Below are 121896 nucleotides of genomic sequence, written 5' to 3' on the forward strand. Positions count from 1 at the left end.
AAAAAAAAACCTACATGTAAAAAGATATATAATCAATACTAAATTTGTATTATATTATTTCAAAGCCACTTATGTGGTATTTTTGAATTAAAATGTTAGATTTACTAATCAACCAAATAAAAATTAATGTAAAATATATGCAGAAAACCAAAAAAAAACACAGTTAAGAAAAGGTTCTCAGTTAACTCCTCTTGTTCGGAATCACCATTGGAAGAAGTTAAAAAAAAAACTATGGATTATGAAAATAGCAAAGAGATTAATCATCATGTGTTTTTAAAAAAACTTCTCAATCACATGAACAATGATGTGTTTTTTTTTGGACGATGATGTGTCTACGTATTTCATCGTATCTCAATATATGATAAATCGCATCAAAGGAATAATAAAATGATGGTGGGCTGTCATTAATCCGTAGTATTTAAGCGTCCCAAACAAATCAATATGTATGTACAGACAAAGAGCATGTGATCTCTACTAACTTTTTTCTGGCCCATAACAAAACAAATAAGCTTCTATACAACCTCAACTTCGAAAGCATACTCTATAGAAGCTCTTATCTTTAATTGCCAGCCAGGAGACGAAATCAAATTCCGGTTTATCCTATAATAATTGTATCTCCTAAGGAGCACGAATTGGTTCCTAAACTAAAATAAATAATTTGTTTTTTTTTTCAAAAAGAAGTTCAAATCAATTGATGAAATATTTGGATAAAGTGACACCTGAATCAAATCGAACCAAACAAATTAATAGTTTCAATTCTACTTTTTTTTATAAAACATGTTTTTGTTAAATTCAAGTTTATCATGAACTTCTAAATTAAAATCATTTGATGACAAGTGAACTGAAGAAATTTTAATATATTGGTTAATTATTTCGCCAACTACTAATGTAAGATTTTCATTTATTTATTAATTTTTTTAAAAAAGTGTTACTGTGGGAACAATATCCATAGAGTGGTCTAACATCAAGTGATTCTGATACCATGTTAAGTTATATATATGTCAACCTAAAATTAATTAGTGATAGCTGGATTGACCAATATATTTTATATATTATTTAAGATTCCTTTCAGCTTTCGATGTGAAGATTTTGTCTCTACTACACTCATTGAAATGATATCTTTTGAGTATCAATTTTAGAATGTTCATGCAATGGTTGATGGACACCTTTTGAACCTGATTGATATGGATAGAACTAACCTGTGTGAACTTGTTTCTAATACCATATTAAATTCAGATTTATCATGGCTCCTATTTTAAAATCAATTGACAGTAATAAGATTCGTCATGACTTTTTATATAATAGTTATATATTTCTCCAACTAGCTGCAAGACTTACATTTATTCATCAACACTTTTTCTTACACTCAAACGTTGGTAATTGTAGAGCCAACTTCCACGATTGGCACAACATCAGAGTGATAATTTGGTGAGAGTTAATAATACTTCTACCGGTTCTTTGCCCTCATCAATCTATCAGTTTTATCATGTGTTGTAAAAAACTTCTCAATTACATGAATGCGGTGAATCTCCGGCCTTAAGTATGCCTGTGCGTTTTTCACTCGGGTCCCATTTGATAATTATCAAATGAATTAATAAAATGTTGGAACGTCATCTCCCCATCCGGACTATGAGATGTCCTTAATGAATCTTCGTCAATATAGTATCAACAAACCAAGAACATGTGATCTTTTAACTTTTTCTCATAACCTTTTCTGGCTCACAACAAAACAAACAACTTGTACAAAATCTCAACTTCAGGTATTTTCGACACAATCCTTTTTCCTATAAGGAATACGAATTTGTTCCTAAATTAAAGAGTTTATTTTTTAAAAAAAAATTCCAGATCAATTGATGAAACATTTTGGTAGAAACGTCAACTATGAATCAAATCGAACCAAACAAATTTATAGTTTCAATTCTAGTTGTTTCTAACATAGTAAAATCTACAGAGTCCCAACTAAGGTAGAAGTTGGAATCTGTTTCTCATTCTCACCACGGTTTTATGCGTTCAAAGTGGCTCAAATAATTAGGAGACTGACCTTAATCCATGATCAATTATTTTATAGAATCTCATGTAGTGTTTGTTACAATAATTTAGTTTTATGAGTCACTTTGTACTAGATTGATTATATGTATAAAGTAAGTTCCGGACCACATTTTTTTTAAAATGGTGGTCCAGCTGAAGAACGAACCAGCACGCCATAGTGGGTCTGAGTGATGCTGAGCCGTTATCCGTACACTGCTGAAAGCGGGAAGTAGTCAATGCTCTGTAAAACCAGCCTGACGCATTACCCTCCAACTTTAGCACCCACCTGACTTGAGCCTTTGCTCAAACCAGACAGATAACTCTCAGCTTGGACTGGGCAGCTCAGAAACATGCCAAACCAGAACCGACCCGTGGACCAAACCAGTGTTCCACCATCTTATTGTCCCCAATCGTGTCACAAGCTCTCGTTACGTAGCTCGACCCAACCAGTGTTAGAGTTTGGGATATGAAATAAAAAGTAATTGCTCTCAGAATAATAATTAGATAGAAGAAAGACTCAATTTAGTATTCTGAAAGCTTGTATATTAATCTAAAGATCAAGCTTGTTATCGTGAGATATATATATCTCAAACCTTAACACTATTGCTAAAAGAAAGTAACAATTCTATAAAGTACAAACTCACTAATTTCCTATTTTAATATATAAACATAAATTTTCCTTTTTATAAGTCATGTGTTTGGCACATATTTCATTAAACTCATCTTCTTCCTTGTCGTACTTTTTGTATTGGCCATCATTTTCATTCTTCAATGTTTACATCTCTGGAAGAAATAAAAGCTGTTGGTTACATTCCAACAGTCTCTCTTAAACCAGAAATTGTTTGGTTATCTTTGGAACTCAATATTCCTTTCACCACGTCTGCAAAACTCCAAGGTAGGCTTTGTGGCTTAAACTCTCTCTGGGTTTGTGTCTCCAGGACATGACTTTATCATTTGTTGTTCACAGAGTTTTCAAGTTTGATTACATTTTCTATATTAATCTCAATCTGGATTAAATTGACTGAATTGGAAGTACTATTTTCCTCCATAAGCCTTTTGGATTGTTTGGATTCAGTGACCTCCATCCTCCTCTTGCTAGAATTATCCTCAACAATCAATTTCACAAGTAATTTCTCATTATCTTTCTTATTACTCTGAACTTTGTAACTTGTGTTTTGCTTCTTGGATTGCGGGTGTAAACTGAATTCTTTATTATTGCTGATCATCTTAATTTCTTCATTAATAGAATGTCTCCAGTCTTTGTCTTTGACAACTTCTTCATAGTTGTTAAAAAAAAAGACAACTTCTTCATTACTGAACTTTTCAAACGGAATGCTTTGTTCGTCAAGTTGCAGTAGCTCATACGACCTTTTTGTGGAATCATTGTTCTCTAGCTCACTCTTTCTGGGATTCTCTCCAACCATCTTCGCTGGTATTATTTATTTTCCTTTTTTATCTTTTCTGAATTTGGTTACTTGCTTTATGTGTTTTGTTTTGCACTTGTTCTGTAGCTGTTCATTATTGATCCTTGAAACTTCTTCTTCTGGAATTGAATGATGTTTCTCCAATATTGACCAGCTTAATGAGAAGCTGTTTCCACTCATTGGTGCTTTAGTGATCGTATTTTATTCTTTATCAATTACGATGCACTTTTTGTTGTCGAACAAATTAATTATGTCCAGTGTTTACTAGCTGCCCAACACTAAGTAGATTTCTTGTGATTCTTGGAACTAGATTTCTTGTTTCCATAATCATAATTTTTCTCTCCATTAGCTAGTTTGACTGGAGTAAGAACTGATTTTTCCAAATCTGAAAACAATCTTTCTTCTTTGACCATATGATTTGTTGCTCCTCTGTCTATAATCCATGTGCTTTGAACTGTTGGTATATGAGTTGCTGAAAACAAAACTCTTAGATGTTAACTTCTTTGCTAAGTTCTTCATGGTGCATGTAAGCTTGTTGATTTTCCTCCATTCTACAGTCTCTTGATATGTGTCTGAACTCTCGACAATTTAAGCATTCTATTTGTGATTTTTTCTGCATGTTTTGATCATTGTTAGGTATTTTGTTTTGGTAGTAGCACATAGCTTCATAATGAGTATCATTTTTACAGTGATTGCAACACCTTTGATTTCTTGGTTTATCATCCAAATCTTGGAATGTATGGTTGGTTCCTCGACTCTTGTCAATCGCCTTCTTGAACTTTGCATAGTAAGTTCCCTCTAGACTATTGATTTTCTCCATATTCAAATCTGCTTTCTTGCATTTGTAGTGCATTCAACAACTCCTGTAAAGTTAGTGATTTTAGATATTGTGTTTCCTCAATAACACCAAAATAAGGATCATACTTTGTTGTTAAAGAGGACAATTTTTTTGACTCCAAATACTCTTCTGGCATATCATCTCCATATATATGACTTCATCTCATTGTGTAATTCAGTAATTCTCTTCACAAATTCCCTTATTGTGTCTTTATATGTTGGCTTTAAACTCCAAAACGTGGCCCTTAGCCTTTGTAGCCTATTTGTGATGTCTTTGCATCTCCCTTGTACTCTATGTCTAGCAAGTCCCATGCTGCTTTGGTTGATTCTTCATCAGACAACCTTCCTCGAGAATATTCTCATTCAATGCACTATGAAATAGTTGCAAAGCAACTTGATCTTTAACTTCTGATTCTTCCAAGTCTTTTACCGATTTAAGTTACTTCTTTATTGGTATCCTAATGATTTGGCTCGTTATGCTCGCTTTCCATCATCGTCATAATTATCTCATTTTTTCTAGTACCAAACTGTTTAGGGTAAATGTGTGTAGCCTTGTGATACTACGAAAGCATGAAGTAAGTAGTAAATATACAAGATTAAATGATCAAATATTAATCTTATTAAATAAAAGAGTCGTGATTACAACTTATTGGTTAAAGAACCCTAGTTTTAGCCATCTAATTCTATAGTCGAAGTTTTGAATAGTTGATCTCGTGTTCTATGGTTTGGGACCTCCTTTTATAAATTGTCCTTAATCGAAAGTTAGGTTAGTTATTTCCATATTCTAAAATATGAAAAGATCTTACTTTATTAGAAGTTTTTCATTTTATCTGGAGGCAAAGAAAATTCCTGCCCATGAACCAAAAATCATCAAGGCAGGAGGAAAAAAACCGGCTTCCATATGACTTCTTAGATTAATTATCCCAACAATAAATAATAAGCTTATTTTCTTACACATCTTCAAATATTCTATTTATCAATGTGATTAGTCTCTACCAATATTTTGAATGTAATTTTAAGCTACTAGAATAGTTAAATTAATTATTACAAATATGATTTAACACAAAAGAGCATGTTGTTTTGCGTCTAGAAAAACTAAACCGTAAAAAATAAAAATACAAATAAGTTACTATAAAGACATTAATATAATTAATTATTTGATTCATTATACTATTAATGACTATTGAACATTATTAATTTTCCACATTATATCTTCATCTTATTTTTATATCTATTAAATTTTGAAAATATTCATTAATAATATAACTTTTTACACTTTCCACATCATCATCTAATTTTTTCCTTGATATCAAATTCATCTAATTTTATTTAGAATTCTATAAGATAACAAAAGATGTTACACGTGGAAAAAACACTAGTATAGATTAATAAAAAAAGATTGGATTCCTATTGCAACATATCCCTGTTTAGAATTTTTTTTTCTAGATTTGATATCTTCCTAATTGTATTTTTGTATTTCTAAAGATCTTATGAATGATAAAAATCATTGATAAATATTTTTCTATCTTATATCCTACTATATAAAAGGAACTAAATTCAAGGTTTTTGAGACTATCCACCTCAGCCAAAATATTCTCATCCAAAAAGAATTAGAAATAAATGTCATTTAAAAGATAATTAACTAACATACAACTTTTGATATTTCTAGAAATTTCAAATTTGTAACTACTAATTTATTAATAGAATCATATATCTATTGAATTATGTTCTATTTTTAATCGTTAGACTTCAAGGGTAAATAAATTATTAATTTATAATATATATAGTTTATAACTTTATATTGTAGTTATAAATTAAGAGAAAATAACCGGGGAGGGTGAAGAAGCTCATGTAAAATTATATAATTAAAATGGTAAAATGGTGAGTATGATGACGTGAATCTAAGAAAAATTTGTTGTACAAATTATGGTGCTTTCTTCGTCCACTATAATGATTTAAAATAAAATACATATTCACATAAATAAGTCAATATTTGTTGTTTTTTTTTGGTAAGATGTTAAGATTATCATTTTTTGAAAGGTTATACTGTTGTTTTTAAACAACTTATTACAGCAAGGAAACAAAAACAACCAACAACAACTCAAGGTAAAAAAAGTCTTAAGGAAGTCTTATACAAGAAAGATAAAAAGAAGTAAAGAAGAGGAGAAGGAAGAACTTGCCGGGTAAGAGAGGAGACGGTCACGCATCATACGGTCGAGAGAGACAAGGATGACTGATGAAGGTGAGGAGACAGCTGTGAACACACGAGCATTACGCTCTTTCCACAACAGGTAGATGGCTGACTGAAAGTAGAGCTTGATGACTGGAGTAGCATGCGTATCTGCGTTGACGCGAGGTTGATTGATCCAGGCTGCAATAGAGTGTAGATCAGCCGGAGGAGAAATCCAAACTTCAGCAGCAAAAGGCTCCCATATCAAGCGAGAGAAAGATCACTCAAAGAAGAGATGATAGTGAGTCTCTATTTCCAGATTACAAAGGACACACGTTCCTGAGACATTTAACCTCCAACGCCTCAAGCGATCCTTGGTTGGCAGTCTTCTCCGCAAAGCCAGCCATGATATAAACGCATTATGTAGAATATGTTCCTTGAACCAAATAGTCTTGTGCCAATATTTGTTGTTGATAGTGTTTATATTCTTTTCTGACATTAGTATCTATATTTTTTAGTAAACTGATCCAAAGAGATTAATTTGTGGAGCTAACCAAACAAGGATTATAGTGTTTACTTTGGAAAAGTAATAGGTTGAATGATAGATGGCGTGCATGCTTTTTCACATGGAAATCTGCACATATATTAAAATCGTAAGATTTGAATCATAAAGAAAATATAGTGTATATGACTGAAGTTGGTCCATTCTGAAACTAAAGATGGCTAAAATTCTTCTTTGTCAAAATGCATAGATGTGAATCTTATATGAATAGAGTTCTCCATTGCTTATAACAGTGTAATAAACTCCGTGTGTAAAGGAGAAAAAATGTTATATAAATGAAAACAAAAGTTATGATTTTTTTTCTTGTGCCTATAGCTCTTTGCAATTTGAAGAAGAAAGAACATATTGTGTGAAAATCTTTGGCTCGGTCAAATTTTATCCAGTTCTTTATAAAACTGTTGTTATCTGATTCATGTAATTTTTCAGTGTTGATTTAAAAGCCCAAAAAACTCATCTATACTGACTTTTCGATATTTTTTTCTGTGATTTGAATTTAAAAAAAGATAAAACTTTCGATAAGTTATGTAAACTCAGAACAAGTATTTAGCTTTAGAAAGCATTTACATGTTTCAAACTTATAATATATACATATATAATGTTTAAAATTATGCATATAAAACATGCGTAAAATGTGTCTGAATATGTTTCTCTTCTTTAATGTGTTAATCGTACTATATATAACATTATTTTAAAATTTCAAAAAGTTTATGTCACATACAAAAAACCATCTATAAAAAATATAGTTCTCTATTTTTAACAAGAAAAATGAAAAATTATAAACATATAAATTTAAATTAAGAAAAAATAACATTGAAAAAATAAGAAGTTAATGTAAAAGAAAAAACCGACAAATAATATTACAAATAAAATAAATTTATAAGATACAATCCGCGCGAAGCGCGGAAAAAATTTCTAGTAATAGTAAATTAAGAATGAATATAAACGTATTTATTATTCTATAATTGGAATAGCATCCAGATTTAAACTCCTTTTTTTACATTTTCCTTAATAATTTTTTATCACCTATAACAGAAACTTACAGGCACGTCTTCCTCTATATATACACACACATACCAAAACAATCAAACATCAATTTTCACAATTCATAGAATTAATAACAAAAAAAAATTCTCCAATTACTTTCAAAGTATTCTCTAAAAAAAACAAAATGACGAAAACAAAAATTATAGCCATGATGATGGTGGTGATGATAGATTTTTTTTTAACAACAAATACTTATATTAAAATTAAAGTCCAATGGACTAAGTCGGTTACAACCGGAGAGATACTCGACGGTAAGCTGATAAACTTACATAATTAAATAATAACAAAAGATAGAGATGGCTAAGGAAAAAAAGAAACCCATAGAAGATCTTCACTTGTATTCGTAAAGCTCGCATTCAAAAAAACGCAAAAAGATCGAAATCGACGTTGAAGAATCCAACCAATGGGTTTTGAGAACAGTTGAAAATCGTCTTTGAAGATACATGGATCTCCCGATGTTGCAGTGAAGTGCAAAGAAACTGCCGGAGTAGGACTACACACAGAATTGTCGACGGTACAACTTCTATCTGATAGCAATCGGGAGATGCTGAGTTTAACCGGGTGATGATGATAATAATGGGAATTGATACTTTTGATCCAGCCAAATCGTCACTCATGCGAACTCTCTGGTAGATATCTATTCTGATCCGTTTACAAAAGCTTCTTCTCTTTCACAAGATCATAGCTTTTTTGAATCTGATGCTTCAGCAGAATTTATGTCGTCTTCATTAGATTATAATTCTGATGTAGTTGGTGTTACTCCAAATTCTTATTCTCCTTCACTAGAATATAGTTCTGATCTAGTTGGTGTTACTCCAATTTCTTATTCTCCTTCACTAGATTATAACTCTGATCTAGTTGGTGTTACTCCAAATTCTTATTCTTCTTCCCAAGATTATAGGTCTGATCTAGTTGGTCTTACTCCAAGCTCTTATTCTCCTTCACTAGATTATAGCTCTGACCTAGTTGGTGTTACTCCATATTCTTATTTTTCTTCACTAGTACATTATAGTTCTGATCTAGTTGGTGTTACTCCAAACTCTTAGGCATGCATGAAAAACTATTCCAAGACATGTAGTAAGAAGAGCTAAAGCGATAACTGATATGTCTAAATTAGTGAAGAGAAAATGATTATTTCACGCCTATCAACTAAAGAGAAAATGATTTGTTATGAACTAAGAAATATATATTCACTAAAAAAAACTAAGAAATATATCAACTTAACATAGTACTATAAGCGAAAGCTCCTTTGACTAATGGTTAGACCAAATAGCTTATTTCTTAAAACTGTGAACTTTAAAACTAATGAAAACAAACTAACGTGAAATCTCCAGCGCGACTGCGCGGTGTACTACATCTTCCTGAACTTTTACTAAATGTTATGTGATACTTAGTGGTAACATTAGAAGTGACTTCAGAAAAGAAACATAAAATGTCGTAAATTTATAATTCCCCTTGTTTTTAATATAAACCTCTGAGTTGTTAAAAAAAAAACCTCTGCATTTTTGGTTGTTGTTTGTTTCTCTAAAGCTCAGTTATTTTGTCATGCTAAACTAGAAATTTAAGATTTTTATTCTAGAGTATATTAACAACAAAAATTATGCTAGCTAGAAAAAACTTTCATATAATTTATCAAAAATTAATCAACAATTACATGGTTCAATAACCTATCCAGAGAATAATATTTCCTTATTATTACACAACAATAGAGTAAAGTTCGATGTTGCAGTTGTTTATAACAATAATTATAATGAAACTTCAACTTTGGAGAAAGAACCTTGTTTTGATAAGTTTTGAAAAAAAGTTAATGCTATTTCCCCTATGTTCCTTCGCACCTCCATGGCTGCATTGCACACTCAACAAAACGTTAGAGATTCTTACATATCTTAAGAATCCCTTAGGCTTCACATGTTGCGTTTAAAGATTTGATATCTTTCATCGCGTCTTCTTGAGAAGAAAGTGTGATCCGAGCGCAGGGGCGGACGTACGTTGGCCAGTACGGGGTCACGTGACCCCGACTAATTATATAAAATCGGATGTGTTAACGTACAAGTCGGGTTGGTTCAGTGGCGAATTGTATGCTCACCACAAACGCAGTGTGAAGGGTTTGATCTCTCCCAACTCGAAATAACTTTTTATGTAGTTTATAGCTGTTTTGTTCGTGAATTAAATTAGTTTTGCATTTGTTTTTACCATTTTCTTTAAAACAACTTCCTATAATTTATACAAGAGTTTATCAATGTTTCTTCTAAGATAAGTTAAGTATTTTCTTTTGGACAAAAAATATTGCATAGTAATTTGAAGTAACATTATAGTTATTATGTGATTAATATATAATATTGTATGTAAAATTTTTGTATTAATTACATATTTAAATTAAAATAATATTTTTATAATATTGTGCTCCCAACTAAAAAGGTATCTAGGTCCGCCACTGTCCGAGCGTACAAAACACCATTTTATTCTTACCATCAGATTTTGTCTTTGGGATGTGAGTTATGTCAATCCATGCTCCGTCTTAGCTTTTATTTAATAACTTCATTAGTTGATGCCGTTATGATAATTTATGGCATCACTAGATGGCTTGTAACATTTCGATCTTTTTAGCAACTTAATTATTAATCTTGAGACTAAACAACACCAACAAATGATAACATGTAAAAAAGTACTAATCAATTTTCTCTCACAGCAAATATTAATTGAGAGGAGGAAAATTCTTCTCATTTTTTGTGGTTAAATATTATTGCCACTTGGTATTTTAAATATTTGATGGATGGGATTTAGCTTCTGTATGCTAAATAAAGATATGCCATTTTGAAATTTTCTCCGTATTGAAGTAACAAAGATCCTAAAAAGTCTCATCCCCCTCCGTATATATAATCAATCATTCGTCTCATGCTTTTTAACTCTAGTCACAAAGTTAAACAAGATGGCTTTCAGAATCGCCGTAAGTTTAGTTTGATTCATGTCTATTCAAGTTTGTTTGCTGTTGTGAGATTGTTTATTATATTTTTGGTTTGTAGAGCCAATTGCGCTCGACCGGCAAAAAAAATGGTGGCTCTCGTCGCTTCGCGACCACAGTCGCCGATGGTACCAAAGAAACATATAATAAGTAAGATTTACTAAATTATGATGTCATTTTCAATTTTCATTATATTTCGTTATTAACATTCCTATTCGATCATGCATAATTATTTGCATTTTTCAATTTTTTGAAAAGGTACATAATCTTATACTTGTCAAAGTGTTCGATCTAGCTTTTAAACATTATGATTTTGTAATAAATCTCGTCTTAAAACTGTAGTTACATTCAAATATATCGTAACACATACAATGACACAAAGAAACGTAACTTTTTAAGCAATGGGATTATTGCCAAATAGGTTTTCAGTAACGGGAGAGTTTGCACCAGTGGCTATAATAGGAGGTTTTGTTGCTCTAGCGGTTGCTATGGCCGGACATAGCCTCAAGCAGCAGCTAATGCATGCTCCAGGGGTCAGTACAAGGAAGAACAGAAGAGCGGCTGTCGCGGAAGTCGATGATCCGGACAATTGTGTTTCCTCCGCCGACAAATATATCAACAAGTCTTGGCTACGGAAAGTAGGTCAGATTCAAGATAAGTCTAGTGCCATCTTATCTGATCCCACCAGACCTAACCCATTCACCACGTATGTTCATAACTTGTTATATATGTATTTGGTTTGATCTTAGACTGATTTAACTGTAGTAATGGACACTACAACCAAAATTTATATTCTTTTTTCTTTTGGCATGTGTGATCTGGAAAGGCCTCGAAATGCAGAGACATTGAAATCCGTTGGTGTGGCTCCAAAGGGAATCTGAAAACTTTCTATGAATCGAACAAGATCCTTTGTTTTCAAATAAAAATGCATTTTAACTTTATTAATTTTTGTTCACTAATATATGTACATATATAATAATATAATCTCTTGGAGATTGTAACAAATAACGCTGCTTTCTTTTTTATATTGTTGATGTTTGAGGAAAAGCCAAAGTAACGGACCTGACTCTGTTTTCGATAGTCTGGACTCTATTAAGTTCCAAGTTGGAGAGATTTACGATGCTATCGTTGCTGTTTGTAACGCACAGTACGTAGAGCCTCGTGTTGCTGAATTTCTTGGCAGTTTCCATCGATTCTCTTAATTTGTGATTTCAATATCGATAGTTTTGATTTCAAATGTTTGAAGTCATTGTGGGAAGAGATTTTTACAAGAAGAGGTGCCTAGATATAGTTATCGTATTCCTGAACCTTTCAACGATCAGGTTACTCATTTCAAAGATCATAATGTTTGATGCTTGGGCGACTTTTATCAATAGATTATGTAACGCAATAATAATTTTCATGTGGAAGCTTGGGATGCCTTGGTTATCTCCGAACCGGGTCAGTTTAATAACTCTGCATGACACGCTGCTTTAAATGGAAACTTTAACTTCAAACTCAAAAGTTTTACACATTGAACCTAAAAACTATTACGAAACAAAGACCCTAATTAGTAATAATTACCCCTAATTTATCTTTTTACTTTTACCCCCAAAAAGGTTAAAAAGCTACTTCCAAAAAAGAGTTAGCTTTTATAACCTCTAAACAAAAACCAAACTTCGGTTTAGACACTTAAACCCGCCTCAACCGGTCCTTACACGAGCTCGGATACACAATTACAGAATCTACACACAACCCTCCTTTGGTATGTGTACAATCGATCTGCGTCATGGAGAACTTAAGCTTCGTCGACGAGCTTTTCGATTTTCCAACCACAAAGTCTCCAGCATGGTAGTGATTCCAGCTCCCTGATCCGGTTAACATGCATTGAGACGAAGAGTGTTGACCATCCTCAGTCCAAATTTGAAACCGAGCCGGTTTAATATTCCAACCATGAATCTGTTCAGTGTTGCAGACCTTCCAACCAAACCGCTTTCCCGGTTTACCTAGGTGAAGCCTGAAGAAAACGCTGTAGGTTCCAGCCGGGAACGGGAAATCGATTTCTCCATCAACTTGGAACCACCAGATTTGCTGAAGATATGCTACCGAACCAAATCTGTAAAGAATCAAACACTAAAGTTAAATAACCTTTTCGATAATAACAAACATAAAAAAAAAAAAGATAATAACAAACATGCAATGAAACATGCAATGAAACAGAGATCTCACCGAGACTCATCAGAAGGAATTTGATTCCAGTATCTCCGATCATCGATTCCGGTGATGGACAATCCCTTGGCGGATATGTATAAACAGAGGTCACTGGTTCGTTTATCCACCCACGCTTTCTGCAAATAAAAAAATAATAATTAAAAAAATGAAGAAAAGACCAAACAGAGAGAAGCTGTTGTAATAAAAAAGGACGAACCTTTGTGCCTTGGTCGAAGGAATTAACACGAGAGAGAAAGTTGTAGATGTCTCTTTTCCGCAGCTTTTCCGGGAAACCGCCGATGATTTTCTCGAGAATCAGTCTGTAGTCTTGAGGAAGCTTCGATTCCCAGACGACATCAGCCCAAGAAGCGCTGTGGAAAGCTCTGTTTAGCTTTGAGAATCTGCAGATCTCGACCGGATCCAAGTTCTCGAGGATCGACGCCACGCAACTTTCAGGCAAATCGCCCAGACCAGGCGTTAACAGATCTCTCTCACGAGAGGAAGAAGAAGATGAACCATTGGTGAAGAGAGAGAACCCAGAACCCATTCAATCACAGGGTTATTAAACCCTTAGATAAATCAAAGAATTAAACAAAAAACAAAAACTGTTCTTGGCTACAGATCTTCAAGAAGAAAACTAAAAAAATCGTAAGGAATCTCGAGACTTTCGTTTTGGGTTTCTATTTTTTTGAGGAAGAAAATCAAATCAAAACAAATAGAGAGAGAGGGAAGAGTTTGGTGGTGTCAGACAAATGGTGCAGGGGAGGTTATGTATGTTTATATTTATACACTTCTGGTTGAGGATCTATTAAATAAAAAAAATTAAACAATTTAAGTACAATTATGTGCAATTTTATTGCTAACCAAATGTGTTTTTCTTGTTTTTGTATGGAATTATTCTGTTTGGATTTTGGATAATTGTTTGATCTGTTTTGACATCCAAGTGTTTGTAATCTTTGAGCTGTAAGAGTTAAGATGTAACCATAAGGCAAGTCTGTGGATACTACAACCATTGATATTTATCCAAATAACTTAGCATTTGTTTTTTTATCCTATTAATAATAACAACTCATTTTTAAATAAAATTAATAAAAAACACTATGGTAGTAGTTCAGTTACGGTAAAAATTATCAATGAATTAGAAATATTAATATATTTAATATTAAGTATTTGATTCTTAGTATCATTTTCTAACAAGGATATAAAATGGTCACAGTTTTCCAATAATTATTCAATTTTTTTTTCAAATATAATATGTAATACTTGAGATATATAACCTTTTTATTTTAATATATAGAAAAAAAACAGTTTTAATAAAAAGTATAATATTCATCATATCACAAACTTTTCTTGTAATTGTTTTAAACACATCAATATATTTAAAATTTATACCATAAATATTTCATCCAGATTTTTATGTTTTGATTTTATTTTAAAAAATTATAATTGGATATTATTGTTTTCTATAAAATACATTTCAAGTTCATCAATATAAATTATGTGAATTTAAATTTAAATATTAGTATTATAAATATATAATTTGTATTCACATACATAAAGCTATAATTTTGAACATTTATATCAATAATTTTAATACAATAAATAAACATAATTATATTTATAGTTTATTATATTTTATTCAAAAAATATAGCATTAGATATTATTATTTCAGTGAAATATGTCTTGACATTTTTTAGAAACATATTATGCATAATTAAATTTCTATTGTAACACAAGATTAATAGTAACACAAATTATGTTATACATTATGTATTTAATGATGTGTATTTAATATTAAGACAGAATATAGCTGGTGTTCTGCCAAATAACTCTATATTAAAATTAATAATTTTAAAAAGTCGAAGGATATAGATTTGAAGATATTGTTTCTTTTGATAAAATAAATTGCAGAAAGGGTTTTAAGGAATTCAAAACTTTGCTAAAAACATTATTAGATTATGTTTTATTTGTTGACAAAAATTATGTTTTATTTACCACAAATATACAAATGAAAAAAGGGAAATCAGTTCAACAAAAAGAAAGATATTACATCTCATTTCAAAAAGCTTACATTCCATTTTAAATAATTGGGTATATGTAACTACAAATAAGAGAGAAAAAATCATTTTCCCAAATATGTATACAAGTGGATATAAGCTACATAAATATGCAAGGCTCCCTTTCTCACACGTCATATTTTTTTAGATTTTCCAAAACAAAAAACTGAAAGTTATATAAAATGGTAAGTTGGCAATAACCGCGTTAAGTCATTTCCATTCAAGACTCATGGAAAACATAATCTCTCCATTTTATCCGTTTTATATTAAATCGTTATAGAATAAAATTTTGTTACAAAATTAATATTATTTCAAAAATTGAATGTAAATTTAATTAATTTTATTTTATAGTTTATTTTTTATTGATTGAAATATAATTAAATATTTAAATAATAATATCATTTTTTTAGAAAATATACAAATTAAATATATTTTTAATCTTTATACACAAACCTAAAACAACACTTAAAATGAGATAGAAAAAAATATTTTTTAATAGTGTAATTTTAAGAGATTTTATCATTTTATGATAATATGTGTTCTTAAAAATGTGTTAGCTTAATTTCATTGGTTTTCGTTTCATGAATTGACCAGTTATCAAATTTGAGTTCTCATTTTACAGAATTCCTTCTCTTATATTTTATCTGATTTGAACATTTGTGCAAACTCATTGATTTTGAGTTTGTTTACTGCAGAAACTATCATGTTCAGTTTTTTTGGTCATCTAAAGATCATTCCATTTATCAAAAATAGGTGGCTTGAAAATTAAGGCCAAAGCTAATATGTTTAGTTAGAATGAGTTTAATAATGACATTTATTCGATTACAAAAATTAAAATTTTATTAATCAGTCATTGCTAAAATTTATTTAAAATATGAATAGAAAGATCATTTGTTTGATTTTAAAAGTTTTTCATGTTTATAACATGAGACTAACGCGCTCAATGGCTCTCTCTTCTCTCGTAGAGAGAGGTTTTTCTCTCGAAACATGTAACCTTTTTACCAAAAAAAATCTTTCAAGAGGTTTCAAGGTTTGTTAAAAGGATGAGAGAGTCTGATGTTTTTTGTTTTGGTTTCCGGTTTCGGTGTTCCCGACCGGCTTTGCCTCCGGCTTGCATCCTCCGATGATCGTCTGGCTTTTGTCTCTGGGAAGCGGTGGCTTCCTTAGCATACGCTTCGCCGGCTTCTGTCTCCGGGATTATGTGGCTCCGTTAGCACTGTTTTCGCCGGCTCAGGTTGATTGTCGATTTAAGTTCTTCTCTCTCCCACCGACTTTCGATCCACCTCTTCATCGGAATCAGATGGATCGATTGAAGACGGTGATATCTTTTCTTAATCGGTGATTCGGTTGCGTTTCGTTTCTGCGATGCTTTTCTGCATGGGTGGTTCTTCACCGAATTGTCTATGCCGATGGCGGATCTCCGACGTAACCTCTCCGGAGAAGAAGATGGCTCCGGTCTTGACGCGTGTTTTCGAATTGTATGTCGATCAGACACGTGATGGCTCGTGACGTTTTTCTTCTCGACGGTTTTGCCTCTATTGGGCTGTCGACCCATAGTGTTTTGTAAAGCTGGCCCGTTTGTTTAGGCCTTTCGTATTTTTTTTGTTAGGTTTTGTCCATCTGGACTTTGTTCCCTTTTATAATAATAAACAGATGATAAAAAAAAACATGAGACTAACGCATTCAACTTATTTTAGTTTATTAATATTTTTGAACAGTCGTTGGTATAATAAAAAAAGAAATGAAACGGAGATGACAAAAAAAAAAGATGGCAAAAAAAATGAAACGGTTAAATGAATTTGAAACAGTTAAATTAATTTGAATTTATGTGACAATACTATGCCAGTTATAGCAGCGAAACAAACATGAAGAATCATGTTTTTTTTCCTGTTTACGCCTTTCGTGCCTATTTCAGTATTTCTGAAAGTTTCGTTACTAATTCAAAAGTTTATGTATTCATAATCTTTTAAAATAGAATGATGTTAATTGCATTGGTATGATTCTAAAAGAATTTGAATATCCTCTGTGACATTCAGCTATAATTTCAAGTCATAAAGCAAAGAAAAATGCGAAACAATTCAGCAAAAAGTAAACTCAAGAAAAAACTTTTTATGTTTTCGAAAACATGTGATCCATAGCGGTTAGATTTTTCAAGAAACCGAAGATTCAAATATCAAATATCCAGTGTCCTGAGAACTTTCACCAGCAACTGTTTTTCTAGTTTTTTTTTTAACTTTTTGTTACTGCTGTATGTGGTCGAATTCATGTTTTGCTAGTTCAGTTAATTGTAATTCAAAATGGTTTCGTTCAAAAATTATCCGTGTGATTGACAATGAGATTATTTGTAAAATAAGAATGAGCCAACAATTGCGAACAAGGGATCGTGTTTTCTCATAACGTAAGAACAAATTACGTTTCATTGTTTTGTAAAATTTGATTGGAACAATAATCCAAGCAAAAGACTGTCAGCACAAAAAACTCACTATGTGCAATTAGCTGGCATTTTTGTTGGTTTGATTTGCAGTTTTTACTTTTTAATCGGTTGCTGTCTCAGATATGAGCTTTTATCGTAACGTCTAGAACGGTATCATAGTATCATATAATCTCGTCATTTGCCACGTATATAATAATCAAGTATTATCATCGAAAATGCAGTACAAAAGATAACATGAAGAAGAATAAAAAATGATCTCTGAAGTTATAAAATAAAATATTGTAACTATCGAATCACAATTAATTAGTTAATTTTGCTTTACTATTGTGTCTTGTTTTTAATGTTAAACTTCATTTATAAAGTTGAAAACTGCATATACGAACTATACATTTCTACAAGTTTAGAAGAGATTTTACCACAAAAAAAAGAAGTTTAGAAGAGATCTCATACGAATACGATCACTTTATCAAGCTCAGAAGTAAGGAAGCGACAGGAAGCTACCACGCGTACGGTTTATTCGTATGTATATAATTTTGACCAGTTTATCAAGCCGTAAGTCTTTTATCAACACCTTATATACATGGCTGATCAAATAATAGAATATCAGAGATATCATACAATGTGGGATGTAATAAAATAACAGCAATTTGACATAGAGAATGTCAAATAAATAAACAACGCTAGGCTATGGTCAGTGGCCATCGCCGAAAGTTGCAATTATTTGAACTTAAAAGTATTCCATAACAATTACAAGGAAACCATTTGAAACATTGTCGTTTCACATTTAAAATAAGGACGAAGATTAAAGATTTATAAACAGTAAATAATTCCTAATCAATGATAAAAGTTTACCAGTGATAATATATGCTTCCATAACTCATACTGTAAAAAGTTCGAATATTCTCCTCAATATTAATTTACTCGAAAACAAGTCATAGTTCTAAAAAAGAACTCATAGTTCTCCTCCGGTATTTTTTTTTTCTGAACAACACTTCTCCGGTATTTTTATCTACTTATTTTTCTGCACCCAAAATTTATTTTAGTTATGTGATAAGTTATCACCACACACTAGTAGTGATAACTCGCAGAACCATGTTACAATTATTTATCTCCGCTGACCGGTACAAATATTAACTGACTAAACTGCAATTGAAACATGGAACATAGACTAAAAAGACGAAACGTTCCATAAATGTACATAAATAAATAATGAAATACGACCTAATTACGCGTAGTTACAGATGAGCCAGGAGTGAAAGACCCAAAGTAGAAAACGCGGCACGTGTAAACGTACGTGTTGAACGTGGTACACTTGTCTCTGACGAGGCTACTATACGACGCGGATCTGGACCATACGTATCTCGCACAAAATATTTATAATCGAATTATCCAATTTTCTGAGTCTGTTTGGTCAAATGCAGAAGCACATATTATTCAACAAGTTGTAAGATTTGACGAGAAAGAAGAATATTATTTTGATAAACCAACCAAAGGAAGAATATTAAACTGAGAATGCCGTTTAGCAGGGGTTAATTGTTTACTAGTTTGGTTTATGCATTATGTGTTTTTTTTTTGTCAACATGCATTATGTGTTTAAAAATGTGGTTTTGATAAATGTAGAATAAATGTGGTTTTCATAAAAAAAAACGCTTAAAAATGATATGAAATAATGTTTAATTGGTAAAAAAATATTTTGCGATTTGTCTAGATAAATATTAAATAAATAAAATATTTTAAATATTTTAAATTTTAAATTTTATATATTTAAATTGAAAAACTGAATTTTTTATTTTGAATCTAATCACAGGTTTGGACAAAATGAGAAAGATTTTTGAAAAAAAATTCTGACTTAACTCAAAGATTGTTTTCAATATAATTCATAATTGGATAGAGAACAAATCATGATTTGACATGTTGGTCCGACTCAGTTTTGAAACACTAATTAAAATTAAATATAAATAGTATTATATATAAAATAAACATATATATCATTTTAAAAAAAATGAGAATAATATTTGATTGATAAAAATATTAACTTTTGATTATTTTAATAATTTTAATATTTGACATCTTGTGAAAATAATGAAGTGTGTTAAATTTTTAAATCTACATAAATATATATATAAATAAATCAGTGATTAAAATTATTAACCTAAAAGTGAATGGTATAGTGTTATTTATTAAAAGGTGATGTAATTTAATATATATTAATTTTATCACCTTTTAATAAAATCAGTGTTTAAAATTATTAAAATTTTAAACAATAATTTTAAACTAAAAATGATTGGTACAGAGTTATTTATTAAAAGGTGATGTAATTGCATGTTTCTTATTGATTATAAATTTAGAAACAGTAATGCTTGGTGTGAGATTTGAAAACCGATGAATATGAAGTTTCTTCGTGCCTTTAAAATGGTTATCTTTTAATGAAAATGGTTAAGGTATTTATATTTTTATGGTAAATTTAAAAATTAGTATATAATCTGTGGTTAAATTAAAATATCTCCTTTTAAGAGATGGTTATCAAATTTCTAAATTATTTTTAACTTATCTTTTTAAACATTTATAAATGATTTAGGAAGATAAGCTTAGTTTTCATTACAAGCTGAAAGTATTTATTAAAATGATTTTTCCTTAAAAATAAATTTAAAAAGTGGCATCAAATTTGTGAAAATTTGAAATTCTCTCATTTTATTTAATCTTTATTGTCAACAAATTTTTTATTTAATCTTAACATTCATATCAATTCATATTTCATAATTTCTTTAGCATATAACATATCTATTATAACCAAATGATGAACTAGAGAACTGACTATAATATATATATATATATAAACAACTGATTATAGCTAATATTTTTACAAATTTAACGACTGATGTAAGTGTTTATATTTTGCGATATCTTTGGTTTATTGAACATTTTAGAGACCACAAATATGATTCTTTCACTTTTGATTAAGGGCCTGACTGGTTCAACCGCAGCGGTTGCGGTTGCGGCTGCGGCTGCGGGAGTTTGCGGATGCGGGTGGTTGCGGTTTCTAGCGGTTTTAAGAGATTTGTACGACTGGTTCTGCAGTTAGAAATTGGTACGTTTGCGGGATACTTATGACTGGTTAACTACCAAATGCAGCAGCGGTTAAATAATAAATTAACAATATTTACATTTTATACAATTATAAAAATATCAAAAATAATAATATTATAATAAATATAAATTTTATATTTAGAAAGTTATAGTTTAATTTTTTAAAAAATTATAGAAAATATTTTTATTTTAAAGTTTTATAATATTAATTAAAATATAATAGATATATTTTAGCATTTTTATAATTCCAATTTAATTTTTTATTGAATATTTTTATTTTTGTATTTATATTGTTTTGGAAAAAAATAAATTTTTTTTATCCTCCCGCAACCGCAAACGCTAGCTGGAACCAGCTTTTGAATTTATGAGGTTCAGAGCGATTTGGAGCGGTTTGGAACGGTTTGGAGCGGTTTGAGCGATTGTTGCAAAACGCCAACAACCGCTAATAACCGCAAAAGCTGCGTTTGCGGGTGGTAGCGGGAAAACCAGTCATACCCTAAGACTCACCCAGTGACCTACTTTTCCGACCAACCTCATTGTATGGCTCTCCATAAGCCTTCCGTGCATCAATTAATATTTTATAAATAGAACCATCCGTCGAAAGATATTTCACGTCACTAAATTTTCATTAAAAAAAAAAAAGAGAACAAATTGATTTTAAAACATCCAATTCTCGTGTTTCTCTTTTTATATGGAGAGTGACACATGAGTGATAAGACTCGATCGAGCTTGTATGACAAAGATTAGAACGATAAGAGATTATAATTTAGCTTCAGAACAATAAATAACCAAAAAAAATCATCAAAACAACTGTAAAATCAAATAAACTAGAAAACTGATAAGGACATTATCGGTTGAACATAGAAGTACGTAAGAGACAAACTTCATGCAATTTGTCTTTGTTTTTATTCTCATATAAGAAGAGATTTTGAATATATCCAATATGACAAAAAAGTACAACTGTTCATTTTCCCGGAAATCCCAGGAGCTAATCCAAAATCACCGTAGCTCCCCGTTTTCACTTAGCATACGAACTACAACACAACAAAATGTAGTTGTCTTGTGGTTGTTCGCCGTCTTGACGCATTCCCTTCTCTCCCCGGCATTGTCCCACATAGAAAGAAAGAGCACGGAGCCTCCGGCCGAAACATAGGTCCGCTAACGTAAAGCGAGGAGTTGAACCTGAACTGGCGAACCGAAATCACTTGAAGAGATTTGTTGACAACAGTCAAAAGATGGGCGCTAAATTCCAATACAATAGGGATCTATCATAAAATCATGTTCAAGTTGGTAGTTAATTTTCAGCTGTGATTGATTTGAAATCACTAGTATACAAGTACTCCCCTGCGTCTAACTTAAAAATGGAATAATAAAATAAATGATAGAATTACAGTGTATATTCTGGCCAAACTTTGCTACATATAGTTTGTTAATTAATATTTTATGGTAATGTATGCTAATTTATTTATTTTTACTAGAACATGAATTTTCAAAAAAGAAAAAAAGTCTGAAAGAATAGTAAATAAGATAAAATACTTTTGTATTTCCTATTTAATATACGTCAGTGTCAAATGGGTTGTGTACTTGTGTGTGATCATAACTTTTCATATCAAATAAGTTAATGCGGTAAAAACAGTATAGAAAATAATAATTAAGTTTTTTTTCAAAAGTTATCTACTTTGATCAATAGTTATTTTATTTTTTTAGAGAATTGGAAGACATAACCATGACAAAACAAAAATTAAATACTTATCTATTAATATGCTATAATCTACTCTTTCCGTTCCCGAAAGTAAGATGTTTTAGATTTTTTACTTATTCTACAAAGATAGATTTTTTATATGTTTAAGGTATTTTTTTATACTTCTAAAAAACATTAAATGAAAATATTTGAATTGATAAAATTTCATTGGTAAAAAGTTATTGTAAAGTGTATAATAAAGTAAAAAAAAAATTAAATTATTAATATTTATTAAATTCTTAATAAATGTCGACACTTTAGAAAATTTTAATTTCAAAAACAGAGGGAGTATAAAAGTCAAATGCACCATCGCAAATTCCCGAAGCCAAACTGTACGCCTACCACTGCTACTCCTAAAAGTATCTCTAATATAAAATTTTATTTTTTATCTAAAATAGAATAAAAGAAAATATAGGATAAAAGTACTTCAATCATATTTTATTTCTCACTCCATACTTCGAATAATGAACAAACAAAAATATAAATTACACCATCTACGAAATAACTCCAGTATAAAATGAAATATGAAGTTGGATGAAAACATTTTTTACTCTATTTTATTTTACTTAATTTTAGAATAAAAATGAAGTTGGATTGGGGATACCTTAACCGAACAAAAAACATATTGTAATCAGTGCTGCTCCTTACATGTAGCCTTTAAACCTGCACAGAAAGGTCAAGTGCACCACTGCAAATTGCCAAGTGAACCAATGCGAAAATGGGATGTACACAATGACCAAGGGCGACACCATGGCGACCAACGACTGCAACCGAGATCTTCCACAATCCTTGAAATCTTCGAAAACTGAAAAATAATAATTTAAGCTAATTTTTTTTGTCTCTGATGTTAAAGAAACCTACCAGAAAAAAATTAGAGGCTAACTCTGAAGAAAATCACCACTTTAACTCCAAAAACAAAAACATGAGCTGTGTAGAGGATTCCAAAAGTGTAGAAGCACCGTGAGAAGCCCTCGCGGAGCCATAGACTACCACATATTATAACTACTCACCATACGCAAGCCAGACCTGAACCATATATACTCGTGCATACAGTGCTCAAAACACACCACCGTAAAAGAAGAACTCACAAGAGTGCACCTTGACGAAAAGGCAAAAAGAACTCTTCTGAACGACTCCGCTAAGAAAGAGAAGCATCCCTCAGAAACCTCCATAACATCCGCCAACTAGCAGAGACGTCTGCCAAGCCAAGACGGAGCCAAGCACATCCTCCTCTGCACAAACAGTGATTAACCATAGGTAAACTAACTATGAGGAGAAACCGTTCAACTTTCTTAACCCAGAAAATGACCACCACCACGACTGTCACTACTCCACCTTGCCGAGAAGCCAGAGCAAGACAAGTCACCACCGAGTCTAAAACACCTCTTGAGTGGCGCACATCGCAAAATGAAAACTTTTTTAAGATTCGCGCACATATCGGAAAAGAGACAGACGAACGAAAAGATAACAAAAAAGAAGATGCAGATGAAAAGAAGAGGGTCTCTCATACCGGTATGCGCGCAAAAAGTACTGATGCCAAAAAAGCTGAAGTGCCTTTATTTGTCGCGAAAAGTGAGGCGGAGTAAAGATATATATAGAAATTAACAATATTCTTCTCTATGGACATTTTCTTTAGTATATATCTTAATATATAAGTGATTTTTTTTTTGGAAGCACCGTATCTTAGTGGTTAAGGTTTAAAGCCTTCTACATCTATGTCTGGAGTCCGAATCTCAGGCTATGTAATTTCTTACAAATTGCACATTACATAAAATCAAGGTTTTAACTCCCGGTAAAAGTGATTTATTAGACAATTATGCAGACTCCAGAAGAAAGACTTACAAAAATTTTTAACATGATGCAAGTAAATTCGGTAAGGCATGGATTTTTATAGGACAACTCAGATGATGCAGTTAAATGTAGATCTTCATGAAATAAATAGTATTATCGATTGTCAAATCATCTGCAGTTTTTCTCATAGTAATATCATAATAAATTAACGCTAAAAATAATTTTTCTAATGGACTTACTTCAAAGTTTTCTATTATCTTGGCGAAAATGACTTACAAATATTTTCATCCACTAAAATCATAAATGCAATCGTCCTTCAGAAATTCAATCACCCATGCCAACTTTTCTTTCACAACCGAACTAGGAGCCACTACAGGGTGAATGAGCCACAGAGTTTGTAGAAGATAAAATTCCATGATTAAAGTTAGAACCATGAATCGAAAATGACACATTTAATGGACAGACCTCAAATAAGGCCCCGATCAATACAATAATGTTGCAACAATTGTTGTTTTTTTCTTTCTCAAACATACAATAGTTGTGGAATGTTTACCTGTTTTTATTTTTTTTTAATATAAAACCGTTTGCAAAAAATAAAAATTGGGCAAATTTCATAAAATACTTTAAAATGAGAACTTTTTACCACTAGATCACATAAAAAGGAAAATGACCAAAAATATTTTCGTTAAAAAGTAAACATCATTTTGAAACAATTTAGAACTATAAATGTTTTTCTAATTTTTCTAATGAAACATTTTGAATTTTGACTTACGATAAAACCATATAGAACTATTTTTAAAAATTTCTCAAAAAATAACTAATAAAGTAGATTATCTAGGCTTATAAAATAACTCCACCTTTGTTATTGATAAAAAAAAAGATATTAAAAATTCAAACTAGTACAAAATATTTCTTCTAACACTTCAAGTTTTCACATAAAGAAAAAAAAATTCCTACCCAAGCAAAAAGAATGAAAGAATAAAATCAATTTTTTTTTGTTCCTTACTATCTTAATAAATAAAAAAACCATTTTATCTCAAAACGAAGAACTTCCCCCAATTCCCCAAGCCGAGATTGTGTAAAGCGGCTGTTCCAACCACCGTAACGTGACTCCTCCGCCGTCACCCTCTTCAGCGCTCCTCTCCACATTGAAGAATCCCTCATCACCGTCTCCATACATCCTAAGCAGCATCTTGCTCTGCAAAACCTCTCTCTCCGAGACTCCAAGACTCCTGAACCCTAACTGCTCCATCATCCTCCTCCACTGCCCAAACCCCACATGCCTTTCTTGCCGATGACTTCCTTCCCACGCTACAATGTTCCTGATCTCTCTCCCGAACAAAACCTCCTCGATCTTCACTCTCATCAAGCTATCCGCACCGAGATGCGTGTGCATCACGTCAAAAACCGCCGAGTAGTACTTAAGCGAGTTACACACACGCGTCTCCAGCTGCGCCGAGTCGTGTTCCGCTTCCTGTTCCGCTATAACGACAGCGACTGGGTTCGTGCTTCTGACCAAACCCACGAAGTTTCTAAACGCGGCTCCGTCGTAAAGCGTCTTGTGAATCTGCATGACGCAGTTGACAGCGACGGCTTCACCTTCCTTGACGTGAAGCATCCACAGCCTAACGTCCTCGAGTCTATCAACGACGGGATGGAACTCGAACGGGAGATTCATCGCCTCCGCGAACCCGCGGAGGCGGTCTCCCGTCTCGTTGAGCTCGTGTTTTGATTCTCCGACGCCCGTGATGCGCACGTGGCGCGGCGGGTTTGACCTTGAAGCTAGGCTTTGGAAGAAGCTCGGCCATTGTAAGCCTTGCTTGATGTCGAAGTCGATGATGTGAACTCTCTCTTTCCCTTCAAACGCTCTGAGTAACATCTCGTTCGCTGTGTAGTGAATGAACTTTGGTATCGGTGTCGCTTGGTTCAAGAACCTCCATGCGTCGTCGTCCTCGAGGGTTCTCTCGAACTCGCGAGGCGGTGCGATGTGGAAGATGTGAGGCCACATACGTGAGACTCTTAGAGCGAGAGCTTCGATGTAGTAAGATATGAGACGAGTCATTGGTGTTGTTCCTCTAGGAGAAGCAAGTTCACCTGTTCTTGCAATGAGATGGTTTATGGCTGCTATGTTTCTTGTTCTGATTGCTTCTAAGCATCCAGTGAGCAGATTCACAAGCTCGAAATCTCGCTGCGAGTCGTTCATGTGATTGTTGTTGATGGTCCTTTCCTCCGTGTTGCCTCCTCTGTGTGAATATTGATTCCGTGAACCATTTGTGGGTTCTGGTACTCTGTGTCGACTGTCTGATGATGCGCTTGTTGATGATCCTGAAGCTTCTTTAACTGCTGCAGGACGGCTACTACTCTCAATGTCCTTATCGCCTAAACCAGCTAACTCGGTGGTTATCACCGAGTTAGCCCAGTTTGGATTATTACTCTGTAAAGGCTGAGAGATCACTTCGCTGGGTGCAAACCAAACCTTTTCTTCATAGTCATCACTTGAACATGTCAAGGAAAAGGGTAATGCTTGAGATGAGTTCTGCGCGGTGAGATGCTCAAACCAGAAACCCCTGTTGTGATCATCATCTCCGCCTCTTTGCCTCTTCACTCTGCTCAGACAAGACTTGTCCACCTTGTTCTCCTCCGCAAATCTCTTCAAACTCTTCTTCTTCTTCACTATGTTGTTGTCGTTGTTCCATGAAAACCCTTCTGTGTTTCCTCTTGTTGTTGCCAAAGGTGGAAGCTTTATGCTTTGCTTAAGGGAACATCCACCGCTCTTGCGCTCAATCGGTTCCTTGCGGGAGAAGCTACTGCTGCAGGGTAAGTCCAGTCTCTGTGTGTTCATGGGAAAATGTACTGAAACTGTTGCTGCTACTGCTTCACTCCTTAGTCTTCGGGTCGGTGACAACAATGATGAACTTGAACAACCTGCCAACATCCTCTACAAAATTCTAACCCACCCAAATATCTAAGTGTGTGTGTGTTTGCACAAACAACAATTGATGAAAAAAATGGAATCCGATGGGAAATGAAATATAATCAATAGTCCTAAATGAAGATGAATAATGAATTTTTGTGAAATCAAATGAAAGAATGTTTTTTTTTGTGACTTAATATGCTGTGTTGGGTGAAAGAAATAGAAAAAAAAATGAAATGAATCCCCACCCTAAATGTATATTCAATTAAAAGAATGAAAGAATGTAACTAATCTAATAAACTTTTTATCAAATCAATCTACCATTAAAAACAATCATCGGATTCCTTTCACAAACAAAATCTAAAATTGTACTGATGATAATAACGACCAACGAATTCACATCATCATGAACAGAGGATGCTCTTGAGGAAGAAGAAGATCTCCTCGGTTGATGAGCAGACTCGAAAGTTGTTGTAAACCCGGTTCTCCATTCCGGTTTGCCAAAATCCCCAGATCAGAAATTCACTCAGAGACCACTGCAACTGCTCGAAGTTATATCTCAAAGATCGTTCCTTTGTTTCTCCCTCTGTTTCTCTCTCTCTCTCACTCACTCACTTTTGTTTATCTCTCTCTAACACTCTACAGAATGTACTACTATACAGGGTTGTTCTACAAATACCATTCTTCACCGACTTTTTTAGTTTGTTTTCTTCCTTGGGTCTTCGAAAATTGAAGTTGTCACTTTTCCTTTTCAAAGTAGATTGTTTTTTTTCAGTGTTGGGAAGAGTGAGTGTTGTACGAGGCACTCTGGATGTTTATGCGCCGTTGGATCCACATAATCGAACGGTGTAGATTTCGTTGAAGGTTTAGTGACCGTTTTGTCAATTGTCGGAGAAATATGACCGTTGGGGGGAGGTTGGAAAGTGTTGGGTGTGTACGGACATATCAATGAAGTGGTCTCATTGGGAAAGCCAAAAACAAAACGACTTTTACATACACAACAAAAAAAAAGCATTACTATTCATAGTTTACTCTTTTTGTCGACAAGGCATTATTAATTTAATTTGATAGGATAAAAAAACACGTTCCCATAAAAAAATCATTTGATAGACATAAAAAAAATTAGACATGTCATCAAAGGTTGCTCAAAAGAAAAAAAAGGCATGTCATCAAATATATGTCTTCACTTACGTCTTAAGAAAATAGATATATTTATCAAAAAAAAAAAATTATTCTTTCTTTTACCGTAAACATTTATAAAATAAAGAACTGACCCTGAGAAGGATTTCTAAACATTTTAGTGTAAATCTCAACAACTTCTTACAATTTACAAAAAAAAAATCTGTACATTAATTTTTTAAAAATCTGGAAAATATAGACCTACGCTCATAGCCGATCTTGTAAAAACTCTTGATCCTATAATATGCAATTTTCAGTTTTCAATTTTGTTGTCTTAAACAAAGTACATAGAAAACTAAAAATGAATTTAAAAAGTAATAAAGTAGTGGAAATCTTCTGGTTCAGTGGTTTGACCAATGGTTCATTAATGCTTTTACATCAAGAAGTCTGAGTTTCAATTATTAGAGAAGGCGGAATTATGTGAATCAAACGACAAAAAACTTACAACAGATCTGCAGCATGGCGCAAGGAGTACCGTCAAGTATGGATTTTATAGGGCGGCTCAGGTGATGCAGTCAAGCGTAAATCCTCGTACGACATGCAGAATTGTCGGCTATAGAATCGTCTGTAATATTTCTCATAGTTGTAATAGCATAATTATGCAGCGTTAAAAAAAAAAGTAACAAAGTACATGATCATCATGAGTGTGTGTATTTAATCGGTGTTGAATTACTTCAACAAGAAAGAAGAACTACTCGCCATTGATGAACCAGTAAGAGTTATCCTTATTCAAACTTAGAAAGAGAGGGTATAATTTATCTTCAGGCAAATCTACAAAAATACTTTTAAACAATTTTTGTCAATAAAATTAATATCACATAAGGAAGAATTTGATTAATGATAATATGTTTCACTAAAGAATAAAAGACTAAACTATTCTTAATAAATAATACATTTTGTAAAAATAAATATTTTTAAAATTAAAATTTAAAATTATATACTCTAATTCTAAACCCTAAACCCCTTTCTCCTCCCAAAATCTAGAGTAAGTAACCCATTAAATTTATATTTTTTGCTCTTTAATGAAATCTATTAAAAATCGTTGTGTGCTATCAAGTTGAGAACAAACAGCTTTTGAATTCAAAACCTTACTATTTTTATTCTTCATTTCAGGGGACCGGTAATGCCAATTTCCACTTCGGAAACGCGATTGGCTATGCATGCTTTCAGGTAAAATATTGGCCTGAATGAATTTAGAGATTCAGTACTATAATAGTGACTGGGAGTTTACATTCATGGAGATCACTATTTGATATGATCCATTGGGATGATATTATCAGTTCTTGATTAAAGGATGTTGGGGTTTTACGATTTTACAGATCGTTCTCGTGGTTGACAGCGTAGGCGCAATGCTGAACCATGACCGGGCGCTGAAGAAATGTAACTCGAACCATCAAAAAGTCAAGAACTAAGCTGTTTACAGGTCAAGCACCACACGTAAAGAAAATAGTTTAGTCTTAAGCTTGTAGGTGCGATTAAAGCAAACGCTTAACGATGGCCACACATGTGTTTGTGATTTATACGAATCACATCTTCAGACTTCAGTGCCTTGCGATTAACGTAATGACTGATTTGCACTTCGTAACGAGACAACAATTTGAGTAGTGTTTGCCTAACTGTCTTAGTCTTCATCATTCATTTTATACAGAAGTATAAACTAAATCTAGTTTCTTATCGTAGTTGTAAAATAATACTTAAAGAAAATAGTTTAGTCTTAAGCTTGTAGGTGCGATTAAAGCAAACGCTTAACGATGGCCACACATGTGTTTGTGATTTATACGAATCACATCTTCAGACTTCAGTGCCTTGCGATTAACGTAATGACTGATTTGCACTTCGTAACGAGACAACAATTTGAGTAGTGTTTGTCTAACTGTCTTAGTCTTCATCATTCATTTTATACAGAAGTATAAACTAAATCTAGTTTCTTATCGTAGTTGTAAAATAATACTTAGTACATATACCTGACATATCCACTTGTGTTTCAAAAGAAAGTTGTAAATTTAAAAGACCAAAGCCTATAGGGATATGCATGGGCATTCGAGTTGGGTCCGGGTCCTTAACATTCAAATTCAACTAGGTATTTGGAAAGTTTTGGTTCAGTTTCAAGTTGAGTTTGGATCGTTTAAGGTAAACAAGTTTATACATGTAAAAAACCTCTATATTCGGATACAAATAGTCTCGGTTCAGTTTTTGGGTCTTGTGGATACTTTCTGGGTCAATTTCTTTGTAATTTTCGGGTAAGTTTTATAAATTTCGAATATAGCCCGGTCCATTTTATCATATACATGAATTTACACCTGAAAAATTCACTTTTTACAATAAATATTAGGCTAGGATTATTAAAATTCGAGTCCATTGTTAACCGATCAGATCTAGGGTTCGGTTCGGTTTGGATCTAAAACCTCCAAATCTTCCATAATAAGACCCCATGAAATAAAATGACATTATCCATACACCTGATCTGGACTAATTTTTATGAATCAGTTCGGGTAAAATGTCCATGCCTATATAGGGACATGGAGTATATGCCACCAAATATGTCTCGTTTTGCCTTTTATTTTGTTTTCCTGGTTTTAAAATATGAATATTTGTAAATTATGAGTTACCTTCCTATCCCAACAGTTCTGAACGTTTAAGATGTTGTTCGTTTGGATATCTGAGCATAGTCTCTAAACGTAATAATATATAAACATGTTATTTATATAGAACATTTGCATACTGTATCTGGATAAAACCTGTCTCAAAAGTAAAATAGGCCCTAAGCTAAAGAAAAATGGGACTTATTTATTCAAACAAAATATAAATTTTTAAAAATTAAACTCCAATCTAGGCTAGAATTTTTTTAAAAAAAAAAACTCGCAATGCACCCCATGCATATGCATACAGCCGGGCTTGATAAACTATCTGATAAACACGGAACTTTAATGTTAATGAGTCAATATTAACTATTCCCTCTGTTTTAAAATGATCCATGTTTTAAAAATTGCTTCAAAAGATATATTTTTTACATTTTCATTTCATTTTCATTTCATTTTATTATGTAATAATGGTAAATTATAAATTTAGAGTAAATTAATTGTGTTTATTGAATTTTGATTGGTAAAATTTGTAGGAAATAATAAATCACTAAAATCATGCATTTATATCAACATTTAATATGTTTAAAACTCCAAAATACACATCCTTTTTAAATACATGGAGTATTAAAATTCGACTTATTCTTAGGTTCACTCCCTAGAGGTTCACCAACCAATAAGATTGTTTTATTTTATATTCGATATCTTTTAAAAAAAAAACAAAATATTGTTAAATTATATTATGTTTTTAAAATTAAAAAGTAAAAAAAAAATAGTAGTAATTACAAAAAAAAATATTTTACATCGTCAGCATAACATTAAACCCTAAACCCTAAATCCTAATCCCTAAACCCTTAATCCTAAACCCTAAACCTTTGGATAAACCCTAAAATCTATGATAAATCCTAAACTCTAAATCAAAATCACTATACACTAAAACACTCAAGGGTTTAGGGTTTAGGGTTTTAGTGTTTTTTATTTAGAGTTTAAGATTTATCCAAGGGTTTACGGTTTACCCAAAGGTTTAGGGTTTAGGATTTAGGGTTTAGGGATTAGGATTTAGAGTTTAGTGTTTTGTTGACAACGTTAAAAATATATTTTTTTTTAATTATTTTTTCTGTAACTATTATCTTTTTTTTTACTTTTTTATTTTAAAAACATAATATAATTTGAGAATATTTTGTTTCCTTTTTTAAAAGATATCGAATTTAAATAATGAAATCCTATTGGTTGGTGAACCTAAAGGTTCACCCTAGGGAGTGAACCCAAGAATAACTCTTAAAATTCATAGTATACTCTTTTATCAATTTAGTGATCTTTTAATAGAAAAAAAAAATATTATAGTCAAAGAAACAAATAAAAACTTATTACTGTAGGTAGTTATTTATATTATAAATTAAATACTATAATTAGTCAATTTATTTTTTGGCGCATTATTTAGTGTTTACTATTTGGTTCTTTTTGTGTGTTATTTAATTTTTCCTAACTAATTAATTCTTGCAGTTAGAGTATTGAATCCTAAGATAACATATTTACATATTAAAACAAATGAGAATTTTCGAGACATAAATTCTGCAATTGTGGTTTCGAATAGGTTTTCTTTTAATTTGGATATACTATTTTGGTGTCAATCTTTGAGGAATAGTTTTACGTAGTTATGGTTCATTTACATCGAATTAACTAAAACATTAACAAATAAAAAAGATATGAATCCAAATAAAAAAAGGATCTATATAATTTCATATATGTTAAGAAATCAAATTTAGTTTTAGAAGCAAATCATTAAGAATCTTTTGATTGTCAGGAATTAAAAAAAAATATAAAAGATGGTGTTAATAGGATAAAAATCTTCTTGACATATTTTCCTCCATTTATATTGGTTACCTAATTAAAAAAAATTAGGTCTGGGCGATTAATCGGACCAACACCCTTCCTCATGCTATAAAAGATAGAACTAATGTGTCTTCTTACAACAGTCATCTTACAACAGTCGCCACTATACTCGTCCAAGGTTCTTCTTTCTCGTCGTGTTTCAAGGTATGTTTTCCTTTTCTCATTTCCTTTTCTTGTGATATCGATGTGTGGTTGTGACAACGGTTTCGCAATTTTGTTTTCCAATTATACGGAGTCTACCGCTCTGTTACGTGTCAATAGATCTCTCTTCGTGCGTCTGATTAGATTCCTCATGATTATATTTATAGCTATATCTTTTGTGTGTCAATTAAACGTTGGGTGATTGTTATTCAATTAAACCCTAGCAATTTGATGTTATTGAGAAATAATGCTTGTTTTCATGATTATTGACATGCATGCCTGCCTTTGTTGTTTTTCAAGAGATTTTATATACCCCTATGTTTTGTGTCAATGTATCTCCCCTCGTCTGTCTGATTAGATTCGAAATATTTATATTACAGATCTAAGGGCTGGCTTAACACTTATACAGACCCTGAATCGAATTTTTTTTACCTTCTAATATTTATATTTATTTAATGTTTAATTTTTTTTTAAAACGTAATCAATAATACTCTGTATATTTTCTGATTAAATAAAACTACATACATAAAAAAATATTTTTGGGTCATTTTCAATTTAATTTATTATATATTTTAATTTTTTGTATACAAATATAAATTTATAGGAAAAATTGAGACCCTTAACTATTTAATATACGGGGACACGGGCTGGATCCAGGGTAGTCGCACTGTTTGTTCTCCTACTCATCCGGCTTGTGAGTCAAATAAACGGTGTGTGATTGTTGTTTTTATGAGTTTTATGACGTCTTGCCTATGTTGTTTCCAACACTATATTTATGTTTTCTGAATTTAACTTAGGAGTTTTTGGTATCTCTTGGAATCTTTATGCTTTCCAAAATTGATATGAAATTTTCTTATTTTGTTGAATTTCATTTCCATTCATACTTAAGTTTACTTTTACTTTTTCAACCCAATTAAGTGATTAACAAAAACAATCTTTGAATCAAACAATCGTTTTTGCATGGTAGAATGTTGTGGGAACATTTTTTTTAAAAAAGTTTCATTAATCAACCCTAGAAAGGGCAAATCGGGGGACTACAATTCCGGTTAACCGGTAAACGCTGGTACTAGGCTACTCCGATCTGACTACAGTTATAGAGCAAAAGCAGTTTGAAACAGAAAAACGAGTGTAGGTAGAAGACGACGCAAAAGCATAGCTCTCACCCGGATGAACACCGGGGATCACCAAACAGACGTCGCGACTTCAGTGAGACCTGATTTAGAGAAATACGATCAAAATTTCAATAACTTTTACTTTGAAATAAAAGAAGACAATGCACGAGATACAAAATGGTCTTCATTGGTTGAGGTGATCGGAGGAGAATACTGGCGGATAGTTGAGCACCCAACAGATGAAGTCAATATAATTATTTATTAACCAATTAAATTAGTCTTATGTTGGTTTTGTGATTTAATTACGAGTTGCAAGTATATTATGGAGCTTATTTAGAGAACCGAGTTCTTGGAATCGTGTTTTCCAAATTAGTTGAAATGCTAACTGGAAACACTGGTATAGATCAATACATAGTTTATGGTTGGAGCTTGAATAAATTAACTCATCTCTATGGTTATGTACTCTCCTTTTAGCATAGTGATATGTCGGGTGTTCCCAACATAGAGGCATGGTACGAGAACACCCGAGATATGACAATGCTCAAAGAACAGTATAGAACCAGAGAGACGAGATAAATTATCCAAGTTCTAACCAGACACTATGTACTGATCAATACCAGTGTTTTCGGTTAACATTTCAACTCCTTTGGCAAACCCGCTTCCAAGAACTCGTTTCTCCAGATCAGCTTCTTAATATACATGCAAAATTGTAATCAGATAACAAACCTACTGACACAAAACAACAATAAGGCTGTTATTTAATTAATAAGTACCTTGACTTCATCCGTTGGTTACTCAACTAACCCACAGTATTCCTTTCAGTCTCTTCAACTGATGGAGACCATATTGTATCTCCAGCATTATCTTCTTTTCTTTCAAAAGTATGAGTTCTTGAATTATCGAGCATATTTCATAAAAACAGAGTTAGGTAGTCTCTTGAATGAACCCATTTTTGAGTTTCTTTTTAGTGCGTTTCATTCCCTTAGGTTTCTCATGAAGCTTTATACAATGGTTGAGAACCGTCAATAGTAAGCCATTGGATGGGAAAAGCCGGACGTTGACATCTTAATGAGAAAATTTTGAAACTGTTTCAGCCTGGAGGAGTTGACGACTAATGGACTACTCATGTCTGTGGAGAATGGTGGGTGGCTCGCTGCGATCCCATTATGTGGAACACACTCGACCTATCACACATTAAACCTAAATTCATCCGGAAATATTTTCCCATATATTGATGTGATGTGCTTCTCTGACGAGGAACTAGCCCGGATCTTGAAACTCTCTCTAATTCTTAGAAAGGAAATATAAACAGCATGATTTTCCATATAAAAGTTAGTTATATATAATGTTTAAAAATATTATCTATACTATTAAAAGAGGATCATTCTGAAAAATATATTTAAATAAGGTTGTTGTAGCTTCACTATTTTTTGTCTTACATTATATTTCTCAACAATAAAATGTATGACATACATGTTAAATTTTGTGGTTTTGTCAATCCTATTATACATTGGGAAACAAAAACATTATACCATATAATTTATCTTATATTTTTCTAACAATACCTTAGTCAATACTCTTTTTTTATTATACAGAATAATCTATACAATTATAAGAGGATCATTCTGAAAAATCTAATTAAATAAGGTTGTTGCACACTTTATTAGGCTTAACTATTTTTCGTCTTACCTTATATTTTTTTAACAATAACAGGTATGACATACATGTTAATTTTTTTGGTTTAGTCAATCCTATTATATCGGGAAACAAAAACATTATACCATATAATTTACCTTATATTTTTCTGACAATACTCTAGTCAATATTATTTTTTATTATACATACCAAAACTATATCATTCGTTTGAGCCAACTTATTTTTAAAGGCAACTAAATTAAAAACAAAACAAAAATTGAATATTATTATATTTTCACCTTATTTTTAAAAACGAAGATATATCATATATTATACACAATATTTCAAACAAAAAAATAATATACTGTAGATATGCTATTTAAATCCACTAAATTTATTAACTTTAATAGATTTTGAAAGCCAAATATTAAAGATAAATAACTGATTACTCTATCTGTTCAGGTTTTAATTTTGAATAGAGGATATGAAAGATATAGTGGTTATAAGGATCTAAGAGCTAATGTATGCATTATTGCTTTCAGATCTTGAGAAAGAAAAAAATATTTATGAAGATAATGATTATATGACAAAACATTTGACAACAAGATCCAAACAAGAGATTCTAAGCATGAATGTAACCAAACTAAAATACTTTTATTTTATGTGTTCATAGATATGTGTTTATTTTATTAGAAACTGGAATATATAACATAGATATGTAAAGAGGAAAAAAGCAACTATGAAGTCAACAATGTAAAAACATGAATTTTTTTTGTGTGTGTTTAATTTACATTCTTTAAGTTTCAACTTTCAAAATTTAATAATATATATTTTAGTCAAGAAAGCCTAAAATGAAGATGGAATGTTTCCTTCAGTCTAATGTTTAATGCCATAATGGTCAATGAGACACAACACACATGAAAAAGAAAAAAGAACTATAGAGGAACCTTCGTGCCCTGGTTACTGAGTTTTCACATCTTTAAAATTTTGCCGTTTACATAAACAGATTTGTTTTTAATGTTTATTTTTGTTCTAGTCTGCAAAAACTTAAACGAGTATTTATTATTACTATCCAATAACAGAAATGTGTAAGAACTTGCCTCTCCACTCTATTTAAGGACTCAGCATATGGTTTAGTTGACAAAACATGCCAGTTAGCTTCTCTTCTTCTTCTTTTCTCTATACGTTTTCATTTTTTGTCAACTTACACAAATTGACAACGCATAAGAAAACCAAAAGAAAGTAGAATTTTTTAAAACAAGACCCTCTTGTCTTCAATGCATCTAGATGGGAGGCAAGTTCACCATGCATATATATAATCTTCTCCATAACGTGTACTCCAAGTTACATGTGAACACAACTATTCGACCTAGTGAAACATTGAGATCAGCATCGACTAATGCATCCAAGAATTTCTTGGCGTTTGGAGGCGGTATGGGATTCTGTGTTGGAATTGACTTCACCAAATTTCAAATGGCAGTTTTCCTTCGTAGTTAGACTCCATACGAAAGAGATCTATGAAGTTAAGAGAAGTTCTGATGAATACAATTTTTCTGTCTAATGACAATGTCAAGAATACTGTTGTATGCAGATGTACTATAATGAGATTAAGTACCTTTAATCCAACAATATTACTATTTATACAGATGTACTATAATGAGATTACGTACCTTCAATCCAACAATATCGTTTTATTTGGTAATATACATGTATGTTATATAAGGCAAGAGAGGTCAAAGGCAAAAAGAACAAACAAATTATCTGCTACAAGAAGAACACATATAAGAATTTTTAGAGGATAATGATGATGATGATGATTAACAGGTCCATTTCGAAGTGGGGAAACAGCTGAGGCGATGACACCATTTGCAATGTTTGTTACCATTCTCTCCTTTGAAAAGCATCACTGATCCAACAGTTAAACAAACCACAAGTATAAGGACTGCAACTATGAACAGAACGTACTGGTAGATGCTATACTTGCGTTTGGTAAGGGAAGTGTTGGTGCGGGAACTTTCCCAACCGTGCTGTGGCCGGACAAGGAGGATAAAACCGAGGCAGAACCCGGTTATAAACCCTCCAATATGCGCGAAATTGTCAACCCGAGGAAGCAAGCCTAGTCCTAAGTTGATCGCTATGATGAACAGGAGTGTGAACAAAGCAGCCGCCTGCAGAAAAAGAAAGTACAAAACCGATAAAAACCAAAGCTAAAGTACATTTCCGGTCTTAACCGGTTTAGAGGATAATAAGTACCTTGTTAGCATAGATAGTCCAATTGGTGAGAAGTTCAGACAACATAGCTCCAAGAAGTCCAAAGAGAGCACCAGAAGCACCAACGGAGATACTTTCTTGAAGGAAAAGAGAGGAGAGTATGCTTCCACCGAGACCAGAGATTAAGTAGATAAGCCCGACTCTTACTGCACGTTAATCAAAGATTAAAATGTCTCAACTTGGAGGAGAGTGCGTTAAGACAAAAGAACTTACTGAAGCCAAACTGCTGCTCAAGGCGGATACCAATGAAGATCAAACTCAACATATTGGTGAGGAGATGAAGGATACCAGCGTGTAGCCACATACAAGTGACGAGTCTCCATCCTTGATGCTCATGTACTACTTTCCCCCACTCCAACGCTCCCATTCTCTCCAATCTGAAACAAGAATCCGTAGTAAAACCGAATCATTCACACAGCTAAACCAAAACTCAAATCCATCAGACAAAAAGATCAAGGCTTTGCGAATTAGGGAACAAAAAAAGATTGAGACTTTCGAGGTACCCACTTGATTTTTAGACTCACAAGTTCTTGAAATCTGGAGAAAAGACTTACGTAGAGGAAGAAGGGCCAAAGAGAGGATTCTCTCTAAGGGGCTGAAAAGAGAATCTTCCGAGGAATCTAGCGACGCAAGCTTTGTTTGGTCCGATGATCTTCTTGGGACAGTCGTTGACGAACATAACGGCGATAAAGACGGCGAGATTCGCCACGACGATCAGTGGAACGAGCCACGAAGTCCAATGAGTATCGCTGGAGCTTTCGTCATAGATATTGTTGTTGTTCTGCTTCCCTTCTCCTCTCTCCGAATCTCTGTTCGCCATTACTCTGTTTCTTTCTCTCTCTCTCAGCTCAAAACCTCCGGATCTATCTTCGAGATTGACTGATCAGATACGAAATGGGGAGAAAGTAACTTCGAAGAAAGAGAGGAGGATGAATTAGACTATTAGAGGAACAAGAGATTGAGACAGAGCATCTGTAATAGGAGAGAAGAATTAAGGCAAAAGTTGTGACCTTTTTTTTGTTGTAACAAATTTAAGTAAAAGTAAAAAGTTTATTTTGTTTGTGTGTGTCTGTGTACTTGGGTTTCAGCCTCAACAAATTGATGATTTACTATGGAAAATAATAAAAAAAAATTAGAAGTGAAAACATATAAGTTCCGAATGGTGACGTGTGGAATAAGTATAAGATAAATGCGGTGCAATTGTAATAGTAACAAAAATATATAAATATTTATGTATAGGTAGAAATTTTTATTGTTATTTACGGTGGCACAGTGCAGAGCGGTTCATCGCCATTCGAAGCCGTAGTTGTTATTAATCTAACTGTCTAAGTCGATATTTGGGGAATAAAGTAAAGAATAGAGCTTTTGGTGGTGTGTCAAATATCAATGGCGAGTTTGACGGTGCTGCCAGCTCCTCTCCAAGGTTTTGCCGTCAGTACAAATCTAACCTATACTAAAAGGGTTATATGAGGAGTAGAGAAGCTGTCCAGGTCAGCCAATTAAATCATCCAATCACAGATAGTATTTTGACCACGTCATTGAGGCAATCTCGAGACTGATTAATAGTGGGCTTATTTGTGTGGGTTTAATTTATTTTCCCATGGCCCCAAATTTCTCACATTTAGCAAAAACCTAATCTTCCTCCCAACTGATTAATCGTCTCCGGCCTTTCCTCTCCGTCGTTGTCGTTTCACTTCTGAGTCATTTAACATTTTCTTTACTCTCTCTTCTTTTATGGTTTCGTTCCAACTCCCTACGTTTCTCCTCCTATATAAAGTCTTTTGTATCAACCAAAAACCTACAGCCTCACGGAAAAAGACAAAACTACTGCTGCTAAATCCACCAGACACTCTCCCGTCTACAGCTGTGCAGCCGAGGAGGTTTCAAGCAGTGGTTCCATGGTCGGTGCTTTAGTGGCTACCTCCGACTGGTTTACTGATGGCAGCCAGGGTTTGCAAACAATGACAGAGACAGAGGAAGATGTGGAAACCTGCGGAGGAGTAGGGTTCCGAACGGAGCTCAAAGTATTCATATCAGCTTCCTAAGGTATGGATTTTAAAGTCTGTAATAAATTTGAAACTTCTTGCTACGGTTCAAGGTGTTGTTGTCTACCTTATGCAGCAGGACAACGTCAAACGTTTTCCTTCCTTTGACCATTCTAATTATAGCATATCTTCAGGTCGATTAAGGACTAGATTCACTATATCATTGTTTGAGAATGAGATCATTAACCTAAACTTTCAGGTTTATAATATGTTCAAGCTCTGATTACTTGCAGCTCTTCTAATTCATTGTTTATTCTGCTTAAATGCATATGCAACAACCGGAATCATGTGTATATGTTATGTTTTGCATGTATTAGCTTTCGAAAAAGACTTTGCAAGTAGAGATGTTGAAGCTTTTGCATCTGTTGATAAATTCATCGAAACCAGTGGTGGAGATTCTGCTGATAACATCAGTTGGATTTTATATGGCTTTTGATGGAGTCAATCTTCTTGGTCATGATACTTAAGAAATATTTGAACAGCGTTGGTTATTACTTAATTAACTCTTTCTATTTATAAATCTAATATACAACTCAACCTTAATTTTTTTTTTATGTATAGATTGTCTTCTATGTGTTTAGTCCTTCGCTATTGGAAACCGTTTAGCTGGTAGCGTAACATATGAAAGCTTGGTGAACATGTAAGTCACATGAATTTTTTCATTAGGAGTTTATATCTTTTCTCTCAGGTTCTTCACACCTGTTAATATTCTTCTCACATTCGTCATTGTTTTCTTATTAAGCTGGGTTGTATTCTCATCACTAAGCCTTCTTCGCCTAGATCTTCGTGGTCTCATTGTTGGTTGATGTGCGGCTGGTAAGTAAGCCTCAAAAGTCATGTCTAAATATTTGATATTCTGTTCACTTTTGTTTTACTTAATGATACGATACTAACCAAATCCAAAACAGGGAATCTGGGAATATACCATCAATCATAATCCCAACTGTTTATAAAGACAAAGGAGAGGTCTATTTGAAGATCCTGAGAATTGCCACAAATATGGAATGGGTTATGTTGCACTCTCCATGGCCGTAAGTAGTCATCTCACTTCTTCAAAGTTTTATCGGTGTATATTTTATTTTTGGCATCAGCCACCAGCTATACATATATCATACAGCTATACAATGAAGAAATAATAATTTTCAATTTATATATTTTGTTTTCAAAAAGAATTATAACAATCTTAGTTGTAACAGATGTAGCTGAGATTTTGTAACATACACACAATTCCCAAAAATCACCAAGAACCCTTATTGTTGCACACCTGAAAGAATAGTTGATCACGAGTATGTTTCAATGAAAATCATAAATCTTCTTTCTGTAAAAAGAAATAAAAACCCTTTGAAGACTGTTTACGAAGTTGCAGTCGAGTGCTTTGGTTTGGAGATTTGAATTACAGAGTTTCTTTATCCTATTAAGAGATGAGTATTTCTAGAGACAATGATTGTGACACACTACTTGAGAAAGACCAGGTTTTGTAGTAGAAATTATCTTTAAAACTCAAATCTTTATTGAAGACCAAGATGAGTGTTTCTCTCGAAACTCAGATTCTCACGCCGGAGAAGCCACTAAGTCTAAAGAAAAACTATGTACTCATGCTTGGTTGGTACTATCCAAAACTCTAGAAACACGTTTTTGTGGTGTGTTTGGAATGTTTTCAGGTTTGATCTGATTCCATGAGGAGGAGAAGGAATAGAACTTTCTTATACTCTAGGAGAATCACGGTTTTCAGATCACAGACCGGTTTGTGCAAATATTTGCAGGAGAAGTTGTTGTGAAGAGTCTGAGAAACATAGATAATGTTATTCATGTGCGGCTGCAAGATTGGTTGAGGATTGCACTCCAAACTCATAGTTTTAACTAAGATTATTATAGTTCTTTTTGAGAACAAAATATATGATTTTTAATAGTAATTTTTCCTCATTGTGTGTATGGTTAATTTTTGGCATCAGCCGTCATGATACATATATGTACTTCAATGTTATCAGATGAGATCTGTTTGCATATGAAGTTATTGACACTCAACTTTCCATTAAATCCAACTATGACACCTGCAAAGTCCCATTGATTTTTCGTGAGAAGAAGAAGATTATGACGATGAGGTCTCTACACTTGATCAATAACTATTCACCCTTGCAGTAACGAGTAATTACTGTATTATGAGTGTGTAACATGTTAGGAGGTGGACAAAGTCAATAGAAGAATGGTTTTACTGTCAGAGTAAAGGAGTGGAAAAGAAATAATTGAAAAGAGAAAATAAAAATGAAACTGGAAGTAAAGATTTATTTTTAATATAGAAAATATTAATCTACAATTATTCTTTTGGAAGTAAATAAGCCGAAAATCATTTTCAGTTGATTGGTTGAAAATAGAGTAATTTAACAAAACAATGTTTATACTAATTTATTTACTTTATGCATACTAGAAAAACATTCAATATTTTGTTTCTCAATGCAAATTCTTCGAATTATAAATAAATAAATAAATATTTTCACGTAAACCAAACTAGAATATTTCAGAAACTATACTAGCTAAGTGATACATTAAAAATCTAAGATATGTGTGAAAATAATTTATAGAATCAGTTTTACAATTATTACTTTTTAAATACTGATTTTTTAAGTTTATAAACACTTTAAGTTAGCATTAACGAAATGTTGATGTTAACTTTTAAAAGTTGTTCTACAACAGCCATAAGTCCTGAAGACATCATAGTAAGTGTATCAACTCATATAGATTCTAAAAATCATAAATATTTTATAATCCTGTAAATTTAAGTTAAATTGTAAGTAAAAACTGCAAGCTTAGTGATTTAAAGTAAAAAATATATAAATCAATTGAGATTAAAAATATATTTTTATAATAACCTAAATACGTAAGAAAAAATATTTTGGATAATAACTAAGGTTTAACAAATTCTTTATTCATTTCACATTTGACCATCATCTCATACATATTTTAGATAGTAAAAATAATATATTGTGAGTCTTACTCATATCAAATTTAATTTACTATTTATATTCTTATAACATAGATGTAGTGTGTCATATATATATTAAATACAATGTTAGTTAAATAATTCCGGGCGTAGCCCGGATAAAATCTCTAGTACAAATAAAAGAAGATAAACTTGTGAAAGAAAGAGATGTTAAAATATTATTACTAAAATAACGTTATTTTGGTTTATATATGTGTTCTTTGTGTTTTGAATATATTTTGATGAGTTTGATCCAAAATATATTTTTTTTTTATGAGAAAAGACTCCTTTTTTTTGTCAACGAGAAAAGACATATAGCAAGGGTGTTGCTAAATGCTAATGATACAGGCTGCATTATTTTTTTTATCTGGCAAATGGCAACTATCTTTTCTCTTCAAATATAAAATTGTATTTTCTTTTATGGTATATTATTTTAATCAATTTGGTGGTATATAACGATACACGCTAAATATTAAAAGATGGTGTTTTTGGTTTCTATGAAACCACTACGACCTTTATTATGGATCACTACCAGAAATAAATTGGTAAGGTCCACGCGGTTTCAGGTCAATTAGAAAGGGATGGATATAAGTTATAATTATCTAAATCGTGTAATAGAGATTCCAGTTGGAAACACTCTACCTAACCAAGAAATAGTGAAAAATAAATCTAAGGCATTAATATTGTAAAACTAAGAAAATGATATTGTAAAATTTTTTCACAAGTTTATACTGATTATATGACATTAGGTAAACACCATTTATATTAAGCCATTATGCAGTACCACAAAAATAGTGACCATCTTGATTTTTAAAAAGTGACAATCTAACCTTTTTTAAAGAGTGGCCATCCTGATTTAAATAAAGAAAGAGTGACATTATCAAAGATAAACTACAAGTCACTAAACTTATCATGTAAACTAGTTGATATACAAAGTGCGGACAAATATATCTATATATATATATATATAATTTTAATTCTAATGTTCATCTTTATTAAACAAAATATTAAGTTCATTTTTATTAAACCAAATATTAAATTAGATACAATTTTAAATTAATATTATAAATATAAAACTTCAATATTCATATTGGTAATCAATATATTAAATTTTGTTCTTTTGTTTCATAGTTTAATTTTATTTATGAGACGTGAATTTTTGATCAAAATTTTTTTCCATTGTAATAATCAAATTAGAAAAAATTAGAAAATTTTAGATTTGCGATTAAACACTTATTGCATTTGGACCGAAAAGAAATTTAGTGGCATTTAAAGAATTATAAACAATTACAACTCATAAACGTCAACAAAATAACAATAGCCTCGGATGTTCAATCCAGTAAAACCAAACCATTTAAAACCGAACCGAACCAAAATAGAAAAAATAGTTTAGATTTGATAGTACCGAATAAACAGAATAGATGTTATATTTAAGAAACCGCAATATATAGATATAGTTCAGTATATTAACCGATCTAACCGAATAAACTGAAGAAACCGATTAAATTAAATATATTAGTATAGTTATGTATATTTTATAATAATTTCTATTTGGATCAATATTTTCAATAAGAATCAGAGAAACATACTATAATATTTGTCATTAAATTGTAAATTAAATATAAGATAAATGTTGTTAATATCTATTTTTAATTAAATGTTCTAAATATCATGATAATTATATATTAAAATATATTTTATAAAAATATTAGTATATATATCGGTAGAATAAGTTAATATTTATTAATTATCTTAAATATTATGATATATATACATAAAATTTTAAATAATAATATTAATTAAACTAATGATTTATCTTTTTTTTTTGTTCACCAAATTTTCATTAAAGCAAAATAAAAACTGGCCTCGGGCCCATTCGGTTCAGCCCATTTACGGGTCCATTACAGAAGATCTGCTTAAGGTGGCTTTTGCTAGTGCATCAGCTTCACCGTTAAACTCACGAGAAACGAAAGAAAAACTGACATCGACGAAATCAGATGAGATCTTTTGAATATCTTTCACAATACCATAGATCTCAGGGTTCTGGGTGTCGTTGTTGATTGCTTTTATAAGCGTTAGGTTGTCAGACAGCATCTGGAGGTCCGTGACTCCCATCGCTGCTGCAGAGATGATTCCTGACCGGAGGGCTAAAGCTTCTTCGATCAGCGGACTGGAGACAAAGTCTTGTGTTGTGGCTCCCCTGTGATTGCAGCTTCCGGATATATTTGTGAAGATCCAAGCTAGCCCTGCTTTGTTCCGGCTTTTGTCCCATGCTGCGTCCGATTTGCAGATCACTCTCATGGAGCTGACGGGTTTATGGTTAGATCTGCATCCGATGTGTGGCTTCTCTGTGCATCTAGGCTTTTGAGTTTTCAATCCTTGTGCAAAGCTCCATTCCTGCGCTGATCGAAGTGCCCTCGCCGCCGTTTCCTCTGGTGTATTGTGTTGATCCTCAAAGATTAGTGTGTTGCGGGCAGTCCACACCGTCCAACAAACCCATGGTAGGATGTTCCCTGTGATTCCCGATGGTGGCAAGCAGACCGCTTTCCTAAATCTGGTAATGGCATCTTTGAAGCTCCTGTCAGTTGCGATTACAATTTCTCTCTGCAGTGGGATTAAATCCCAAACCCCTTGTGCAAAGGGGCAGAAGAAGAATGTGTGCATAGCCGTTTCAACTTCTTTGCATCTCATACAAACAGCTTCTGAGTTAATTCCTCTGTGTTGCAGATTGACTCCCAATGGTAGGGCGTTCTGTGCAATCGACCAGAGGAACATTTGCATTTTAGGGGAGAAGCTACCTGTCCATATGTCTTTGATCCAGTCAAAGCCATTATGGTCTGATGGCTCGGGGGTTGCATCATTCATAGAAACTGTGAAGTATCCCGACTTGAAAGAATATTTCCCTGACTTTGACGCTTGCCAGATGAAAGTGTCTGATGCTCCTGTCTCACTTGGCCTAATGCATTTGACTCTGTCTGCCACCAGAGGTATGAACTCCTGTAGTCTTGATTCATTCCACTTCATTTCGGATGTTAGTAGATCAGAAACGCGCAGATCAATTCCTGACTCTGGTATGGGTCCATAGATCTTTATGTTTTCTTGTAGCGCTAGCCATGAGTCATTCCACACTTTAGTATCCTCGCCATTACCTATAGCCTTTCCCACGTTTCCTTTTAATAGGTCTCTGCCGTGCAAAATGCTTCTCCATCCATGGGAGCATACCGCAGGGGTTTCAGCTTGGAGGAAGGATGCTTTGTGGCAATATTTTCCTAGAAGTACCCGAGCTAGTAGGCAGTCAGGTGCTGTTAGGATCCTCCATGCCTGCTTAGCTAGAAGCGCTTGGTTGAATAGTTGAATGTCTCTGAGTCCTAGTCCTCCCCCTGCTTTAGGTTTAGTCATTTTGCTCCATGCTATCCAGCACATTTTTTTGGAGTTGCTTTGAGGGTCGTCCCACCAGAATCGGGTTAGCACTGACTGTATTCGTTTACACAAACTAGCAGGTAGTTCAAAACATGACATTGGATATGTTGGGATTGAGAGTAGTACTGACTTGAGCATCGTTAGCTTCCCCGCTTTGGATAGTCGTCTTGTTGCCCAGCTGGAAGCTCTTTGTCTGATTCGGTCTACTACGGAGGTGAACATATCTCGCTTTTTCCTTCCAAAGTATTCAGGTAACCCTAGATATTTCCCCGTTCCCCCTTCCTTATCAATGCCCAGTAGAGTTTTTGCTGCAGATTTCTTGTCTTCTGGTGTTTTGCTTGAGAAAGTGATTGATGATTTTTCTGAATTGATTTTTTGACCAGAGGCTTTCTCATAATCAAGGAGGATGGACTTCAGTTTAGAGCAGCTTTCGGGAGATGCGTTGCAGAAAAACATCGTGTCATCAGCGAATAGAAGATGGTTCACTCTTGGGCTCCCACGTGCTACACGAATCCCCTGTAAGGTTCCATCTCTCTCTGCTTTACTGCATAAACCAGATAGCACCTGCCCGCATAGAATGAATAGATAGGGAGACAGAGGATCTCCCTGTCTTATGCCTCTGTGTGGTTTAACCGAGCCTAGTACCGTCTCATTAATTAGATAAGAGTAAGAAACCGTTGAGACACACTGTAGGATCCAGTTTGTCCATATATCGCTGAAGCCTAGTCTCTGTAGAACTTTCTCTATAAACTTCCATTCAATGCGATCATAGGCTTTAGACATGTCTGTCTTGACAGCCATGGTGCAGTTCTTCTCCGCCTTTGAATGCTTTAAGAATTGTAGCACCTCATGTGTTATTAGAACGTTGTCTGTGATAGCTCTGCCTGGAATAAAGGCTGAATGGTTCTCAGATATGATGATGTTTAGAACCGGTTTTAGACGAAGCGACAATATTTTTGATATGATCTTGAAGAACACATTGCATAGGGCAATAGGCCTGTAGTCAGCCACTCTTTTAGCTCCTGTCTTTTTTGGGATCAATCTCACATGTGTGTTGTTTTGTGAGGGTCGGAGAGTCCCTGTACTGAAGAAAAGTTGGACCTCTTTGATGATTGCCGGCCCCACCACACACCAGTTTGCTTGGAAGAAGCTGACCGAGAATCCATCTGGTCCAGGGGCCTTGTCTGGGTGTATGGCAAAGGTAGCTTCTCTGATCTCTTCTGGACTTGGGTCTTTAGTTAGCTCCTCGTTTATTTGTTGTGTAATACAGGGCTGCAGAGCCTCCCAGACTGTGCTTTGACCATCATGATGCGAGGACGTGAAGAGTGAGTTATAATACTTGCAAACAACAGAGGCGATTTGATCCTCTTCAAACCAAGGTACACCACTGTCATCTTCCATAACTGACAGCCTATTCTTTGCTTTCCTCCCTTTTGTAACCGCATGGAAATAGGCAGTGTTGGCATCTCCTAGTATCAGCCATAATTGTCTACTTCGTTGTCTCCAGAATGCTTCTTCGCTTTTATACGATTGGAGTAGTTGAGCATTCAGTTGATAGATTAGATCTTCTTTGTTGAGTCCGCTTGACATTGCCTCGTCGAGTTTAAGACGAAGATCTTCTATATTTGCTCTACTGTTCTCTTGAAATTGCTTGCTCCACTTGCAGATCTCTCTACGACATCTGGATAATCTTTCCTCGACATGGAGAGCTTTGTTAAGCTTGGATAAGCTTTTTTATTTCAGGGTTGTCATTTAGTCTTCTATCAAACCTAAACACCTTTCGACCCTTACTTCTTGATGTGTCAAGGAAGGAGAGGAGGGGGCGGTGGTCGGATCCTTCGAATTTCAAGTATTGACATCGAGCCGCAGGGAAGAGATCAGACCAACCGCTATTAGTCAGCGTTCTGTCGAGTCGGCATTGTACTACGTGTGAACCTCTCTTGCCTCTCCATGACAGAAAATTTCCATAGTGCTTCAAGTCGTAGAGATCGTTTTCAGATAAGAAGGTCCTGAAAGCACAAAAGGTTCCTTCTGCTCGTTCTGCCCCACCTTTCTTCTCACTGTTATCTACTAACTCATTGAAGTCCCCTGTTAGAAACCAGGGATCTCCTGTTGCAGGCTGTAGAGTTGTTAGTTCATTCCATACCGCCAGTCTCTTGCTGTGGTCAGGCTCACCATACACAAAGGTCGCTTGGAAGGTAGTTCCTTTGTACTGGATAATTGTGTCAATGTAGTTCGGTGTCGCTGTTCTTACTGTCAGATCGATGTCTTTTTTTCCAGCTGAGGTAAAGACCTCCTCCTCCCGGTGACTAATGATTTATCTTAAAATCATGGAAAATATGATAAATAAGCAAATTCGCTAAAATCATTTAGAAGATAACAAGTAAGAAAATTCAATTCTCAGATAACAGGAGATGATTGGTTGTGGTTATAGATACTTTAAAGAGCTAAAATTTAAATTAAAATCATACATGTCAACCAATCATGCTTTCTATTAGTTTAAAAAATTACAGCAAAAATATCTCTGAAAAACTAAGAAAGACCGTAGAAAATTTTATTTCTAGAGCAAAAAAAATAGTTACAAAAAATAAATCTACAGTTACTATTCTAAAACCAAAAAATAAAAGCTACAACACTTACCAAACACTTACCAATGACTCCATAGTATATATATACATAACACACGAATTTATTTTTCAAACATAAATTATAATTTGTATAGTAAATTATACTAAAATAAGTTAGTAGTTGGTTCGTGTTTCACACAGGATTAATTTTCATTAGATATTTTTTGTTTACTGTTTGTTTTGACTTTGAAAGGTTTGCTCATATGTTATATGTGAATCATTATTTCTGTGATTGATCTTTTTTATTTAATCTCATTCTTGTTGCGGTTAACTAAATTTCATAACCAAAGCCCTGCACCATAACAAAAGAAGAAAGAGAATTTGTACTCCCTACACACCACTTTTTCCCTATTTGCACTCCATACCCTATATCCCTCCAATTTTCTTCCCCCCAACATTACCATTTTCCCCCCATTCAATGATATCCCACCTTTGTTAGTATATTTAGCTAATTTACTCAAGAAGAAAATGAGGAAACAACAAACGAAGATGAAAAAAAAAAACAGGGAAACACTTTTAATAAATTATTTTTATATAACTTTTAAATTACACTTGAAAGGTCAAAATTAAAAATATATAAAATACAAGTTAATCCCATAATTTTATTGTCGATTGTTGGATTCAAAGCTGGCTGATCCTAATTTATTTCTTAAAACAATACTGAAATCGTAAACAAGAAAGTTTCTCTATCTCCTCTTACTTTTTCTTGGTTTAGTCGAGTCAAGTAAGCACCCAAATAATATGCAACATGTATGCTTAATATCCGCTGCCATGATGGACCTGTAACCCATGGCACCATTTTACATCGTGGCCAAATCAGCGTACTCATTATAAACTCAAGAAATTGAAGTTTCATAGGTTACTCGTCGTAGAGATTTAGTTCGTGTACATGTGTTATACATAAAAAATAATGTGTGACATATGTAATTATGTAGAATACTTTTGTATGTTTGGTTGATGAAATAAGCATTAACAAATATTGTTAGATCACGAATTGAAAATTTTGATTATGCTAAAATATATGAAATAATATATATGATAATATATATATATATTAGTTTTTACCTAAGTTTAGAGTTAGAGATTTTAACAATATAATTTCCATAGGAAACACAAAAGGTTTCGAAGTTTCATATCTGACTCTGACTCATTTAAGAGATTTAATGTGGATAAAATAGGTTTAATCCGTGTTCAGTTGTGTAAGACATGTGTAATCGGATTAACCAAATCTATAAAAGATTGGTTGAAATATATTTTCAATAAAGAAAATATTAGTTCTCGAAATTAGTTTGTGTGCCGGTTATTTTTGCTGAATCTCGATTTTACACTTTTAAATGTTTCACGTGGGTAAACAAGTTATCTTCATTATTACACGTAATCAGATCCAGATCCGGTCCTCGGTACAAGCACATGAATCATGTGGCTAGTGGCTAGTCTATTTCTATACCATTTTAAAGAAAGCAGGTATTATTATAAAAATGAAATATAGTAATTAGGATTAATACAACGACAAAAAGAACAATCTAATGTCTCTATCGTTTTGCTTCTAATGTAAAAAGCCCGCTCTCATCAGATCTTGTCCGAACAACCATATCTCATCATCTCACACAGAATCATAAACACATGTCCTCCAATCTTCTTCCTCTATCTCCAATGGCAACAGAAACCGTAACCGGCACTACCGTGCCAAACCATGACGAGACCGAGTTAACAGAGTTCCAAAAGAATCAGAAACGGTACCAAGACCTGATCTCCACGTTGCCTCACGTGAAAGGCTGGAGGCCGAAAGCTCCCTTGATTGGGTACGGTGGTCATTGGTGGATACAGCCTTTCCTTGAAGGTTCCCTTTACGCGCAAGAGTTCTTCCAAGCGCGACCCATTGACTTCCTCATCTGTAGCTACCCAAAGACCGGTTCCACCTGGCTCAAATCACTAACATTCACAATAGCCAATCGATCTCGCTTCAACGATCCCACAAACCCTCTCCTCAAACGTAACCCTCACGAGCTTATTCCTCTCATTGAGATCGAGTTCCCTTTGTTCCCTCACATTGATGTTCTCCAAGACAAATGTAACACTCTCTTTGCAACTCATATGCCACACGATTTCTTACCCGATTCGGTTGTAAAATCGGGTTGTAAGATGGTTTACATCTGGAGAGACCCAAAGGACACTTTCGTCTCCTTTTGGAACTTCATGCAAAAGCAAAGGTCAACACGTGGCCCGCTCAATAGTCTTGAGGAGTGTTTTGATATGTTCTGCCGAGGTATTTCCGGGGAAGGTCCTTATCTTGATCATGTGTTAGGCTATTGGAAAGCTCACCAAGAGAATCCAGATAAGATTTTGTTCCTCAAGTACGAGAATGTGAGTGCTGATCCTTTGCCTTATGTGAAGAGATTGGCTGAGTTCATGGGTTATAGATTCACAGCTGAGGAAGAGAAGAATGGGGTTGTTGAGAAAGTTGTGAACCTTTGCAGCTTTGAGACGTTGAAGAATCTTGAAGTTAACAAAGGAGATAAGGAGAGAGCAGATATTTCTTCTCCTAATGTAAACCGCGCGTTTTTCAGAAAAGGAAAGACCGGAGATTGGGTGAATTATTTGAGTCCGGACATGGCAGCTCGTATGGATGGGTTAATGGAAGAGAAATTCAAGGGTACTGGTTTGCTTGAAAATGGTAACTGAGCTACTAGTTCTTGTTCGGGGAAATGACTGATCCTTGTATGCTTATTTAAAGCATAAGTTTGCTCTTTTCATCACTTTGATTCTCTATGTACTAAATTTACATGTTGGATGAATAAAACGTTACATGTTGTATGAATAAAACTTGTTTTTGTTTCATGTCAGTGTATTGTCAGTAAAAAAAAAAGGAATTGGCTTTGGTTGAAGAATGTATATGACTTTGCATGATAATCGATAAAGAGAAGGATTGCCTAATTTCAATTTTAAATTATTAAAAATAACCTAAATCAATGACAGGTTAAGAAAATTGATAATTTATCTTATTTTTCATATAATAATATTTTTATTAAGATGATAAGATATTAAGGATTTCTTTCAAAATGATCTAAAATCACGTTATATATAGGTTTTGGTCATATATTATATGTGAATCACATTTTGTGATTGGTCTTTTTTTATTCAGTTTCAATATAGTTGCTGTAAACTAAATTTAATAAAAATAACATTAAGATTTTGTTATTTATCATGTTATTTTTTAGGCCAATTTAGGTAAATATACATAGATAGAATGGTAATTAGGTAGATGGTTGCTTTTCAAAAGTATTTGCAGAATATTGCAGAGGGTGTGTGAAATTACAAAAAACTCGACAACAAAGTTGGGGGTAGGCTGATTCTTTCATATCTCTGGATTTGGTGTATATTATTCTGATGTAAGTGTGCTAGGCAAGATCATGCTGAGTGATAACCCCATATAAGGGGGAGATAACTTTTTTTTTTCAATTTTATAAAAATTGTGAGGTATTGTTGTTTGCATTTATATTGTTAATGGTACTAACTAGAGTTTGATCTGCGCGCCCGCAAAAATAATATTAGACTAACCACGTGTTAGCAGCTTACGTTTTCGGCCTATGTGTAGGAGACTATGTGTCAGTCCTTTGTTTATGGCGATGTCAAAATGTTAATTTTCCAGTGACCAGAATTCGGACACTGGTGCCTTCACTGTATTGGGTTTTGCTTTCAAATTATTCACCACCAGACTACATGTCCACGGTTGTTCAACCGTGTCAAGTTGTCTCACTGTCCAACAAAACAATCAGTAAAAGAAGAAAAAGTAGTTTAAATTGATAAGGACGAAGGAAAATATTAAGAAGACAAAATGTTTACATGGTGGCGCGTCGCGTAAGAGGAGAGGGAAGGTGGGGATCACCATCTCCCCACGGCCAATTTTTTGTGTGCTCAAGGTGAGAACAGCCTCCAAGAAAACCTTAATCATAACCAGGCCCGTGTCAAACATAAATTGAGTTTTGGTGCTACAAAAAAATTTAGGCCCTTTTTTCATACAAATTTTTTTTTTAAGATGAACTTTAAATTTAGCTGAAAAAAAACAAAAAAAATAAAATGGACCATGTGCAAATGCACCTCCAACACAGAGCTAGAACCGTGCATGATCATAACCACCATCCAAACACAACATCCTCCGCTGTTGTGATGAGTTCATTAGTTGGGATTGTTGTGAAGAGTTCATTAGTTGAAACTTGAAAGTATAAATCCAATTGACTGGTTTTAAATGAATTTCATAAGATTTTAATACATCATAATTATTTTATTAGTTCATCCAAGATTGTATTTAAAAAAAAAATTGCGATACCACTTCTTGGGATCAGATATATTTCTTGGGACAAATTGCATTGCAATATCTCAAGGGAGTGGAGGAAATGTTATTGATAAACTCTGCATTGCAAGATCCAAACCAAACTGTCAAACAAGGAGAGAGTTAACCAACTCGGTTTAAACATACAAACCAGCCACCGATCCATTACTACTGATAAGTGGAACTTATCTGGCCTAAGCAGCTTTCGCTGTTTCACGAACAACGGCTAACTTAGCAAGAAGACCACATAGCTGGAGGTATGATCCAACTCCATCACATATTCTCATATGCGCAAAACCAGTTTCCTGAAGAACATATAATTGGTGTTAGACGAGTATGATGATGTTTTGAGATGTGAAGAAGAAATCAGATGTATACATACCTTCATGAACTCAAGTTTCAGATACTCAGCCATATCATAATTCTTTATTATACGGAAAAGCGTTGTGATAATGTCGGTTGGAGAGTAGCCTAGATCGTATAGCTGCTTCATGCCGTGACAAGCATCGTCGAACTTACTTTCCAGCACGTTGCGAACCATGTTCTTGACATGAAGCGGGTGAGGCTGGTCACAGACCTAAAAAAAGGAGGAAATAAGTGGAGAGATGTATAATCTGTGATCAGATAAGTGAGCTAAGGTTTTGTATCGAACCTTGAAGACGTTTTCTTGATTGACAAAGCGAAACCCGCTGAATGTGGCTTGCAAATTGTTCAGAGCTTGCCTCATATCACCATCAGCTGTGAAGATTATCGCCTCAAGGCCTTCAGGTACATAAGGAACCTTGAAAGATTGAGAAAACACAAGCAATTAGAAAATGCAAAACAGGCAATATGATTCATATAGTATTAAAACTTGAAGAAGGAAAGAAAAAGTGGCAAGAGTCCATACATTCTCAGCTTGAACCACGACCATGAGACGGCCAAGTATCTCCTGATCAGATAACCTAGAGAATCGAACAAGGGCGCATCTACTCTGGATAGGCTCAATAATCTTGCCAGAGGTGTTACAAGCAAGTGCAAACCGGGTAGAGTTTGAGTAGATCTCAATCGTTCTCCTCAAAGCTTGCTGTGCTCCAGATGTCATGCTGATATATCACAATGAATCAAGTTAAAAGTTGCCTGTTACAATTCACAAAAGACTCAAGTCAAAAAAGCCACACGAACCTGTCAGCTTCATCAAGAATGACAACCTTATGACGGCCCGGAGGAAGTGTGACTTTCTTCTGAGCAAACATCTTAATCTTGTTCCTAACAACATCGATACCCCTGCACCATAACAAACAAAGAAAATGAGGAAACAACAAACGAAGATGGAGAAAACAAACAGCGTCACATACCTATCATCAGAAGCATTCAATTCCAGAACAGCCTCTCTATAATTAGGGCCGAGAAGCTCGTGCGCAAGAGCCAAAATGCTAGTGGTCTTACCCGTTCCAGGAGGACCCTGTGGATATCAAACAAACGACACAAAGCACATATCAGAACCAAGTCCTTAATATTCCAGTGAACACTAAACTTAGCAAGCCTTCGATACATGATTCAAAACCCTAAAAGACCAATCTTTACCCTAAAAATCTACATAAGAGACAAACCCAATTCTCTTAAGGAGTTTCTCATCAATCCTAGCGGTCGAAATTGAAAGATTAAGAAGAGAAAATCTCACGGCGAGGATAAGATTGGGCATGTTGCCGTCGCGAGCGATGACTTGGAGCCTTGAGACTGCATCTTCGTTCCCGACGATGTCCACCACTTTGCTCGGCCTGTATTTCTCCACCCACGGGATCTCGTAACCGCCGCCGCCGGAAGATGTTGAAGACGAAGACGCCATTTTCAGATCTCCACCGATGAGATTTGGGGGTTTTCTGGTTTGGAGGGAAAAATTGCTCCAAGGGTTTTAGTTTACGGCGGGGGACGATTAATTTGCATTAAAGGGCCTACAAAGTGATAAGAATTTGATTTCGGGATCATATTATATAAATTATCAGAAATATCCCCAAAAATAACTCGATACTTAAAGATATCATCATTTTTCATTAAACGACTCGTGAAAATAGAAAAATACGAAATCTGAACCAAAGTATTAAACTTTACTAAAAAACCATTTATAATATATTTACATACATGCCCCGCATTTTTGTTTGGCTGTCGTTTAAGGAGGAAGACATAAAAATATTTAAATGATTTTTTTTTATATTCAATTCAGACATCAATCACGTGTTTCCCATTTATTCGTTTCATCTTGTTTCTCTGTTCGAATCGAAACACCCTAGATACTCCGGTTTTATCTCTGAGATTGTAATTTCTCCATCGTTATAACATAACTCAACACCAATTTCGACGAATTCGAGATCAATTTTCTGAATAAAAAATGCCAATAGAGAGTACGGAGAACGACGATGCGAGGCCTTTGATTTTAACCAGAGGTGGAAGGTCGTCGGTGAGGAGACAAGGGCTGAGAGAAGCGGCGAGGTTACTCAGACATGCAAGCAGCGGGAGGAGGAGGATGACGACGATGATGAGAGAGCCGTCGATGCTGGTTCGTGAATCTGCCGCGGAGCAGCTCGAGGAGAGGCAAAGCGATTGGGCTTACTCGAAGCCCGTGGTGGTTCTTGATTTCGTTTGGAACCTCGCCTTCATCGCCGTTGCTGCAGCTGTTCTTGGGCTTAGCAGCGATGAGAAGCCCAATACGCCGCTCAGGGTTTGGACCGTTGGGTATGGGTTGCAATGTGTGGTGCATATGGTCTGTGTCTGTGTTGAGTATCGTAGGAGGAGTAATAGGAGTCCGAGCAAAAGGTATGTTCTTTATGCACATCAAGTGTTTGGGTTAATGCCAAGAGATTTTGGGGCTGGGAGTGACTTCTTAAAAATATATATATATTTAATACATTTTGAGTTTTTTCTTACAAATTTGGGGATTTATGTTTATGTAATTTTCTTTTAAAAACTTGGGCCCTAGGTGAATGTTTCAACCGGCTTTGCCCATTGATAATGTGATGTGATATTGTTTGTGTAACCATTTAAAATGCAGTTTTACTAAGCATCTAGAGTCTGCAAATACAATGTTCTCATTTATATGGTGGATCATTGGATTCTACTGGGTATCTTCTGGTGGACAAGAGCTAGCACAAGGGTCACCTCAGCTTTACTGGTTTGTTTGTTTCCTTCCTTCCCTTATTGTGTGTCAGTTGTTTGAATAAAATCGTTTTTTTTTTAAATTGTAGGTTGTGTATAGTGTTTCTTGGTTTCGATGTGTTCTTTGTGGTGTTATGCATTGCACTGGCTTGTGTGATCGGCATTGCTGTTTGCTGCTGCTTGCCTTGCATCATTGCGGTTCTATATGCAGTGGCTGAACAGGTAACTTGTTTTCCCAATTTGTAACTCCCAAGAAAGTTGATTTTTATGTATATATAATGGAAATCAGTTGAAAATGCAGGAAGGAGCTTCTAAAGAAGACATTGACCAACTTACCAAATTCAAATTCCGAAAGGTTGGTGAGTCTGAGAAACATACTGTTGATGAAGAAGAAGAACAAGCAAAAGGAGATTCAGGAGGAGTGATGACTGAATGTGGTACAGATTCACCCCTCCAACATACTCTTCCTCATGAGGATGCAGTAAGTAACCCAAAACGATCACTTCCTTTTTTTGCTATTAGTAACCTGCATTTTGATTTTGACAAATGAGTGTGAAACTACAGGAATGCTGCATTTGTCTTTCGGCTTATGCAGACGAGACAGAGCTAAGAGAACTTCCTTGTGGCCACCATTTCCATTGCAGTTGTGTGGACAAATGGCTTTACATTAACGCTACTTGTCCTCTCTGCAAATACAACATCCTCAAGAATAGCAACTATGAAGATGGAGAGGAAGTCTAACGCGTAAGAAGAAACAAACTTGCAAATATGCGGATCTGTAGTTAACAGCGAGGAACCCATGAAAGAAAAAAAGGTTCAACAGTTGATCAAGTTGTAGTTTTGTATTTGCTTGTTGACTACTTGTGATATTTAATACACAGTTTAGTTAAATCTTGTTGTGATATTGCTTGTTGATTTGTTGTGATATGTAATACAGTTCAGTTCTGTTAACATCTTTTGGTTTTTACTTGCTTAACAAGACAACATTTTGTTTCTCTGTTTTAAATAAATGTTGTCATGATTAGTTGATAATTTGAAATCGTACAGTTTAAAGTAGATTCTTATTAACCAGAAGAAGAATGCTCAATACAATTCTTATTGTTTTTTCTTTATGTTGAGTGACGAAAGAAAAAAAAAGGAAAAGCTTTAAGAGAAAGAGGAAGAAGGTCAAGGCTTTTCATGGAAACCCCATGGGTTGTTGTTTGCCCAGTTCCACTGATCTCTGCACATCTCATCCACTCCATATTTTGCCCTAATTCACAAAGAATCAGTCCCCCTTATTCAACAGAAAGTATACTTTTATGTATATTCATGAGCATAGAGTGAACATATGTTCTTTCTTGTTATGCAAGCAAGGTTGTATGTTGTATATGATGAAATGGTAAAAATCAACTACTTACTTCCATCCGAGTTCTTTCTCAGCTCTCTCAGTTGAAGCATACACAGCTGTTGCATCTCCAGCTCTTCTTGGACACAACTTCATTGGGATTTTCTGCAAATCAAATGTTTGTTTATAGCATTTTTCTACAGCAAATCTTCCATCTCATTAAAAAAGAAGATTGAAATTTCACCTTGCCAGAAGCTTTTTCGAAAGCAGAAACCATTTCCAAGACAGAAGTTCCTTGACCAGTCCCAAGATTATAAGCAGTACAACCTAACGTTAAGATGAAACACCAATACATCAAAAACATTCTCAAAATCCTAATCCATCAAACTAAAACCTTCAAACAGTTAAATGTTTACCAATCTTTGGATCAGTAAACAGCTTGTTCAATGCAGCAACATGTCCATCTGCTAAATCCATCACATGAATGTAGTCTCTGACCTGCAAGAAATATGTATGTTATAGTTCATCAATCTATCGTCAGAGAATCCAAACAAATTTTTTCTACAAAAAAAACAGTAATTAATAGATATTGTACCGCGCTACCATCCGGTGTAGGATAGTCATGTCCAAACACATTGAGCTCAGGTAATCTTCCAACAGCAACTTGCTGGATATAAGGCATGAGATTGTTTGGTATGCCCTTTGGATCTTCTCCGATCCTTCCGCTCTCGTGAGCTCCAACAGGATTGAAGTACCTCAGAAGAATTATCCTCCATTCTGGCTCTGCCGCTTGAATGTCTCTAGCTATCTCTTCAAGATACAGCTGCACAAAAGAAAACAGATTCGAGGTTAGGAGTTCAGAAAACGAATCCTAAAGATCAAATATATTCAGATGACAACTTTGGTGGGATCATAATTACCTTAGTGCGACCATAAGGATTCATAGCCTGTAAATCAAAGTCTTCCACACAAGGGACTACTTCTGGTTGGCCATAAACTGTTGCAGACGACGAGAACACCATCTGCATAGATATATTCAAGCATCACAAAAAATTTGTAAGCCTATCAAATGTGAATCAATTTAATTATGTAACTAAAAAATGAAAGTTTCTAGCTAACCATTTTGCAGTTGTACTTTGCCATGGTCTCATAGAGATTGATAGTTCCAACTAAGTTGTTATCAAAGTAACGACGAGGGTTTGCTACACTTTCACCCACAGCTTTAAGACCAGCAAAGTGAATCACAGCATCAAATCTGTTTTACCACACAGAAGAAGAATCATAATATTAGACAAATATCATTCCACCTGAATTAAAAAATATTCATAAATTTTGAGTCTCCAAAATTACCTCTGATTCGAAAAGAGTTTCTCAATGTCTCCTTTGTTTCTCAAATCACCCTGCAATGAATCAAGACTCCTATAAATTAATCCTCAACTTTTCTTGGAGATCAAGCAAACAGAAAAATGCAGAATTTAGGATATTACATTGATTTATTTATTTCTATTTAAGTATACTGAAAGATCATTGAAGAATCTCAGTTCTTTAAATGAAAGTTTTTTTCTTAAAAAAATGGGTACTGACCAGATTGAATTCAAGCTTGGAAGAGAGATCAGGACCAACAAGCTCACGAACCCTATGAACAGCTTCATGGACAGAGTTATCAAGATTGTCGATGATGGAAACCTTGAAGCCCTGATTCAAAAGCTGAACCACAGTGTGCGTTCCAATGAACCCAGCACCACCTGTCACCAAAATGCACTGCTCCACAGAAGAACCCATTTGATCTTTTCAGCAAATCAAGGGGAGAGAGAGAGAGAGAGTCTTTTTATTGATGTGTTGGATTCTTGTGAGTAGAGATAAGAACGTTGCCGTGAACGAAATAAAGGAAGAGGTTAATGAGATGGAGAGATCTCTTTTTGATGGTTTCTTTGATGTAGGAATTGAACTCGTGAAGGTTTGTTATATAAGTGACGGGGAAAATGATACACTTTACACCTTTTTGACCAAAAAAAGATTTTGTTTGAATAACAAAAAAAGGATATTCATTTGCCTGTTCTTAATCTATTTTTGGATTAATGGATAACGAAAGACCAAATCCACGAGGATTAGAGTTGGAGGGGTAAACGGGTAGTTTAGTGTCTCTGAATTTAGTTTTCTACTTTTAGATAATTAAGGATTTTTAAATAAAAGATTTACATAGTTTTGTTTTTGAAAAAAAAATGATTAGATGGTTGAGACGAAATTATAAGGGTTATCCACATATATGCGCCATAATTTTAGTTTCTACCTAGTCATAGTTCCAATTGAACAGATTCATCGCAACATAGTGTAACAATCAAAACAAATGCTTAATGGAATTTAGAAAAGAACAAATTTTAAATCTTTTAATAGATAACAAAAAAAATTGAAAAGATGAAATACTTTTGGTGAAAAGTTTAATTCAGTAATATATCACACTAGGATAAGACCCGCGCCTTGCGCGGGATTAAGTTATTATTTTTATTATATTTTGGAGAATGAAACAATAGTTTGGCTTCATTTGGATTAGGGGTGTTCAATCCGGATATCGGGTTGGTTTCGGTTCGGTTCGATTTTTTTCGGTATTTCAGTTAGTAATATATATATATATATATATATATTATTTAGTTTGAATATTTATTAAATAAAAATTCATATGCATTATATTTTATGATCATTTGTAACTTATTATAACAAAAAAAATAATCTATTGATCACAAAATTTTCAGAGTGGGAATATTCAAATTTCTAATAATATATAAACGTTTTGAAAAATTCAAAATATAACATATAAGAAAAAATATAAATGTTTTTATTATATATTTAATGTGATTTTTTTATTATTTTTCAATAATATAAAATTAAAAAAAAGAACTAAGATACAAAAATTGTTATCAATTATTTATTATTCATAATAATTAATTTTCATATATATGTTAATCATATTAGGTAATTTCATAGCTTCTAATTAAGGAAAGTGCAAAAAAATATTTGGTAGATTATTTATCAATTCGATAGTTAGTTTAATAAAAAATATAATGTAAGTTAAGATGGACCAACCTATTTTTCTAAGAATAGTATATTTTATATAGTCATTTATTAAATGAGAATTTATAATCATACAGTTCTATGATCATTCATATCATTTTATAACTGAATATTTAAATCATCGATAACAAAATTTTCAATGTGAAATCTTTAATAAGTTTATAATTTATAAATGTTTTTGAAAATTCATTGAAAGTTTTAATATTAAAATATTTATGTAATCTTATGGTATATAGTATAATCTATATATATATATATGTTTTATTATTAAATGATATGTTTTACTCATATGGTTTTAAAATCATATGTATCTTCTTATAATATTAAATAAAAGTTCATATTAATACAATTTTATGATCATTTGTAACTTATTATGACAAAAAACTAATCTATTGATCACAAAATTTTGAGAGTGGGAATCTTCAAATTTCGAATAATTTATAGACGTTTTGAAAAATTCAAAATATAACATATAAGAAAAAATATAAATGTTTTTATTATATATTTAATGTGATTTTTAAATATCTTTTAATAATATAAAATTAAAAAAAAGAACTAAAATACAAAAATTGTTATCAAATATTTATTATTCATAATAATTAATTTTCACATATACGTTAATCATATTAGGTAATTTCGTAGCTTTTATTTAAGGAAAGTGCAAAACATTTTTTGGTACGTTATTTATCAATTCGATAGTTAGTTTAATAAAAAGGTAATATAAGTTAAGATGGACCAACCTATTTTTCTAAGAATAGTATATTTTGTATAGTTATTTATTAAATAAGAATTTATAATCATACGGTTCTATGATCATTCATATCGTTTTATAACAAAATATTTAAATCATCGATAACAAAATTTTCAATCTGAAATCTTTAATAAGTTTATAATTTATAAATGTTCTTGAAAATTCCTAGAAAGTTTTGATATTAAAATATTTATGTAATCTTATGGTATATAGTGTTTAATCTATATATATATATATATTTATTCTATTATTAAATGATATTTTTTACTCATATGGTTTTAAAATCATGTGTATCTTCTTATAATAAAAATGTTAAACCATTGATCATTAATTTTTAACATAATATTTTTAATAGTTTTAGTCATTTATTGTCGTTTTTAAAAATTCAAAATATAACATATACGAAAAAATCTAAATTTTATTTTTATTGCTAATTTGATTGTTTAATTTATTTTAATAATATAAAATTAAACAAAAAATGATGGAGGAGATATAAATTGTTATCAAATCTTTATTATTAAAATCATTAATTGTCATATATATATTAGTCATTTATGGTAATTCCGTAGGTTTTATTTAAGGAAAGAAAATATCATATCATATCATTATATCATATAGTTTGACCAACTTATGTATCTAACAACATATAAAAATCGAATGTGGACCTACTTATTTTTCAATTGAATGTAATTGACTACCTAATTGAGTGCCACCTATGCATTGGGGCCTCTTTTAATTAATACAAAATTGAGGTTACATCTTTTCAAATGTTCCTCAATTAATATATAGGGGATATGTTTGTGTTTTGATGGATGATAGATAGAACCATTCCAATATTAATTGATAGGAAAACAAGAACTATTATTTTATTTTTTTTGTCACAAGGAAAACAAGAACTAAAGTAACAAATTTAGAACGTATAAGGATAAGGAAACATGAGAGCCCACTCAGGTCTCGCTACTCACTACTTGTAGGCTTATAGCATATAAAAGCTTCTACTCCAATCTGTGGAACGGGATAAAATCAATCAGTGGAGAATCTAAGATCAAAGTAAAGACCCTTGTAGATAGATATTCCAGTTACCTTTGTTTCTTGAAACCTTTCTCGACATCTGTCTTGGCATTCCCAAAGTATTCCACTGTCAAAACAATCCAAAATTCTCAGGAAACAGCCGACAAACAAATATATAAAGAAGTTAACAAACCTCCAGCATTGGGTTTGGGCCTGCAGAAGACGTACTCAGTGAAGGTATCGTTGAGGTACCGTACCCTTGCTTGGAAGGGTTTGATCTCGCTATCATAAGGATCAATAACTTCAAATGTTATTAGAAACATAAGCCCCGCAGAGAAGTGAAAATTGGATTTAACAACCCTGACAAACTCGAATTTTCTCTTCTGTTTTGAAGAGAAAAAAAAAACACATTTATAAACAATAAGCACATCGATGTTCTGTTTTAAAAACACAAAAAACATTCATAAACATTTTTGAAAAACGAATTTGAAAGTATTTTACCTCGTTTAAATTGTAGTCCTCAAGAGATTTATGAGAGAGCCTTTTAAGAAAATCCTCTGTGGTTTCAGGCTCGTCCCCGAATTCACCAAATTCCCCATCATCGAGATAAGCACGATGGTAGTTGAAAACGCAGCGAAAGTGGTCGAAGTCGATATCAAAACCCTGTGAATGTGTCACACGCACAATCTATTAAACCCTCAATTTTACAAGCATATATAATCAAAATATCACACACATACATCGCTCTGGTTGACTTGTTCGCGCATTCTATCAAGTTCTTCCTGTGCCGTAAACTTAGCCTTTTCAGGATCGTACACAGGTCTCTCATAGTCAGGATCCTCAGGTTTCCACAGCAAAAACGCAGGTTCCACCCACTTACTCCACCCTAATACATGTAAAATTGAATCCGGCGGTACTAAATTATAAACACGAGATATGATATACAAATTTTGAAACGTACCTTCGAATTCACCCATCTTACCTTCAAGAACCCTAATTTTTTTTTTTTTTTTTTTTTTTTTGAATTGAATATTAAATTGAATTCAAAAGAAAAAGACCTTTTTACATCATGTGACCTTTCCTAAACTTTTGTGTTAACTTCTATCCCTTTCCTATATCAACTTCACAGATTTTTCAAAAATTATAAAACTTCTATCTTGTAGCAAACCAATACTGCATCCCTTCTCCCATCTTGATGCGAGATTGTTTTTAAAAAATAACTAGATCCGAGCGGGATTGTTTTTAGTTGTAAATTTTGTGTAACTACAATTTTATTTATATATAATGTATGAATTTTTATATACATTTTTATTTATTTATTTTCTAAAGCAGTAATCTATTTATCTCATTCGTTTCACATTCGTTTCACATTAGTTTTATTTTTAATATTATAAACTTGAAATAAGCTCATATTTTTAATCTGTTTCTCATTAATAAAATTTTATTTTAATTTTTAATAAACATAAGTTAATATATAACATATCTTTTATTTTGATAGAAAACTTTTCATATTTAATTGAATAATCTGAAAATTTTACCATCATCAAATCCATGAACTTAAATTCTTTTGTATATAATTATTTAACTTGTTATAATTTATAAAATAGTTAGTATTATATAAACTAACTATATTTATTATGGAGTTTAGTTTGTTGTATTTACTGAAATTATATATATAATATCATATAGTTTTATATACAAATATTGAATTTTTAAATATGTCACAAAATTTTAGTGACATAAACGAGAGTAAAATTAAAAAAAAAAACCCCGAATGGTTCCTATTTTTTTTTGATCAATTTTTTTAATTTTTTTTTGATCAAAAATGGTTCCTATTTTTATAACTCAAATTTTGAAATCAAACCAAAAACCTAACATGTACCGAATATTCAAAATATAATTAAAATATTAATTATTTTTAATTTCCATAAATAAAAAATATACAAAAACTTGAACCATCCAAATTATCTAAATATTTGTTTTTAATTTTTCGGGTCTAACTCGGGTTCTTGGGAGGGTTAAACCCAAATGAATAAAACTTTTCATATATCTATATGTTACATTAATTCTAAATAGTTTTTCAATGCATAATATCCAGGGACGATTGCCAATAAAGTCGCCAGACTATAATTTTGTAAATATTGTCTCGATATTGTTCCTGAGTGTGGTCTTAGTGGTGCTCGTCCGTTTGACAAACTAATGGAACAAAATTATTGTCTTGCGACTTTATTGTCCTTCTCGGATATTCACCGGCCTCATGAAAGACGATGAAATGAGATAGAGTTTCACTTTTTTCCGCTAAAGCGGAAAATAGATTAATGACACTTGCAGTTTAAGAATATCTATGGATAAAAGGGCTTCTTGCATCTCTTGGAGTAAGTAATGATACTCCTACGAAGATCATCTGTAACAAAAAAAAATTGCTATGTATATAGCATACAATCCAATTTGCCATGAATGAACAAAACCTATTTTTAAATATTTTAATTTTATACGATATGAAATCATTTGCTGCAACTTTGCGACTTCTCATGTCATTACAACTGAACATCATGCCGATCTTCTCGCCAAAGTAGTCGACGTCAACGATTTGCATATCTATTTAACAAGTTAGCGTTTGTGATCATCACATTCTAACTTAAAAAGGAGCATTATAATATATACAAATATAGACTTAATTATAGGTTTATAAGAATTATTTTCTTTCGTTTTTTCATGGGGTTTAAACTAAAACCTCTGTACTATATATCATGTTGGGTACTCAAGGCGGTCCTAAAATTTTGGGAACATGTGGTTGTGTTTATGTAAGAAAAAATTATTTTTACAAATTTGAAAGCTTATTTGTATGTAATTTTTTTTCAAAAACTGTTGCGAATGTTTCACCTAGCATGACCCATGGTGAATACTGATCAGTAAAAGAAAACATTTCTTCTCTCAACTTTAACAATATTCTCTGTTCTCAATTCAAGTCCAAGTTTTTCATTAAACAGGAAATGAAAGTAAAAAAAGAAGCTGGCACACAGTGGGTCAGATACTCAGATACACGCGCTCACGTGCAGGAAAACGATCTCGAGAATTGAAAAGGACAGATTTATTAAAAATCTAACCAATCAGACAAAAGCCTCACACCTCTATTGGGATCTGAATCTTCACTTTCTCTGACATTCTTTTGTAAGAAAAAAGATCAGAAGGAAAGAAGAGAAGAAAAATGCCGCATGGAACGCTTGAAGTTGTTCTTGTCAGTGCCAAAGGTCTGGAGGATTCTGATTTTCTGAGTAAGCTTTCGTATAATCACTTTCTTTTCTGATGTTGAGTGGTTTTGTCTCAAACGTGTTCAGATTGCCAATGTGTATGTTCACGTGTTTAAATGTTTCGACCTTTTTGGGATCAAAGATTTAATAATTGTGAAACAGTTAGTCCCACTCTGATATTACAATGAATCGGATTTTTGTGGATCTGTTTTATGAAACTTTGATAACAAGATTCACATTCCTATTTGAGATATATATAAATCTTGATATATAGTCCTATTGATGGTTATGGACATGTAAATCTGTTTTTTTTTTCTTTTAAAGAAGATTAAGATCAAAGATGGGTTGCATCTTTTTTTGACTGACTCGTGCTGGCTTAAAAAACAGATAGCATGGATCCTTATGTGCTCCTCACTTGCCGGACTCAAGATCAGAAGAGCAATGTTGCCTCAGGTCAGTTCTCTCAATCAAAGATCATTTGTGTTTCAAGATTTAAAAATAAATGAATCTTGTTTTTGTCAGGACAAGGCACAACTCCTGAGTGGAATGAGACATTTATCTTCAATGTCTCTGAAGGAACTACAGAGTTAAAAGCCAAAATATTTGACACAGATGTTGGCACAGAGGATGATCCCCTTGGTGAAGCAACGTAAGATCTTCTAACAATATTAACCATGATCAAATTAAATAAGTTATTTGGTTTTAGAATCTAATCAAAGCAGTGAGATGAAGTTTTTTTGAAAACAATGCAGTATTCCATTGGAGGCGGTTTTCCTGGAAGGAGATATCCCACCAGCTGCATACAATGTGGTGAAGGATGAGGAGTTCAAAGGCGAGATCTGGATCGCACTATCCTTCAAACCTTCGGTATTAACAATCAAATGATGTCTTTGCATCGTCTTGGTTTGCTTTTTAAAGAATAAGTCTGGATGCTGAAGAACAATGTGTTTGTTTGTTAGGAAAACCGAAGCAGGGGTTTCGAAGAGGAGTCTTATGGAGGCTGGAAAAACTCTGAAGCTTCTTACTAAAGAGGAAGAACAGTAAATGTGTGTTACTCTTTAATTTGTTGAGTCTTGGGAATAAAATGTTGAGCTTCCCTCTTGGAAAGGATTTTGTTAAGACCGTTTCTTCTTATTAAGATTATTGTTCTGTTCGGTTTGAAATTCAAAACTCTTGAGAATTTGATTCTTTTGTCAAGAATTTGTTTCAGTCCTTTTTTTTTTCTTTGGTAATCAATTTGTTTCAGTCTTGTTTTGGTATTTAAGAAAATACCAATTCTAGTTTTATGATCATAACTTCATAAGTTACGCAGTTATTAGGCACATACATAGAACTTACTACATATACTAGTTCTTTCTTTTATTAAGAGCTTGTGGAAGTCTCTTTAGTTTCCTGCAACTGTCTGCTGCATAGTAGCAACCACGGAAACGCAACATGGTAAGCTTGATATGTCTGACAAACTAGCATGGAAATGGCAGATGCTTATTATAATGATCCCATAATCAAAATCTTCTAAATACATCCCTCATATTTATACTTTATAGATATACGTCCCTCATACTAGCTTATCTTTTTCTTATTTAGTTGCTTCAAAACGAAAATCAACTGTTACACGATTTGAACGTCGTATGTAATAAATTAAATACGAAAATACTACAAATTTAAGCCTTTTTTTAATAAATTCAACTTGATAACGGAATTTTCATAAACTTTCTGAAATGTCGGTGTATTTTCTCCTTTTCTCCTTCGTATCGATACTAACCCCAAGTCTTTCATTACGTACGTCAACCTCCACACACGCACACACACGCAAGCTTCAATCGAATCAATCCGGCCTTTCACCCGTACCGTCAACGACTCAACAATTTGGTTTTCAATAATTTTACGTAGAGATGCTGATCATACCTTACCTTTTAATTAACTTTGAAAATGTCCACACACACAAAAATAATATATATATATATATATATATATATATATATATATAATTGAAAATAACATGTTGATTTTATGTTTAGATAAACGTTTTTGATTATATTGGACATAAAATGGGTCAAAGCATAGCTGTGCCTGTCTACATATTTTGTTGACTTTGACTCCTATATTCATGATTATCACTTTATTATTTACCAAAAAGTAAGATTGTTTTATAAGTTATCAAAGTCCACTTCTATGATTCTATTATACAATTTGTTGAATAGATTACTTATTTATTCTTCTGGTTGTTGTGTTCATATATACATGTTGACCGATCATTTCTTTGGGACGAAATTTCAAAATTAATTATTCGAAAATATTTGAAGTTTACAAGTACTAGTTTTCATTCGCAAATATTGTCTCCGTATGTTCATATTAAACCATAAACAAGCTTACATAAAAAAAATTAGACAACGGCATTAAGAAAATACTACCTCTGACAAACTAGCATGGCAGATGCTTATTACAGTGATCCATAATCAATATATTCGAAATACATCCCTCATGGTCATATATATACAACTATAAACTTAAACTAGCGTATCTTTTTCTTATTTAGTTACCACAAAAAAAAAATCAACTGATACATTAGTTGCAAAAAAAAAAAAAATCAACTGATATATGATTTGAACGTCGTATGTAATAAATTTTAATACAAAAATACTACAAAGTTTCTATGTGTGTGTGTCTATCATACATGAGATGATTTGTTGAGACAAGAAAACTGAGAATTTCTTTCTCAAATAAAAACCTAGCAGTAAATTAAATAATCTGGAACGTATTAACGTATTATTTGTTGTGAAGCGGATTTGGACCGTCGGGAACTTCTCTAACTGAAACTCCGTAGATCTGATCATTCTTCTTGCCGGTTTTCCTTTCCGATAACATTCTCTCACCCTCAAATCTTAGCTGCCGAAACTGTTCTTGGAACTCCTCCGTAGCCGTCATGATGTTAGGAAGCTTGCGGGCGTCTGAGGAGATATGAAGTCTGGCGAAGAAAAAGATCACCAAGATTAGAAACGATAATCTTGAGCTCCAAAGCTTCATTTTCTTCTTCTTTTTTTTTCTGGGAGAAATTTCTTGGTTTCTTGGCTAATGCTCTCTGATGTGGTCCATGTAGATGAGTTAAGCTTATAAGATGTATATTAATTGTAGGATCTTGCAAGAGAAGGAAAGAAACAAAATTCTTATTGAGTTGATAAAATATTTAATTTTATGGAAGGACAATACTAACCTTTCCTTGGCCTACAAGAATTGTTTTATGGTGTTGTTTGTCATACAAAATCATTGTGTGAATAGTTGGATGATCTAAGGGTATTCATGTAGTTTACCTCAACGCGGTGGAGTGCTCGCATGGGCCTCTCCGGTTTCAAATCGTTGACTTGCAAAATAATTGTTTTGGTTGCGGCTCCTCAAAATTAATTGTTATGTACTTTGACATCAAGTGACTTTAGGGGTTAACATAAATACAGATCAGTTCTAGGCAATATTAATTGATGTTGTATTCGACAAATATGTATTGTTTGCCGAATGTATTTTTATTTACTTTTTTTAGTCTAAATGTTAATTTTTTTTTTATTTACTTGAATATGCCTTACATTATTTGAAATCTTATATTATTTTTGAAATCTTATATAGTTCTTATTTAGAATTGTGTATGTGAATAGATATTACGTATGAAAGCAATTTCTCAATATAACACTAATGCGCATTTAAATGCATTACAAACTGATTTTTTTAAGAACTTGTAAGAGTTTTCGATCAGGACACGTCGAAGATATCTAACGAAAGTCAGGTGTCAAAGTGACGACTCTTGATCAGTTTTGTAAATTACAATAAATCCAGGTTGATGAATAGTCAAAAAGATTTGATAGTCATAAAAATAAAATCATACATTATATGTAAAAAGAAAACAAATAAGAAGATGAGAACTTGTTGACACCAGAGAATTTTCTTTTGAAAAGTATAAATCTAAACAAATTAAATTGTATATGATGGCTACAAAATAACAAAATTAAACTAAAAAAGATATCACTTGTTTTGGATAGAACCTCCACGATAAAGCAATAGACGACTAGACTTTAATATTATCGACTCCTTTCACTTCTAGAACTTATTCATCCTAATTCCTACAAAACGCTTTGGAAACATAATATGTAAACAAAACTAGTAATTGTCTTGGATTAAGAGTAATCACATCTCGTAAGACGCTCTTAATTGTTGGTATAATAAGTTTACGGTTCTTAACTCCCGGAGCCATTTCCACATAGTTGATTGCATTCCACAGATCAACCCAAACAGCGAGGGTCAATCTGATGTTTTAAAGTGATAACTATAGCGAACGTGCTTAAGATTGTTTGTACCATATGCATGATGAGATGCAGCGTAAAACTGACTGTTACTTTTTGATTGTGCAACATCAGATAACACCTGTTCAGTGTCAGGAACTGTAAAACATAATTAAGAAATATTGAATTCAAATCATAGATATTATGAAACATTGAAATTCAAAAAATTGATGTTATGATTTCATAACATTTAGTTGTTACAAAACTCTTATTTAGCACTCTCCTGATCAACATAAAACGTCATAAGGACGCAAAACCGTGATTTTTAAGGATCTAAACATCATTTCAAGGTTTGTAGTCAACACAAGGATAATAGGTAAGATCTTAGACTCCTTGGCTATCTGGAATGCAATCTACGGGAGAGTCATCATCGAGAGGCTTCTTGTAACTGCTTGATCTTCTCAGCAAATCTTGTAGGCTCCCTGAAAACCTCTTCACAAAAGACAAGGCATACAAGTTTCTCATGAGCATAGAATATTTAATTTGTGTAGATTGTATGTTCCTAAACAATACCACTAACAAGTCACTTACTTATTTGTTCCTCCATCCAGATTGTTTCCTGCGCAGATCAACGATCCAAATGTAAGCATATCATATAGAGAGAAAGGAGCATGTGATTTAAAGTTATATTGGGATCTATATAGGTTACCTTGCTTCCTAGACATAAAAGTCACATCACCATCATCCTCTGGTGAATAATCCCATAGTGTTTTGGTGGAGACATCAGACATTTTTTTTATATTCAACCTCTGACGAATTACATTTCTCTGCATCCTCGAAGAAGTTCGTCTTCCTCTTGTCCACTGTGAGAGGTTTTGAGCTTATCTTCTTCACTTCTTGTTTCTTGCTCTTGACAGCGGCTCTCACGGATTCACTGCCATCATTCTGAACCCCTTGACTGCAGAAGATTAGTAGCTGATTGTTGAACCTTTTTGCTTTATCGGTTTCATTGGGCTCAATGAACCATCAATGTTTCATTCTCTTCCTGCAAAGAACCCAATACATTTCTGATCACATTATCAGGATCTACAGCTTTGATAGGCTCAACATTGTTTGCATCAGAGGCAAGGACCTGAGTATCTTCTTCAGCTGGGGTCTTGGCTTTTTTTTGGACTTTCTCTTCTTAGTAGACTTCATAGAGTTAGTCTCGCCAGCATTGGTTTCAATATTATTGGTGTGGATATTATCTGCAGCAACTGATATAGCTTTTCCACCTCCCACAACGTCATCAATCTTTTTTTATGATTTGTTATTCACCTCCTACTCTCCTACTAAATGAATAACAATAGAAAATCAATTTAGAGATCCAATTTTTTTTTAAGTATCTATAATTCAATTAGTTTCATCATGATCAACTTTTTTTTTAATTTGTATTTGCTCCTTTATTTGATGTATACTATATGCCAAAATTTGTATTTATAACAGTGATGAATAAAGACTAGACTTTTGTAAAATTCCAATCAAATTTTTTCATGTTAATATTCCATCTGTCTCAGTTCATTGATTACAGTTAAATAATGAAGAGAAGTGGTTGTTCTTGTGCCTTCTCTAGCCAGTCTCCTCCTGTAAAGCATTCACCAACAATAGAATGAGCAAAGCTTCAGTTTCTAAGCTTTGGACCGGTAACTAGCAGCATTCCTTCTCGCGCAGCACCCAACAAAGTACACCATTGACTGTTGTTTGGAAGAGATTTTTTTTTGTGTTAGTAATTTCTTAAAAAGACCAAAAACTTTACAAATGTGAGAAGAGAATGGTTGGACTTTTGTGTTAGTAAAGTCTTTACCAAGACAAGGAACAGAACCACGTTGAACATCGCAACAAGTCTCCACTCGGTTTTCATGTACTGAGCTACTCCAGCTCTGCAGTTATTAATTAAATGGAAAGAATAATTAGTTCCCAATCTGAAAGCTAATTTACACAATTGTATAGAATTAGCTTTTTTCTAGGGGAAGTTGAATAGCTCTACTTGCAAGAATCACAGTTGTAGCACTTGACTGTCCTCAAATTCTTGTAAAGCTTACAATCTTTGTTAGAACTTATTGAATGAAAACTCAGGTCGTAGTAAGAGCCATTCACCGCAGGATAACCACACCTTTGCAGCAGCAACAACAAACACAACAAACACACTGAGACAGTTAATTCAACAGACATAGAAACATCAATAAACAACAAGAAGAGTGTCAGTTATATATTTGGAAAGGTATAGAAACATGGATAAAGAACATACTCAGATGGTGGTCGACAGCATCCAGCTTCTATAGGGGTTAACTCTGCAGACTTCAACTGTTTGATGGTCTGAACACAACAACAGAAAATCAAAGAATATTCAAAACATTATCAAAGCCAAGGGCATTTAATTAACCGAAAAGGTACTAGACCTTGTATTTCTTTGAAAGCTTCCTGCATTGCTCGGATTTAACAAGACAGCTCTTCAGTCTTTTCCAGTTATCGGTGTTGTTAAGCTGAAACATCAACAAGAGTTAGAAAAGAAAGGAGAAGAAAGAAAACCATTCTTGTTTGAATTACAATAATACCGAACCTGTTTTAGAAACCAAGAGCTGTAATCATTCAGCTTATACTCCTTGTACCTATGATTACATAAAGAAAGATTCAAGATCTCTGCATCAGAATAGGTATGTAACACATGGAAGAAGAATAATAGAATACACACTAACCTTAAACCAGGGTTGGTATGTCCAGACCCATTGTTTGTCACAATGAACCTGTAAAAGAGAACAATGAATGAGAATTCTTCAAGTAGATCTTCAACAGCTAAAAAGTTTTGTTGAATAACGTTTAGGAAGATGAGACTTACGCTAAGACTGTAAAGACAAGAATCGCTATCAAGACGATCAGGAGCACAACAAGATACTTCAAAGGAGAAATCATCATGTCAAGGAAGATTCATATCCAAAGAGAACATGGTAAGTCAAGAAACAGCAAAGAGAAGATGGTAAGTGAAGGATACAATCCAAAGAAGAGCTACACTTCTTTTGCACGCGCCAAGAAACCCGATTATGGATCTGAAGAAAATACATTCAAATCAGAGAACATTTAAGTAAGAGACTACATAATTAAGAACCGTTGTTGTGTAGTGTAGTGTAAACTCACATCAAGAAGATGAAACCACCAAGAGCTAAGACAGGAAAGGTAAGTGACCTCCTGCATCCATCATTGTGTGTACTCATCCACACCCCAAATATTATTACTGCCACAGCCAATAGCTTCACCCACAAAAAAATTGTAATAGAGACAAGACATTACTATAGAGTTGCAGAAACAAACAAACAGACATTAAAAGGTTGAAACTTTCACACATTCTTGCAACTCAAGCAGTGGAATTTCACTAGGAATCTTTCATAAGACCTAAGTTGTACGGAAACCAAGAATCTAATTCCACAAACCAATTCCATAGAAAGAGAATCAAAAGAAGGATCAAATGCTGCTCTGAGGAAATAGAAACTAAGTGAAGAAGAAGAAGAGATTTAGGGTCTGACCATAGTAAGAAGATTGACCCATCTGATAACGAAAGTGCTTGTGCCCATACCCATTTCTCCTCAAAAGCTTTTTAGAAAGGAAACTCTCCAAAGAAAGACACGAGCTGAAAGAAAAAGATGCAAACTTTGTTTCAGGGTTTTGCAAGAAAACAAATGAGAATTTAAACTTCAGGTGGGTCTTTAATTAATCCAAAAAGAAGGAAGAAGAACGAAAATAGATTGGGGGTACTTTCGTCATTGTAAAAAACAGCTCATGATGCTTTGGTTTCAGTTATTGGTGATGGGGGTTCAAGAACAGACACGCCACGACAGACGAATATAAGAAGAAACGATAAGAGAAAGAGACAGTAGTGAGGGGTCAATGTACAAACGTATACGTTTGACTCGTGCCAAATCCTAAGAGCGACTCTGATTTGGTGTTTTATTCTTTTCATAAAGTTTTGTTTCGTTTCTTTTTAAAATCTTTGCAGAGATTATTAAAATCAGAACATAGATTTATTTGTTTTCAAATCTTGTAATGAAGTGTCATTATTTATCACGCTAAAATTATCGCAACCTCTAGTTAATTATTTATTTAATATAAATCTCGAATTAATAGATCAGCAAGTATTGCTCCAACGGTCATTTTAGTTTGTTTATCTTCAGAATATGTAAAAAACAAGGGGTGGGGGCACAGATTTACCATTTTACGAAAACATTCTTACTGTATGACCAGTTTGCTTATCTTAGTCCTTTTTTTCTCTCTTAATCCTATGCCTTCTCTCTTGGTTTCCTCCGATTGATCTCACCGTTTCGCAGACTCTTGCTGTTTCCATAGAGCCGAAGTCGATCTTATTTTGTGTTATCGATCTTTCTGGGAAGAGTGGTTTGTGTTCTTTTCCCTTTTGACTGGGTATTGTTTGAAATCTTGTGTTGATTTGAATGAGTTTCCATGTCGATTTTGAGTTCTCTTTGGCTCATATTTGGGCTCGATCTTCGGCTATCTTGATCTATCGGGATAGTTTATACCGGTTTGTGAGTTGTCTCGCTCTTTGTCATCTAACTTTAAGATTTGATCAAGATCTTCCCTTCTTTATGGCTTCAGTTATGGCGTTTCGTGGTATCCTCTCCGTCATCGTCTTTCCGGTGGAAGACTTATGAACTGAAATTGTTCTGTCTCCTGGATATGAAGCTTTGTTCTCTAATTCGTCTGGACTATTCATCATAGGAGGAGTCACAAGCCGAAGGTTTATAGTCATGGATGGCTTCCTCGCCTTGTCTTCTTTCAAAGAAGCTCTATCAAATCTGCATGCTATTCTGTGTTTTGTAAAGGTTTCTTTTTATCTGTCACTCTTGCCTTCTAGTTTAGATTGATTAGTTGTTTAGTTCTATGTTTTGTATCTTTGTCTAATCTTTGTCTCCCTTGTGTGGACTATTGTCTCCGAGAACCTTTATTGGCAATCTCCGGCTTATGTAACTGGTTTAAGTTGAATATAATTAGTGTTTAAAAAAAAAGACCAAGTTTGCTTGACAATACGAAACATTCCATTACACAAGTGCAATATCATCAAACTACTAAGGAAATGTTTGAACGATTCTTTTTGTATGTTTCAGCTCTTAAAATATAGTTGTCGTAAAATTATTATTGCCTTTGGTGGGTGCATAAATATTAGAAACGGGCAGTGCACTCAGGTGGTGGGTTGGGCTTTCTCAACACTGGTCCGCAAAAGGGAAATGACTTTCCCTGGCTCCGGAGCTCCAAACACTGAACTTCCAGCTACGATACAGTTGGCCCCTGCTTCAGCCGCTGCTTCTATAGTCGATGGGCCTAACCCTCCGTCCACCTCAATATCTAGCGTAGGATACTTCTGCCTCAGTGCCCGGACCTATCCCCAAAATTATCATTAAACCGAGGTTACAAGGGGATCTCAGTAAGCAAATGGCGTTAGAAAGATTAAACAACCTTGTCCATCATGCTGGGCATGAACTTCTGACCTCCAAATCCAGGCTCCACTGTCATCACTAGCACCATTTCTACCGGAGTTTCCCCTTCAACCTGGTCATAGATTCAAAAAGCATATGCTATAATCGCATTCTAGAAACGGGCAGAAAATTAAAATATCATTACCAGGGGATAGACTTCTTCAACAGGTGTTCCAGGTTTTAGAGCCACACCTGGCCTCATCCCTGCAGACTTAATCTTACTCACAAGTTCTTGCCAGTTCTCTGAAATAAGAAGCAAATACAAAGTACTCAAAGATCATTAAAAATGAGACAAAACGAACATGAGAAAGATTAAGAGCTAGGTAACTATACCTTTGGCCACCTCAACGTGGAATGTGAAACCAGACGCCCCAGCTTTACCCATCTGCTCCACGTAATCCATGGGGTTCGTCACCATTAGGTGGCAATCAAGATATGCACTGTGATCATCGAGTGCAAAGGGACATCAGTTCACTTAATAACATGTGTCAGGTATTGAATTCAAGGGGAGAGAAACTCGTTATTACCTTGTGTGCTTTCTCAAACTCTCGATGACAGGAGCACCAATGGTTAGATTTGGGACAAAATGCCTGTCCGAGCAACACAGAGAGTTATACACCCGAGAGAGTATCTTGAGACAAGGAAGCCTTTTGACAAAGCTAGATGCTAATAAGTTAAACACAGCTAAGGCAGTGAAAATATTTACCCGTCCTGCAAATGAAATAACAGGGAAGTTAATAAGTATGAAACAAGGAAAGGTTCTGTATCATATAAGTCTATAACAACGAAACTCAGTTTCTTGTTTCATACTAAGAGCAGATACAATTTGATTCGGATTAGAATTTCCACAAACATGTTGTTATAAGAAATCATGATTAATGATAGATTAAAGCTCAAACATATTCAGATTCACAAACTGTCTAAAGAAAAGATCAAAAACAAACGATGACTCATGGATTACAGAGATAAGTTAGGTACAACCTGGAACTTTATCATATCAAAGTGAAAGCCAATGACTAAGTGAAATAAAAATTAAAATTTTTAGATTTTAGAGTTACCATGATGTCCATGTGAAGCCAGTCAGCGCCCAAATCAACCATCCGCTTGGCCTCTGCGGCTAGATTTGCAAAGTCCGAAGACAGCATTGAAGGAGCTATCTTTGGCGACACCACCATCTTTCTTGAATTTCGAACTATGGATAGAGAGAATTGAGAAAAAATCGAACAGAAGTGCTTAGATTAAGTTCAGAAACAAGATTGTTCAAAGAACACTGGCCAATAAACAACAACCTCAACTTTAAGACAGAACAGAAAACTACTCATCTGCATGTCATAACGGTTGGTATTAAGGAAGAACAAAACACACACAAGATTTCAACTTTGATTAGGGTTTTCAACTTTGAATCAAGTTTTCGAGACTAGAGCTGATCCACAACAAAATCACAGAGTTATAGAGAAACATGAACCTAATAATATCCGAGAAGCTCCAACTGGAGAAGATCGAAACCCATATTCATATTCATATTCATAAATCACAAAACTGAACTTCAGCAACTAACTTTAGAGAGTAAGAAAAATTGCAAAAAGTACCTACTGATTGTGGATTGAACAAGAAGAAGAAGAAGTGCGATTCCGACAACGTCTCGATTTTGCAGAGAGAGAGAGAGAGAGGCGAATCTGGTTTTGTTTCTTCTTCTTCTCCTGAAAAGTGAAAACCGACCGGTTGCTCGACCAATGACGAGAGCTTCTACCAAACATCTCCAATAAAAAATCATCTTTTTTTTTTGTCAACTGGAAATTTTATTAAAACGGGACAGAGCCCAACAAGGGAATCAGCCCAACACAAAGAAAACAGAAAGCCCAACAAACGGGCCGCATTTACAAAACACCATGGGCCTATAGCCCAATGGAGAGAAACCGTTGAGGAAGGTCGGCGACACTTGCCACCACGTGTCAGAGCGACGAACGACTCTATGATACGCGTCAAGACGAAGCACCACCACCTCCACCGGAAGAGTCACGTCGGAGCTCCGCCACCGCGGAGAAGGATCAGTGAAAGACCAACAAAGTGATCTTACAAAGGACCAAGACGCAACCGGACCACCGCTTCGGGAAAAGCCACCGTCTACAATCGATCTAAAAGAACTTCGATCTTCGAAGGATTAAATCAAGAGTCGATGGAACAAGGAAGGGCTAAAGCGGCAATCAAACTGAACCGGGAAAAAACCCGGAGAGGAGCCGGCGAAGAGATTTAACGGGAACATCTCTTCCCGGAGACAAAAGCCGGCGAAGATAACGTTGAAGGAACCGTTACTTCCTGGAATCAAAGCCCGATCAAACGGGAGCCATAACCAGAAAGATCTGGAAATGGAAAACCAAAAAACAGTCGGCGAAATCTTTTCTTCTGAAAGATTTTAAAGAGATAAGAAGAAAAAGAAATCGAGAGAAAAACTCTCTCTCTCTAAAAAGAGAGAAACCGACTTTTTTTAGGTTCAACCTTTTCCTGCGTTTTCCAATAAAAAATCATCTTAAAAATGTATTACCTTTATTAAATTTGGACAAAGGGAACAATTAAAAAAATTTAATTTGCCGACCAACCAATTTTAAAATTAATATTAAAAATATAGATATGATTTTGACGTAAAAAACATTTTTTTATTATTTTCTGTTTTTAACCTTATGCATAGAGAATGTATACGGTAAAATAAGATAGTTGATGATGAAGTTCACAAATATAACACATGTGGCCAAGAAAAAAAAATGATTGTACCATACTAAAATTTCCTCTTTGAACATAGTATAGTCGGCGAATCATCATTTTTAATTTTACTCGAATAACATGATGGTGAGCCAAATGATGCAATATAACACATCATCATTCAGTTAATTATTATATACATAAACCTCATTTCTTAAACAAGGGAGGAAGGAACAACAATGTAAACGACTAGACAACAATATAGCATAAGTGAAGGTTTTATCTTTCATGTACAATACCTAGTATAAACCATCTACAAAGCACATAATAAATGGTCTTTACATACGTAAATTAATAAAGTTGAGTATCATATCAAAATAGTATAGAACTAATAGTAAATTTATAAATAGTATAGAAATACTACATATAGTATAGTTGTAAATTTTACCTTCAATCCACTTCCACTCCAACCCCATCCCTAGATACTAAATCTTAAACTATAATCAGTAAATCATAAACTCTAACATAAAATATAAAAATTACTTATAATATTTAAAAAACTAAAAAATAGTATATACTATTTTGTAATATTAAATATCCTATACTATAATTTCTTCACATCATATATAGTATACTGCGAGCCATCTTCTACATCTACTCTTTTTTCTGATATGTTCATATATTCACTGGTCCACCGTCGTCATTCTTCACCACCATAATTTAATAGTAACCCAGGTCCACATTGGTGAAAATTAAAAAAACATAATATAAAAACAGAAGCACATAAGTAATTGTTCTTTGACTTTTCCTAGGATTGTCGCCGATTAGATGAACACCATTATAGAAGAAGATCACGCAGAAAGATTAGAGGTAAAAATAGAAGCAAAAGAAAAGACAAAGATTTAAGTGTTCGTCATAACATAAGTCTCAGTCTGTGGAAAAGAAAAAAGAAGAAAAGAGAAATATATTATTTGGCTTGTTTACAAGGGTATTGCAGTATATATTTAATAAAACTAGATCTTTTTTTTCCGCGCTTCGCGCGGATAATTGCTTTCTATATGTAATTGTTGATTTTTTATATGAATATCAAATATTATAGACTATAGTTGCTTTTTATATTTAATTGTTGATTTTGTTGTATTATTTTTATATAATCTCTTGTTATATTTAATTGTTGATTTTGTTTTATATTGAAAGTATTTAAATTCAAAGAAAGTGTTTTTTCTTGTTTTCTCTCGTTTAAAGGGTTTTCATAGTTTTATTTCAAAACACTTTTGATGAATTGTAATAGATAAGTTTTTATTTTTGTGGTATTGGACTTTTAATAAGCTAAGGTGGATCAATATATAATTAAATGTAAGAAATAGTAGTGTACATAATTTTTTTATAACGACTAATTTTATTAAACTTAGGTGGAGTTTACATAATCCTTCATGAAGAGGATGAACAATTAAAGTAAGTACATTGTAATAACATACAAATAAATTGTCATTCGGAATTCTAGCTTTAGACAAAAGATCCACCACCTAATTTGTCTTTCTTCGCGTCCAAGTAAATGAGATATCTTCAAATCTTTGCACCCACCAGCATTTTTCCATGATCCAGTTATAAGCTCCAAAGTGAAGATTACCACTCTTTATAACATAATATGAAGTCAGTAGCTAAGGTGTAACATAATATGAAGTTCGTAGCTTATAACCTATTAATAGGCTTGTGGTTAAAAAAACATAATAATAAGCTAAGGTAGATCAATAGCTAGTTAAGAAGTTCGAAGCTTTTGTTCGTGCATTTAAAAGCAAATAATTATTTTAATCCATAAATCTCGAATCAAAGCAACATATTTTTGTATCTCTTACCAATCTTTTCAAGTTGTAAAGCCATTGTATATATATATATATATACTTTTAACTATCTTCTTAACTCTTATCAGAATTTTGAGTTTCTTCTATGATTTTCATCAATGAAGTAATGTTTGGTAGAGAAACATATAGTTGTTCCTAAATGAACAATGGTTTTGAGAAGTACAAAAGAACAGCTATTAACTTTTGACCTTGGCTTTTGTTAATCATCATAAGCTTGTAGATTTTCATCTTATAATTTATCCATATCTAGCTTGTTCAGACTTAAGAGTACACACAAAAAATAAGATGATGACTACATAACCTGACAGATTTCTATTTGTTTCATGAACTATTCTTGGACCATCAAGAGATGCAAGTCCAAACACGGACCATCAAGAGAAAGCAATGGTGATCGGTCTCTTGTGGTGCCTCTTTGATCGTGCTACTACCAATGAGGAGGACCCTGGCCGAATCCACATAATACTTGCAACGATAGGACTGGTTTATGTAGTGCAACATGTCTCGACATATGTTGTGATACGAACTGCCATAAAAGTTTAGTGGTAGCATGGGGTTTGTTTCTTCGTCGGTGCTTTTCATTTGTGCCAATGCCATGCCATGACCCTTGGTAAAGCCGGTTTACAAAATTGTAAGCGGATTGCTTTTATTATTAGTTATTTAAATAGTGTGATGATAAATATAATATTTATTTTAACTATTAGCCCTTTCAAAGTCTAAAGGTCATTACTAATTTTTAATTTGGTAGCCTGCGGTACAAACATCCACTTACCATTTAATCCAATTTCTAATCGTTTTATTATTGGGTTATGGTGGCAAAGTTTCGATAATAACCTGGATGGTTTTTGTTGGACAGACTAAGTATATTATTTTGAAACTCTTACTGAACATAGGGCGGGGAACATAGGGACATATGGGGTCAAGTGATCCCACTAAATTGGAAAAAAAAAATCTTTAGTGTATTTAAAAAAAACAAATACTATAATATTTAGTTAAAATTTGGCATTTGACTCCATTAATTTATGTCAAAGTTCTCATATACCTCCAATAATTTATAAAAAAGTTTATTTTTGTTATAATAATACATATATTTTTAATTTAAATATTAAATTTAAATATTATAACTCCAGTTAAAAATATTTCCTCAGGTACTAACTGAACGTATGTTTTGTTTGCTAACATGACATGAGAGAGAACAATCTTAAAATAACCTTTAAGAGCCCGAGTGCATGAGTTATTTTTAATTTGGCTGGATGTTGGGAAAACTAATGAAATTAACCGTTTATGACTACAATGACTACAACAAAATTCTCTCAAATTCATCCTTATGAGTATTCCCTCTCCCTATTCTTACACAGCACAGCCTCTCTCTCCCCCACACACACTCTTCTTAATCTCCTAATTGGTTTGCATTGAACTTGATACTCCTTGTCGCTACCGGCACAACTGATCGGTGGGATGAGAAAATCTCATGTCATACGTCTAAGCATAAGAGGCTACATGAAGCATCAGATTTTCCCTCGATCTAGCCAAAGATGCCATTTCATTGCTCTTTACTTCATCTCCAGCTTATGATTCTCAACTACTTGTCCACCGTCTTTTCCGTGCTGGCCGCTTTGGTTTCACCTCTGAATCCATCCACGAAGCCTTCAATTTTTGCAGAAGACAGTGTCTCAAGCACCATGTTCTTTACTCCTGTGGTGTATTTCTCCGTGGGCATTAGAAGTTTGAAAAGTTTACTAACTGCGTTTCTCAACCGTGTTTCCATATTTGGTTTCTGCAAGGTCAAAGCTACTCTTCTCCTCAGTTACATCTCGGTTCTTGCCAATAGAACCATGAACAGGCTCCCCAACTCGGCCATTAGTGCCCTTTCCCTTCTCTTAAAATTTTCAAGATGTCGATAATGCTTGGCAGTGACAGCATCATCTCTCTCTTTGTGGACTGCCCAACTCTTCAAATTCGTTTGTCATCCCTTTGATTTTGTAGCTCATCACCACTCACCAGAGGAAGCCTTTTACTTGCGTCTTTTGGTGGCGTTAGGCTGTTGTGGGATCCGTTCCTGTAATTTCTTGCTTCATTCGTTCCTTTTGAGCCTGAAAATGGCGTGATGAATGAAAGAAACATTACTGACTATGAGGCACAATAAAAGTGACCAAAACAAAATTATGAGACATATTATTAGGTGAGACAGGCGATAGAACAATAAACAGCGCAAGGTATATTGCATTCACGATAACCATCCTACGTTAAGTCTGTAAACTTTTTTTTTAAGCCTGTAAACTTGTATGAGATTAATAAAGTAAATTCGTTGGCTGGATATTGCTTCTATGCTTTCATGGCGATCTCACCCAAGCTCCGGTAGTTTCCTGAAATGGATTCCGTTAGTGTTTATGGTACTTAAAAAGCAGCATTATTTATAGGTAGTTTTTAGTATATGACAAAATATGAATGCTATATATACATCTCAACATATTTTGTGAAAAACCTATATGCTTGTCTTTGGAAATTAGCTAATAACTTGAAACTCTTTGGAAATTAGCTAATAACTTGAAATTGAGACCTAAGTGAACCTGCTTCGTTGCGGATTTGGTTTAAAGGTGTTAAGACGGTGAACATTGATAAAGACGTGGATGAGCTTTGCCTGAGAAGGAAAATAATGAACCGGATTAAGAAAAAAAACTCAAAATCTGGAACCAAATACTAAAATAAGGATCCAGAACCTTGGATCAATAAGTAGCATATCCACGCCCATCAGCTCACGCCGCGTGAGTGGCAGTAAACGACGGCGGAGATGGGCTGGTGGAAGTAGCGGCGGCTGAGATCCTCGGAGATGAGCTGGTTTGGTTTGCACTCAAGAGAGAAAATCAGTATATAGGAAAGAGTAAACGGAATCGAAATCATAAAGAAGAGATTGATGGATCGAGATGTAATGGAGTATTGATTATGGAGATGAGGATCGAGAGAACTGAAACGATAGAGAGGAAACGGCGAAGACGAAGAGATAGAGGAGAGAGCATCGTGTTATCCGTCTCAGGTTTTTTTTTTCTAATTGTACCAGTAGATTGAAACCGTGAAGCCCAATAAAACCACATTAAAGCCCATACAAAAGCAACATCTTTAGGAGATCATACGTGTATTATTGAAATGTTTTGATTGGCCGAATAAATTTGTCGACGTGGACACTGTGAAATCACTCTATATCGGGCTTTTAGTATAGGATAGATATATTGAATATCATAACTAAACTTTTTAGTTTGATAGTTAACTATAAATTTTTGTTTTATAATACAATCAAATTTTCCTTATAAATGTATAATTAATGTTAACCATCAAATCCGACATATTCTAAATTTAGTATGATTCCAAAATAATCAAAATAAATAATTTATTTATAATCAAAATGACTAAATAAAAGATACTGAATAGGTCAAGAATCATTAAATAAGGTAATTCATCTATCAAAACCTCTCACTCTCTCCTAAACCTCCGCCTCCTTCTCTCAACTTCCTCAAGTTATTATTTTCCAATCTTTGACTTTGGCTGCTTCAATAGAGCTGGAGTCGGTTTTAATCTTTTGCTTGTTCTTTTTCGTATTTCTTCGGTTTTGATCTTCACTTATTTTTTTCTATTTCTCTCGACGATTTGGATTTTCTTTTAAATTTAAATTTAAACTATGTTTCTTTGTGACAATTTAGAAATTACTGTTGATCTTCATGCATCCACTATCTAGTCAATTTTGGTTTATTTTTTTACGTTTCCATCCAGATCCGCTTTTCTTTTGGTGACATAGTGTCTATTTGAATGTCTTTGCATGTTGGTTTTTGAGTGATCTTTGGGTTTTGATTAGCTCAAATTAACCTTAAGCTACTATACTCTCTCAAATAAGAAGTTCGATTGTAGTATTTAAGGATCGAATCCACATAGAGTCTAGGATTGTTCAATAGATCTATTTGTTTTCGAATTAAAACTAGATGGTAATATTAAAATACAAGAAATAAGAAATACAATTGTTTTGTAGATATCATGATGGGAAAAGACTAGACTTTTGGGAACTCTTAGACTCTTTAAAAATGTAATCTATTTTTTTTTTTTTTTTTTTTGACGTCGAAAGTCATTCTATTACTCAAGCTAGAGGTGGTCTAGGTAACCAGACCGGAATAGAACAACCAATAAAAAGTAACTCCCTATGGAAGGATCTCGCAGTTTTAGCTAAAGAGTCTGAAGTCTGATTGCGCGCTCTTGGAACATGAATGATGCTGAATTCCGGGAAGCATATTTGAAGCGTCTCTATCCTCTCCAGTTCCGTCGCAAAGCTTGGCCAAGCATGAGGTTCTTTTAACATTGCGATCAGGTCCTTGCAGTCTGTCCCAAAACTCTGGCATGTCGAGTGTTGGAGCATATTCTCCATTGCCCACCGCAGTGCTTCAAGTTCCGAATGCAGGGCTGATTCGCGTCTAATGATATTTCTTGTCCCCATAAGCTGTATGTTGCTCCCATTGTCCATCCACACCCATCCACATCCACTGAAGTGATCAGTAGATGTCCATGATCCATCTAGCAAGCAAATATTCCCCAAGCTTAAGACTTGGGGTTCCTCAGTGTTGCTTTCCTGTATCACTAGTTGTGGCACTTCATTCGCATCAAACCAGGCTTGGCATTCACTTTCTGCATATCTAACCAGCTCTAATGGGTCTCTGTCTATACCTCTAAAGAGTTTATCATTCCTGGCCTTCCAGATGTACCAGATTATCCACGGATAAGGATCCCTGTCTTGTTCTGGGTCAATGATGCTTTTCCTCCAGAATAGATAATCCATGTTCGTGTAGACGCTTGATACTGGAAACAAATTCGGACTTGTTGGAGTTGATGATAATAACCAGGCCTGCATAGCTGGTGGACACTCAAAAATGGCATGGGTTACTGATTCTTCAGGTTCTCCGCATCTTGGACAGTAGTTATCACACCTCATCTTGCGTCTTACTAAGTTCCTTGTTACTGCCACATGACCAGTTAACAATTGCCATATAAGATGACATATCTTCTTCGGCGCCTTCAGCTTCCAAGCAAAGGCTTGAATTTCAGTAATACTTGGCTCCACAACTTCCTTTTCTTCCTCTGGCTTTAGTAAAGTCCGAGCCACCCAATATCCAGATTTGACCGTGTATTGTCCATTCCTTGTGTAGCTCCAGCAAAATGTATCCCGTCGGTGGGCCGAGCTTATGGCTAAGCTCCGTATAAGAGGTATGTCATCCCGATTGACGTATTTCTCCAAAAGACTCACATCCCAATCCTTCGAATCCTGATTAATGAGATCGCTCACTCTCATGTTGGGGTTCATAACTGGGGCCACAGGGTGAGCTGCTCTCGCCGGCACCGTTGGAATCCACGGATCCTGCAAGATCTTGACTTCATATCCTGAGTGTACCTTCTGTCTGATTCCCATCATCAACAACTCCCTTGCCGCCGAGATACTAGTCCACACATATGATGGGCTACTAGCTGGGATTACACTTAGTGGTGAGCACAACCTATAATATCTTCCTTTCAACACCCGGGCTACCAAAGAGTCAGGGAACTGGACAAGCCTCCATAGCTGTTTCGCCAAAAGAGCCAGATTAAACTCATGGATCAAACGAAAGCCAATCCCACCCTCCTCTCTTGGTAGACAGATTTTTTCCCATTTCGCCCAGTGCATTCCTCGTTTCGGTGGATTTGAACTCCACCAAAATTTAGCAATAGCCGCTGCTAGGTTTTCGCATATCTCCAAGGGGAGAAGGAACATAGACATTACATAAGTTGGAAGCGCTAGCAAAATAGATTTAATCAGTACTTCCTTGCCTCCTTTTGATAGCCACCTACCTGTCCAACCATTCACTCTATGCATGAGCTTATCCTTGAGAAACACAAAGAGCTTGCACTTAGACCCACTTATGTCTTCCGGGATACCAAGGTAATTTCCCATTCCTCCTTCATTTTGGATTCCAAGTACATCTTTAATCTCTTGCCTACTATTTGCACTGATTCGCTTACCAAAAAGTAAGGATGATTTATCAAAGTTGATACATTGACCTGATGCTTTACCATACTTCCTGACCACTTTCATTACTTCTTCACATTCACGGGGCTCCGCCTTACAGAAGAAAAGGCTATCATCAGCAAAGAGAAGGTGGGATACCGAAGGCACGCGCGTGTTACTCGCATCCCCGTTATCTTCCCTTGGTTCTCTGCATGATTGAGAAGGCTAGCGAGCGCTTCCGTGCATAGAATAAAAATGAGAGGAGACAAAGGATCTCCTTGGCGTAGGCCTCTACCAGGAACAATATTCCCTCTTGGCTGTCCATTCATGAGTACCTTGTACTTAACCGACGTAATGCATCGCATTATCCAGGCGATCCATGTTCCCGAGAAGCCCATCTTTCGCATGACAGCCTCAATAAATGACCATTCCATCATGTCGTATGCTTTACTCATGTCCGTCTTGATAGCCATTCTTTTGTTTCGACCACTTGGTTTGGTTCTCAGGGCGTGGAACATTTCTTGGGCTATCATAATATTATCTGAGATTTGTCTTCCTACCACAAAAGCTGATTGAGTTTCTGATATCAAGCCTGGCAGTACTCTCTTCAATCTCTGGCATAAGACCTTAGAGATTATCTTGTAACTTACATTACATAGGCTAATTGGCCGAAATTGGGTCATTTCATTAGGCTTTGTAGTCTTCGGGATGAGACATATATTCGTATCATTCAAGCCCGCTACCACAGCCCCTCAAAAAGAAATTTATTAACCATATGAGTTAAATCATCCTTCACAATATCCCAGAATTTCTGGTAAAAAAGCGCAGTCATCCCATCCGGGCCTGGAGCCTTCTCAGGATGCATGGCAAAAAGCGCTACTTTGATCTCCCATTCAGTGACCGGGCATGTCAGATTGTCATTCATTGCTCCAGTAATCGTCGTAGGAATCTGAACCAATGCTTCTTCAATATCCTCTGGATTAGACGATTCAAAAATCTGTCTAAAATAGCTTGTAGCAATGGCTACTAACCCTTCTTCATCCTCTACAACATTACCATTTACATCCCGGAGCTGCGTTATCTTGTTCCGGGCCCTTCTTTGCTTCGTCAAAGCATGAAAGAATTTTGTATTTCTGTCCCCTTCACGCAACCAAAACACTCGACTCTTCTGTTTCCAGAACATTTCTTCTGCTTTAAGAGCATCAGATAGTTCCTTCAGAGCTGCTGCAATCACTTCAGTTGTAGCATTATCATCAGCATATAGGCCCTCCACTTTCTCCTTAAGCTCCTCCACCAATTTCGCGGAATTAACATTATGTTGTCTCCTCCATTCGCTCAAGGCTTTGCGGCAACTCGAAATGTGTTCCATTATAGTCGCATTAGGAGGGAGATCAGGTGATTTCCATCCCTCGAGAATGACTTGCCTTAACTCCTCATTATCCAGCCATCTTTTGTCAAACTTAAACTTTTTTATTCTCCTCGTTGGCTTTGTGAGTATGTCTGCAAGAATCGGACGATGATCCGATCCCCATAACCTCATATACTTAACCCCCGTATGCGGAAATTTCTCATGCGAGTCCGCATTTCCTACAGCTCTGTCTAAACGACATCTGACAGTTGTCCCTCCTGCTCTCTTTCCTACCCAAGAAAGCATGTCCCCCGTGAAAGGAAACTCCAGCATACCACAATCATTGAGCATTTGTTTAAAAGCCAGGAAGGAGCTATCAGGACGTTGTCTTCCTCCCTCTTTCTCATTATGACCCATAATTTCGTTAAAATCTCCAATCATAAACCAGGGGCCAGTTCTTATTGTTGAGAAACGCGTAAGACGTTCCCATACATGATCCCGTCTTTCCAATACAGGATCCCCATAAACAAACGTCATATAGACTTTTATTCCATCAATGACTGCCTCAATGTCAATCATACAGTTATTTGAAAACAAAACATGAACTTGAAATTCATCCATAAAAAATAAAGCTAAACCTCCGCTGAGGCCAAGTGGCTCAACGGTAAACAAATGATCAAAACCTAGGTCAGCCTGAATGTTTTGCAACAACGGCTTCCTATTCTTCGTCTCAGAAAGGAACACAAGTCCTGGGCGATGCTTCTGACACATCTCCGTAAGGCGTCGAACTGTGAGGTCGTTCCCTATCCCTCTACAGTTCCAGCTGATTATCTTCATGGATGCTTTCCGGAGGAGTTTTTGGACCCCTCCAGACCATTCACCTTACGTGCACTGCCTCTCGAACTCTTACGCGACCCTGATCGTTGTTTTCCTAGATGTGCGTTGTCTCTTGAAGACGAGCGACGCACCAGCGGGGATCCTCGACGAAAGAAACCCGCCTTCTTATTCTGTAACCCCAAAGGGAATCCAGATCTCCCACCACTCTTATAAGAAGATGATGTTCTCAGCTTTACCCGTGCATTTACGTCTCCCACTCGCTCAACCTGTTGCACATTGCTCGTAGATCCTGCCTCCATGTCCATCAAATCCTCCCCCAGCATGTCATCTTCTTGAATTTCCGCCAGCATCTCTTGATCATGTAGCTCCTCCTCTGTGTTGATTGGGTCAACAATTTCCATGTCATTTAGAGCTCCAATAATCTGAGCATCAACCGGCAAAGCTTTCTCCATAGGAGAGAAAGTCAACAACCGGGGAGAGACGCGAGGACGTTTTGTGACATTATCATCATTGTCATGCCTAGCCGGTGTCACAATTTGACTTGCAATCCTCTTCCCACTGCTCTTATGGACCAATTCATCATCAGAATGATGCACAGAAGGCTCGCCAGTAAAACGCATATGCGTTCCATGGGCGAGAGATCCACTCCTGTCCGCATTATACACCTCGCGTGCCGGGGACCTTTCCTTTGCCCTCCATACCGTCGGCCTCTGCTTCCCGTAAGGCGCATATCGCGAGCTCTGACGTGTGTATTCTGAAGCTAGCTTTCTTACCTTGCCTCCTTGTTGCCTTGCATTTCTATCTCCAGAAACATCACGGCGTGAGTAAGCTACCCTAGCATCATTCATAAAACCACCATCTGCCCTACGCTCCCTCAGAGGTGATCTACTACGGCGATCTCTTCTGCCATAGCCATCTCTGCCATACCTACTCTCTCTCTCTCTTTATCTCGCAGCAAAGACTGTCGAGATTCTACATTTGCCGGGAGCTGTACCCTGGAGAAAACATCAGATCGCTCTCCTTGGACTGCCAAAGGCGTTACCTTCGTTGGGCAAAGAGCCTCCTCGTGAGTAAGCATTCGACAGGTCTTACAATACTTGAATAGCCTCTCGTAATGTATCTGAATCCAAACTTCATCACCTTCTGGCGATGCAATCTTCCTCTTGAAAGTGAGAGGCCTCCTAGTATCAACATCAATAAGCATGCGTCCTGCAGACAGTTCCACCGTATCAATATGGCCTAGTCTTTTCCCAATGTTTTTGAGATTTCCAATCGTCCAGAGATGTAGAGGAATGCCCGTGATCTCGACCCAAAACGGGATGATCCAAGGGTATTCATCGTGAACCACTGGCTCCCAACGAACTAACACAAACATGCAGAAGTTATAGTGGAAGGGACCTTGCCTAAGGACAGATTGTAGATCCTCTTCTGTCGCAAAGTTCAGAAGAAACTTGCCATTACCAAGATCATTAGCAGTGATTTTGTCCTGCATCTCCCACTGCGCTGGCATGGTCTGGATGAGCTTCACCACAGACTGTTTCTTAGGGTTCAGTACCTTGCCGATGAGAGAAAGCTTGTAATCGCGGATGGTGGGAGAATCTCCCTGATCTGTTAATTGAATGGGCTCGTCATCTTCCTCGTAGCAAATCCCTTTCCCTTTCAGATCCGCCATATGAGCAGAACGTGGACGACTCATCCTCCGTTAGGGTAACAGAGTAGTTGTCTTGTAGATCACGCGACAGAAAGTTCAAATCGAATAGAAGGTCACCTTAACACCAGCGATCAACAAAGGCTTGTCAATGGTGATCGTCGTGTGTATCAAGGAGAACCGGTGATGAGTGATGCGATTCCGTGAAAATCCCTATCTCATAAGGAGTAGAGATCACGATGATGAATGATACGTCTTCGAATGGAGAAAACGTAACAGCAACGAAATATCAGCACGCTCCTGGTAATCTCACGCCAAAGAACGTAAGATTATGTGAAGATCACGATCTCAAAGGAGATCATGTTCTAGATCGCCATCGCAGCCGCCTCTCCTAGGGTTTTGAAATGTTTTCCATCTCCGAATGTTGTTCAGTGTTAGAAATGTAATCTATTTAACTATCATGAAATCATTTATAACAGATCTGAACTCAACTCAAGTTATAATCAGTCAGCTCTCACTTCATGGTTATCTAATGTATAAGCCAAAGATTTTTACTTTCGCGAATTAATCCATGCCAACTTTAAACAAGCCTTAGGCGCAGGTTTTATATGTTCCCTAACCACCTAGGTTCACTCTCATATGCCTAGTTGTTTAATTTATCTAAGTTTTATTCAAAAGATGGGCCATGCTCTCGCTTGTGCCAATTGTCCTAGGATCTAAGATTAGGGCGAACAATCCTGAGCATAGAAATAAGATTTTAACACAGATAAAGAACCTATGATTTCTCTAACAGTATCACAGTTAACAATTCATAAAACAATCATAGATGAACCCTAAGTCTAACAATAATATTACTTAGACATAATCATGAAAAACATAATTGAAATCTGAATAAAATGCTTTAAAATAAATTTGTTCTGATCACTCCAATCCTAAGTTCTTATCTCTAGAATAACTTCAAGTATAACTGTCAACAATGACTTAAAACATAATATAGGATTTAAACACGTTTTGGAGTCTTTTGTAAATAAGGGAAACTTTTGGAAAAAAAACTGAAATTCTTGGATCTTCCTCAAACTCGTCGGCCTGATTTGGAGGGGTGTCGTTCGACACTAGTTGATTCCCCAACGGCTTCCTCTCACGCGTCAGACAGACCATTCTTCAGTAAAATGAGCATAACTTCAAATCTAACCGTTATATGGACCTCAAACCGGTGGTATTGGAAATTTAACTCAAATCTCTATCTTGTGTCTAAATATAAGCTCAACCGCACCGTAGGTAGGTCTTCATCCATAGCTAAACTTCTGACGCATCTGTGCATTCATGCATCTCAAAAACCTCCAAAATCTGCAAAGTTTTCCAAAACATACATGCACCTGAAAACACAATAAAATAGATTCCAAACACATGTAATAGACTTAATAAAGACTTACATCTGGTCTAAAAATGGTAAAATCCATGGTATATCAGATATTTCCTAGTTCTATCTTTGGCTTTTCTTGTTTTTTCGGAAGTGATCAAATCATGGGTTTGTTATGATTCGCTCCTTGTGTTTTACTTTCAGATCTGATCAAGATGTTATCCTTCATGATGCTTCATTCTGTTTTTTATGTCGTTGTTTCTCCGTCATCGCCTCTTCCGGTCAATGGCTTAGGAGCTTTTTGAAGTTTTGTCGTGTCGGTGTATGAAGATGTGGTCTCTTATTTTCCTGGGCGATTAACTATAGAAGGTTTCGTTTGTCTGTGGTTTGGCCATGTGTTAGCTCCCTCGATTGTCTCATCCATAAGTTCTCTGTGAAGACTGCTTACAATTTTGATCTATGATTATGGGTTTCAAGATTTGTCACTGGTTGTACTTCAGAAGTTCTCAAAAATCAAAGATTATTCCTTCACTAAAACGATTTCTTAGATTTATTTTCGCATCCCTAATCTACAATGACAAAAGAATTTTTAGATCTTATCAGAGAAATTGAGCATAACTGCATGAGTCATTAGATTAAATAGCAATTACCATAGGTGCAACCATATTATATACACATGAAAGATACATCAATGCTTTAAAATGTCAACATAGATTTTCCATTATTTGTTGGATATATATATATATATATATATATTCCCCTTTAACCACGAGCAAAGTCTACTTGATTATTTAATGGGCCAGTAATTGAACCATAAGACATGTTCTAGAAACATCCACAGGTTTTGGTTTTGGGTGGATAAGCATTTGGAGTTGCACTTAGCTTCTCACTCATTTTTTTCAAGTTGATAGACTTTTGCTCCTTTAGTTTCTCAATTTTTTCTCTTTTCGCTTCTGCAATTTTTTCAATTTCTGGTATTTTTTTCTTGAATCTTTTTGAATACTCAGCTTGCTCCACTTCTGAATTTTCCTGAAAAGGAATAAATGTAGAAAATAACTAAAATCGTTTTAATAAAAAATGTGTATAGTACTCTCTCTCTCTTTTCGAAAATATGATTTTTTAGATTTTCACGATTATTAAGAACATAACTAATGTTTATGATTAACTATATTATTTATTTTCTAGTATGCAGTGTCTATAACTATGAACCAAAAAAATTTAATCAATTTGAATATTCTCAATTAATTTTTATTAAAAGCATATGATTTACTAGCATTAGTTAACAAAGTACCTTAAAATTTTAGAAAATCTATCTTTGTAAATTTTTAAAAAATTTTTTAGTTTTAGAAACGGAAGGAGTAGAAGTTATGTCTAATTATTAACAATCAAATGTTTAATCCTTCATAATTATTTCACATGACCATTTTTAGGGTTAAAAAGGAAACATATCATTAATGTCTGATTTATTGTATTTTAAAATATACTTATTTATCACATTTATAAAATTTTAAATACTAATACATAATTTCTTATGATTTTGTTTTTCATCATGAATGCTAACTATATAATAATATACCTCCATTTTCTTCAAATCTAACTCTAGAGATGTCTTCATGTTGTTCTCCCATGCTTCAATGGAGCAAAGTTCTTTGTACGCTCTGTTTAAATTGATAAATATTTTTTAAAAATTTAAATAACAAAATATATCTATATTATCAGATATATACGTTTTATTCTCGCCTATAGTACAACATATATAATTATCTTTTCAACATATTTTCATATAATATATGTGTGAAAGTTTGTTAGTTACTATTTCTAATGCAACTCAATGTTGATATTTAAAAAAAAAAAAAAACTACGGTATATTTTTGTAAATCTTACTTGGTCTGAGCTTTCGCCTTCTCGTTCTCTTCCCATGCATTTATCAACGCAATAGTCTTCTCTTTCTCTATCTCAACAAAATTTTCATCTACATTCCAAATAATTTTCTATAAAAACTTGATAAATAATGTAGAAATTTTAGAAACAGTTAATATATATTATACATTACACACATATGCATACTTTGATTTGAAGACAAAATAGTAGTACACTGCTCATGTAGCGGAGAATCGTTCTTGGCTTGTTTAGCTTGTCCCATGTTAGGGTTTCTCTTCTCGTTCGTCTTCTTTTTCATTTTTGCGAGCGGTTACATCGTTGAAAAAAAACTATTAGTACGTAAGACTATTTAATTCTTTTTTTTTGTAACCGTAAGACTATTTAATTACTTTAGTAACGAGAGAACACAAAATGAATGATAGACGCTACCTTATGTGCAGATTAATTAAAGAAAAGGAAAAGAAGTGGATATATGTTTAATGATGACTTCAAGTTAGGTGTGGGAGTTTTATGTCCGAGTCTCATCAATATATACATGCCAATGGATAGCATCGATCATTTTTACTCTAAGAAAACAATTGACTATTTGGTAGGTGAAAGATTTGATTAATCTATGTACTGATAAAATGTACTTAAAGGAAGCTCCAAGTGCATTGAGTGAATGACTTAACTAGGGCTGTATCTAACCTATACTAAAAGCAAGATATGCTCAATAGAGAGAGTGTCCACGTCATTTAATTAAATCAACCAATCAAGAGCTTCTAAATTGCCATGTCATTGTTACTCGAAACAGATTTTTTTGTGGGCCAATTCACGTGAGCGTCTTAAATTGGAAAGCTATGGCCCATTTTTACCAGACCAAGCTTCCTTACAAACACACATCTGAGTCGTCTCTTGCTCTTCCCCTTAATAATCATCGTTTCTGATTTCTACAATTCACAGTTTCTTTGTATTTATCACTGTGCACTCACACTCATTCAATTACGATATTTTCTCCAATCTAGATGAGGAAGCTATCCTTTCACCTCCCTTTCATTGAAGCTCACATTCAACCATATTCGACAACCTCTGTTCTACTGGCGATGAAATCGGTTCGAAACTCTGGTAAGTCTCGGTAAGACTCGATTTTATTACACTCTTATTTTTCATCTTAGATAGTTAATTTATTTTACTACCCTAAACTTTCTAGAGAGCAAACGAAGCCCTGAACGAAATCAGAGAAAGAAGATCAGACTATGAATCTGAGAATATGAAAGATGACGAAAACAGGTTGAATGCTGTCACCTAAAGGGTTTCGTCTGTATTTGTATTTGATTCTTGGATCTGAGGTATGATTTATTGTGCCTCTTCATTAGCAGAGATCTGGCAGATAACAAAGCCATCGAGTTTTGGATCCTACATTTGGCAAGAGCCTATCGACGAAATAGGTATGATATTGTCATCGTCTCTCTGTATTAAATTGATGACACTTTGGTGATGATATATTTAAAGATGATTGGAAACATGATATATCTTCTCATACTATTTTTTCGAGGGAGTGTTTTGAAGCTGTCCCCCGAACCTGATATATCTTCTCGATGGAAATTCCAATAATTATTGATGGTTGAATCATCACAAACTTCACTAACTCAGGTACTACGTTTTAATATGAAACCAAGCTATTGTGTTTGTTCCTTGGTTGCACGTAACGTTTTCTCAGTCGCCGTATATATGTTTATGTCTTTGCTGATGGATTTAAAATGTGATGTAGAAGATAAACGATAACCGGTCGAAAACCAAAGCAGCCCTCTTTGATGTAATCAGAAGTGGATCTACATCCTTTGCCAACTATCTGAAACCAACAATCAGTTTGCAACCTGACCCGATCAAGTGCTTAAAGAAAAGAAACAAGAGTCTTGAGCAAAACTTGATTTTTGGAACTCAACTCCAAGATTGGTTTGAGCCGGTAAAGAAGAAAATCAAAGCAACCACCCCATTCAAATATTTTGCATCATGAACGTGCCTCTCAATCTCAGGTAATATCATGACGGATACTTCTCCACTCTCTCTCTATGATGTTATGTTAACGGGTTTTCCGCATTTCTTCGGTTGCAACTTTTCAGGGGAGACTGTTTGGGTAAAATGAATAGATTTTGGAATCCTTTCGCTTATTTCCCCTTTCATTCTATGGCAGAAGCTCAATTTTGATGAATAGTTCAAGCTGTTGTCATGGCTGGACTTAATGGCAAGTTTTTCTCCTACACAATTAGTTCTTTAATTTTTTTTCCTTCACCAGCTGCACTGCGATCTAACCTGTGATATGTCCTCTTATATTAGACTGAGAGGCACCAGCTAGATTATCAATGAACTTCTCTTAGTTTACCTGTTTTTACAATTTTGTTTTCTTTATGTGCGGTGAGAATGGACATAAGAGTATCAGTAAGATCTTTTGTTCTTTTTAATAATTATTTTGGCTATCCTCCTCAAGAATATGTTCCATTACGACAATAGAAATAATGCCAAAGCTCCATTTATTGTTGTACAGCTGTAGGTAAAGTATCAAGTTTTGTCTTTAATACGTTGTGTACATGGGAATCTAGATGGATATGACTTTGAAGGTATTCCTTAGATTTCACACCAAAACAAATGTGTTTATATCTGTGTTTGTGTTTTCATTCATCTTACCGTGTTCTAAATAATGTTTTTGGATCATAGTTTTGGACTGAAAATATATTCAAAATTTCCCTAATTGGTATATAAAAATTTATTTTTTAATAACAGTGTAATAACCTCATTGTATTTTTAAATAGTAATTTTAAAACCAACTAATATATAATAATAAAATTTAAATAAATTGTGAATATCTATTGAAAATATTTTAATTATCATTTTACACTGAATTTTAGTCCAGAATAATATTTTAGTATAGCTAGATTGTGAGATATTTGTTTTTGTCTATAACTAAACAAATAATATAGTAATAATAATTGCTGACAAAAAATATAGTAATAATAATATTTTCATATAATTTTCAGTGTATTTAACATATACAAAAAAATTTTAAAAATAGTTTTATTTAAAGAAATGATTTTTTAAAATTAGCGTTATTTATTATAATTGTGAAAAACAGATTATAATCATGAATAAATATATTATAAAATAATAAACATATAAATAAAAACATAAATATGATATAAATTATACATATAACAAAGAAATATGGAATGTGGAGATTAATAATATATTTTCTTAATAACCTAAATATGTAAGAAAATTATTTTGGATAATAACTAAGGTTTAACAAAAAATTTATTCATTTTAGTTGTTCATCCCATAGATATTTTAGATAATAAAAAAAATTGTAAGTTTTACTCATTTCTAATTCAATTTACTATTTATATTTTTATAACATAGAAATAATATATTGTAATATAAATATTATTAAATACAATGTTATTTGAATAACCCGGGCGTAGCCCGGACAAAATCCCTAGTAAATTATAAAAAAATCTAAGTGTTGTATATAACATGGTTTAAGATTCTAAAATTTTATTTCTCGAGTTCATGAAAATTTGAATGTTAAATCTATTGTACAGTCAGAGACGGCCTTAAGGCCAAGCAAAGCAAGCAACCGCTTGCGACCACCAATTTCACTGGAAAATATAGCTTTTAAAAACAGCCAATTTTTCTGAAAAATGTATAAAACTAGCCACTTTTTCTCTTTTCGATTGCGGCCTTAAGTGAATACGTTAATCTCAGGACCGGCTCTGTGTACAGTATAAAGAAAAAAAACGGGCATGGGAACTCTAACAATCAGAAGTTTGGATTTTATGTTTGATTTTGTTTAATACGCGATTTTAGTTTGTCCAACAATATAAAATCTTATATTTCAATTTAAAACTTAATTTTTAGTTTACATTAAAAAATTATATAATTGGTGAGATATGCGGAGAATGTGAAGTTGTTAATTGTCAAATCAATCAAAAGACTTAATCTCTGATTATTTGTATGGTTTGGCTTTTAGTTTTTAATATTTGGAATTTGGTTTTAATTTTTTGTTTTTTTTTTGTTTTTGCAGTATGATTTAGTTTTTCTTTTTGAAAAATAAAAATAGTGATTTTTTAATCTGGTTTTTAGTTTTTGGCTATTGTTTTTAATTAATAAAATTAATTAAATAAAACAATTAAAATAATTATTCTATATTTTTATTTTTTATTTTACTGTAATTTTAGTATTTTAAAAAAAACGTGAGTAGTGATTTTTGGTTTTTAATTTTGATATTTAACTATAATTTGTTTATTATTTTTTTTTGCAATGGAAAATGATTAAAATTAATGATAAAATGTTACTTACTATGAAAATGAAACAAAAATCACCACATATTAATACATTTATTTATTGTATAAAATTATTTTAAAATAAAAATAATGCAAACTACAAATGAATCACCATTCATATATATGACAATACACAATTAATAATTAAAATTTTAAAACAAACTAACTAAACATAAAACATCTTTTCATAATCTTCTATAATTCTAATATTATAAATAAATATCAATAGTTATATTTTAAAAGTACAATTTAATTCTACACATATTAAATAGTACACAATTAATAGTTAGTTTATTATTTTAGCAGACTAAAAAACTTTAATTAAATTTTATAACTAGTTTAAACTGTATAAAATTTATGTAATTCAAATACTATAAAATAAAATAATATCTTGATTTTTATAATACAAAATTAAACTCCATTGTAATAAATATATAATACTTATAAGTATAAAATTAAAAGTTTGCTATAAGATTTATGGTCCAAATATTGATTAAAAGTTTAAAATATTGTAGACCTTACATAAAGAAAAATCCAATACCTTAATTTGTAGAGAAGATTATTTTGTTGAGAGTTTTTGTTTGTTTTATAAAATGTTTGATGTGATTTTATATATGTAAAATGATTAATTGTTAAAAAGATGAAAGTAGTCGTGTAGTCAGCATAGAAACCATAAAAATATGGATTTTGGTTTCTATGTATGAAATAGTAAAATAGTTTAAAATATGGTTTCTTTACAAAATAAAAATCTATTTTACCTAAATCTTGATTGGATAAAATATATATTTTGAAAAAGACAAAAACCAAACCTAATATAGAATCAGCAAACAATCGACTTCTTAGAGTTAAAGTTACGTCAGTGTATGATGATAAATGGAACATCACAAGACGGGATTAGATATTTGATTTGGCTTCACGATTATGAAATTTGACATTTCAATATTCTGATTAATCCAACAATCTAAAACTTCTTAAGCTAGTCTAGAATCTATATTGGTGAGAATGAAAAAGGATAATTTTGTAGTGTTATGTTCAGGCCCGGCCTTGATCTAAAGTCCAACAAGCTAGGGTTTTAGGTGCCAACATATATTAAATTATAGGAGAAGCCAAATTTTGTCAAAAGTGTACATAGTACGGTGGCGAAAGCTGTTATCATAATTTCTATGAACCTGAGTTCGCGTCTATTTAACATATTTATGGACCAAAAACAATTTCTTCTTTAGGCATATACGATGTTGGGCCGGCACTGGTTGTACCGTGCATGAAACCTAGCAGCTCTGCCAATATTTCTAAAGAAAAAGAGTTCAGAAAAAGAATTTTATTGACGAGTAAATGGAGATGAAAAAGATAGAGAGAATCACCTTAAAGTTTCTCAGAAAAAAGACAGAAATTGAATGATTGAGAGACGGATAAGTTGTGCTCTGTCTGAAGACCATAGTAGAGTTTGTGGGTGTGGTCTTAGACAAGACATGAGGAAATTGGGCTTTCAAAATGAGATGAGAATATGAGCATACTGAAGTCGAGACATGGGTCAAAGCTGTTAGGCCCAATCATCATCTTTCTCAAGTTTATTAAGAAGAGAGAATATGTGGTCGTCTTCTTCATTCCGCTGCGAAACAAAATCATCACCTGTAACAACAGAGAGAAAACAGATTTAGAGAGAGAAAGCTAAAGATCAATGTATTAGGGATAAAGTATCTACATCGGGAATTTAAAGGAAATTTAATTAATACTCTATATGTTTCTTAATAAATGTCAATTTGACATTTTTCACACAAATTAATAAATTGATTAAAATATATTTAAGAGAGATGAAGAAGATAGCGAGAATCACCTTAAAGTTTCTCAGAGAAAAGACTTAGAAAGACAGAAATTGAATGATTGAAAAACGGATAAGTCAGTACTCTGTCCGAAGACAATCATAAAGTTTGTGGATGTGGCCTTAGACAAAGATGAGGAAATTGGGTTGAAAATAAATAATTTACATTGGAATTCTAAAGTGACATTTTTTATGTAACAAAAAAAATATGTTAGAATGATACTTATTAAAAATTCAAATGGAGTATATAAAAGACTAGAGCCAATCTACTTAAATATTACTTAAAGTTCCTTTAAATTCCGGATGTGAGATATGTTATCCCTAATACAATACAAAGACGAAGATATCCGATCACTTATCTTTGGTTCTCAGCTCTTGAGTTGATAATCGGTTCATCTAGCTTGAGACAGAGTTGTATTTATTTTTCTGTAGACTCTTGTAACGTCATGAAGTGTGTGGCACGCCGCATGTGTAACCTTTGTTCCTGAAGGTTCACAGTCTCTCACGAGATGCAGTGACTGCGGTCGTGAACTCGTTAAAAGTGATAGTGTTCATAGTTTATATTCAGTTGTGATCAAGTCGGAATACGATCGACTAAGTTCAGTCACCGGTCACATATATAGTTAACACCGTTTAAATTAGTTTTGTTTTTGTTTTCTCATCAAATGTGATAAGTAAAGAAGAATGGAAAGATGGAAGATGCCATAAGAGAAAAGAGAAAGGAAAAGAAGATAAACATGTGAGAAAAGAGAGGATATAAAAAGTGAATGAGTAAAATTATTTACTATTTAAAGAGTTACAATTATAAACATGCCACTGATCATGTCACTTAATTTTTATAGAAATTTTTGTTGTATAATACAAATACTTTTTTTATATAATATATAAACAACCGTCGATGTCGTATTTTTTCTTTCTTAAAATTATTAGACCAAAGTAAAAAGTGCCCATGTTTCTTCTTCTTTCATGTTCTTTAGTTTTCCAAGATGCCAAGACGCTATAATAATGAGGTACATTCTGAAAACAGAACTGTCAAAGCATCAAAAGCAAAAAAGAAGCTCACTTTCATGTGATCACCAAATTAAAACACACAGATAGCTAAATATCTTTAATTATACTATATATGTTGGGCGTATTTTAGTGTCAAATGTAGATAACATTTTCAAGTATTTTTCATAACAAAACACTTATTATTGATAGCTTTAATTTATGTATTTTCATAACAATGATAAATTAAAATCACATATTTTATGTATTTTCATATCACATATTTTATTTAAAATATGTGATATATCCCATTCCATTAATTTGGATATGCATGGGCATATTATATATATTATGAGTTATGATATGCACTGATTGTTTTCTTTTGTTAAAATTATAAACGCGTTTTAACTGTGCATGCAATATAAACAAGGTAAGAATTATTTTCCAGGATATATTAGCAATTTTAGTAATGTGAGTATATATATTTTATACATTATTATGTTGATTGATCACATGACACATGCTCTTATAATGAGAAAATGTACGTATCCTCTCTCTCATATTGAAAGGGAGTCGATATAATTAAATACTTGCGAGATTATAGTTTATACTTATCTTATTTCTCAAGCTATCACGTAAAGATATACTCCCTCCGTTTTTTAATATAAATTGTTTTAGAATTGTGCACATAAATTAAAAAAATCATTAATTTCTTACATTTTCTAAACAAAAACATCATTAATTATTTACCTAACCACAAGGTATATTATCACTGGTCATGTAACATTAACTGTTACTAATTTTACATAAAAAACTGAAAATGTCATATAATTTGGAACATAAAAATTTCTCTAAAATGACTTATATAAAAAACGGAGAGAGTATAATTTAGACATTTGTATGAGCTTTTTGTTTATGATCTTCTTTTCTTCATGTTTTATCTTATTAATTATCGGCAGATAGGGGTACTATGTTCGCATTAAGTTAAATTGATCGGGTTAAGACTGATTTACCAACTACACATAGACGGTTTAATGGTAGGCGGATTTCAGTGAACCAAATGATCCGAGTTCAAAGTAATTCCACGAACTTAAACATGTGTGATCAAGTGGATGTGAGGCCATGTTTTAAGTTTCATCTGATATCCAAAAAAAGAATCCATCTGTAGAGTGCATATTTCCTTAATATTAGTTTAAATTTTCATAATCTAGAATACCCCGGATTAATCTAAAAAAACTTATTTATCATCTATGATAGCAAATGCCTCCATTTTAGACATTATGATATTCAAATTTTAACAATTTTTTTGCTCCAGCTTCAAATAGTTACATTCATCTATTTTTCTCTTTTTCTTCTTAGAAGAGCATCATTGGTAAGAATCCACATAATTTTTTTAAATAATCAAAAAATAATTTCTTAATAAAAGTTAATTTCCGAATTGAATTTAATATTGTTTCCAAATATTCAACCAGTTCAAAAGTGACATTTGAAAAATGAGGTTTTCATAGAGTTATGTAAATCTTTCAACGAAGAACATTTTCTTGTTCTCTCTTCCCCTTTAATATTTTATTTTATTTTAATAAGAAATATTCAGTAGCATACTTTGGATGGAGCTGCTCTTATGTTCATTGTTAAATTTAGGGAAGCACAAACGCTGATCACGTAATCATGCATTAGCAGAAAAAAATGAGCATGTAATCATATATAAACCTAAAGAGTCTAATGACATACTATTACTTTTGGTACGTGTGACATATAGAGGTTGTTTAGAAAAAATGACTTATAAGTTTTCTATATGATACTCATCGTCACTTTTGCATTAATCATGAATGAATATATAAGACATCATAAACCCAAATAGGAAAAACAATGATGGTGATCTAAAGGGGGATAAAGGGTATCTATTAGTTGATATTTGACAATCAAGAGTTATGGTAGAGATCAAATGATGATTAGTTAGGTGTTTAGGACTAATCTCACGCCTATTTATTTTGTAAATTATGTGTAGGTATATATTGGTGTCACTAAACATCCACATCCTAGCGTGATATAAAAATACATCCACATCTTTTTGGTTCTTACTTCTTAGTTGATTGGTGCTTTTCTCCAAATAAATGTCAGAATTTGAGAAAATACAATTGCTTTATAAAAATTATAAAAATAAAATAAATCATGTCATTGTGTTGCTCTTTTTTACGGGCTACATGAAGTATCCATTGACAAATTTATAACGCGCTCTGACTATTCACAGTTAATGGGTCATCTACGTCCGTTCACTTGATCAGTGGATCCACTTCTATCTGACGGGCGGTGCATTAATTTTTTCAAGGCCCGGACAACTTATTTACTGGCCATGTAATCTCCACATGATCTTTCCCCGTGTTTAGACCTCATTCACACGATATCGTGAATTACTTTCCGATAGGTCACCCATCCTTTTACTACTCCAGCCCAAGCACGCTTAACTCTGGAGTTTTAAACAAATGTGTGACGAAAAAGGTAAGTTAGCTTTGGTAACATAGGTAGCCAAATCAATTCTCTTAAGCATTTCCATACATCACAACTCGGGATGTTACAATTCACCCCCTCTCAAAGAACACAACGTCTTCGTTGCACCCTACGACAGGTCTCAAGACGCCTCTCAGATCGGAACCGAGATGGCTAACTAACTCTGATACCACTTATAATGCCCCGACCGTCCATGGCTAATGAGCCACCCACGCCCGCTCACTCGGCATGTGGATCACATCCCATCTGACGGGCCGTGCATTAATTTTTCCAAGGTACGAAAAACTTGTTTACTGACCCTGCAATCACCACATAATCTTTCTCCGTGCTTTGACCTCACTCACACGGTATCGTGAATCACTTCCTGATAGGTCACCCATCATTTCACTATCCCAGCCCAAACACGCTTAACTCTGGAGTTCTAAACGGAGTCAGATAATGTAAGTCAAGTTTGGTGACATAAGTAACCAAATAAATTTTCTTAAGCATTTCCACATGTCACAACTCGAAATGTTACAAAATCATATGATAACTCGACTAATACAATGATGCAAAAAGAAAAGATGGATCACATTCATTGTCTAATAACATTCAATATATATTCTCGCATTAAACATAATTGTGGAAAGGTAAAATTTCAAAATCTTTTGTTACATTCTAGACTAGGGACTACAAAATTGAAATATTGTTCATATGTTGTATTTTGTGATCCATTGTGTGCATTAATGCTTCTGGGACCTCTTTATGCAACTTCCCCATTCGGTTTACATCTTTAGTTAGTTAATGTTTTTTTTTTTTGTTAAAGAAATTTGGTTTAGGGAACGTGTCCCTATCAGAGATGTTTTTTTTTTTTTGCCAAGAATATAAATATCATTTCAAAAGTGAAAAAAAGAATTAAAAATAGTAATTAACTAAATCCCAGACCTCTAGATTTGATTACATGATAAAAGAAGGTAAAAATATGAAAATAAAAGACAAACGATAATTCGTCCGTTTTACTTGGTAACGAACATGAAATAAATAATTGATACAAACTTAAAACACATTTGAATGAAGGATCAAGCCAATACTAGTATAAAAAGAGAAACTGAAGACAAATTGGAATGTCGACGACCAACAAAGTGAGCAAGAACATGATCCAACATGTCACCTAAAACAGAAGACTATTCCTCTGAAAAATCATAGAAGCCCACTTAAAGACTTCCTTCACGTCTGAGTTGGAACACTGGTCTGAAACCCCTAGACAGGATAACGCAGCCACAAAGGATTAATAGCGCTCAACTTCCACAACCACAGTCGTCCTCAAAGCCAGATTTTCGAGAGGGGCAACATCACCACTTTGAGGCCTTACTACTTCCTCTTGAAGATATGTGAGCCATGAGCACAATAAAACAAAGAGATTCATTGACTCAAACGGCAAAACATGTAACAATGCAACAAACAAACACTAAATTTGAAGAAGGTGAGAAATGAGTTTGACAAAAAGTTGCTTTAGTAGACACAAATTTAGTGAGCAGAACGCAAAGCTCAACTCTCGTCATAAACTTGTGACCATGGACCACGAGCCCACCCATAATAAGTGGTCCTCTTAGTTAGATGGCATAAGAGATCTCACCGGTGCACGACTAACAAAGCGGAGGCACAACAAAGTGAAACTCACGAACAGTCTCCAATACAACAATAGAAATAAGAGGATTCATTTCCATTATTATGACCCACAACATCATGAACGAAATGTCAATTTAAGCTTGAAAGGAGAGCATCACCAAGCAAAACTTACATCATAGGGATGAATAGATTCGACAGGAGGAATTAGAGCCTTCCCCGAAGCCGGTAGCCTTACCGGCTCCGGAGAAGCATGATGAACTTCACGATTTAGGAGAAAGCCAATTATTTTATAAAAAAATTCATTGTATATAGTTATTTGTACATCATCTATGTATGTCAGGTTGTGAGTTCTATCCAAGATAGAGACTATTCTTCTTCTTCTTTTTTTCAAAAGTTCATATAATGAACCCAAAAAAAATCTTGCTTAAGGATATAATATTCTCATGCCCCGTTATGACTGTGTAATCTGATTTTTAAAAAATATTAGATCTTAAAGCTAAAATCCACTGTAATTTTAAGCAATAATTATATCTGAAAGCTAAAATCAGCTGCAATCTGAGATAATATTAGATTTTTATTTTCTCAATTGCATTTAGTTAAAACGAGTGGTTATCTGTTTTACATAAACTGGTTTACTGTTCTAGTTTTGCACTACTAGTTTGGAGTTTTTGTGTTCAAACAACTTTTTTGCTCTACATTTGAGATTAATAGAAACTGCAGAGAATATAATTTTTGTTTCGACACTGATTAATAGTTAGTTCCATGGACCCTTTTCACTAGGAGCATGGATCTTTGACTGCACACTTTTCAGTCTGCAATGAATAACATTGTAGGAGTAGGGATGGCTTCTTTCTTTTCTTTTCCTTTTTTGATCAAATGCTTCTTTCTTTTCTTTATTGCTTTCTGCAAAAGAACATTAAATGTTATTAAATCCACAAATGCTAAAAATTAAAACAAATAAAAAGGAGTGACGTCAAGTATGAACTAGGATGTCAGATTAAAAAGTAAAGAGCTGGTGAGAGGCCGAGACAGATGGAGTAGATGTTTGTACTTTGTATCAAAGAAGTTAGGTTGGAGGTTGAGACAGCTTACGTGAAATTTAACCCTAAAATGGAAATATTAGAAAGAATAATAAATCAATGTATTTTTAATTTTTGTAATGTGTTATAAATGATTTACACATATTCAAACAAGATAAATGTAAATTTCATCATGTATCGTATATGTAAAACATCAGACACAGTATATATTATTCTATATTTTATGGATATTATTTGTTGTAACCATTTTTTATTAATATTATTTCCCTCTTATTATCCTGAGTTATGACTTATGAGTATCATTTTTTAAGCAAGAGGAAAAGGGGATGTATGAGTAGGCACGCATGGATGTCACGTGTGAGTTTCTGTGTAAAGAACAACTATGTGATTTTCATTTCAAAGCCAAGTAAGCTCATCAGAACAAACAAAGTGTCAAATGAACTTTACTTTTTGCACCGTCGAAGGACCATTCTGCACCTATACTTTTTTTTTGTTGCTAGAGTGCACCTATACTATTTTTTTTTTGGGGTGTAAACCTACCTATACTAGTTTTTACTTAATAAATACCATTGATAAATACGTGAATAGTGTTATGTATATATATTGTAAAATCGTAATATTTCATATCTACTGGTTAGCCTAACTTTTAAAGTTATTTATTTAATTTTGTGATTTTATCTTAGTTCTTTAATTGATAATATTATAAGATAATTTGTACTCCCTACACACCAAATCTATCCTATTTGCAATTCATACTCAATTTTTCACCAATTTTCTTCCTTCCATCATTACCATTTTCTTTCTGTTCTATGATATCCCATTAACTTTAATATATTGAGCTAATTTGCTCATTATAATTCTGAATTTTTCATGTATTTTTTCAGGATGAATGTAAAATTGTATTCAGTCAAAAACAATATTTTTCATGTACGTATGACATGTACACTTTCGATTAAATTTATGTTTGGTATATAGTGGGGGTTAGGGGGTTGGACCTGTGGCGTATATAAGTTAGGCTGATACGTATTATTGTCGTTAGTACTCTTATTTCACAATTCACACACTCGACCAAACCATTGTTTTCTTTGGTTTTAACCAAACTTTTTCGTTAGACTACCAAATTTGGTTTTATATAGTGTATGAATGAATGTTCCAAAAAAAAAAAATAGTGTATGAATGAATTTGCGTGTAACCTGCGCAACTGCGCATACATGTTACATATACGACACATATACGTATATAAAGTGCATGCGTACGTACATGTATACATTACGTTTATTTTTAGAGTTATTCCCTGATTTTTTCTTAAAATATTGAGTACTCTGAGTTTGAGCCAAACGAAACCAATTACAAAAAGAAAAATAATTGATTCTATAAAATTTATCGAATAATGGGATTATACAATATGTAAAACGTAAAAACTAGTATAATCATACTAGCATTCTTGGTAATGAGAGAGAGACTACATTATAACACATAGGATCCTTTTCATCTCCAGGATCTCAATGGACCTACATCAAGAAAGTAATAATGTAAACCATAATTTGTTTTGTTTAACATGAGCTAGACTTGATATACGACTCGCAATAGAAATGTCTCTTATATATATAAATGTAACACTGTGGGTTATTTCTTTCCAAAAGTGGACAGTACATCATAAATTCATTGAAGGTGTCCCAACATTTCGATGAATTCACATGTTCCATTTCCGAGGATGAAAGCTTTATTTTGTAATGATTATTTCAGGACTAATACCGGCCGGGATAACCACAAAGGGCATATGATTACTGTTTTTATTCTTTTGGCTGCTACCCTATTTTGCATTACGCAATTCTACTACTGTACTATCATTCATAAGTTTTATCTTCTTTATTATTATTGTTATAATTATTATTATCAAACACTTGATCTTGCATTGCTAAAAAGCAACATTTTCGCACAGTAACACTAGCGCGTGTACGTAATACAAGATGTAATGTAACTATTCGTGTTCTATAAGTTTTTGCAGCAAAGCCTACACTACTGTTACTGGAATTCTCTGAAATTTCAAATATTAATGGACACTCCATATAAATCGGATACCTAAGTTTCCACGTTTTTTCCTTTGATGTAAAGATTAAGGCCATTTATTGATTCGTTGGAAAAAACTTAGGCTAAGCAATATAAATTTACTTCAAAAAAAGGGCAATATAAATTTATTTGGTTAAAACATCATTTTCTGTGTTATATTCTAAGCATAATGTTTTTGACAGTATGATAAAGACAAATATCCTATACTATAAATAATTTAAAGTGAAAGTCGACCGTTGGATCTTTAGTATATCGGGACCAGGATTGGTAAGTTGAATTCCATCGAACAATTACTATAATGCCCACAAAAAGGTAAAGTAGAGGAGGACAGACGTGTCATTTTCTTTTGCGTATCGATTACTGTTCCCTTACCCCAACACCATCAACTTTTTTTTTTTTTTTTGTCATCTGAAATTTTATTAAGAGACAAAGCCCAAACAAGGGCCAAGCCCAATACAAGAAAGTAAAGACAAACAGGCCAAACGAAGGGCCAATAAACATAAGCTTTTGGGCCGTAAACCCAAAAGGAAAACCGTCGGGGAAGTAATCTCCGAGCTTCCACCACGTGCCGATTGCCCAGCAATCAATGACGACGTGTCAAGACGCAAGAGAGACAGCTTCCTCCGGTGCCAGAAAGGATACACGGCGGAGCTCCGCCGTCGACGATGTCGAATCCAAGGAGAAACCATTCGAAACCGAACCATTCTCAACCTAGATCAGCCGAAGAGCCTAATCTGACAGAACATCGCTTCTGAAAAATGCAACCGACATCAATCCAACCAATACCTCCGAGATTCAGAGGCTGAAGAGGAGAATCGATTGAACAGAGGACCACAAGAAGCGATGATCAAACGGGACCGGGAGAACCCCGGTGAGGGCCGGCGAAGACGATGTCACAGAATCATCTCTTCCCGGAGTCGAAAGCCGGCGAAGAAGGTCTTGAGAGAACAACCACTTCCCGGAGTCAAAAGCCCGAACCATCGGGAGACATAACCGGAAAAATCCGGTGAAGGGAATAAACCGGCGAAAACTCCCCTTCTAAAAGATTCAGGATTGATAAGAAGGAGAGAAATCGAGAGAAACTCTCTCTCTCTAGAAAGAGAGAAGCCGGTGAAACCACTGGTACTATACTTTTCAAAACAAATTCGTACTAATATTGTGAATAACTGGTTGAAATGTAACCATAAAAACTATGATATAAAATTTAAACAGTAAATCATACAGCAAATATATCTTCTAAAAAATATTTTCAAAATAAATAAAAAATATTTTGCTCCGCAGATAAAAATATTTTTATTGCCATAGTTTATATTATTTTACCAAACAAAGCTTTAGTAAATAAGATTTTATGACGATTTTGAACTATAATTTTAAAATTTAATCTAAAATATATAATATAAACTCACAGTTTTAAATAAAATGAAAAAGTTTCAACTAGTGCTTTAAAGTCAATCATTAATGGTTTGTGATCTATCAAATTTTAAAAATTAAGATAGTTTAAAAGACAATTCTCTCAAATAGTTATTTCTAAACTTTTGTCACAAAAATAGTTTTCGAAAAATAAAATGACTAAAATATCTTCTTCTTATTTTTAAATTTTAATTTTTTTTTTTAAATTTGAAACTCTATCCTCAAAACCTCACCTCGTTAACTATAAACTTTAAGTCTAAATTAGTTAATCTACATTTTTACCCTTTAATAAATCTTATTTTTGTCATTTTTCTTATTAAAAGTTATTTTTGTGAAAATAAACTAAAAATAGATATCTTAGAGAATTTTTCTAGTTTAAATTGACGCATTTTAAAATTTCTGCAGTATGCATTGGATTTTAATTTCAATTATTTGTTTATGCAATCCAAAATACAAAAAAAAAATCACTAAAAGTGGAGTAACACTTGATTTTAGAAACTGGATTTAAATCATTCACTGAATAATACTAGATTTTAAAATATAATTTATAATCATCAATCAAATAACACTACATTGTGTTAAGATTTAAACTCTATGAAAATACATAATTGAATAACACCACCTATACAACTCAACTAATCATCTTTAATTTTGATATAAAGGATTAGCTTTATTTTTCTTTAAAATATAAGTGTATATATATATATATATATGATAGATAATTTTAGTAGTAGAACATTTTTTTTTGAACGGCAGTAGTAGAACATAAAAACTAATACTTATGCACATTTCTATATCTTTTACCCAATCACACAAGTTCTACAAAAATAATCTAATTCAAAATATGAGAATTTAGAACAAACTTTAAACAAGTTACTATTGTATGAGTTTTTATTTGAAATTATTTTGATTAATAACTACAATTTCAGTTTAGTTCATTGCTTTATTATTTTATATTTACAATCCAATACTGCATATTTTATTTTTACCCGGGCGAAGCCATTCCTTTTAATTTTACCAAAAAAAAAATACTGCATATTTTTTTTCTTAACATTATAAAAATAAATTAGTTATTTGTTTTTTTCTACCAAATTAACTACAGAAATATTAAGTATTACAATTTGCAACAATTTTTTTAAATAATTTATATAATAGAATATTTCAGATACAAAAATTAAAATATTCTAATCATTGTTGCATGTAAATATGATTTTTTTTCTTTGATTTCCATCTTACTTATTCATGCTTTACCATATAATTCAAGTTTTTCGTGGAATGGAATATTTTTATAAAATATTTTTTAAATATATAACTTGTAAAAAAATTATTATTTAAAAAAATTATTTAATCATATTTGATTTTATCAATTCATGTATATTATATATTTCTAAAATTTGAAATTAAAATATTATGTATCTTTTTATGGCATATAATATAATTTAAACAATACTAAAATTTATATATATATATATATATATATATATATATATATTTAGAATAAGATTTTATACTCATATGGTTTTATTGTCATTTGTATCTTTGTTATAACATAATAGAATATACATAAATTACATAGATTATGATTAATATTTATGTAAGATTTTAAAAATCTCACTTTAAAATAATAGAATGTTCATAAATTATGATTAATCTTTAGTATTCAAAATCGTTGATGATCATATATATTTTAATCACACTAGATAATTTTATAATTTTTAATTAAAAAATGTTTTTAAATTATTGACTAAATTTTATGTAGTTTAATAAAATATAATATATATTTAGATGAAAAAAACTATTTTCTCAAAAATCACACAAATATTTAATAAGGATGCATGACATGGCTTACATGTTATAATACTTCTCAACAAATATATAAATAATAATATTTTAATAGCACTAAATCCAAAATTATGGATCTATATACTTTTAGTATCCTAATAATAAAAACGTACAGATCTTTCTTTACAATATAAAAATATTAATGGATTAAAGAAAAGTTTTGCACAAAAAGAATTAAAGAAATGTAAAAGTAATTAATTATAAAAAAACGTACCGTACTTTATTTGTGTGTTTGATGATTGTTTATTTATCTCGTGTCTCTCTTTAGATCTACTTTGCTTTTTTGTCCCATTTATATAAAATCCACCGCTCGAGCTTAACGTTCGCGTCTTCGTTCTCCTTCTTCCTTTGCTTCCTCTCTGAGTTGAACTCGTTCCGTTCGACTGAGCCAACTCCTGCGGAAGACCAGCTTCAAAAAAATTCGCTATTGGATAATAACTATATTGCCTCTTCATTGGACTAAAAGGAGTGTTAATAAATGGCTGGTTCCAGGAGACATTGCTCGGATCAACGGTGAGTAAAACTCTGTTACACCGGTGATCAATACTCGAGATGTTTAGAACAGGTAGATGGAGGAACGAGAAGAACAGGATCAAAGTCGTCTTCAGGCTAAAGTTCCACGCTACTCAGGTATAGATCATCTAGACATAATCAACTTAAGATTTGGTTGGAGAAGTCTTTTTGCTTCTGTTCCAAGTTAGGGATCGATTATTCTTGTATTGCGCTTCTATGGTTTCAAGAATCTGATCTCAATCTGATTTTTAATTTGATTTTTTTTTCTTTTTTTTTTGGGTTACGGAGGCGTCTGAGTTGAATACAGAGGGATTGATTCTCTCTCTAGTTCCCGGAGACATTGGGAAACCGACGGCGAGGTCAGAGAAAGCTGTGGTTAGAGACGGGCAATGCCGGTGGGAAATTCCGGTTTACGAGACTGTGAAGTTTCTGAAAGATGCGAAAACCGGCAAGGTTAACCAGAGGATTTACCATCTCATTGTGTCAACGACGGTCAGTAAAAAAAAAAGAATTTGATCGATGAAGATCTGTGACGGTAACGTAACGTTTTCTTTTGCTTTTGTAATTTTTATTAATTTTTTGTTTTCAGGGATCTACAAGAGGTGGTTTGGTTGGAGAAACATCAATTGATTTTGCTGATTATGCTGACGCAATTAAAACTTGTAACGTTTGTCTTCCACTACACAACACAACTTCAAAAGCCTTGTTGCATGTTAGCTTCTTCTCTCTTTCTCTTTAATGTTCTGTCTTGAGAGAAATTTAATGATCTGTTTGCATCTTAAAAGCTCACAAGAACCGTTGCTTTTTTTTTTTTGTCTTTTATTAAAAAATGTTACTGTGTTATTAATGATATCTCTAATTAGTTATATATATTTATTTTCAGGTATCAATACAAAGGCAATTAGAATTTGATGATCCTCAAAGGTGCAAAAAGCTGGACTTAAACTTTGGTTTTTCTTCCTTATCTATTTGTTGTTGTTGCAAGTTTTTGTTTTGGACACTTGATGGAAGTGGCGTTTTCTATTTCTGAGTACTTGCCGAGAGGAGGATGAATGCGAGAATCTTGAAAAAATGTCACATGGTCAAGATTTGAAGTCACATTTGAGCCTCGGTGATGCAGATGAACCTCGTGCAAGCGGTTCGCATGAGGTATTTGATCTTATTATGCTTTTGTTTGGTAGTGTATGCAATAGCGTTGGATCTTCTCTGACTTCTGCTTATCTTTAGGAAGGGCCATTTGGTAAAGCTGCACGGTTTGCTGAGCTGAGAAGAAGAGCATCAACTGAATCTGATAGTACAATGTCAAGCTCTGGAAGTGTCATTGAGCCAACTACTCCTGAAGAAGTCGCCAAGTCTTTGAGACACCCTCCTAAGCAACTTCACTCGGCCAAAGCTTTGTTTGAAGAGCCACGTGTATCCGAATCCGAGTGGTCTGGAAGTTCTGATCATGGAATCACCACCGATGACTCCACCAATGACAAAATGTCTAAAAACTCCTCGGAGGATGGGGAGGAGATTGACAAGCTTAAGAACGAGGTAGCTTGTTTGACAAGGCAAGCAGATCTTTCTGACCTAGAGCTGCAAAGCCTGAGGAAACAAGTCGTTAAAGAGACCAAAAGGAGTCAAGATCTCTTGAAAGAAGTGAACAGCTTGAAGCAGGAGAGAGACTCTTTGAAGGAAGATTGCGAGAGGCATAAAGTCTCAGACAAGACTAAAACGAGGAACAGGATGCAGTTTGAAGGAAGGGATCCATGGGTTCTCTTGGAGGAAACGAGAGAGGAGCTTGACTACGAGAAGGATCGTAACTTCAATCTCCGGTTACAGCTCCAGAAGACTCAGGAATCAAACTCAGAGTTGATCCTTGCTGTTCAAGATCTTGAAGCTATGCTTGAGGAAAGAAGCAAAGAAGCACCAAGAACCATTGATACAGATGAAGATGAGGATCAAAAGGCTCTTGAGGAACTAGTGAAGGGACACATGGATGGGAATAACACACACGTCTTGGAGCAGAAGATCACAGACCTATACAATGAGATTGAGGTTTATAAACGAGACAAAGAGGAGCTTGAGATACAGATGGAACAGCTAGCTTTGGACTATGAGATACTTAAACAGGAGAATCATGATGTCTCATACAAGCTAGAGCAGAGCCAACTGCAAGACCAGTTGAAGATGCAATACGAATGTTCATCAGAGCTTGAGAACCAAGTGGAGACCCTTGAAGCCGAGCTCAAGAAGAGATCAGAAGAATCTTTGTCCCGGATCAAAGAGCTTGAAACACAAATGGAGATCTTGGAGGAAGAGATGGAGAGACAGGCTGAGGTGTTCGAAGCAGACATCGATGCAGTCACGAGAGGTAAAGTGGAGCAAGAGCAAAGAGCGATACAAGCGGAAGAAGACCTGAGGAAGACGAGGCGGAGAAACGCTAGCGTAGCTGAGAAGCTACAGGAGGAGTTCAAGAGACTCTCCGAGCAGATGGATTCAATGTTTGCATCAAGTGAGAAAATGGCTATGAAGGCGATGGCGGAAGCTAATGAGTTAAGAATGCAGAAACGTGAAGTTGAAGAAATGCTCAAGAAGACTAATGATGAGTACGAGGGAAAGCTCAAGGAGCTTTCTGAAAAGCTGAGTCAGATGGAGAGGCATGAAGAAAAAGTTACTTCAAATCTAAACCAAGAGATCAAATTCTTGAAGGATGAGATTGAGAATCTGCAAAAGGACAAACATAGCCTCATGTTACAAGAAGAGAACCTAAGAGGTGAGCTGGAAGAGACGGAAAGGAATAAAAACGAGCTAGAGAGCAGGATTGAGTCAATGAGGGAAGAATCAGAGTCTCTAGCAGAGGAGTTGCAAGCGGTGAAGCGTATCAAGGATGAAAAAGAAGCAGCAATTACACACTTACAGACAGAACTAGAAACCGTGAGAGCCAAGTTTGATGACCTAAATCATTTATTCTCAGAGAACGATTCGGAGATGGAGAAGCACAAGAAGCAAGTAACACAAGTGAAAGGTGAGGTGAAGAAGAAAGAAGAAGCAATAGCTAACCTTGAGAAGAAGCTCAAGGAAAGCAGAATCGCGTTTAACAACTTAACCAAAACCGCGCAAAGAAACAACAACAAAGGAAGTACAGTAGGAGCTAAAGAAGTTGCTGTTATGAAAGATAAAATAAAACTTCTCGAGGTAAATATTCATAATTAATATCTTCAAGTCTAATGATACACTCTTGAACTATTGATGTTGTTGTATGATCCAGGGGCAAATAAAACTGAAGGAGACTGCTCTTGAAGCTTCATCAAACATATTCATCGAAAAGGAGAAGAATCTGAAGAACAGAATCGAGGAGCTGGAAACTAGTCTCGACCAGAACAGCCTAGAGGTTATTAATAAAGATAACCATGAAAAGGAAGAAGTCCGAGTTCTGGAAGCGGAGATGGCGTCATTGAGAGAGTGTAATGAGACGATGGAGATGGAGCTGAAGGAGATGCAAGAGAGATACTCAGAGCTAAGTCTGAGATTTGCAGAAGTGGAAGGCGAGAGACAACAGCTTGTTATGACAGTACGTAATCTCAAAAACGCCAAGAGGAGCTAAACCGGTATATATCAGAACCGGTTTACAGGTTTATATAAAAAAAAGGAAGTATATGTAATCACTTTGTTTCTTGTTTATGTAATTACACTTTGTTTATGTTTTCTAAGTAATTTGCATAAGTTTCAGTTCTCTAGTCAATGTTGATCAGTATCCCAACGGCCAAAAGTGTTCCCAATTCTGGATCAGAATACTCGGACCGGTTCCTGGTTAGTTAATTTGTTTTTGAAATAAACCGGAGAAGAAACCGGTTTTCTTATTCAACGACGTCGAATTTTGGCTTCGGCAAACTCCAAGTGTTCCACAATAAAGTCTCCGAAGCTATGGCTTTAGTTGACCGGATGGTTGCCAAAGGATGTCAACCAGATCTCTTTACTTATGGTGCTGTAGTAAATGGGTTATGTAAGAGAGGTGCTATTGACTTGGCTTTAGATCTGCTCAAGAAGATGGACATAGAGGCAAACGTTGTGATCTACTCTACAGTCATTGATGGTCTTTGCAAATACAAACATGTGGATGATGCACTCGACATGCTCAATGAAATGGAGAACAAAGGGTTAAGAGGTAATGTTGTTACTTACAACTCCCTCATTAGCTGTCTTTGTTGTTACGGAAGATGGAGCGATGCGTCTCGACTACTCAAAGAGATGATTGAGACGAGAATCAACCCCACTAGAGTTACGTTCAATGCACTGATAGATGCGTTTGCAAAAGAGGAGAAACTTTTGGAGGCCGAAGAATTGTACAAGGAGCTCATCAGAAAGTCTATAGGTCCTGATGTTTTCACATATAATTCACTGATCAATGGTTTTTGCATGCACAACCGCATAGACGAGGCCAAGGAGATGTTCGATCTGATGATTAGCAAGGATTGTTACCCAGATGTAGTGACTTATACTACTCTCATTAATGGATTTTGTAAGTCCAAAAGAGTAAAAGATAGCATGGAGCTCTTTGGTGAGATGTTGCAAAGAGGATTGGTTGGGGGCACCATCACTTACACCACTCTTACCCAAGGGTTTTTTCAGTCTGGGGACTGTGAGAATGCTCAAGAAATTTTCAAACGAATGGTTTCTTGTGGCGTGCCTCCCAATATTTGGACCTACAACATTCTGTTAGATGGGTTTTGTGATAACGGGAAGTTAGACCAGCTCCATTGGTGAGCTTTTAAAGAAGTTCTTAGCATTAAAGAAAAATGAAAAAGTAATTAATATTGGTGAGAGAGTGTAGAAAGGTTCTCAATTTAGATATTTAAGTACTGGTTCTAAACATCAAATGACAGATGTCACTATATCATTATTTCAATTGGTTTTAAAAAATTAATATATAACTAAATTATTATAATAACATTATTTTATTTGTTTTAGAAACTCTTAGAAGTTTTAACTGATGGAGCTGCTCTTAGAGAAAGCGTTAGTCATATTCAAGGATATGCAAAATAGTGAACTGGAACTTGGGACTATCACATATACTATCGTCATCGAGGGGATGTGCAGGGACGGTAAAGTGGAAGACGCGTGGGAATTATTCTGTAGCCTCGACCTTAAAGGAGTGAAGCCTGATGTTAAAACGTACACTATAATGATCTCAGGATTCTGTGTGAAACGCTTAAAGCAGAAAGCTGTTGCCTTGTTTAGAAAGATGAAGGAAGACGGGCCTCTCCCAAATGACTGTACCTATAATGCACTGATCAGGGCACATCTGAGGGATGGTGACAAAGCAGCATCAGCAGAACTCATTAAAGAAATGAGGAGTTTCGGGTTTTCTGCAGAGGCTTCAACCTTTGGCTTAGTCACTAATATGTTACATGATGGGGATTGGACAAAAGCTTCCTCGACATGCTGTCTTGAAACAGGGTCTCGTCTGAGGTGAGAGTCCACGTTTTTTGCTCGTATTCTGATGACAACTTGTTGTTTTGCTGAATTGTCTGATCTTTAAACTCTGCAGCTCAACAACCTATAAAAATCAAATCTTTTTTCTGTAACGTTTATATGTTTTCATGATGAAACAGATCAGTGGCATTGAGCCTTAAGTGTTCTAGAAGCGGAAATGGCGTCTTTGGTAGAATGTAATGAAACCGATGGAGATGGAGCTGAAGGAGATGCAAGGGAGATACTCTGACATAAGTTTGAGATTTGCAGAAGTCGAAGGTGAGAGAGAAACACCACCTTTTATACGACAGTGTGAGAGACCACTGTACGTAATCTGAAAAACGTCAAGAGGAGCTAAACCGGTGATAATCAGAACCGGTTATCAGATAAAAAGGAAGATACAAGGAGCTAAACCGGTGATAATCAGAACCGGTTATCAGATAAAAAGGAAGATTCACAGATAGTGTTGTTACTTTGTGTTCTTGTTATGTAATTTTGGGTTTGATTAACTGAACACTACTCTCTTTTTTTGTGGGACACCACTTAAATATTATTATTCTCTATTACAGAACTAATGTCCAATTAAACCGGTTCAGTAATATGGTTCTTAACCGGATCCACGCCGGTTTCCATAACTCAATCTTCGTCTAGGGTTTAGCAATCTGAAGAGAGTCAAAAGCTCCTGAGATTAGAAACCAAGTACGAACTCGAATCCAGATGATGATCAGATCTCTTTCCACCGCCATTGTATCGACGGCCAAGAGATTTGTTCATCAGAGCGGCTCCTGTTGCTGGGGACGACGAGCTCTCTCTTGTGCCACCGCTGATTACAGAGATACACTGAGAAACGAGCTACATCATCTAAAGCTAGATGACGCGATTGGTTTGTTCAACGTCATGGTTCGATCTCGTCCCCTCCCTTCAACTTTCGATTTCAGCAGAGTGTTGACTGCGATCGCGAGGATGAAGAAGTTCGACGTCGTCATCTCTCTCTGCCAAGAGATGGAGCGTTTAGGGATCCCGCATAACATCTACACTTGCAACATTCTAATCAACTCTTTCACCCGGTGCTCTCAGTCTCACCTCTCTCTTGCTTTATCCTTTCTTGCGAAGATGGTGAAGCTTGGGTACGCGCCTGATATAGTCACGCTCAGCTCCTTGCTCAACGGGTTCAAGGGGGTCTCGGATGCAATGTCGTTCGTGAATCGAATAGAGGGGATGGGGTACAAACCGAATGTTGTCGTCTACAACACTCTCATCGATGCTTATTGTAAAGGCGGACGTGTGAGTGATGCACTCCAGGTGTTCGACGTAATGAAGAGGAAAGGGGTTGCGCCGAGTGTTGTTACGTATAATGCTGTGATAAGGGGTCTTTGTAAGTCGGGGAGGTGGAAGGAAGCTGATGGGTTGCTTAGCGATATGGTGGAGAAGAGAATTGATCCCAATGTGGTTACTTTCAGTGTGTTGATCGATGCGTGTGTGAAGGAAGGGAATGTCTTGGAGGCTAAAGAGTTGTACAAGGAGATGATCAGTAGGTCTGTGGATCCTGATATTCGCGTTTACAACTCGCTCATCAATGGTCTTTGCATCCACGGTCGGTTAGACGAGGCGAGGAAGATGCTTGACTTCATGGTAAGCAAGGGCTGCGTCCCGAACGTGGTGACGTATAACACTCTCATTAAAGGGTTCTGCAAGTCCAAGAGAGCGCATGACGGGATGAAACTCTTCTGCGAGATGAATCACAAAGGAGTGCGCGGCGACGCGTTCACTTACAACACTCTCATCCATGGTTACTGTCGTGTGGGGAAGTTTAGTGTCGCCCAAAAGGTTATGAAGCGGATGTCCGAGTCTTGCGTGCCTCGCGACGTCGTTACCTTCAACATTTTGTTAGATTGTTTATGTGGTATTGGGAAGATAGAGAAAGCCTTGACGATATTTAGGGATATGGAGAAGAATGAGATGGAATTTGATATATTTACTTATAATATCATCATTCATGGGATGTACAAGGCTGGTAAGGTGGAAGATGCCATGGAGTTGTTTTGTAGTCTCAACGATAAAGGATTGAAGCCAGATGTTGTAACGTACCGGACAATGATCTCGGGGTTGTGTAGGAAAGGCCTGCGACACGAAGCCGATGTGCTGTTTAGACAAATGACAGAAGATGAGTTTCTGCTATTGTACAATTTGTAGGAATCCTTGTATTCATTTGTGTAACCACTTTGAATATAGGACGATGCAGAGATACAGAGAGTAATATAGAAACATACTGTAAGTGATCCCGACCCTTACTCCAGTTTTGCTGTATACTTAAAAAGTTTGGGTTTCATACAGAAAAGTATCTTTTTCGTCTTATTTTCTGATTATTTAGTACATTTTTTTAATTTAAGTGTTATAGTCTAATTGTTTCAGGCTTGGTCTAAATTTGTCTTAGAGGTTACTCCGAGTGGCTGGATCAAAGAGTCAACATTGCATTGTGTAAGGTGGCGAAAACTGAGTTAAGTGAGAACAATACTTTTAGTGCTTTTCTTGTGACAACTTGTGTAATCGTCGCATTTGAATATATATAGCTATGATGCTTATGATGAGCTTTGAGAATAGGCAAATAGTATCTGTGTTATTTCCCTCTGATACTAGATTTGTATATCCTTCTTAATATTTAGATTTAGGTGGTCTTTTTTATCCTGGTTTAGTATTAGAGTCGGAGTTTAGGGGATGATATCATATTGTGTATTTTATGGATTTCAATTTTTAGTGGATAATGAACACGTTAACGTATTTGGATTATTGTATTAGAATTGAGACTAAACTGCTCTCATTGATTTCTTAGCAGAAAAAAACTGCTCTTGTTGATCAACGTGTAGATGGGTAACTGAGATGCCCAACACTAAGAAATGGGTAGTAAGTGAAAGACAATTGTGGCTGAGCGGTGAAGAATAAGCTTCAGTACCGCATGTGAAAATCCAAAGTGCTTTGAGATTAATATGATTGCTGCAAGCATTTGAAACTCCACTGTGCTGTCCTTCATTTCTCATAACTAGAATCAGTTGGTTTGTGAACCTGTCTTTGTTTCTGCGTGGCTGTGATTTTTAGCTCTTCATGGTCTTTAATTGACAATGCAGATCCATGTGATTTCGTGGTAGCAGGGAGAGTTAAGAGTGAAGTTGCAAAAAGAAGATAATCCAGCCATTATTTGAGTAAGAAAGTCTCAGTTTTTTTGTTGGGGGTAGCAATGACTTTATCACAATCAGAACATCGATATAACTTGTCAGAGTGGTGAAAAGCTCTCATACTTAAATACCTTAAGCTTACTTGTATTTTCACACGGCTACTAGAGTGGACATCTTTAAAACTTTCTATGTGTCTAGTTGTAGTTATATCTGAAAAAGGACAATGTCAGAAAATTCGTGTGTTATCTATTGGTTGCATATGACGTTTGCTGAAGCTATGTTCTGTCTATTTGAAACTCAGGGTCTGTCCTTTCTCTTGTCTAAATCATCAGTAGTGATCTTAACTCCATTGGTTGTGTTCCTTAACGTTCTCTATTTAATTTGGCTATGTCAAACTATTGATTCGAAAAAGATTCGGTGTGTTTTCAGGTTGTGACAAGGAATCGGATCAGTAGCATTGAGCAACGTTCCAAACGTGATCTGATCTGCGATTATTGTTGAGGCACTTAAGAAGCGTGTTTCTTGAGAAAGGACTTAACTTCAAGACTTCAAGTTCATCTGAGACATATTTATGGAACCAAAAGTGTAGGAAAAGCTTCAGAATTGTCAATAGCCATCATCAAAAGTTTCTGATTGGTCTCACAACGCTTTGATTCTTGTTCTTGCCAAAGAAACGAACTAAAAGCTTATTCTTATTTGGTTGCTCTTGAGAAAGGACTTAATTATCCATTTTTATCTTATGTAATTCCCTGATGAATAATTACGTATTTATCCGTTTTATTTTGATTCTGGAAATGGTTAGTTACCCTTTTTTTTTTTAACACAAGAAATGGTTAACGGAGTTTTGCTGCTTGGCAACACAATTTTATTAACGGAGTTTTGCTGCTCGGGATGAGGTTTTGATTCTGGCCAAGGTTCATCCCAAGTGAACCAACTTTTATTAAACCGGTTTGGCAACACAATTTTATTAACGGAGTTTTGCTGCTTGAGTTGAGAGACAGAATTTGAACCGGTCAGTGTAAAATCAATCTGAACCGATTATTCTACCAACCGAATCAAACCGGTCACTGTTTTCTGATTTGGTTATAGTCGCTCGAGCCAAATGTTCAGGACTTGGCCACTCTCACTCGTTAGCTCTCCTTTGTAATTCAGGCGAAATTGATAGACACTTAAACAATTTCTTGTATTTGTAGGATTCTATAATTTTTAAACAACTTACTTCTATATAATACAAAATTCTGTTTAATTAATTATAGATTTTGTTTTATATGTACAAACACATATTCATCGTATTCACACATAATCATGTAGGACAACAACTTAAAACAATTATAACATCATAGATAGTAAAATGATTTAGTATAAAAATGTTTTAAAAAAGCTCAAGTAATATTTTCTTGTAAATACTATTGAGTTTTGTAATAGTAATATGAAGAAACTTAAACTTAAGATGTGAAATTTTATAGTTATTTTTTCGTTTACAACTTTTTTACCATACAATTATCTATTAAAATAATACGAGTCCTTTTACAATTTTCTTTTGTTTAAGCCTTTTTAAAAAAAGGAATATTACTTATTTTATAATTAGTTTTATTTATGATTTTATTAAATAATTTCTTGTACTTGTAGGATTTTTAATTCGTTTTTAAGAAGTTTTTTTTTTAAAAGAAAAGTTGCTTTCAAATAGCTTTTTGCAAAAGAAATTTAGGATTTTAAAAAAGGAAAAATTACTAT

At 34.0% G+C, this 121896-nt stretch overlaps 19 protein-coding genes and 3 long non-coding RNA genes across 51 annotated transcripts in view; 10 read left to right on the top strand and 12 right to left on the bottom strand.

Annotated features, from left to right (window-relative positions):
* LOC117128089 overlaps positions 1-5474 on the top strand; it is an 8432-nt gene extending 2958 nt beyond the window's left edge. The window contains exons 1-2 of the long non-coding RNA XR_004451246.1: positions 1-3460; positions 4142-5474. The exon at positions 1-3460 is cut by the window's left edge and continues 2958 nt beyond it. This is a non-coding gene — a long non-coding RNA (uncharacterized LOC117128089). The remainder of the gene's footprint in view (positions 3461-4141) is intronic.
* A 2467-nt stretch (positions 5475-7941) lies between these two features.
* LOC103838302 lies at positions 7942-12068 on the top strand. Its single transcript, XM_009114737.3, has 4 exons — positions 7942-11012; positions 11089-11177; positions 11449-11733; positions 11854-12068. The coding sequence occupies exons 1-4, from the start codon at positions 10995-10997 to the stop codon at positions 11906-11908; spliced, it is 447 nt and encodes a 148-aa protein (XP_009112985.1). The 5' UTR covers positions 7942-10994; the 3' UTR covers positions 11909-12068.
* Positions 12069-12495: 427 nt separating this feature from the next.
* LOC103838301 (F-box protein PP2-A11) lies at positions 12496-16055 on the bottom strand. Its single transcript, XM_009114731.3, has 3 exons — positions 13435-16055; positions 13236-13354; positions 12496-13122 (listed from the first exon to the last, which is right to left on the bottom strand). Exons 1-3 carry the CDS (start codon positions 13762-13764, stop codon positions 12699-12701), a joined length of 873 nt encoding a protein of 290 aa, XP_009112979.1. The 5' UTR covers positions 13765-16055; the 3' UTR covers positions 12496-12698.
* A 9108-nt stretch (positions 16056-25163) lies between these two features.
* Positions 25164-31825, bottom strand: LOC103838300 (scarecrow-like protein 28). The gene has a single exon (XM_033279683.1). The coding sequence runs from the start codon at positions 27261-27263 to the stop codon at positions 25365-25367; it is 1899 nt and encodes a 632-aa protein (XP_033135574.1). The 5' UTR covers positions 27264-31825; the 3' UTR covers positions 25164-25364.
* A 5577-nt stretch (positions 31826-37402) lies between these two features.
* On the bottom strand, positions 37403-39066 carry LOC103838299 (RHOMBOID-like protein 2). The gene is made up of 4 exons (XM_009114728.3): positions 38607-39066; positions 38266-38429; positions 38035-38198; positions 37403-37949 (listed from the first exon to the last, which is right to left on the bottom strand). Exons 1-4 carry the CDS (start codon positions 38870-38872, stop codon positions 37599-37601), a joined length of 945 nt encoding a protein of 314 aa, XP_009112976.1. The 5' UTR covers positions 38873-39066; the 3' UTR covers positions 37403-37598.
* Positions 39067-49616: 10550 nt separating this feature from the next.
* Positions 49617-52013, top strand: LOC103838296 (cytosolic sulfotransferase 18). The gene has a single exon (XM_009114727.3). It carries the CDS (start codon positions 50745-50747, stop codon positions 51801-51803), a length of 1059 nt encoding a protein of 352 aa, XP_009112975.2. The 5' UTR covers positions 49617-50744; the 3' UTR covers positions 51804-52013.
* Positions 52014-53372: 1359 nt separating this feature from the next.
* On the bottom strand, positions 53373-55369 carry LOC103838295 (replication factor C subunit 2). The gene is made up of 7 exons (XM_009114726.3): positions 55115-55369; positions 54789-54895; positions 54616-54717; positions 54341-54536; positions 54104-54232; positions 53834-54028; positions 53373-53756 (listed from the first exon to the last, which is right to left on the bottom strand). Exons 1-7 carry the CDS (start codon positions 55277-55279, stop codon positions 53646-53648), a joined length of 1005 nt encoding a protein of 334 aa, XP_009112974.1. The 5' UTR covers positions 55280-55369; the 3' UTR covers positions 53373-53645.
* A 251-nt stretch (positions 55370-55620) lies between these two features.
* Positions 55621-57556, top strand: LOC103838294 (E3 ubiquitin-protein ligase At1g63170). Of its 2 annotated transcripts, none has more exons than XM_009114724.3 (5): positions 55621-56244; positions 56480-56599; positions 56673-56805; positions 56873-57064; positions 57148-57556. In XM_009114724.3, the coding sequence occupies exons 1-5, from the start codon at positions 55820-55822 to the stop codon at positions 57322-57324; spliced, it is 1047 nt and encodes a 348-aa protein (XP_009112972.1). In that variant the 5' UTR covers positions 55621-55819; the 3' UTR covers positions 57325-57556. The 2 variants fall into 2 exon arrangements, with proteins under 2 accessions (XP_009112972.1, XP_009112973.1); XM_009114725.3 differs by having other exon boundaries at positions 55631-56244; positions 56885-57064; positions 57148-57554.
* A 66-nt stretch (positions 57557-57622) lies between these two features.
* Positions 57623-60359, bottom strand: LOC103838293 (bifunctional UDP-glucose 4-epimerase and UDP-xylose 4-epimerase 3). Its single transcript, XM_009114723.3, has 9 exons — positions 59495-60359; positions 59261-59310; positions 59030-59165; positions 58831-58932; positions 58506-58733; positions 58327-58408; positions 58155-58237; positions 57984-58075; positions 57623-57835 (listed from the first exon to the last, which is right to left on the bottom strand). Exons 1-9 carry the CDS (start codon positions 59690-59692, stop codon positions 57751-57753), a joined length of 1056 nt encoding a protein of 351 aa, XP_009112971.2. The 5' UTR covers positions 59693-60359; the 3' UTR covers positions 57623-57750.
* Positions 60360-62574: 2215 nt separating this feature from the next.
* LOC103838292 lies at positions 62575-65450 on the bottom strand. Of its 2 annotated transcripts, XM_009114722.3 has the most exons (6): positions 63703-65450; positions 63482-63627; positions 63243-63404; positions 62935-63124; positions 62814-62868; positions 62575-62735 (listed from the first exon to the last, which is right to left on the bottom strand). In XM_009114722.3, the coding sequence occupies exons 1-6, from the start codon at positions 63716-63718 to the stop codon at positions 62726-62728; spliced, it is 579 nt and encodes a 192-aa protein (XP_009112970.1). In that variant the 5' UTR covers positions 63719-65450; the 3' UTR covers positions 62575-62725. The 2 variants fall into 2 exon arrangements, with proteins under 2 accessions (XP_009112970.1, XP_033136362.1); XM_033280471.1 differs by having other exon boundaries at positions 63482-65450.
* Positions 65451-65802: 352 nt separating this feature from the next.
* Positions 65803-67206, top strand: LOC103838291 (16 kDa phloem protein 2). Of its 2 annotated transcripts, none has more exons than XM_009114717.2 (5): positions 65803-66016; positions 66380-66445; positions 66515-66641; positions 66745-66859; positions 66952-67206. In XM_009114717.2, exons 1-5 carry the CDS (start codon positions 65950-65952, stop codon positions 67018-67020), a joined length of 444 nt encoding a protein of 147 aa, XP_009112965.1. In that variant the 5' UTR covers positions 65803-65949; the 3' UTR covers positions 67021-67206. The 2 variants fall into 2 exon arrangements, with proteins under 2 accessions (XP_009112965.1, XP_009112966.1); XM_009114718.2 differs by having other exon boundaries at positions 65912-65992.
* Positions 67207-68568: 1362 nt separating this feature from the next.
* LOC108869751 (CLAVATA3/ESR (CLE)-related protein 14) lies at positions 68569-69280 on the bottom strand. Its single transcript, XM_018654592.2, has one exon. It carries the CDS (start codon positions 69014-69016, stop codon positions 68759-68761), a length of 258 nt encoding a protein of 85 aa, XP_018510108.1. The 5' UTR covers positions 69017-69280; the 3' UTR covers positions 68569-68758.
* Positions 69281-71745: 2465 nt separating this feature from the next.
* Positions 71746-74170, bottom strand: LOC103838289 (tetraspanin-10). Its single transcript, XM_009114715.3, has 12 exons — positions 74044-74170; positions 73815-73918; positions 73429-73541; positions 73286-73340; positions 73133-73188; positions 72993-73040; positions 72857-72905; positions 72696-72779; positions 72545-72612; positions 72284-72409; positions 72101-72176; positions 71746-71990 (listed from the first exon to the last, which is right to left on the bottom strand). Exons 2-12 carry the CDS (start codon positions 73866-73868, stop codon positions 71925-71927), a joined length of 795 nt encoding a protein of 264 aa, XP_009112963.1. The 5' UTR covers positions 73869-73918; positions 74044-74170; the 3' UTR covers positions 71746-71924.
* Positions 74171-74485: 315 nt separating this feature from the next.
* On the top strand, positions 74486-75654 carry LOC103838287. 2 transcript variants are annotated; one of them, XR_004451610.1, is made up of 2 exons: positions 74486-74706; positions 74899-75654. It is a non-coding gene; the product is annotated as an uncharacterized LOC103838287 (long non-coding RNA). The 2 variants fall into 2 exon arrangements; XR_627096.3 differs by having other exon boundaries at positions 74569-74679.
* LOC103838288 (ribulose-phosphate 3-epimerase, cytoplasmic isoform) lies at positions 75272-77566 on the bottom strand. 2 transcript variants are annotated; one of them, XM_009114712.2, is made up of 8 exons: positions 77370-77566; positions 76835-76968; positions 76483-76487; positions 76304-76366; positions 76110-76216; positions 75922-76019; positions 75757-75849; positions 75272-75679 (listed from the first exon to the last, which is right to left on the bottom strand). In XM_009114712.2, exons 1-8 carry the CDS (start codon positions 77548-77550, stop codon positions 75482-75484), a joined length of 879 nt encoding a protein of 292 aa, XP_009112960.2. In that variant the 5' UTR covers positions 77551-77566; the 3' UTR covers positions 75272-75481. The 2 variants fall into 2 exon arrangements, with proteins under 2 accessions (XP_009112960.2, XP_009112961.1); XM_009114713.2 differs by having other exon boundaries at positions 75280-75679; positions 77366-77553.
* A 6889-nt stretch (positions 77567-84455) lies between these two features.
* LOC117128466 lies at positions 84456-88533 on the bottom strand. The gene is made up of 4 exons (XM_033280883.1): positions 88335-88533; positions 87121-88256; positions 86684-86962; positions 84456-86357 (listed from the first exon to the last, which is right to left on the bottom strand). The coding sequence occupies exons 1-4, from the start codon at positions 88531-88533 to the stop codon at positions 84456-84458; spliced, it is 3516 nt and encodes a 1171-aa protein (XP_033136774.1).
* Positions 88534-89407: 874 nt separating this feature from the next.
* On the bottom strand, positions 89408-90205 carry LOC103838335 (uncharacterized protein At4g02000-like). The gene has a single exon (XM_009114766.1). It carries the CDS (start codon positions 90203-90205, stop codon positions 89408-89410), a length of 798 nt encoding a protein of 265 aa, XP_009113014.1.
* A 1966-nt stretch (positions 90206-92171) lies between these two features.
* LOC103838286 (remorin) lies at positions 92172-94000 on the bottom strand. 3 transcript variants are annotated; one of them, XM_009114710.3, is made up of 5 exons: positions 93852-93917; positions 93609-93708; positions 93426-93513; positions 93118-93199; positions 92172-92570 (listed from the first exon to the last, which is right to left on the bottom strand). In XM_009114710.3, the coding sequence occupies exons 2-5, from the start codon at positions 93682-93684 to the stop codon at positions 92367-92369; spliced, it is 450 nt and encodes a 149-aa protein (XP_009112958.1). In that variant the 5' UTR covers positions 93685-93708; positions 93852-93917; the 3' UTR covers positions 92172-92366. The 3 variants fall into 3 exon arrangements, with proteins under 3 accessions (XP_009112958.1, XP_009112957.1, XP_033136364.1); XM_009114709.3 differs by having other exon boundaries at positions 93609-93711; XM_033280473.1 differs by having other exon boundaries at positions 93609-94000.
* Positions 94001-94082: 82 nt separating this feature from the next.
* On the top strand, positions 94083-96461 carry LOC103838285. Of its 10 annotated transcripts, none has more exons than XR_001956161.2 (6): positions 94110-94526; positions 94612-94691; positions 94778-94849; positions 94957-95054; positions 95173-95437; positions 95525-96022. It is a non-coding gene; the product is annotated as an uncharacterized LOC103838285 (long non-coding RNA). The 10 variants fall into 10 exon arrangements; XR_001956159.2 differs by having other exon boundaries at positions 94117-94526; positions 94781-94849; XR_001956160.2 differs by having other exon boundaries at positions 94097-94526; positions 94778-95054.
* A 13887-nt stretch (positions 96462-110348) lies between these two features.
* LOC103838284 (myosin heavy chain, skeletal muscle, adult) lies at positions 110349-115257 on the top strand. The gene is made up of 7 exons (XM_009114707.3): positions 110349-111652; positions 111824-112027; positions 112125-112247; positions 112419-112459; positions 112576-112684; positions 112763-114715; positions 114789-115257. The coding sequence occupies exons 1-7, from the start codon at positions 111575-111577 to the stop codon at positions 115122-115124; spliced, it is 2844 nt and encodes a 947-aa protein (XP_009112955.1). The 5' UTR covers positions 110349-111574; the 3' UTR covers positions 115125-115257.
* Positions 115258-115351: 94 nt separating this feature from the next.
* LOC103838334 (pentatricopeptide repeat-containing protein At1g62590) lies at positions 115352-116983 on the top strand (the record flags this gene model as incomplete). The annotated part of the gene is given in 3 exon segments (XM_033280912.1): positions 115352-116281; positions 116508-116931; positions 116934-116983. Coding segments are annotated over 3 exon segments (1392 nt in total), but the record flags the coding sequence as incomplete, so codon positions are not given.
* Positions 116984-117599: 616 nt separating this feature from the next.
* Positions 117600-120962, top strand: LOC103838282 (pentatricopeptide repeat-containing protein At1g64580). Of its 14 annotated transcripts, none has more exons than XM_018655141.2 (5): positions 117600-119263; positions 119391-119494; positions 119826-120042; positions 120115-120189; positions 120592-120957. In XM_018655141.2, the coding sequence occupies exon 1, from the start codon at positions 117710-117712 to the stop codon at positions 119183-119185; it is 1476 nt and encodes a 491-aa protein (XP_018510657.1). In that variant the 5' UTR covers positions 117600-117709; the 3' UTR covers positions 119186-119263; positions 119391-119494; positions 119826-120042; positions 120115-120189; positions 120592-120957. The 14 variants fall into 14 exon arrangements, with proteins under 14 accessions (XP_018510657.1, XP_009112951.1, XP_018510660.1 ...); XM_009114703.3 differs by having other exon boundaries at positions 119391-119489; XM_018655144.2 differs by having other exon boundaries at positions 119391-119489; positions 119826-120038.
* Positions 120963-121896: the final 934 nt, after the last annotated feature.

The sequence above is a fragment of the Brassica rapa genome, chromosome A09 (assembly GCF_000309985.2).
Source record: "Brassica rapa cultivar Chiifu-401-42 chromosome A09, CAAS_Brap_v3.01, whole genome shotgun sequence".
NCBI classification, from domain to species: domain Eukaryota; kingdom Viridiplantae; phylum Streptophyta; class Magnoliopsida; order Brassicales; family Brassicaceae; genus Brassica; species Brassica rapa.

Excerpts from the sequence above, each read along its gene's own strand:
- LOC103838302 (XM_009114737.3), top strand. Across the intron at positions 11,178-11,448 it reads ACCAAAGAAACATATAATAA|GTTTTCAGTAACGGGAGAGT; the intron begins GTAAGATTTACT and ends ATTGCCAAATAG. Across the intron at positions 11,734-11,853 it reads AGACCTAACCCATTCACCAC|GCCTCGAAATGCAGAGACAT; the intron begins GTATGTTCATAA and ends TGATCTGGAAAG.
- LOC103838301 (XM_009114731.3), bottom strand. The coding sequence starts at position 13,764 with ATGGGTTCTGGGTTCTCTCTCTTCACCAATGGTTCATCTTCTTCTTCC. Across the intron at positions 13,355-13,434 it reads CCTTCGACCAAGGCACAAAG|AAAGCGTGGGTGGATAAACG; the intron begins GTTCGTCCTTTT and ends TTTTATTTGCAG. Across the intron at positions 13,123-13,235 it reads ATTCCTTCTGATGAGTCTCG|ATTTGGTTCGGTAGCATATC; the intron begins GTGAGATCTCTG and ends GATTCTTTACAG.
- LOC103838300 (XM_033279683.1), bottom strand. The coding sequence starts at position 27,263 with ATGTTGGCAGGTTGTTCAAGTTCATCATTGTTGTCACCGACCCGAAGA.
- LOC103838299 (XM_009114728.3), bottom strand. The coding sequence starts at position 38,872 with ATGGCGAACAGAGATTCGGAGAGAGGAGAAGGGAAGCAGAACAACAAC. Across the intron at positions 38,430-38,606 it reads TTTGGCCCTTCTTCCTCTAC|ATTGGAGAGAATGGGAGCGT; the intron begins GTAAGTCTTTTC and ends TTCTTGTTTCAG. Across the intron at positions 37,950-38,034 it reads GGACTATCTATGCTAACAAG|GCGGCTGCTTTGTTCACACT; the intron begins GTACTTATTATC and ends CTTTTTCTGCAG.
- LOC103838296 (XM_009114727.3), top strand. The coding sequence starts at position 50,745 with ATGTCCTCCAATCTTCTTCCTCTATCTCCAATGGCAACAGAAACCGTA.
- LOC103838295 (XM_009114726.3), bottom strand. The coding sequence starts at position 55,279 with ATGGCGTCTTCGTCTTCAACATCTTCCGGCGGCGGCGGTTACGAGATC. Across the intron at positions 54,029-54,103 it reads ATCAAGAAAACGTCTTCAAG|GTCTGTGACCAGCCTCACCC; the intron begins GTTCGATACAAA and ends TCCTTTTTTTAG. Across the intron at positions 53,757-53,833 it reads TGAAACTTGAGTTCATGAAG|GAAACTGGTTTTGCGCATAT; the intron begins GTATGTATACAT and ends TATGTTCTTCAG.
- LOC103838294 (XM_009114724.3), top strand. The coding sequence starts at position 55,820 with ATGCCAATAGAGAGTACGGAGAACGACGATGCGAGGCCTTTGATTTTA. Across the intron at positions 56,806-56,872 it reads TATATGCAGTGGCTGAACAG|TTGAAAATGCAGGAAGGAGC; the intron begins GTAACTTGTTTT and ends AATGGAAATCAG. Across the intron at positions 57,065-57,147 it reads CTCTTCCTCATGAGGATGCA|GAATGCTGCATTTGTCTTTC; the intron begins GTAAGTAACCCA and ends GTGAAACTACAG.
- LOC103838293 (XM_009114723.3), bottom strand. The coding sequence starts at position 59,692 with ATGGGTTCTTCTGTGGAGCAGTGCATTTTGGTGACAGGTGGTGCTGGG. Across the intron at positions 59,166-59,260 it reads AAACTCTTTTCGAATCAGAG|ATTTGATGCTGTGATTCACT; the intron begins GTAATTTTGGAG and ends GTGGTAAAACAG. Across the intron at positions 57,836-57,983 it reads GAGAAAGAACTCGGATGGAA|GGCAAAATATGGAGTGGATG; the intron begins GTAAGTAGTTGA and ends TTTGTGAATTAG.
- LOC103838292 (XM_033280471.1), bottom strand. The coding sequence starts at position 63,718 with ATGGGTGAATTCGAAGGTACGTTTCAAAATTTGTATATCATATCTCGT. Across the intron at positions 63,125-63,242 it reads AGGACTACAATTTAAACGAG|AAGAGAAAATTCGAGTTTGT; the intron begins GTAAAATACTTT and ends TCTTCAAAACAG. Across the intron at positions 62,869-62,934 it reads GCCCAAACCCAATGCTGGAG|TGGAATACTTTGGGAATGCC; the intron begins GTTTGTTAACTT and ends TTGTTTTGACAG.
- LOC103838291 (XM_009114717.2), top strand. The coding sequence starts at position 65,950 with ATGCCGCATGGAACGCTTGAAGTTGTTCTTGTCAGTGCCAAAGGTCTG. Across the intron at positions 66,017-66,379 it reads GGAGGATTCTGATTTTCTGA|ATAGCATGGATCCTTATGTG; the intron begins GTAAGCTTTCGT and ends CTTAAAAAACAG. Across the intron at positions 66,642-66,744 it reads GATCCCCTTGGTGAAGCAAC|TATTCCATTGGAGGCGGTTT; the intron begins GTAAGATCTTCT and ends AAAACAATGCAG.
- LOC108869751 (XM_018654592.2), bottom strand. The coding sequence starts at position 69,016 with ATGAAGCTTTGGAGCTCAAGATTATCGTTTCTAATCTTGGTGATCTTT.
- LOC103838289 (XM_009114715.3), bottom strand. The coding sequence starts at position 73,868 with ATGGGTATGGGCACAAGCACTTTCGTTATCAGATGGGTCAATCTTCTT. Across the intron at positions 73,189-73,285 it reads GTGTAGCTCTTCTTTGGATT|TATCTTGTTGTGCTCCTGAT; the intron begins GTATCCTTCACT and ends TCTCCTTTGAAG. Across the intron at positions 72,906-72,992 it reads CATACCAACCCTGGTTTAAG|GTACAAGGAGTATAAGCTGA; the intron begins GTTAGTGTGTAT and ends ATGTAATCATAG.
- LOC103838288 (XM_009114712.2), bottom strand. The coding sequence starts at position 77,550 with ATGATTTTTTATTGGAGATGTTTGGTAGAAGCTCTCGTCATTGGTCGA. Across the intron at positions 76,217-76,303 it reads AGTTTGAGAAAGCACACAAG|TGCATATCTTGATTGCCACC; the intron begins GTAATAACGAGT and ends CGATGATCACAG. Across the intron at positions 75,850-75,921 it reads TTGAAGAAGTCTATCCCCTG|GTTGAAGGGGAAACTCCGGT; the intron begins GTAATGATATTT and ends ATCTATGACCAG.
- LOC117128466 (XM_033280883.1), bottom strand. The coding sequence starts at position 88,533 with ATGAAGATAATCAGCTGGAACTGTAGAGGGATAGGGAACGACCTCACA. Across the intron at positions 88,257-88,334 it reads GCCACTTGGCCTCAGCGGAG|TCATTGATGGAATAAAAGTC; the intron begins GTTTAGCTTTAT and ends ACATTGAGGCAG. Across the intron at positions 86,963-87,120 it reads AGGATGATTTAACTCATATG|AGATTGAAGAGAGTACTGCC; the intron begins GTTAATAAATTT and ends GTCTTATGCCAG.
- LOC103838335 (XM_009114766.1), bottom strand. The coding sequence starts at position 90,205 with ATGGCGGATCTGAAAGGGAAAGGGATTTGCTACGAGGAAGATGACGAG.
- LOC103838286 (XM_033280473.1), bottom strand. The coding sequence starts at position 93,720 with ATGAAAAAGAAGACGAACGAGAAGAGAAACCCTAACATGGGACAAGCT. Across the intron at positions 93,200-93,425 it reads AAGGCGAAAGCTCAGACCAA|AGCGTACAAAGAACTTTGCT; the intron begins GTAAGATTTACA and ends CAATTTAAACAG. Across the intron at positions 92,571-93,117 it reads TAGATTTGAAGAAAATGGAG|GAAAATTCAGAAGTGGAGCA; the intron begins GTATATTATTAT and ends ATTCCTTTTCAG.
- LOC103838284 (XM_009114707.3), top strand. The coding sequence starts at position 111,575 with ATGTTTAGAACAGGTAGATGGAGGAACGAGAAGAACAGGATCAAAGTC. Across the intron at positions 112,248-112,418 it reads CTTCAAAAGCCTTGTTGCAT|GTATCAATACAAAGGCAATT; the intron begins GTTAGCTTCTTC and ends ATTTATTTTCAG. Across the intron at positions 112,460-112,575 it reads GAATTTGATGATCCTCAAAG|AGAGGAGGATGAATGCGAGA; the intron begins GTGCAAAAAGCT and ends GAGTACTTGCCG.
- LOC103838282 (XM_033280469.1), top strand. The coding sequence starts at position 117,710 with ATGATGATCAGATCTCTTTCCACCGCCATTGTATCGACGGCCAAGAGA.